The following is a 144,179-nucleotide window of genomic DNA, read 5'->3' as shown; positions in this document are numbered from 1 at the left end:
TTCTTTGTCTGAAAACTTCCTCTTCCTCTTTCTGGGCGTGTCTTTGTTTTGGGGTGCATCCTTCTCCATCCTGGAATGCAGTGGTATTGCTGGTTTGTGGTATCAGTGTTTCTCTCCTTAGCTCCTGTGCTCTGCCTCCTCCTCTGAGCTCCTCGGGCCACTGAATGAAGCATGGGCTGGGAGACTTCCTGGTTGTGATGTCATCAACCTGCTTCCAACGCGACTTTTTTTGCGAATTTGCTAATACCGAAATCGCAAATACCGATTCGGTATTTGCTAATTCAGTATTTGGTATTCTTTATTTTGGACTCTCGCTACTGTGGTTTCGGTATATTTTACAGATTTTTAGCGATTCGGTATTAAATACCTAATCTGCTGATGCATTGCGGAATGTAAGTCCTTATTTGCTATTCCTTATTTTTCGCAAATAAGAACTTGTTTTACCGAATTTTGATGCATATGCCCAATAGTTTTAACATCCTACGGTATGGAAAGTATTTACATAGCCCTGGATGGAGGCCAACAACATTCCTGATTAAGGGCCTTATTTAGATCTTGGCGAACGGTCACTCTGTCACATCGCTGATGGACATCCTGTCAGCTGAAATATAAATCCCACTATATCCTACGGGATGAGATCTAAATTAGTCCCTAAGTGTTTTGAATTTCCATTTCCAACAAAATGCTTCTGGGGCATTGAACTGAAAATACTGAGAAGAAACACAGTGCCTTGTCCCTAATGTTCCATATAGAAAATGACACGATGGAAGTGAAAGATGTGAAAGATATTCTATTCAGATCAACTACTAAAACATGCAAAAAGCAGTGTGCACACATACAGTGAATGTGCTGAATGTTGTTGAAGAAACTAATGTAAGGTATGTCTTGAATATACTAAACATTTGAGGGCTAATGAAAGTCCATACGCAACAGCCAAAAATTCAGGAATGTTCAAACATATTATTATAATTAGATTACTTGTAAAGAGCAAACTTTTACCTATAAAGCAATTCTGGCACAGGCTATCAGAGACTAATCTGGGTATATGCAGGGACCTATTGATTCTAGAGCTAGGCCTTCAAGCCTTTTCTAAAGAAATGTAAGTTGCTGATGGAAACAAGTAAAGTGAAAACTCTATTCCAGAGATGGGCCACCTACACAGAAAAGGCCCTTCCACCAATTCGGACTTTCTAAAAATTTGAAAGCTTCAACAAATAAGCATTTGCTGAATGTAGCGATCTAGGTAGGGTGAAGCTTTGTAGTTTATGTGAAAGCAGGTAAGGCCAGAAGGCTCTGACAGTTATTTAAACTGGATGTGCTTGCCTATTGGGATCCAATGGAGAAAGTCCAAAGATCCGGATTTAGACGACTGATGTGGCAATGCAAGTGCATGTTTTGCTGCGGCAGCATGTATACGGTGCAAGGGCTGACGAAATGACCTGGTGCACCCAAAACAAGGCGTTACCTTAGTCGAGTCTTTTCAGAACAATGCTTTGCTTCACAAGAAGCATGTTGTCAGCAATGGTAACATTTTACAAACCACCCTTAATCGTCCAAAGCAAGTAGAGGAAGGTTTATTAACAGGAGTAGAGAAAGATAAACCATTATCCATATGAACTCCAAAATGTCAAAGAGACAGCACCATAATCAGAACTGATTAATCCTCAGCCACATGTCCAGTGCCAGAGGCTTCAAAGGAGACTCTGAGAAAAAGCTCATTACCTCATCTTATCCCTGTTGAACTTAATGGAGTTAGCTAAAAGCCACTGTGATATTTCTCCCATATAATCATGAAAAGAGGCCATTGGGGAGGGTCAAGTACAATCCAGTGTAAGGATTCATTTTGTGTTGTCTGCATAATACACATATATTTTTGCCAATGGACATAATTAATTTCGTCATTGGTCTTAGATACAAGTTAAATCATGTTGGACTTGGAGAGGAGTCCTGAGCACTCCCTGCTTAACTGCTCTAAAAGAAGAGCAAAAGGGGGACAGGTAAATTACTTGCCCCATTCCTTTCAAGAATGAAGCCAACCATTGCAAGGCATTTTCGTTAACACCTACCTCTGCTAGCACAGTGATGAGTATATCATGGTTGACAGTGTCAAATGTGGCAGACAAGTCAAGTAACACTAAAACTACCTGGTGACCCTCGTTTACCACCAGGAGCAGGTCATCCATTGCAGTAGCCAAACCCTTTTTTTTGCAAGGAGTAGACGGAACCAAAACTGAGCCTTGTCTATTAAGGTAAGTTCTGCCAAGAAGCTGAATAGTTTTTTATTCACAAAATTCTCCAGAATTTTACTGTGGAAGGCCAAGAGGAAATAGGTATAAAACTGCTAAACATTGTTTGCTCTGCAGAAGGCTTCTTTAAAAGAGATAGCACCAGTCACAGCCAGCAATGATCGGGGTGGAGGGGCAGGCGGGGTTTTAAAGAAAAGGAAAATTATTTTAAATATATATATATTTTTTAAACTTACTGTCCCACCACATCTCTTCTCCCTCTCCCTTCCTCGATGCTCAGCTCTACTGAAAGGATCAGGAAGCACAACCAGGCTTCCTAAGCCAATTAAAACTCTGCAAAGCAGCGTTGTGATTGATCTCAATGCTGCGATTCGGAGCTTAGCCAGGCAATGGAAGCCTGGGCATGTTCTCCACCCAGGCTGTAATGCAAAATGGGTGGAGAACATGGTAAGTGTGCATGAATATTTGGCCAACCCCAGGCGGCCGGCCAAACATTCATGCACACTTGCAAAGTGTGCTAGCTACTCCCCCTGCTCCTGTGTCAGAGCAGCCCTGCCTCGCCCTACACAGCTGCTGCAGCATGACTAAAAAAATGATATTAACCTTGAGTTATTATCATTTTATTTGTCCTTTATTTAGCTGCTGCAAAGCAGTGGGGCAAAGCACTTCCGCCTTAGTAGAGGAACCGCCACTGGATAGCACCGATGACTTTTTCCACTCTGGCGGCACAATGTCCGCTAGAGACGAATTCCATATAGCTGCAAACGCTATTGTTCTGTATTGCAAATGGCTGCTTGGGCTCATTTTAGGCTGGAATTCAGTTTGAATCCACCCACATTACTTTCTAGTACAGAGGACGTGAATAATATTTATATATGCCTGGAAGGTAGTTAGATAGCAGGTGCAATACTCTGTGGGGTAGTGAGGTCAAAGGTAAACCGGATGTAATAGAGCTAGCACTGCTAAGAAGCTCACTTCCTGATGGGTGACCTAGGTCACCTAACAACACCGAGGAAGATCATACATTGAGTGAAGCCGAACGAGTCTCCCGCCCTAAGAAAGGAGTTGTTAAAAAGTTTAATTTGGGAGTGAAAGTTGCAGGAATATCTAGCTTATTCATAAAAAGGCTATCAAATCGTTGCAGAACAATTGAGCAGGAGTAACCTCATGTAAAACGCACAGCTGTGATATGTGTCACTAGACGGCGTTCTTCTCATTTTCAGGAAATCTACTTTGAGGATATAAAGCCACTCCCAAAGGGGTTTCGGTCAGACTCTGCCCTTGGTCCCAGATTTCACAGTTTATTAAGGACTGGAATTCAGACATGATTGGAAATCTTTAATAAGTGTGACTAAGTGGAGTTTTTTTTTATTCAGGCAGGCTTTTGGTTTGCTTTCCTGCTCACATCACAGCCTTTGTCTTTGAGCTTATTTGTGGTTATCAAAGGACTTCCCCAGTGAATCCAAACCCCCCTTGTTAGTGTCAGTGTGGCCTTTGCGCTGTGTTTGGAATCTGAAGACTTTGATAAATGAAGTAATTAAGTTTCATTCAGGGATGACTTGCATTCTGCGTAAAGAATCATTGAATATATATTTTGGCACAAAGAATGTAAATGTTGTTTTTTGGTTTAACTAGTTGCCTTAGCATCAGCCATTGTGGCAGCAGACGCACAGAAAAAGAAACATGCCGCTTGCCTATATAGTTTATATTAAAGGGCCAATATGTAAAATAATCTGCAGTAAATTTAATAAAGCCTGGAATTAAATATGTCGTGCAGTTTAGCAGTTTTAGCTACCCTACAAAAATGCATAGTTCTTGCAGGTCACAGACCGTTGATAGATTGTTGCACACCAGTTAACTACAATAAAAGAAGCATTTTAGAACCTCAATCCAAGCGCAGCGTAAGTCACAAATTGGGCACAAACTGAAGTGTGGGTCCAAATCGACATTCCGAATTGTGTAGTATTTGCTGCACTACCTATATTTTTCCTTTCACATTTCACTAAGATAAATCTGGCAAATTGTTAACAGGAACATCTGTTCATAGCAAGAAAAATATGAAGCATTCTGTGTGCAAATCTCCAATACACAGGTTATCTCTCATTCCGAGCAGGAGGGAAGAAATGCCACATCCTGTAAGTGAGGCAGGGGACTAACACAGGCCCCTGCAGCCTCTGCCTCAACCCTCCAGGGTACCCTCAACCCATCCACGGGGCCCCCATTTCAGCCAAAGGCCAACGAATAGTCCTCATCACATTCTGCAGGTGGGCCCTAAAATGTTGTGTTATGCCACTTAAACATGGTGTAGTGTAGTTCCTATATTCCCAATAGGCTCTGCGCATTGGAATAGTGTATCCTGTAGTTTAGACGTAGGACTGAAGTCGACTAGGTCTCTACTGAATATACTAGACCTAATTATGGGTGTGCCAGCTAGCTCAGAGGTCACTAGAAACGTTCTTGAATGAACAAGAAGGGATACGTTTCTGACAACCACTTTATACATGACAACTTTGTTTCCCAAGAATAAGAAATCAATCTCTAGAGTCGCGGAAACAATAGATAGTTATTTCTCTCAGTCAATTGTGCATGCTTCGTTTCACCAGAGGTGCAGAGAAATAGAGAGACGGGTGTTTTCAATAAAAGGGTTTTTATTGAACAGTCTTCTTTCTCAAGCATAAGAAATGAACTGCAGCAATCGTAATGCTTGCGGTAAAGTACAGGGCGTACAGTACGAAGAGTATTATAAAATAATATTGTAAAAGCGTGATATGGTTTCTAAGCCTAAAATGCATAAAATACATACAGTGATAAATAATGACTAAGAGTGCTCAACTGGTGCTTCTAAAATACGCCTACCCGGTGTACCTAACCTAGGTCTAGTACAAGGGAAGAAGTAAGTGAGGTGTAGCTTAAGTTCTGAATTCTTTTGCCAAGAATCTATTCCAAGAATTCTCTTAGGGTCTAATCGGCTCCGTACCTTGGTTTAGAATGAAGGAGGTCTTGTATCTCTCTCTCAGGACTCAATTTCCCAGCAACCCGCAAGGCGAGCCTGGAAACACTGGAGCTGGATTTCTCGGCTGGAGAAAGTACAGCGTCTCTCAGTGCGCCAGCTGGAGGGTCGGCTTCCTTCGGCACTTGCAGCAGCATGGCGACGGGCAAGTAGATAGTCGAACTGCTCTAAACCACTGTGTGTTTGTTAGGACAAGTGTGGGCATATTTATACCTTGAAGGTGCAGAATTTGACGTAAGATTGGGCATAATAACGTCATTAGAGACTTGATTCTCTGAAAACTCCATGAGTTCTTGGATAAACTAATTTTCATGCAGAGGGAAGTCCCTGACTCCTGAAGGCGGGCTTTTCCAAGAAATTGTTGTAGATTTTCGGAACTAGTAGAAGTAGCCAAGCTGTATTAGGACTACTTGAGCTATGTTTTAATATAGTTATGATTCCTATGCCTATATTAGGATATGATACTTTATACCTATATAAGGGCATGAATCGGGAAACTTACACTAGGGTCCTAAAACGCTATTCAACACCCACTCCACGTATTATGTCTAATATTACTAAATCTATAAGCAAAAAATAACATAACTAACGCATGTGTTCATAGTCCCACCAAAATACATGAAATGCATTTAAACATGGTTTATACACATATCTGAGTTTTCGTCTTGTACGCATTTTACAAGCAATAGCTGTTATTAAAAAACTCTATCTAAACGAAACATAAAAATGACAGTTATGAAATGGCTCTAAAATTACAGAAGAAAAAGGTCGAGACCATTCCATAGCATGATATATAAACTGTTACCGTTTCATGAGATAATGCCAAATATTTATCTATAGGAAGTGTCAAATGAATTTCTTGTTCTCTAAGAATAGTTCTACTTCGAGAAGATTACTTTGTGCCATGGAGAAAGTTCTATTCCGGGATGGAGAAAACAATTTTACAAATGTAGATTGTAGAAACTTAGAGTTCCCAAGTTAGAGAGTTTGTTTTTAAAAACCGAAGGCCGAATTTCAGAGTTCATGGAACGCTGTGTGCACTTTCAAAAGTTATTCTCGGTGTTGGAAGAAAACATCAAATCATCTAAGCTGGCAAAAAAACTGTCCACTACAGTTGGTGAAAGTGGAACTACTTCGTCAAGTAGATGAATGTGCATAGATGTGAAACATTGCCATCAGCGTCATCCGCATTAGCAATGTTCGATGTTGATGGTGCCTGTGTGCTTGTTGTTCCACGTACCTCACCAATAGCTGGATTCGCTGGGAAGATCTCAATGAATGCCGTCATCAGGATTGGCAGCCGTTGGGGGCAACACGCTGTGTGAGTCGTTACAGGACCCAGCTAGGTGTCAACATCCGTTGGCAGTGCTGATGGAAGTGTAAAACAGATTTCCAACACGGATTCTTCTCCGCAAAGCAGGCATCGCAGAACAGGTAAGATGAAACCAAGTAGTATTCAGATCTCTTTAACGAGCCAAGCCAGGAATCTGTGTAATTCTTTCACGATACCGCATGGCTAGGAGGGCTTGTTCCATGGTAGTCTAGGTATCATTGGGGATTGGACTTGCCATATCGGAGCAGAAGGAACAAAAAAAGAATTCCTGCTACGAGTCACAAAATGAGAGGCAGGCCGCCAAACACAGAGTGCATGAAATTTGGAAAAATGCAGAGGACTGCTTCAAATGGTGTTAACAGTCCCGAAAAGATCGTCTTAAATACATGTGCGATGCCACTGGGATCAGACATGTTTAAGCTTCGACCTAACATTTCTGCAAAACGTATTGGGCAATTTGTTTATAATAATGCATGCATCTCTGCCGAAGTCCTTGCAACTTGCAGATCATACGTTTCTCTAGACGAGGTCAGTGGCACAGTTTTTTGCAAAAGAATGGCTTTCATTCTGCTTAAAGTATTAATTCGTATAGAAGAGATATTCAGTGAAGGCCATAACGCCGTCTCCCTGTCTGTATTGCTTTTTGGATAAAATACTTACATACAACAAGTGAACCTGGCCGACACACTAACCAGATAGGCTTTCCCTGGCAACATGAAACAAAAGCTGTGATCATTGAGCATAACGTAGCTGCCTGAAAATCGGGTCTATCATGGCCTTTGGAGTACCGTACATGTGGCAAAAAATGGTATGTGAAGAACCTTCGCAGGCTCCATGCAAATTAATACCTTCACATAAAGGTGTACCCCTTAGTGAGTTTTTACAATTGTTTGTACTAAGAAATACCTCCTTTCCCCCACTCCAACATCTGTGTGTGTATGGTAAAGTCCAGGTTGACTTAATGTATCCTTTACCCAACCTTTCATACAGCCCTGCTGGTATGTGCTGTAGACAATACTGAAATTGGAAAATCGTCACTGGTATCGAGATGGTGCCATGTATTATCCATTCAACGACAGGCTTCTCAGAAACAGTTAATGGTGATCTTTCCACTTTTTCAATGCTCAGCACCATATAGTCTGCTCCTCTTTGTGCCAAAGAGATTTGTTTATCTGTAGGGTTAAATACAGTAAACAATGACGTGGTATTGATTAGACGCCATGGCACGTAGCCTGAACGCAGATTTTGTAACGTCCAGCCTAGCAGCTTTATAGAGCGTAATTGAGACTGGCCATGTTGTAACATTAGCTAGTCCTGCTTTATTATGTCAATGGCAGATGATAGAATGCTGTCCAAATAATAAATTCTGGAGGACAGAGTTGTTAACCCAATGTCCACTACAGAGAGTGCTTTCTCTAAATTATATGATCAATTTCTCATATTTTTTCTGCAGTTTCCATGTGTTATTTTCCAAGCTTCGTTGTAGGCAGCGTATATACCGGAGTATATGAAACGTTTTTGACGTTGTTTACGAGGCCCAAGTAAAAAGTCTTGTAAGTCATCGACTTCTTTAAGTAAAGATAAGTGTAGTTTAATTTCTTGAAGTGTGGATTTCTGTAGTCAATCAAGGCATTGTTTTCCTACACTGTATTTTGTGACTATCCCTGGATGTTGTCTCTGGGAGTATCTTGGATCTGGCCTATTCATTTTGAACCCTTCTGTTTTGTTCAGGAATCTATCTTGACAGTTACTCATGTCTATGGGCCAGATTAACCATTGTTTCCAATCAGGATCTGTTCTGTTGTGTTTTAAAATCTGTTTTACGTCTACCTACTCATCCGAAGTGTTATTACTGCAGGGTATGGGTTTAGGCATGGACAGTTTGTTTAAATCTTTTATCTTAGCTAAGCCAAGACAGGATGTTTGTTGAACTGTGCTACATCATTGTAGACAGGAGTTTCTTGATGAACTGATATTTGGGTATCAAGAGGGACGAGTTACATGGCTGTGTTGCAAAGTCCTTCTTTTCTCACTGCAGGTTTATCAAAGGTGATAAGTCTTTCAGTTTGAACCTCTTGAATAGTAGCTAGATTTGGTTGTCTGCTACCTCTCGGGAGTGCACTGGGCCTACTACTTATTATCGGCCACATGATGTGGTCTTACCAGGTCAATTGATACTGTTCTGTTCTCCCTTTTTCCAGCAAGTGGCGGTAGTAACACTGATCTTGTTCCAAGAATTGCTAAGACAGGTACTGCTTTTCTATAAAAAGGTCCAAATTCCTTCTTTACCGCAATATTTTTCCTGACTAGATCCCCAATCTTTGGAATCCAGACAGGTTTTGCAAGGACAGGTGGTTTTTCTTCAGTGGTCGTTGGGCTTTGTGTTGTGTTACTCAGACTTCTTCTTGTTTCATTTAAGTCCTGTAAAACAGCCAAACGGTCTTTGATGTCAAAGGGTTTCTGTTCCACCACTGAAGTTTGACAATCAAGGTCCTGGATAAGCATTCTAGTACCAAATAGTAGTTCATATGGAGTGATTCCCCCCCAGAGAATTTCTTGACAGGTTGTTAAGACTACGTTGGACACTATTTAGATGTTTGACCCACCCGTCACCCGAACCTAATACCCTAGCTGTTATAGATTGCTTTATGTCATGGTTTTATCTTTCCACTACTGTATTTCCCTCAGGATGGAAGGGACTCGAAAACCGCAATGCAACGCCCAACCTAACCATGGCCTCCTTGTAAGCTTTTGAGCTAAACGCAGGACCGTGGTCAGAATGTAGCGTGCCGATTGCGTATGTGCTGATAAAGACTCGCAAATCGTTTATGACAGTTCTGGCATCAGTAGAGCGCTGGGGCCACATCCAAATGAATCTTGTGCAGGAATCCACTGCGACCATGATATATTTATAGTTACCATCCCTCTGTAAGGAACCACAGTGGTCCAGGTAAACACATGCTAATGGTTTATCTGAAATCAGAAGGGGCGTCTGCGCAGGTCGTTTCACTGTAGAAACTTTCATTTTTTGGCAGATCTCATATTCTAGAACATAGTTTCTAGTTTTTTTCTCATGCGCGGCCACCAGTATCTCTGTTTTAACAACGATACTGTGGCTGAAATCCCTTCGTGAGCATAGGGGAGCCCTTCATGTGCTTATAAAATTAGTTCTAACCTATGTTTAATGTTTGGGATTGCCCTATCCCCCACTCCAGAGATTCGAGCAAAAGGAACATTGTTTGCATCAGTTATGTATGAGTATTTTACTGGAAAGCCTTTTGAAAGTGTCTCACCACTCTCTTTTATTGAAGCAGTGACAGCTTGCATTATTTTGCTGTCTATTTTCGTTTTTGAATGAGTGATTGCAGCTATGGAAGCCGTTTTCACGCCTGCGTTTGTGGCCTCATCAGCCAATGAATTCCCTTCAACGAGAACGCCATCACGCTGATGACTCAGTGTATGAATCACGTGAGTCTTTTGTAGTTCTTTTTGTAAAAGAACTTTTTGTTCCCAAAGCATTTTATGCTTAATTGTGCCACCTTTTGCATCTTTGTAGCCATTCTGAACCCAGTTCTGCAAGTATTTGTTGTAAGATTGGACGCAGTAATACGATAAGTGTGGGGAATTCGTGATCAGTATTTTCAAGCGCCATCTTGAAAGCCTGTAGTTCAGTTCGCTGAGCTGTACAGTCTCCAAGTGATTGAATTTTAGTGACCATAGGTCTGAATTTACCTTCGCGCCAGCGACCTTTAAAAATCGCGCACGCCGCACTATAGGCTTATTTACCCCCAATTGCGGGATGTGCTGATCCGTCTGTATAGATTATACAGCCGTAATGATCTAGTGGCAGAATTTCAGTCGACAAAGGACATTCTAATTCGTATTGTAGGAATTCTTGTGTTTTTACATACGGATCAAAAATGTTTTCAACATCTGTTGCAGCAAGAGAATTAACCCATTGTATCCCTCTCAAGTGTAGCGCTTTTGCATTTTGAATGCTTGCTTATGTTACTGCCTGAAAGGCAGGTACAGGTGTAACAATTTTAATGCGTTTACCTTGTGCAAGGGCTCTTTCTTTCGCCACAGCAGTCTGAACCGCTGTCAGTATTTTTTCTGTTGAAGTGAATTTCATTTCAGCTTGTGTGTGCAAGTGTGATTTGAATGCTACAGGTACCGTCTCACCTTCATTAAAGGTTAGGTATGTGAATCTGCATCTTCCTGGGATCATTTGGATTACGAGATTGCGCACGTTGTCGGTTGTGTCTGTAATTGTGTTTTTGCTAACATGTGTGAATTTGAGTCCAATTAGTTGGTTTGATATCAGGTTTGATTAGTTCGTAGAGAGGTTTAACCCTTTCTGCATAGTTTAGAACATAAGTTCTTCCAAAATTCAGGAAACCTAGAATTGACTGTAAGTTTTTCAGTGTTTTTGGAGGTTTGAGCTCAGCAGATTTTTCTAAGAAGTTTGCTGCCAAGCTATTGCCTTCACTTGATAACTCATATCTCAAAAACGGATCACTGAAATATTATCGACGGTCACATTATCGACTTGCTAAAATATCGTTGAAAAATTATCGACGACAAAAATATCGACTTTCTATACTTATTACACAAACTACAAAAATATTGAGTCAAAAATATCGACTCTTTAGAATATCGAGAACATTAATATCGCCTTAATAAATATTGACTACAAATATATCGTTTTGCATGCAACTACCCCTAACACTACAAAAATATCGACAACTAAAATATAGACTACTAAAATATCGTTTTCAAAAAAATATCGAGTTCATTTTTGTACCCTTTCACGTCTAAAATACCATATTAATCATCAATAAAAGTCATTGCTCTATACAAAATACATTTTACATATAATACCTGTTACTTTTATAACATTCCTATTTATGTACATTTGCTATACATTCTATTAAATGCTTTCTATCATTTAAAAAATATTCTTTACATTTAACAAACATTTTCATTACTTATTTTCACTTACACATCTATTTTATTTAACAACTAACCTGCTTTAATGCGGAAATCACCACATACCACCATTCTCACATCAACAAACATACCAATTAACAAAAAAAAATTCAAACTAGCCTATACAATGCTTCATTACATCCTACAACCAATCAAATCAAAGCACACAAAATACACATACTATAAAAGAATACATGCATTCTACCATTTGTTGCTGATAACTCTATAGAAAGAAGATGCCAACACTCTGAAGATTTTGTTCCTGAACAAACATCTTTAAAGATCCAGCTCACTAGCTAATTATTCAAGTAAGTTACAGTGCATTATTTAGAAATCTAAATTAGTAGTGTACTATTTTACTTATATCTCCTAACTCTTGCACTTATTTTATTTTTATCTCCTCCTACATTTCTGATAGAAACTACTCCAAATAAATTCCTAATGCATGCTCATATTTCTTCACCTGGAAAATCAGATAGTAAGTATATATTAATGCTCTGTTATACACCAACTGCTGTTTTTAAACACTATTTCACAAGATTCATTCTTTATTTTAAACATTTTATTCACAGATATTCTGAGATTTTCCTATTTCTACACTACAAATGTATAAAACTACACTAATTAAACATGTAAGTATATATGTTTTTGTTATTAAACACCCAATAATAAAAATGCTATTTTCTAAACAACAAATCTTGCATATTACATCTTCCCTGCAGATCCTATGAAAACATCCAACATCAACTATAACAAAAGACAAGACTACCCTTGTAAAAAATGTAAGGTTACTTGTAATTTGTCTAAAACTTCCGAAAAAAACGCCAACTATGTTCTTAACACCATGTTATATATTTTATATTTCCTCTACAGATATTCTGAATACATCATACATCTATTCTACCTACAGCAAAGAAAACTACTTATTTAAAAGTTAGTATACTTTTAAATATTTCCCATTTCCCAACGGGTCAAAATATTATTTATAATAATTTACATTTATTTATTCTATCTTCTCTACAGATCTGAACTTTACTACCTTGATGTACTCCACCAAATACTACAACTCAACTATTTAAACAAGTAAGTATATGTAATGTTTACATCAAATGTACTACTAAGCAAAATAGAAAACTGCTTTTTCCTAGGAAAAACGTTTGTTATGTGTAAACATTAACTTAGCATTTCTATATTTTCATACCAACAGTAAATAAAGAAATACATACAAGAAAATCCTTCAAAATACAGTTCTGCATTTGTGATTACTACTTTTAGTAACTGTAAGTATAAATACCTCATTAAATATGTTTGCACCACAAAGTGAAATATATGTTTTTTGATTTTGTTTCTTTCTACTCTTTCCTAGAACAAGTAAAACAAAATGACAGAAAGTGCAGAGTTTGTTATGTCACAAAAAAATAAATTATTGTTATGTTATATGGGTTATGTGTATAATCAGGAAAGACAAAGTGGTAGAAAAGTTTTTTGGAAGTGCACCAAATATTACTCAAACAAATGTTATGGGAGGGCTACTACTGAGGAAACTAATGTGTTATTTACCAGGGAACACAATCATCCCCCAAATGTCACAGAAATTGACATAAGAGATGCTTTAGAAAGTATAAAAACTGCTAGCTCACAAAGTGATAAACCAACAACACAAATCCTTAAAGAAGAACTGTTAAAAGTCCCAGCCCATGCTTCAGGTCAACTACCCTCTATTGACTCCCTGAAACGCACAATTGCACACACTAAAAGACTCACTAGCACAACCCAACCCAACCCTACTACTTTTGAGGAAATTATTATTTCACCAGAAATGTGCATCACACACAATAAAGACAAATTTATCCTTTTTGACAATGAAAGCAGTACAAACAGAATCATTATGTTTGCAACTGCAAGTAATTTGAGAAAAATCCAACAGTGTCCCCAATGGATGATGGATGGAACATTTAAACCATGCCCAAAACCTTTTTTTCAACTATATTCCATCCACGGTTTATACCATAACTATAACATCCCTTTCATTTACTGTTTGCTACCCAACAAACAGCAAAACACTTATACAGAAATATTAAATGTTCTCAAAACTGAAATCAATAATTATTTTCCACAAAAAATAATTACTGATTTCGAATTAGCTATGATTAATAGCATTTTGAGAACATTTCCCCACACAGCAATCCAGGGTTGCTATTATCATTTCAATCAGAGCATCTGGAGGCATCTCCAGAAATCAACTTTAAGTATTCTATACTCCACAGATAGCACCTTTGCCTATCAAGTTAAAAAATTGATAGCACTGGCCTACGTTCCTGTTACCGATGTAGCGGAACACTACAATTTATTAATTGACAGCACATATTACAAGAGGAATGAAGATAAACTAACCCCATTACTGGACTATTTCGAAGATACTTGGGTGGGAAGGTTGCACAGATCTGGACATCGACGCCAACCCAAATTCCAAATCCCTTGGTGGAATGTCTATCATAGTACTTTAAACCAAGAGGCTAAAACAAACAACAGTGTAGAAGGGTGGCATAATGCTTTCCAAGCTACCACAAGCAGAGGCAAACCCACATTCCATAACCTACTAGAAGCTTTGAAAAAAGAACAAAGCTATCAAGAACTACGAATGGAACAATCTGTGACCCAAATTGGTCCAAAACTCACTAAACAAACTAAACAAATGTTCCGACTACTGCAAAGTCAAGTCACACTATATCCTACAACTAGAGGATTAGAATACCTGTCAATAATAGCGAAAAGCCTACTATAAAAATGTCTACAAAATATACTAATGTCTTCTTACTATAATGGTAAATTTAAAAATCATAAACATTTGTAAACAATTATAAATAATACATATTTGTTTAACAAACTTATCAAAATTTGGGACATTATTTCTGAACAAATATGCAATATTTATAATTACATCACACATACACATTACATAAAGATCGACATTTCCCAACCAATAAAAAAAGTACTTTAAATACTTACAATTTTTGTAGATGAAAAAGACCTAATCAAGCAAAATACAATCCATACAATTCATTCCAATATAGGACAATTCCAATATGGGAAACCCTTAAAAACCCGAAAATTAAGTTAAAAAGAAATAAACGCTCCAGGAAATCCCGAAAACAGTAGTGTGGACACTTTAGTATTTAAAGTGATATACACACATCTTTTAAAAAACGGTCACGCATATCAATGTATCAATCCAATTCGAAACCCTCCAAAAACCCGAAAAAAGTTTAAAAAATGTAAAATCTGCTCCTGGCAAACACGAAAAATAGGAGATACATGTCAAAATATAACCATAATAAGTCATACATTAGTTTCTCCTGAAAAAAACACGCTTCCTTCCATGTAGTTTTCATGCGAGGAACCGGAACCTGTAAAAAAACAGACATAACGAAACCCACCCACAAATAGCCCATAACATTTGTAAATACACTCACAATTAACATTAACCATGTAAGAAGACATTTCCTAACACTTAAAATAACACTAGAACTTAACCATACACGACGCATCTATAACGACGACATTTCACCTAAACGCTACTTAAACAATTCATACATACACACTAAAACACTACACCGTTCGAATATACCCTCACACATTACCACTCAGTTATAATTTGTATGTAAAATTAAGCTTACCTCTCTCCACGCGAAGCAACTCCCAACCGCGAGCTTCTCCAGTCCTGAATGAAGCGCAATAACCTTACGCGGTAAAAAAGTAGTCCCCTTAAACCATTTTTGAAAAGGTATCATAGAAAATACAATGTTATAGTGAAAAAATATAATACATACACATTGTTATTTTAACAAATTAATACACTAGACTCACTATAATTTAACATGTTTAAAAAATATAAATATATTTAATATTAATTAATATATAGTAATTATTATATATTAATAATATAAAAAAATTATGTAAGACTTGAAATAATATATGTAAATAATTTCTTATTGTGTACATTAATAGGAATAACTTTGTGTTTGTTTTTAACTAAACATTATAATTGTTTATGGTAATAATTAAAAATAATAAATAATATAACTTATTTATTGTTATTAATATCAAAATTAAAACCATTTATTATATAAACAATGCCCTGAAATAATGTATTTTTTTTCTCTGAATGTATGTTTTTTCTGAAAAGAAGAAATAAATGATTATGTTTAGTAATGAATAATAATAATAATAAATATATTTGTTATTATTTTTATTAATGATTACAAAATGTTTTATAATAATTTCTAAGTATTATAAAAGTATATAATTGCATAAATAATCTTTTGGCAATACCAGATATTATTATTAAACATATTGTTCCCCTATACTGTTATAAAGTTTACAACATAATATATTTATATGTTTCATTTAAAAACAACATTGTCTGAAATATGTACCAAAAAATGTCTTAATTTGTATTTCCATTTCTTGATCAAATATAATAATTGTCATGTTACTTTATAAAAATGTAAATTATAAAATATATATTTTTAATATTATTAATATGTAATATTAACATTATTAAATATAAATGGAAGAAGCTGAAAAAAAACTTGTTTTTTATTTAATTCAATATAAATAATTGTTACTCAAAGTTAATGATGAAAATATTTTTTATTTACAGAAAAAATGTTGTTAAATAATTTTGTGTGATAATTTACAACATGTATATAAATGATAATGTGTTATTCTGCGAATACTACATTTCAAAATAATGTTATGTTATTTTTGTTTGTGATTGTATTGTAGTACACATTAAAAAATAAAAAATGTTTAATAAAGTTTTGTGAAAACATCCATTTTGCATTATTTTGTAATATAATAACACAGTAATGTAAAAATATATGCAAATGTGCTGGACACTGACCAATTCATATTTACTATTGCTACTCCAGTCAAGCTAATATCATGGAAGGTGCTGGACACTGACCAATAATTATTTACTATTCCTACTCCAGTCTAGCTAATATCAGGGAAGGTGCTGGACACTAACCAATTAATAATTACTATTCCAACTCCAGTCTAGTTAATATCAGGGAAGGTGCTAATACATATACATTTAAAATAAAATATAAACTTAATAATTTAATGTAATATTTTTATTTTTAATTTCATTTATTTGATTTAATTTATTTATTTATGTTTTTTACCCTGTACGCCTGTACCCCAAAAACCATAAACTGACCCTGAACCCTAAAAATATCCCTGTACCCCAAAAACCCCAAACTGACCCTGAACACTAAAAATACCCCTTTACCCAAAATCCCAAAACTGACCTTGAACCCTACAAATACCCCTTTACCCAAAAACTGAAAACTGACCCTGAACCCTAAAAAGACCCCTTTACCCAAAAACTGAAAACTGACCCTGAATCATTAAAAAGCCCATTTACCCACAAACTGAAAACTGACCCTGAACCCAAAAAATACCCCTTTTCCCAAGAACTGAAAACTGACCCTGAACCCTACAAATACCTCTTTACCCAAAAACTGAAAACTGACCCTGAACCCTTAAAAAACCCCTTTACCCACAAACTGAAAACTGACCCTGAACCCAAAAAATACCCCTTTACCCAAGAACTGAAAACTAACCCTGAACCCTACAAATACCCCTTTACCCAAAAACTGAAAAATGACCCTGAACCCTAAAAAAAACCCTTTACCCACAAACTGAAAACTGACCCTGAACCCCAAAAAATTCCCTTTTACCCAAAAATAGAAAACTGACCCTGAACCCTAAAAATACTCCTTTACACAAAATTAATTATTATAATTTAATTACCAATTAATTAATAATTAACAATAACAATAAAGTAAATATATTAGCACATTAGCTGTAATTAATTGAATTTATTAATTAATATTATTTTTTCCCAATAATTAATTAAGAATAACACAAAATTATAGATAATAAAAAATTACTCTAATTAATGTAATTAACTAATTAAAATTAATTAATTACCAATTAATTAGTAATAAAAAATATGTACAAAATTATATTAATTAATTAACTAATTAATATTAATTAATGACCAATTAATTAATAATAAAAATTTAACAAACATATATTAATTAATTAATTGTTATTAAATTACTTCCCCCCTATTCCCCTATAAACCCACAACCCGCTCCTAAACATTAACTACAATTTATATTACTATTAATAATAATTATTTTTTTTTAACCTTTTTTCTACATATTAACGATATTTTTTACTTTGACTATTTATCGATATTTTGTCTGGTCGATTTTTTGGAGTCGATATTTTTGTAATCGATATTTTTTTAACATTATTTAAGTCGATATTTTGACCAACGATATTTTTAATATCAATATTTTATTATTGTCGATATTTTTAACTCGATATTTTGTCCATTCGATATTGTGGAGTCGATATTATGTCTACTTACCCTCAAAAACAGGACGTTGAGGTGGGAAATTCATGATTTCTTAAAATTGAATTTGTACCCTTCAGATGCGAACCCAAGTATTATGGTGTTTTCAAGTGCACGTCCAAAACATCATCTGTAAGATAGATGTCATCGACATAGGATAATGCCTCATTGTCGTACATTTGTAGTAACTCCGTTACTCTGGCTGAAAGTAACCCTGGACTATTCTTGAATCCCTGGGGGGGACGTCAAAATTGTCGCTGTGTCCCCATTATTGAGAAAGTGGTAAAATACCTGCTTTCTGGGGCAATGTTTTGACAGGAGAAACCATTTGGGATATCTAATGTAGTTTTATATTTTTTGCGCACAATGTTATTCATCAGTGCTGCACTATGTGCATTTTGTACTGCAAATGTTTTGCAACAAGAAATTCGATGTCTGTAATCCAAAACTAGACAATATGAATAAACTAGTTTGGAGACAGGAAACAAAGGATTGTTCATTGATGAGGTGCATGTTTCAATCACCCCTTGGTATTCAAGTTGATTTAAAATCTCCCTGACCAGTTTTTTAGCTTCCTGTTTCACAGGATATTGCCTTTGCATTGTTGGTTGAGTTTTCAACTGGATTTTATGATGACGGGAATCCTCATCATATCCTACATGATTTTTGTATAATGTTGGAGCCTGAGTTACTGCCAATTTTTTGGCATATGTGTATTTTTTATGAATTGGAATATGATTTGAGAAGGCTGGCATAATTATATCTTCGCCATGTGGGCACTCCCTGACAAATTCAGGTGGCCAGTCTTGTTCAGCTAGTAGGATGTCATAACCCTTAGAGAGCTTCCGGAATGTTACTTCAAATAACTTATGTGGTACACTAACCCTGGCATCGACAGTTTCAACTTGGATACATTCATTCAGGTCCACTGTCTCCAGATGATCCTTCAGGACCTTGCAAGCTATTGTTACCTCTGCTGCACTGTCTAGCATTATTTGTGCCCATTCTTGAGCTTTGTCCTCAAGATCCTCATGTCTGATCTTTAGACTTGCTACCTTCTTTTTTGGAAATTGGGTTTTCTTCTTTTTTGGAACGTGCTGTTCGTCTTTGGACTTCACGTGTTCTTCTTTCCGTTCTGATTGTCCTCTTCTTTCGGATTTCTGCGAGGAAGTCTCAAAGGTACGAGAGGAACGAGTATCAGTATCTTGATATCTATCAGGTTTTCTCAAATTATCCCTATTTCTAAGGTTGCATCTTTTTTCAGAGGGGTTCCTGTTGAGGAGACATTCCTCTGGACTGTGAACGCTTCTCTCTAGTAAGTGTCTGTTTGCTGTTTTCCCACTTTTGCTTTCGAGAAGTGAGATTATTTTTAATTAAAAAAAATTCTGGATTTTCAGTTAGTTGAGGTTTTACTGGTTTCCCACCCAAACTATCTCTACATAGTTCTTCACAGGACTTTTCAATAATTCTGGCAAGCTCATACGGTTGCTCAGTTATATCTGTTTCTTTTAGTTTTTGGCGGATTGCCACTGATGCTGCTTCACCTTTTATGTTTGCTAATAATATAGCTGAGACCTGTTTGAAATCTTTAAGTAATTTCATACCTAGCTTTAAGGCCGGTTCTGGACCGTATTCATTTTGAATCTGTCTCAGAACATCTGGAATCACCGCCATAGACGGTACACCATGTGTTTTTGTGTAGATTGAAACAAAGACTGTACCCCAAGTGTCACAGTCCTCCACATGTGGTGCAATCCCCATTGGTTAACAGATTGTCAGAATTCTGTGTTTCTCATGAGGTGTACTATCAGGGAATACTGCCTCTATTTAAGCATTTTTTCGTGCTAACCTGAACGGAATTTGTTCTCATTTTGCTGGTAATTTACCAATGACTGACTTTATAGTCTGTGGTGTCATTTTGTTTGTGTTCCCTTGATGAGGGATGTGCTGCGGAATTCTTACAGCTGGTTGGACTATTAAAGTCCTCATGACATATTGAACCAACTGCCTGTATATTTTAAACAGTTGTTTTAGTTGAACTAACAGTTCAGGACCTGTCCTTGCTTCAATATCAGGATGTGGTGTATAGCTGGCTAATACCGGCCATGTTGCTCCTGGTCTACCTAGTGAACCAAGTCTGGTAATGTGATTTTGATGTTGTAGGGCGCCATTAAACCAGAGCTGATGCTCTTGGTACGTTAGTGGAATTTCAACGTCCTCAAAAGGAATGTATTCCGCTGGTGGTGTCTCTAATTTATCGTAGTGGAACTCGTGTGTTGCTGCATTCGCTCGAGGAAACAGAATCCATGAATAGAATAACTGTTCACCGATATTCAAGTGCCTCTAGAACAAATATTACTTTACCACCTCTTGGTGATACTCCATTTTCTATAAGTTTTATAGTTATGGTTATCCTTATATTAACCGCAATTATTATTGCATCTGGGTCATTTTGTTGGAGATTTGTGTCATCTAAGACTGCTTGAGCTCTTGCTGCAGCTCTCTCCCTCTCGTTGTCACTCTCCGTCATTTTGTTGACCAAAAGTTTGCAGAACAAGGGCCTTATTTATGAAGGCCTTGCGCTGCTGGTGTGTCACATTTAACATGGGAAAAAGTGACGCACCGGTGGCGCAAGGCCTTCATAAATAAGGCCCCAAGGAAACAAAGAGAAGGTGCACAATATTTTTGGAACACTGTATCCTTCAACGTTGAATAAACCAAAAACTAATACATGGGATTTTTCGTCCTACTCAGTTTTGGAGGATATTATCCTTTCACCCACTCCAGACGTCTATTGGAGTATTTTACTGGAGAAAAGGGATCTGTGTGAAAAGCACAACTGAGTTACTCTAGTATCTAGCGTTAAATTATCGCCTTACCAAATGTTGGGCGCCATGTAGTGTAGTTCCTATATTCCCAATAGGCTCTGCGCATTGGAATAGTGTATCCTGTAGTTTAGAAGCAGGACTGAAGTTGACTAGGTCTCTACTGAATATACTAGACTTAATTATGTGTGTGCCAGCTAGCTCAGAGGTCACTATAAACTTTCTCGAATAAACAAGAAGGGATTAGTTTCTGACAACCACTTTAAACATGACAACTTTGTTTCCCTAGAATAAGAAATGAATCTCTAGAGACACAGAAACAATAGATAGTTATTTCACTCAGTCTATCGCGCATGCTTCGTTTCACCAGAGGTGCAGGGAAATAGAGAGACGGGCGTTTTCAATAAAAGGGTTTTATTAAACAGTCTTCTTTCTCAAGCATAAGAAATTAACTGCTGCAATCGTAATACTTGCGGTAAAGTACAGGGCGTACAGTACGAAGAGTATTATAAAATAATATTGTAAAAGCATGATATGGTTTCTAAGCCATAGAATACCTAAAGTGCATAAAATACATACAGTGATAAATAATGACTAAGAGTGCTCAACTGGTGCTTCTAAAATACGCCTACCCCGATGTACCTAACCTAGGTCTTGTACAAGGGAAGAAGTAAGTGAGGTGTAGCTTAAGTTCAGTATTCTTTTGCCAGGAATCTATTCCAAGAATTCTCTTAGGGTCTAATCAGCTCTATACCTTGTTTTAGAATGAAGGAGGTCTTGTATCTCTCTCTCAGGACTCGATTTCCCAGCAACCCGCAAGGGTAGCCTGGAAACACTGGAGCTGGATTTATCGGCTGGAGAAAGTACAGCGACTCTCAGTGCATCAGCTGGAGGGACGGCTTCCTTCGGCACTTGCAGCAGCAGGGCGTCAGGCAAGTAGATAGTCGAACTGCTCTAAACCACAGTGTGTTTGTTTGAACAAGTTTGGGCATATTTATACCTTGAAGGTGCCGAGTTTGATGTAAGATTGGGCATAATATTGTCATTAGAGACTTGATTCTCTGAAAACTCCATGAGTTCTTGAATAAATTAATATTCATGCAGGGGGAAGTCCCTGACTGCTGAAGGCGGGTCTTTCCAGGAAATCATTGTAGATTTTCAGAACTAGTGGAAGTAGCCAAGCCATATTAGGACTACCTGAGCTATGTCTTAATATGGTTATGATTCCTATGCCTATATTAGGATATGATACTTTATACCTATATAAGGGCATGAATCAGAAAAATTACACTAGGGTCCTGAAACGCTATACAACAATGGCACTCTGTGATATTAGAATTTCGGGAGTATCTTACCACAGCACCAAATCCCAGACATATGTAAATATTATGCTTGGCCTTTGCAAAAAGCATAGTAATAGAAAGTAATCTGGGTTGCTTCAAACTGAATACCCACCTAAAATGATCCCAGACATCCATTTGAAATGGAGAATGATGAAGATCAAGAAAACTAAAGATATTGTTATCAGTTTGAGGAGAAGGCATCCTTTGTGATTTATCAGACAGTGCCAGTTCTTGGATTTGTGGGGCCCCATGAAAACTAGGAACCTGTGAAGACCCTGGAAGATGTAATATCACAGGAAAAGACATCAATGGAACACTAATTGTCCGGCACTGTTGAAGCAGCTTTGCAAGAAACTACTTACCTAGCGTGGATATCACAAAAAATAAATACTAATCAAATAAGTAGGTATGTTTAAACCTGTAATAAGTGGAAATACATTACATTAATCAAACTGGATGAAAAAGCTAGGCCTACATCTCTCCAAATACTCCACTGTTCACTAATTATTTCCAGATTAGTGCATGATTAAAATTCAAAGTCAATTTGTTGCAGAGATATACAGCAGGACTTCAAGTGACTCCCCAATCCTTCCTTTCCCCCGGTAAAGTTTAATATAAGTCATTTGGTATTCAGCAGCCATGGGGGATCAACAAAACAGAGACATGGATTGTGAATAAGCCAGTGACCAAGGGAATGCATGCTATTGAAGCTCTAGGGCTGAATGACCTTTTTTGTAGTGGTTCAGCATCCATCTGCCAATATCCCCATGTATCTGACATTCCACTGTATGGAGATTGACCATCCTCCATGCTTGAGCACTGTATGGGGCTCTGTGAGGGTTCCCTGGTGACAGCAGTGCACCACCTGGCCAACGTGGCCTGACATCCCCTTGGGAAGCTCTGGAGTGTGAGAGGCCGTGAATGAGCCTGAAGGCAAGGCTCCAGCGTGTACTGGCCAAGTGGGGAGTTGGCAACACCATCTCCACCACACTATAGTTGCTGTGGGGGCTTCCTGCTTGGGACTGGCGGTGTCTTGGACCCTGTGATGAGGGGACTTTAGCAGTGATCCTGAGCAGTGGTGGGCCTCGGCGCATCGTGAAATGTGGGCTAAGCCTGGGAAGTGCTGTACTGGAGTGACGAAAATCTGAGGCTGTGTTTCTCAGGGAATCAGCCCTTCCTCTTCCTGAATTAAAAGGGTGACCATGCCTTGGACCTGTGGCTGACATCATCACTGGTGCACCCTGAGGGACCTACTGGCGGCACCCACCTACCTCCACAGAGCCTTCTAACACAGGCCAACAACCACATCTAGGTGCCTCCTGTTGGATGGTCATGGCTGTCTGCTGCAGAAATCTTCTGTGGGTGAGTCCATCTCTCTCACAGACTACCTTCAGGCCTGGACAGCATGTTTCCCTCCTGAACAGCTCACTGAGACATGCTGTATCCTGTAACAACTGCCACCTCCAATCCCTCTATGTGGATCAATGCCAGGAGAATCACAATGTGAGTTCCTTCTCATGTGGGCAGCTGCTGTGCCGACTAACTACTGTCTCTCACTGCTGAGGCACCCGGCAATAGGACATTGCAGATGTGATGTGCTGGTAGAGATTGAGCCACTATACAAAGTGCCCCATATTTATTCCATCTCAATTTCTTACCCCCACAGTGGCACTTCCTCCCGGCCTGCCTAGTGATGCAGCCTATCTGCTAGCCTACAGAGACCAGATTCAACCTGGGTATATATATCTTCCATTGATCTACTTACCTGGTGCTCGAGATGGGGCGCAGAGACACCAAGCAATGGAAGCTATCCTTTGAACCGGTCATGGGACCAATACATCAACACTCCCCAGCCAATACAGAAGAACCCCCTATACTAGCTCTATCACACTATCTTCAAACGGGGAGTCCACAATAATGACTGAGCTATGCACCAAGTTTCAGGTGATTGACACCCGTTATGACATCCCTAAAGGCCACCTAGCTAGCATGGGTGAATGCTTGGACCACCGCACAACTTGCCTGGATAGGGTGGAGCGTAAAATCTCTGAAATAGAATTATTATTATTATTATTATTGTTATTATTATTATTAATATTATTAATAATGAGTTTTATATCGCGCCTGGTTACCCTTGGGCATCCCCGCGCTCATCCAGAGAGATACGCCAAAGCAAGAGACAAAAGAGTTAGGCAGGGAACAAATGAGTTTTTAAAAGTTTGCTAAAACGTAAGGTGCTCGTTTCCGAGCGCAGGTGCAGCGGAAGGGAATTCCACAATGTTGCCACATTTATGGAGAATCTTCCGCCACCGGTTCTGGCCTTCCTTACCCTCGCAACTTGCAGCAGATGTTGGTGGTCTGAGCGAAGGGCACTGGAGGCCTTGTAAGATTGAACCATATCCCGTAGAATAGGTGGGCCTTTCCCCTGCAAAATTTTGTGGGCCATACAGAGTGCTTTGAATTTCACCCTCTCTCTAACAGGGAGCCAATGCAGCGCCTTCAGCGCAGGGCGAGCTGAATGACGCCTGGGAAGGTCCGTCAGGAGCCTGGCGGCCGCATTTTGCGCTTGCTGCAATTTGTTTAAGGTAGATTCTGGAGCCCTCAGAAACAACGCATTGCTGAAATCCAGCCGTGAGATGATGAGCCCCTGGATAAGTAACCTCCTAGAGGCCACTGGGAGGAGAGGCAAGATCTTCCGGGCTGACCGGAGCTGACCGAAACACACGCCTGCGGTCTTTTTAGCGTGTGTCTTAAAAGAAAGGTCCTGCTCCAGCCACACCCCCTAGCTCTTGATCTCCTGTTTGGGGGTGGGTGCCGCTCCCAAGCAGCTAGGCCAGCTACTAGGCAACAAGGAGGGAGGGGAGTTCCCCAGCATCATCAGTTCCGGTTTTGAGCCGTTAAGTTTAAGTGCTGAGCTGCACATCCAAGTAAAGATCTTAGCCAAACACGTGTGCAGCTGGTCGGGTTGGTTTGCCGACTGGGGTAGCCCTACCACCAGCTGGGTATCATCAGCGTAACTGATGATCTTGATACCCAGTGGCAGCACCACACTCTCCAGTGGGGCCATATAAATGTTAAATAATGTAGGGCTCAACGATGAGCCCTGTAGCACACCACACTGGAGAGGGACCGATGTTGACTTCTAGCGGCCTTCCCACACCTCAAACGTCCGGCCTTCCAAAAAGGACGCGAACCACTTCAGGGCCATCCTGGCGACCCCCACCCCCGACAGCCGTTGGAGTAGCACCTGATGGTCTACGGTGTCAAATGCCGCACTGAGGTCCAGGAGGATCACTGCCACCGATCCCCCTGAATCCAAAATGCTCCTGGCATTCTCCACGACTGCCAGCAGGGCAGTGTCCGTCCCCTGGCAGGGGCGAAAACCCGTTTGGGAGTCACCCAGAAGGGAGTTGGACTCCAAAAAACCCGATAGGCGACTATTCACCAACTTCTCCGCCACCTTGCTAAGGCCGGGGAGCAGGGAAATAGGCCTAAAGTTAGCAAGGTCGGCGGGATCCAGGTTAGGCTTCTTCAAGAGGGCCTTAACAACCACTCCCTTCCAACTGGGGGGCACCACTCCTTGGGTGAAAGATAGATTTATGAGGTCCGTCACTGGGCCGCCGATGGTAGAGGCTACCTGCTTCAGATATTTCATTGGTGCAGGGTCTACCGGAGATCCACTCTTCATGGTCGCCAGGACCCCGAGAACTTCTTCCACAGTGACAGGACCGACTCCACTGACCGCACCCTGGGCTGAAACCCTGGGTTACCACCCGAGGGAGTCTCCTGGGCTAGCCGGGGAAGAGATGCCAAGATGTTATCAATTTTGGTTTTGAAGAAGGAGGCAAGTTCTGAACATTTCTCACGTGGATTGTCGTGAATGACCTGAGGTTCGGGAGTTTTCAAGAGTTCTTTGATGACCCTAGAGATGATGCTTCCAACATCGTGAAACCCCTAGACAAGGTAGAACATCTGCTTAAAACTGCAAAGGAAAAAATAAAGATCTCAAGGCAAGATCTAGGAGCAATAATCTCTGGATTACAGGAGTGGCTGAATCTACCAACATCAGACTCCTGGACTTCTTTGTTGAGAAACTACTTACCAAGTTCTTCTACCGAGAGGACTTCACTTTTGTGGTGCAAAGAGCTCTCAGGTCACCAGGCCACTGCCTTCCTGTAGGGCCCCCGTCACACACGATTATAGCGCACATTCTCAGCTACAGAAACAGGGACACAGTGCTCTGTTTAGCCCGGGGGCATGGCCCCCTCCAATACCATGGCTAAACACTGTCCCTATTTCCTGACCTCACGCTGGCCACCCAGGAAGTCTGACACAAATGTTCTGATGTAAAAAATTCAGTTCGGAAACAAAGCCTCAAGTACAACTACCCAGAAAACGTGTGAGTGAAGACGAATAGTTGACAACAACAGATATTCAACACTCCTGTGGATGTGGTCTAACTGGGAGGGCGAAGTGAGCTAAAGTTTCAGCGCTCCATCCTTCATCTCCTTATGATGAGGGTTACTGCCCCAAAACCGGTCCTGGGATGCATGTTTCCGGTCCCTGGAAGACCTGGCTTGGCAGTTCAGGCCTGTTTCCTTGAGGAACAGAATCAAGACTGATTTGCATATGGCTGGTTTCGAACTGGAATAGTGAAGTGAGCTAAAAAATGATTATGAATTCAACTCAGATCTATGACTAGGGTGAGTGTCTGAAAAGTTTCAGCGCTCCATCTATCAACTCCTTGTGTTTGCTTTTTCACCCTAAGTTGGCAGGGTATGCCCAGACATGGGTCCCTTACTCACTTTGCCACTGGATTCAAGCTAGCCTGGCTGATGAGGGTTGTTACACGGAAACCGGTCCCAGTATGCTTGTTTCTGGTCCAGGGAAGACCTGGCTTGGCAATTCGGGCTGGATTGTTCCCATGAGGAACAGGGTCATGACTGATTTGCAAATGTCTGGGTCTAAAGAATGATTATGGATTCAGCCGAGATCTGTGATTGGGGGTGAATGTCTGAAATGTTTCATTGCTCCATCCATCATCTCCTTGTGTTTCCAATTTTTTAATCACACCACATGACACCAGATCGCTCACCCACTGCTTTTGCCTCCGCAAGCCAGACTGATTTGCTAGATTGAAATGGACAATACCCCTTTGTAGAAGTCAGTGTGTGCCTTTTATCTTAGAATCTTTACTATATGCATACCATTTCACGACAAATGTATATGCCTAAACAACATCAGAAGGATTCCACGCATGCAATGTGTGCTGTGGACTTTTGCAAAAGGAATTAAATCATTTTCCCTGCTTCATGGTTGTATTAGTTTCTAATGTAAAAATCTCTGAATATTTGTTTTGATCTGCTCAGGTAATGCCCCAGTAATTCCTCCTTGACACAAAGTGATGCAGACGAGCACAAAGTGCTTTTTGTGCTAAGATCATATGTAACATTGTGTTACATCCTACAGAGCATGCTCCGTCCACTCACCATCTTTCTGCTACCAGAAAAGACACCACTGCTTTGGTTCACACAGAAATGGGAAGCAGTTGGCCCGAGCCGCGAAAACAGGAAGAGCACCATTTCTTATGGAAGACAAGGCTGTGGCAGGACAATGTATCCTGTGTAGAGCACTGTTCTATTGCATAAATTAGCTCGCACTTCAAATAGTCCCTTCCTACTAAAGGATTCACTAGCTGAAAGAAACTCAAAAGCACGGAGCCTACAAAAGAAAACACTATCTTACCTGTTAAAAAATGCAAGAACCATCATGCATTTTGGAAATTACGATGTGCCACGCCTACTAAAGGCGGTTCCATCCATCAAATAATGATGAAGCAAACAGGCAAGTCTTTCTGTGGATTTGTGTCAGCCCATGAGTAAGAGGCGTGATTGCTTCGAAATGCATTGGAAATGGTAAAAATAATGGACAATAACGAATGGAGAGCTGCAGCGAGGTTTACAAACACCAGATGGTGAAGAACAGTGATGCATGCCCACTTGAGCGCAAGGGGGTTTGGTTGAAAAAAATAAAAAATTAAATATATATATTCGCATCGACCTCTATAAATTTTGCAGGAAGGTAAAACTTAAAAAACACTTTGCTGAGAAAAATCAATTTAATAAAAATAAAGGAACATGTGCCCTGGATACTTTTACAAAAACAGCAGTTACTCAAAAGGATCTAACTGCTATGATAACTTTAACAACTATTAAAGACACTATCTCTGAAAGCCAAAAAGACAACACAATCACCTCTGAAATGGAACTGAATTTCTGTGAAAATATCGGCCTACCAACCAACATAGGTGGAAATAGTGGATTAAAAAGAGCCTCCAAGTTTTGTCCACAACTCCCTCCGGGGAACAAGGTTGACCTCTTTCATGAACTCATGGTGGAGGAAATAATGAAGATCTCGGATAAATCCATGAAACATGGACAAGGTGGAAAACAGAAACAAAATCTTTCCTTGGAAGAGCAGAAAGCGATGATGGACCTAAGAAAAGATACTTCAATAATCATCAAATCCTCTGATAAAGGGGGCAACCTCGTTATTCAAGACGTTGTAGATTACATTGAAGAAGCAAATCGGCAACTCCTTATCCAGGATCACTATGAGAAACTAAGCACGAATCCATTAGAAAAATGGACAAATGAATATCACTCGAAGCTGCTAACCTGGAAAGATAGGGGTCTCCTGGACTTCGATGAATACAACTATTTGAAGACAAACAATCCAATCATGGCCACCATATATTTTCTACCAAAGATCCACAAGTCACTAGATAAGCCACCAGGGAGACCTATTGTGAGTTCAATAGGGTCTCTGTTAGAATCCACTTCAAGATTCATTGATATTTTTCTGATGCACTATGTGACCAATTTACCATCGTTTCTTAGAGATACAATGGATTTTTTGCAGAGAATATCCACCTGTGAATGGAAACCTACCTATCAAATGGCAACAATTGATGTTACATCTCTTTATACCTCAATACGCCATGAGGATGGCATTGAGGTTGTAAAAGAGATCCTCAAGTCACGGTCTGTGAATTATCTGGAACATTCAACAATGCTACTGGACATGCTCCAATACTGTTTAACACACAATGTATTCCTATTCCTGGGAGATATATACCTCCAGAAGCAAGGTACAGCAATGGGGACATCTTTTGCGCCCACATATGCAAACATCGTGATGGGGGCCTGGGAAACTGAGGTGATCATGAAAGATCGAGAAAATTCGGAGGGACCAAAAATCCAACTATGGTGTTGTTTCATTGACGACTTGTTCGTCATTTGGGACGGAGATGACGAATCACTGATAAAATTCACTGAAACATTGAATAATAACCGATTCGCTCTTAAATTTACATCAACCATAAGTTCACAAACTCTGATATTCCTGGACGTGGAAGTATTCACCATGAACAACAAACTCTGCTCCAAAATTCACAGGAAGCCAACAGCATGCAATAGCATCTTGCATGCTAACAGTGGACACCCTGCCAAATTAAAATGGAGCATCCCCTACGGACAGATGTTAAGGGCAAAAAGAAACTGCTCTGAAGGAAATGATCTGGGAAAAGAAATAGAAACCATGAGCCTTAGATTCCTTGAAAGAGGATACCCCAAAGAAGTAATTACAACTGCTAAAAACCGGATGCAATTAAGAAAGAGAGAGGAACTATTAACACCCAATGATAAAAAACTGAGAAGAGATCATGATCTTGCTAAGGATCCGAGCAGTGTAACAACTAGAATCATTATGGAGTATGACAATCAAAGCACACAAATGAAGAAAGCCTACAAAAAACATTGGCCAATTCTTCGAATGGACAAAACCTTGAATGAAAGCCTGACAGCCAATCCGAGCATCACATATAGAAAGACCTCCTCCCTAAGAGATATATTGACACAAAGTCATTTGGAACCTCGTAAGGAGAGAAAACAAAAATGGCTGACAACACCTGGCTTCTGGAAATGTCACAAATGCAAAGCTTGTGAACATGGGGAAAACATCAAGCATTATGTACTTCAGAATGGCAGAAAAGAAACCATTTATGATCACATCACATGTGAATCTAAATGTGTAGTTTATCGACTCAAATGTCCATGCGACAAGTACTACATTGGGAGCACTATAAACAAATTAAAGCTAAGGATACTACAACACCTAAGGGCGATTAAAAACAAGGACCCGTGCTACCCAATGGCCTCTCACTTTACTCAGCATCATCAGAGTGATATCTCCCTCTTACGATACTCAGGAATCAAACTGTGCAAACTCCCAGAACGAGGTGGAGACCAACTACAACTCTTAAGACGTTTAGAATCCCGAATGATACTGAGTATGGGAACTGAGGCACCGTTTGGCCATAACTTGGATGCCGAACTTCATGTACATTTGTAACTTGATCTGAAATAACAATAATGCTGCAATTTGAATCTGTAAATTCCCAAGGGAATTGTGTCCTTACCTGAATGAAGCTGGCATGTGTACATGTTATGAAATGTGTAGAATTATAACCGGTTACTTTGAAGATCCTAATTATACCTGAGGAGGTACTTGTGGGATATAGCAAATCTGGGAATGTATGACATCATGACAAGGAGATGAGAAACTTTAGGAGTTTGGTACTTCACCACAGAAAGTTCTTCTTTTAAGAAGTTGTATGGGAGGTATTGACGTATAATGTATAAAATTACAGGAACCATATCATACCTATAGATCATAAAGGATATACTATTGAGTAATAATTCATGTTCCATTAGTACTTTTGGTTTAAATTCCAAGTATAGATATCTTCCCACTCCTGTCTTAAAACCAGATATCATCATCCTTGTCCTACAATCCCTAACTAATTGCTTACTTCAAGCAATTCCTCACCATCCCCCAAACTATCTGAAATTATCGATTGATATGGACTAATACCAAATAGAAGTAGATGGATCACACTGTAAATAACTATCAATACTTTATTTAAATCACCGGTTTAATTCTTTTTCTGGTACTTTACATTGATTCTTTAACACAATTATGTACGAAAAAAGTCATTGCAAATACTTTATTTCTGAATGTATATATCTAAACTAAGAGTAGAGTACTTTACTTTGATTGTACAGATTTTGTGTATATACCTTTAACATGTACTAGCCTTGTATAGAGATTGCTGGGTGGGGTGGTCAAGATGACCATGGAAATGGTAAAGGGTACTTACACTACATACACTATTTAAACAAGGTCTAGACCTAGGGACTCTATGGTCCAGTGGAAGGCAGGAGCCGAAACGCGTAGACCGTCCTTTTTTGATGCACGTTATGTTTGCACTGGTGTGTAAATAATAAAAACGCTGAAACGAGCTGTTGCTGTGCCGTGATCTTTTGTCTACATGGAGTGGAGAAAAGAAGCTGTGGCTATATATATATATATATATATATATATATATATATATATATATATATATATATATATATATATATATATATATTACCTACTGGCGGTCGCCAGTAGGTAGCTATAGTTAGGACCTAGTTTCCATAGGAAATCCTTAACATTCTATTTGGAATAACTTTGGCCCTGGTTGAAGAATCTTAGCGAATTTCTCAAAGAAGATGGCTCGGTCCGCTGCGCTCCTTCCCTAAAAGTTTGGGGGGGGATTGGTCAAGTGGGGGCTGAGATAAAAGGGGGGTCCCAAAACGTGTTTTCTCCATGTTATTTTCCATAGGACCTTTAGACTCGGCTACAGGTCGAACGGCTGAATGGATTTATAAGAAATTTGGCAAAACTGTACAGTCCGGCTCGCAGATTACGCTTTTTTTGGAATGGTGTAAATCCGTCCAGTAGTTGCTGAGGAAATTAAAGTTAAAGTCAATTATATATCTATACGCGCGGACGGGTGCGCGCACTCAAGCGGCTGCGCGCGCAAGCGGAATTTTGCTGCGTGACGTCTGTTAACGTTCGATTCGAAGGAAATCAGGAAGTGTTGACCGCCATTTTGTCATTGCGAGTAAATATATTGTTGATTTCAAAGCGTTGGAACATGGAAAGGGGAGAAGGTAGAGATTGTTTTGCTGCGTAGGTTTTCTCAGGGTGTGCAGTAAGGCCCTTAAAGGCGAAAATATATATATATATTTTTTTTTTTAAAGTTGCATGGTGCGCGCACTCGGTCGCGCACACCTATTTACAAGAGTGTGAAAATGGAGATAAATCAGAAGTTTCAGTGCTTTGATATAAGGTGGCTCTGAAAAGAGCCCTTGTGTTAATTGAGTTTTTTCTGCATTTATAAGTAAGTACCGATGCAGAGCCTGATGTTGCAGAGGAAGATTCTGTTTCCCTCATCCATGAAATGAACACCATCTCTCCTATAGATGTCTTGCATGTGGTAACGCAAGTCGTTGTGGTGAATAGAACCCATGCTATAATCTCTGAGGAATGCAGAAACAGATTTATTTACATGTCTCCTTGCTTTCTCAATTTGTGCACAATGTTGATTGGACCAATTCCATTTCTGTCTTTAGCATATATTGGAATATACCAAGGCAGTTCGAGGAAAAAGTGTCATCAATTGTTGAAAGGTGTCTTTTAGAAGCATTTCCAGACCTACCTCAGTCAATGTGCCTAGATCGTTCCCACCGCAGTGCACAATTATAAGGTGTGGTTCTGGGAGATGCATAAAAGTTTTCACCAATGGGATTAATTGGTGACATCTCAATCCTCTTTGGCCAATCCACGTTATTTGCACATTTGGTAAATGAAGGTTGGAAATTCGTCTGCTTGCTGCATATTTTCCAGTCCAGTGAATATAGCTGTGTCCTAAAAGCCAAACCTTCATTTTCAAGGCAGATGCACTCGTACTCCGATGGGTTCTGGAAGTGGAATGGTAGTTAGAAGCTGAAAGTCAGGATAAAAAAATGGATGAGGCTTGGTGTGGTTGAAAAACAAAAAATGATTGGTTGATTCTAATACGTGAAGATTGAAGACTACGTTGCATGTTAATGTTATGTAAAACTAAAAGTACTATTGGGTGTGAAAAAAATGACATGTAACAGAGCTGTGGATAGGCAGGTGTTTCTGGAGGGAAAACAGTGTTGTTACTTTGCTGTAGAACGTTGAGATATGAACTTTTGACCTGTGCCTTCAGCCAGGTGCAGAATGAGGTGTTTCCATGGAAACAGCCAGATATGGCAGTGGGTGATGGGTGACTTTTATGTGACATTGAAAATATTGTGAGGGAGAACCAACTGAAATGTAAATGCTTACGTTACGCGCTCCGCGCCGCGCCCCGGATTGCTTCCGGGAAGCTGCGCTTCGCGCCTCGCGCACCGGAGCACTTCCGGGTGCGCTAACGCGGCACGTCATATGACGGATTACGCAACAACGCGATACGTCGTTGGGGCTCCACCGGAACTGATCGAATTGGTAGTCTACAGTGTTTCTGGATGTTTCAGACTGAAGCTAGCGTCAGCATGAGAGCACCTCGTGGCTACGTCGTGGCCATTCCGCGAGCAATCATGGCAGTCGCTCCCCACCGGAAGTCTGCAGGAGTCGGGGGCCTCGGTGACTCTTGTAGAATCTTCAAGGCTGAGGGGACGCTTTTGGGAATGGGGCTCATGCCCTAGCAGTCAAGTGTCCGAGTTCCAGGGTTGCCCAGAGCCATCCTTGCAGGCCAGGCCCAAGTCTGTGGAGCCGACCGCCATTTCCTGAGCTCCGTGGCAGCCGCCTGTCGCTGTATCAGAAGAGTGGGTGCAATTTAGCCGGATGGCGGGTGAGATGCTGTAATAGCAAGAGCAGGCGTAATTCAGCTGGCCGAGCGAGGCACTGTGCCGCAGGAGCAGGCGCAACTCAGCTGGCCGAGTGAAGCGCTGGGGTGTAGCTAAGAAACCTCCACCTGGTGAGGTGGGAGAGGCTCGTTCGCGCCGCCTCTCCCTTCCAGTGCACCCCACGCCGTCTCCTGGGGCAGGTATATGTGATGGTCGGACCATGGCACCGCAGGACATGTCTTCAGGTCAAACGGATTGTGGGACAAGGTCCAGAATGGAAGAGGCATCAAAAGGCAACAAGTTCCGCCTGACCCCGGGAGCCGCCCGCCTATGTCGTGGGCCATCTCAGGCCATACCAGGGGAACAAGACTTGGGGAGGGGGCAGGAGCCAAGCACCCCCTCCGAGTCCGCGTTTCTTGGACCCTGAAGTATGACACTCAACATCCAGAACTTATGACATTTGTGCAAGGCAGGGACATCAAAGCCTCTCAGGGACCAAGCATATCCAGAGTCCTTCCTACAGAAGGTGGTGGGGGTGGCGGCATTAGCAAGGCATCCCCCCACACAACTTGTCGGACCCTGAAGTATGGCACTCAACATCCAGAACTTATGACATTTGTGCAAGGCAGGGAGATCGAAGCCTCTCAGGGACCAAGCATATCCAGAGTCCTTCCTACAGTAGGTGGTGGGGGTGGCGGCATTAGCAAGGCATCCCCCCACACAACTTGTCGGACATCACCTCTGGATGTACTGGGTGTTCAATTTCCGAATTGAAACTACTAAGAAGCAATTAGAAGTGTTGTTTTCATGTTGCAGCAGGCTGCCATGTAAATAGTTATTTAATAAAATGTTTTACCCTGTTACTTTGCTGGTGTGTTGTATATATTTATAATATTAGCATAGTGTTTGTCGTTATTTTGGGCGGGGTGGGCGGCGGAGCCGGGCTGTCTTGCAGCCATCATGGCGTTGAGCTCGGTTCCTCTCACTAGTTTCATGTTTTTTCTAACGATTTATATGTTATAGTTTGCTAGCACGATACAGCCGATAGTCCGCATTTTATATATATGTCCTTTTTATTAGGGGGGTCCTCCGGTGGAGTCGGACGATCTACCTCTAATAAACGGTCCGGGTTGAACCAACTACCAACAAACGGGGCAGAGATAGGCATGACGGGTTACAAAGGGGACAAAAGTGTGCACTACCTATCCTTCACTATCTGCAAAAACTAAACAGAGTATTGCGACTCTGTGCTTATTTGTGAACAGAGAATGACCCAAAGAGAACCAATTTCGAACAATCATAGGCTATTGGCAGTGGGCAGAGAGGCCATGACACAGAAAATGGCTGTTACTTACGTGCATGATGGGGCCTAATAGGGACTAGATGGCGTGGCCACTGTTTCGCGACTTTCACTTTACTTTTAACAGTGGCTGTGGTGAACATAAATGAACGCCGCTTATGTATACCTAATTTTAGTCATTTTCCAGAAAAAAGCTTTTGATATTTGCTATTAAATTCCAAAGAAAATCACTGAAAAAACCATAGGTTATAGACCATATATAGTTAAATATCTGAAGTCCATCTCTGTACTCGATGGAGATACAGGTCGTCAATCAGAAGATGTGCTGGCCACCTCTAATGGTAATGGCGTGGCCAGGGCTCTTGTCGTTGCCTCTGCAAATTGCACAGGGTGCACTTGTTTGACATGCCGCACCATGGTATGTATGGAAAAGGAATATTTTTTTGCTGGATTTCTTCTTGAGAGAACCAAGTCACATATCGTGCAGGTTACTTTTGGTGCATTCACTTTCTTTTGATCTTCAGGATAAGTGAAAAATTGCCAGATGAAAGATTTATTTTTTCTTATTAAAGGTAGTCGATCATTTTGGTCAGATTCGGAAGATGAATGAGATACGGTAGCCATTTTACCAAAGTCTTCCGAAAGATGTAGGACGTTGTTCTCTCTTGAGAGTAGAAATGTCCCGCCGCTGGAACAAGCGGATCCTGAGTGCTCGCAACCGCGGGCTCCATTTGGACTAAAGGGGGGCCTCGCTGCTGGGGAGACATTGGCAACACAGCGGCAATCCAATTTCCCCTGCCCACTTGGGAGTGATTTTATTTATTTCAGCAACATGCAGAACCCACTGGGGTGTTACAAGATCGTGAGTCCTGGGGCAACTATTATGTGGACTACCTGTACCAAGCTACCTAGCGCCTACATAGGCGGGACTTTAAAGTGAATAAATATGGCGATCTGGAAAATACTGCTGTTCCTGCATTCTCTTATTTGCCATTGAGAAAGAGCGACTTCTACGCTCGAAACGCGTCTGGCAGTTTAAATTTCAGGAGAATGACGAGATGCTGCTTGTGAAGCTACCGGCAGTGGTGTGCGAATACCCCCTTATGGTGTGATGTCTCCTCCGAGGCACTCTCGTTTTCTTTATATTAAGCGGCTAGCCTGGCCGCGGAGATGTCCCGCCGCTGGAACAAGCGGATCCTGAGTGCTTGCAACCGCGGGCTCCATTTGGACTAAAGGGGGGCCTCGCTGCTGGGGAGACATTGGCAACACAGCGGCAATCCAATTTCCCCTGCCCACTTGGGAGTGATTTTATTTATTTCAGCAACATGCAGAACCCACTGGGGTGTTACGAGATCGTGAGTCCTAGGGCAACTATTATGTGGACTACCTGTACCAAGCTGCCTAGCGCCTACATAGGCGGGACTTTAAAGTGAATAAATATGGCGATCTGGAAAATACTGCTGTTCCTGCATTCTCTTATTTGCCATTGAGAAAGAGCGACTTCTACGCTCGAAACGCGTCTGGCAGTTTACATTTCAGGAGATTGACGAGATGCTGCTTGTGAAGCTACCGGCAGTGGTGTGCGAATACCCCCTTATGGTGTGATGTCTCCTCCGAGGCACTCTCGTTTTCTTTATATATATATATATATATATATATATATATATATATATATATATATATATATATATATATATATATATATATATATATATATATATATATTTTAATTCTCCAGTCTTTCCCAACATGTCAGTTGGCTGCCCTGTACCATATTTTCTCTTTGCTTGTACATGTACCACAATGATTTTTTTTCACGATATGAAATATAAACTTCAGTATTGTTTTTATAGTTACATTTTGCAATTTTCATAGCTAAATGAATTTACAAGAAAACAACAGAAAGGTGCAATCCTGTCCTAAATGAGTAATGGTTTTGTGGGTGCGCCCATCACTGTAGTAAGCTTTAGTGGATTGGGAACTGTTCATTGGCTGGGGACTAGCTCCTGGAAACCATCACTGTTCTATGGCATTTAGAGTGAGCAAGAACTTTAATACAGCATACTAATGTATATTAAAACTTTATATCCCACAAAAATTGCAGCATCACCAATGAGCTACGAAAAAAGCGTAATATTAAAATTATTTTTGGTGACCTGTCTGGAGTCCAACCTCCACTGCAAGTTGACCAGATTCAGCATAAAACTGGAATATCATGTGTTAAGGCTGCACCATTGCAAAGGAAACTCTGATTGGAGTAGTGGGAGAAAGAGCAGGCTAGGGTATCTTATGACATGCCCAGGAAATCGACTGTCTATGCTCCATTTAATGGAGAGTGCAGCTGTATAGAGAACGAGTCTGCATTTGTATATTCTATTCAGGTACAAATTGCATAATGGGACTGTGACAGAGAAAGACTAATTTGCTCCAAGTCCAGCACAGCTGCTAATGCATGATCCTTATGTGAACTGAAGCCTTTCCTGGTATAAATAGTATGTAGACATGTTACTGCATTTACTCTGCCTCTATTGACAAAACAGAATGATAACTATTCTCTTCAAAGTGCTGTGTATTGGGCATTGCTTCTATCAAACATGGTCCACTCGGACCCTACATTCCGTCCCCTTTCCTTTAGCTACATCACTGCAACAAATGTACGCTGTTTTACACAATAAAGTTGTGTCTATCCACTGCGAGCTTGAGTTAGACTCCTCTCCTCAAGTCAACTTCATCTTTCCCAACACTCATCTCTCTGATCAGGTCAATACAGTTCCACTTGACCTCTCATCTGTTGAGTCCTGTCAAGTTAAGGCCTGGCTCCCACTTGACTTAATCTCTCTGAACAACTGCCTGGGAAACATCCAGTTGCCCTCCCCTCTTGACCGTCTCCCTCCATCTAAGCTCAAACATTTGGATGAATCTGCCCTTGAGGTGATCCTTAATCTCCTTAACTCCTCTTTTTAAATCTTGGGCAACTGCCCTGTAACTGGAAGCAAACTCTTGTGCTCCCTTTGCTGAATAAGAATGGCTTGGATCCCCTCTGCTGGTCTAATTACAGGCCCATATCTCTTCTTTCCACCTTTTCCAAGGTATTGGAAAAACATATTAATTCTCAACTTTGTGACAGGCATAAGCTGTTTCCTCCATCACAGTCGAGCTTTCGTCCTGGTCATAGTACTGAATCGGCTCTGCTTGGGGTCGAGGAGGACCTTAGGCAGCAGCTTAACTGTGGTGGTATGGCAGCGCTCATCTTATTGGACTTGAGCGCTGCCTTCGACACGGTCTCTCATTCCATTCTGGTGGATCGCCTTAAAACCTCAGGAATTGTAGGTGTGGCCTTGCAGTGGCTGATCTATTTTCTACAACATCACTCCTTTCAAGTTTTCTCTCACACCTCTAAATCTAAATCTGTAGCTTTTATATCTGAAGTACTGCAGGGCTCGATCCTGAGTCCTCTGCTTTTTAATTTTTATGTTTGCCCCTTGGCAGACATTGCGGGAAAATCTGGGTTGACCATCTTTTCGTACGCAAACGATATGCAAATTATATTTTCTCTGTCACCTGCTCAACATCAGGATCTTTCATTACTTCAGCTTGGTCTGCGGAACATTTCCTTGTGGATGTCGAGAATTGATTTAAGGCAGAACAGTTTTAAAACTGAGGTCCTCATCCTGGGGAACAATCCCGAGCTCTGGGGAGCCAGCCACTGTCCTCCCTCTTTAGGAATTTACCGGCTTGATAGAGTAAGGACTCGTGAAAAAGAAACTTGCTTGAAAACAATCTTCTCATGTAACAACTAACCCCATATTCAACTTGTATTGTGAAAATAATATGCACTACAAAAGATTTATGTGAAAAGACGAAGCTTGCATATGTGTTTTACTAATAAATAACTCCAGTGTAATTCTAAAATGGCCGCTAACCGAAAATCTTTTGTGTGCATGCGTCTACTGCATCTACGTAGTATGACTTACTTTTTGCTTGGAAGGAACTTTCTGCACTTGCGCAGTAGTTAACAAAATGGCCGCTTGAAACTCACAAGCTTGCCATCTGCTTGCTGAAAAACTAAACCCAGCTATTTTACTCATGATAATGCGGGGAGAGTAATTATAAGTAAATGGGATTAGAGCAGAGATAGGTGGTATACAGGGAAGCCATTTATTTTTGATTTTAACATTTGTCTTTTTTAATCGTGCTTATTATGGGCCTAGAAACGTGAACCACAGCCTATTCCCTCTCGTTCTACCGCACATGCAAAATGAAATTAAATTGGAAGACGCAATGACAACTTGAACGTCGTCCAAGGTGGCAAAAGGATACTTTCCTGAGAACCGGAACAACAGTCCACTGAAACGGATGGGAACCTGCAGACTTTTTATAACTTGTGACAATTACATTGTGAATGCGGATTGGAAATAAAGTTTGAATAAATAATTTAGGGGATGGGTTTATTAACAAAGGGCTAACTGAAAAGAGTAATATGCAATCATGGTGTGATGACCACCTTCCCTTGCCTGTAGAATCAGAGTTAGTATTTTCATAAGTTTGAAACATTAATGGGCGGTACTAGCATAAAGGAAGGTATAATTGAGATAGTTTAGTTAGTTAGTTAGAAGTTCCAGACGGAGATGCTGAAGCATGAAACCGGGATGCTGTCAGGGTTGGAGTGATGCTGAAGAAGAATCGAACTGCTGAACCAATTATCTTAAGCAAATACATTTTAGAAGATCGCTGAAGAATGTCGAGGAGGAAGAGAATGTCAGAGAGGGGTGCTACGCAAGCGTCGGTGATAGAGAAGTTGTTTGTCCTGTCCTGATTCCTGTCCTAATTCCTGTCCTGAAGCCTTTGTTCGCCAGATCTTTCCTGGGGGACCCTTACCAATTCCTAGGCCTGGGAGTCGGTTTTCACACCAATCTAGGTAATTATAATTATATCTGTGTATGCGCTTATGTGCTTTTCTCTCTATCCTCTCCTTTGCATGCAGTGTCATTGCAAAGTATACATGAATGCAATTTGATCGATTATTTTAATTTTCCTTCCTATGAGAAATGGAGTTTGTTCTGTACTGTGTACGTGGTTCTAATTAATTATTTGAGATAAAACTTTAAATTCATCCTGACTCTGTGATCATTTCCAATGTGTACGTATATTGAAACCTTATGTAATTTCAGTTCAAATAGCTTTATTCGAGAAACCTCATAAAAGCATAAGAAAACATCCATGGTACAAGCAAAATTCCAAAATTACATGGTGCTGGATTAAAAATTGCATAATCACCATAATTTGATTAAGATAGACATGATTCAAGCAAATGGAAGAATTTAGAAATTCAATAAGATTAATTACAAGATATAAATATATGTAATTTCACCATTAACTAGTTCAACAAATGTTCCATTGACCAGAGGAAAGACCTTTGTGATCAGTAAAAAGATTGCTTAGGGACTAGAGATAACTAATCTAGAGAATTGCAAAACATGACCCCAGCGGTTATTGTCAGTGTGTTGTGATTGAATTTATGGGCCCGGGTGAGTATGTGGTATTAGATTACCTGTTGCTAGTAACCGGCTGGATCAGGCTCTAGTCCCTAAGGTTAAGAACTTGGGTTTTACCATCAACAGTAAGTTTTCTCTCGTAGCCCAAGTGTTGAAAGTCATCACTGCTTGCTTTGTGGTCCTCAAGTGGCTAAAGAAAATCATTTGGCTAACCCCACAGGCTGCCCAGAGAACTGTCTAGCAGGCCTTGGTGATCTCCTGACTTGATTATGGTAATATGCTGGACTTGGGTGTGGACAAACCCTCCATCCGACTTATCCAGCTCATACAAAATGTGTCAGCCCGCTTACTTTTTTTGGTTGCCTCTGCACGCTTCTGTTTCCCCTCTGCTTCATCAACTCCACTGGGCCAAGGTTAGCCAATGCTTTGAGTTCAAGGACCTTTGCAACATGGTTCGAGTTCAGCATGGCTTGGCCCCTTTGTACAGACGAAACCTTGTCAAGCCTTATCAACCCTCTCACAAACTGATATCGGCCAGCCTCTCTCTCTTCTCAGTTCCCAGAGTGCGGCAGACCCGTATCGGTGGCCGCTCGTTCTCCTTCCTGGGACCTAAATTGTGGAATTCCCTTCCATTGGAATTCAGGACCTGTCGGTCTCTCCTTACCTTCCGAAAAAAGCTAAAGACCTTCCTTTTTAGTCAGGCCAAATTCTAACCGACCTCAAAGCTCGCTAGTCCTGTTTTTCAGCACCGGGAAACCCTGATGGGTAGCTGTGCGCTTTATAAATCTTTTAACTAAATAAAGTATATTAATAATGTATATATTATATAATAAGTGTCTTCCTCTTGCTCTGAGTCCTCTCCACACCAAAAAGAAACACAAACATGAAAGAAGGAGAAATAGAAAGATGGAAAACCCATCATCAGGGGAGAAAGCATGAACCTGTGCAAGTGAGAAAAATGAGAATGGAGTGTCTGAAAGTGGGTTTAAGAGGCCTGCGGTGGATTCAGGACGACGCAATCTTGAAATTCCGTTCAGCTACATTTAATAGCGCTGGTTGCTGACTTCTGAGCAAGGCTTTGGGTACCAGCACTTATTATTTTTCAAATTAAGCACTGCCTTTAGAGACAGAGAGACTTTCACATATCAGCAGAATGAAAGGCAATTCGCGCACCTTTCATCAAATGTTGCTTACAACCTAAAACGTTATATATTACAGTTTACTGAGCAAAGTTCTCTTCTGATTTTTTATTAGTGGTGTGCAATATTTGTATTTTGCCAGCTCAGGCTTGCATGGTTCCTGATTATTGGTCTTCAAGAAGTCCGCTGCATTCCTTAACCCTATACCCAAGTATAGTTTTCCCATCAGTAAATAATGCTTTGGATTTAAGAATAAAGATGTTTTTGTTGTAATTTAAAAGACCTTTGTGACTTTTATGTATTCTTTTCATTTTTTTGCATGAAATAAAAATAAAGGTGGGCTTCAAGAAAGAACCTTTTCAATTTTGGATACTGTTAGGGTGTCATTACAACCCCATTGAGTTACCCCTACTGGGGACATTGGTATTTTGTGGAAACGAAATCTTCAAGTATTTTCTTAAATTAGGGAATACTAGGTAATCAGCAATACAACAGCCAATTCCAGACATTTCAGCTGTATGTAGCTGCTGAAGAGTCCCGATGAAACATCCCATATCTGTAGATTTACTGCGGATCTTGTACCCTTAAAATGACAATACCTCGCATTACTTGTCCCATCAGTGTTAGCCAAATAATAAGGCTTTTGTTTGTTATCTGAGAAATCTGGGGTTGAAGACTGGCTATTTGTTGTCCACTAATATGTATCTATGTAGGTATCTATGGATAGGTATGTATTTCCATAGTGTGAACCTAGCTGGGAAGCAAGAGAGTGCTGAACATGGCTCAGAGTACTAGATGCAATAGATTCCTTTAAGTAGGTAACATGAAGAACTATTACATGGGATTAGCAGGGAGACATGCTCTCTTGATCCATGTTTTGGGTATGGCATGATGCCTGTTTCTGGCCTTTATTGTGTGTATTCAAGGCTATTTGAGGTGGGTTTGTTTTGAGACAAGGAAGTGATAATAAGGTAATGCTTTGATTACTTACTGCTAATCCCTTTACTCTGAGATTACTTTCTCAAACCAGTCCTTAAAATGCTCTCGCTGGCTCTGCTGTATACCCAACTTCAATCACAATTTACACAGCTGCTTTGGTAGTGTCACCTCAGAAGGTTTCTTCCTAAAGGTGATTGTTTATAGACTCACTTGCAGGGGGGTAAGGGGGTCTTTTTGGTAGACAGCGGGGTGCCTTTTACCAGGATGTGTGCACACCTCATATAATATGTCTTGGTGCAAGGTAGCAGAATCAGAAAAATGGGATTACCAGTATGTAGTCGAAACATTACCTTTATGTGATAAATGCTAAGGGACAGATTTACAAGAAGGTGCCGCAGCATGGCACTGCAAGCCCTTTGACTGTACCACGCTGCAGCACTTTCAGAGCACAGGAATGCAACATATTTACAATGACATGTCGCATTCCTGTGCTCTCCCCTGCGCACAAACAGCTGCCATGTGCGGGCGTAGGCACCCTTGCACCATGGTGGAAGGATGCCTGCGTCACGGGTAGATTGTTTTTGTGTAGGAAGGGGCACCTTCCTGAACAAAAACAATCACTACAGGCATTAACCTCTTTCATTGCGTGCTGGAGGATGTAGCACGCATTGAAAGAGGAAGTAAACGAGGATAAATGAAAACATTTCTCCTCGTTGCGCCTCGCTATGCTACCCCTAGGGTGGCATAGCATACTGACTCATTTCCAGGTTTACAAATCCTCAAAAATCTGGAAATGTCTCTTGTTCCATGGGTGTTATGTGAGAACAACCACAGCAACACCCATGGAACGCCCCTTTCATGCAAGTGCTGCATGTAAAGGGGCCATATTTACAAGGACAGGGAAAGCCACGCAGGGTGGCTTTTCCTGTCCTTGTAAATATGGGGCACAGAAATGCACTACCAGTGCGTCAGAAAAAGTGATGTACTGGCAGCGCAAGGGGCTTGTTATTCTGCCCCTAAATGTTTAGAAATGCTTTTGTCTATGTGACTGTATAACTTTTTTGGTTCACAAGGTCAGTGCAGTCTTCATTAAATTGGAGCTACAATGCTATATTGTAGCCTGAAATCATAGGATGTAATTTACAGCAATGTTTGTATAAACTCAGAAGAAAGAGTACAACTATTAATTAAATGTGAATTGTTCCAGGCATCAATTATAAACAAGTCATTTATTAAACACATCCTGCTATTAGTGCTAATAGGAAATGCACTTCTTTGTGTAGGTAAAACCAAAGCACTATGAATTTCAAATGTATATGTATTGATTTATTATTGTAGAGAACTGGTTTACTATTGATAAGAAGTATACGATATCTGTGCAATTAAGACAGAGGGACATTCGCCCCAAATTTTTGTACTACTTATTCAAAGTAATTTTATGTGAACCAGCGCATAAAAGAATTTGTGTTCAAGCACAAAAGAAAAACATACGGCGTAGCATATGGGCACAAAGTATTACTTTACTGCTTTCTTTCTGGGTGTGACAAACAACGTATGTTTTGAAAATCTTGTTACTGAGACCAACAGAATTATTCTCATTTAGGTTTTAATTACTGTCTCGCTACAACATAATTTAGGGTTTTGGAAGGAAATTGTTTTGTTCAATAAATTGTCTGTCCAAGTTTCTCTCTCTGCTGTCACAAGAGCCTCAGCCACAACAAATATAGTGACCTAGAAGAATGATGCACTGCGTGGTTCGAGGTTGACAGTCTACATTTGTATCTGTCAAAGCAATAAAAGCCTCAGTGAATAGAATGATTTGGACGTGTGACTGCTGACAGTATTCTGCTTTTACTTGTCATAACAAAGGAGTCCACACTGAACAGTGACTTGTGTATCATTTACTGTCATGTTTGCTTTGGAAGGAGTTAGAGCTTTAAGGAATTATTGAGCGTAGAATGGAGAACTACATTATCTGTAGGTTAATTTACTATTTAGCTATTATGGAGAACAGCCCAGGATGTATTGTTAAAGTTTCTGCATCTTTATTTGCTTTTTAATAACATGTTCATAAGTAGGAATGCTAAGCAGAATGCAGCATAGATTGTCAAGATGCAAATTTTTACAGAACAATGAAGAACACACTAGGCTATTCAACTATATGTTTCCCACTGCAAATAGTAAACGTGAAAACATCCATTAAGGATCGTATTAATAAACTTTTATGTGCACTTAAGTTCAACTTAGGTGCACTAGATGTCCCTCGCGAGCAGAAATGCTGTGATACTGATTGGCAAAATTGTCATCTGATAACTTTTGCTCAAAAGTGCAACTTAGTACCCAAAGTCCAATTTTTTTTAATATCTACAGTTCCGGCTGGCCATCTCCCCTAGCCTGGAGGGGTTGGAGACGCTAGAAGAATTTAGGGGCATATTATCAAGTATAAGCGATAATTATCTTGGTTAGCGGTAATAAGTTTATCGCCGTGCTTCGCCTATTTTTATCACTTAGGAGCCTTGCTATTATCAAGGTTTATCTCCTAAGCGATAAAAATTGGCCAAAATGCATGAATATCGCTGAAAAGTCAGCGATATTCATACATTCATACATTACAGAGCTAATGCTCTTAGCCATGTTATCCACCTACCATTGGATAACATGGCTAAGAACTGCTCAGGGCAGGCGTTAGCTTTAGGAGATATTCGCGCTTAGCGCAAATATTTCCAAAAGTAGGTAGTAGGAGATAGCGATGTTAGCGACTGTTTTCAGTCGCTAACATCTTGGCACGCCCACTTTGCATGTCACTAGCAATAATTATCGCTGACATGCAAAGTGGGCCCCTAAATGCCCGCTATCACCTACAAGCTGTCGCTAACTGGTGTATTATACTAGGGCTAGGCTATAGAGAGCGGAATTGGTGGCTTCCCGGTGCGTCTTAGATGTGAGCGTGAAGAGAGTACCCTGCTACATACTATCTGTCAGTGTTCCGCATTGGTGCAATTCTGGAGGGGGGTTATGGCTTGCCTTTCTGAAGTTTTGGGGTGGGACCTCCCTTGTTCACCAAACAGGGTTCTACTGCACATTATGGACGGAATTGGGGCAATATTTATAAATGCCATCTCATGCTTATGGCCCTTACCTTAGCCAAAAGAGACATTGCCAGGGCCTGGAAGGTGACGGTGGCGCCCTGCTTCCCTGCATGGAAGAACGGGCTGGACTTCTGCATGGCCTTGGAGACTCCTACAGTGCGATTTGGGGTGGGGGTAATGTTTTCATTTGTATTGCTCTTCTTTTTCCTGTATGCATATGAAAATAGTGAACATCAAAATGTTGATTGTTGGTGCTGCAGAGGTATCTGGTGTACAGAGCTCTGCATTAAATGTGTTATTTGACAAATACAATTTGTTTAAAAAAAAAGTGCAACTTAATACTGGGGGAAACCTTTGGCAGTTATTTCACAGTACTAATTATAGAGGTATGGATAGCAAAAGGACGTGGGGTGTGCCATGTATAGCATATTGAACACATACATAATTCTACTTTTTTGGGCATTTTATACACTTTTTGCATGAATGTTCTTATGAAAGAAACACGTAAAAATTACGAATGCAAAATGCAGATGGAAATGTATTTCCAGGGTGAGAAAGGTGGGGAATACCCCATGTTTCGTGGGGCTTAGAGGAAAATATTACCCCTATGGAAAAATGAAACCGATTGTTGTGTTAATGCAGACATTCAAAACAATAAATCATGCTTTATGAGCCCTGCGGACAATCTTCTGTATTCCTAATAGAGAAGTAAACATAGCAATCTACATTGTCAGCAGGAAATAGTGAGGAGATGGGCGTCCTAGAATTTCTCTGCCTCAGATCACATGGCAAGGCAATACGTCCAGTAGGTGGCAGGGACAGTTAATCAATCGTCCCAACACACATGGAAAAACCCTGCTAGTCAGGGCCATTGATTTCTTATTGTGTTCTTTTTAGGAACTACTCCTTTGGAAGTTTGGGGCATATTACCAAGCAATAGCGATAATTATCGCTATTGCTTGGTTAGCGGGAAAAAAATATCGCCGAGCACCGAGGATTTTTACCGCTGAGATACCTTGATATTATCAAGGTTTATCTCAAAAGCGGTAAAAATCCTGCGAAATGCATGAATATCGCTGAAAAATCGGCGATATTCATGCATTATCGTGACAATGCTCTTAGCCATGTTATCCACCTCCCATTGGATAACATGGCTAAGAACTGCTTTTAGCAGGCGTTAGCTTCTGGAGATATTCGTGCGTAGCGCGAATATTTCCAAAAGTTGTTAATAGGAGATAGCAATGTTAGCGACTGTTTTCAGTCGCTAACATCTTGGCACGCCCACTTTGCATGTCATTAGCTATAATTATCGCTGACATGCAAAGTGGGCCCCTAAATGCCCGCTATCGCCTACAAGCTGTCGCTAAATGGTGTTAGCGACAGCTTGGTAATAGGGCGATAAAATTATCGCCGCATTAGTGGGAAAAAGTCCCGCTAATGCGGCGATAATGCCCTTGGTAATATGCCCCTTTGTTTTTATAACAAATGACTTTGCTGAGCAGGTGAAACCACCACACTAGTAGTTACACTGAAGGTTTTTAATATCCCTGAAAGACAAGCAAAGATATCTAAATGAGGCAGGCAGTTCTCCTCCTAGCAAAAGGAGGCCATAACCTTGGGTGCATTGCCCACCACATGGCAGTGTGGTAGGCCATATGCCCAATCCTAAATAACTCCCTAAGGCCCTCTTTACAACTTTGGCAGGATAGGAAAGGTATATACTACAGGTGGAAAATGCCATTTCCCAGTAGTAATGTATTTACCACTTGTGGCAAATAACTCCTACTCCAATCGTTTAACTTGCAAATGAGGTATAACATGTGAAATCAATATATTGCACACCAAATTCCAAATGTTTGGCTTTTTTACTAATCTTCTCCCCCTATACATTTCGTTAGGTTTGACCTGCTGGAATTTATCAGTAGAAAACTGTGAGGGTGTGATACCTATCCATGTGCAAACACATGTTTGAACAGGAATCAGCATTGCCCTGCACTTGTAATCGGGGCCCAAGTATTGTGGAAGTTTCCCACAATTGAACTGTACGTGCGCATTGATATTAGTTGTTCTGCAATTGAATGTACACATGTGTATTGACATGAGTCAGTGAAATTGAAACAAAATTATTGGGATATATTTTAGTGTGATCTTCTGGCTCAGGCTAACTAAACCTCAGATAGGCCTTGTATCCATCTTTGTTAAAAATGGCTGCGGAATCATCATGTTCATTCCGTGTTGATATTTTCTTGAGCTACACAATATGCAGCAAGATGAGCAGTATTTATTTTGAATGAAATATTGTTCTCTTAGAACTCACTGGAGGAACGGTTTTGCTACTTGCAAGGCTCTTCCTCCTAGAGTCCTGTATTGAGTTTATTCATGTTTATTGTTGTTCATATAACTAGTTTGCTCTGACACCTCTGGATGAGATTAGGTCAGAAGGGGCTAATCAATATTCATGTAGTGGGTTAGTGCTAAGATGGTAGGGTAATGTGACATTTTAAGAATATTAAATATGATTTGCTATAATAATGCTTGCACCATGCTGATTTTACAGTTTCATGATTTCCTATGGGGTAGATGGCTTTAGAAACCCTTAAGGGTGAGGGAGAATCTTTTGTGTCTCTACTACAGATGCCGCCTGATTTCTATTGATTCGCTGCATATTTGTGACTTAGGCCCAGATTTACAAAAGTTACACACAATGCAGCACAGCATCTAAAAATGCTGTGCTGCATTGCATGAGAAGGAGAGAGCCTACAGAAATATGGCACTCTTTTCCCCTCTCCCTATTTTTCAGGCTCATATCATAAAAATTAGTCATAGGGGAGAAGAGTGCCATATCTCAGTAGGCTCTCTCCTTTTCACGCAATGCAACACAGCATTATTAGGTGTTTTGGCAGAATGTTGCAGCAGAGCAACATGCACACACCTTTGCACCATAGTGCAAGGGTGTGTGCGTGATTCTAGAAAACGTTTAGTACTGGAAGGGTTCCCTTTCAGTACAAAATACTATGACTAGACAAGTTTTAAAACGTTTCTTACTTTGTATGTGCGCTGCACAATGCAGCACACATGCAAAGTCAGAAAAGAAAGGAGAAATTAAAACATTTATCTTTTCAATGCTTTCTTTCCAGCAGCATTATTTTTTGATGCAAACCCCTGTCTAGTAATGTAAGTAGATACGATTTTGCATCAAAAACCATGATTGGTTCCTTGGAAACATTCATGTACCACCAGTGTGAAGCCCCCTTGACGCTAAGTAGTGCAAAGTAGCACTTGGCACTGGTTTGCTTTACATTTCCTTACAAATCAATCAATCAGAACATTTGTAAAGTGCACTACTCACCCGTGGGAGTCTCAAGTTGCTGGGGTGGATGCTGTTACTGCTTGAATAGCCAGGTCTTGAGTAGTCTTTTGAAGGTTAGCAGGTCCTGGGTCTGCCGCAGGAGGATAGGGAAGGTGTTCCAGGTCTTGGCGGCGAGTTGGGAGAATGATTTGCCACTGGAGGTTGCTCTTCGGATACGGGGGACGGTGATGAGGGAGAGGTTGGCGGAGCGGAGCTGACAGTTAGGGGTGTAGAAGGTGAGATGTCTGTTGAGGTATGCTGGTCCGGTGTTGTGAAGTGCCTTGTGTTCGTGGGTGAGAAGCTTGAAGGTGATCCTCTTGTTGACGGGGAACTAGTACAGGTGGGGTGTGATGTGGCTGCGGCAAGGGGTGTCGAGGACCAGGCGAGCAGAGCCGTTCTGAATGAGTTGTAGTCATTTCAGGAGTTTGTTCGAGGCTCCTGCATAGAGGGCGTTTCCGTAGTCCAGCCTGCTGCTGACGAGTTCCTGTGTGACCGTTCTTCTTGTTCCGGTGGGATCCACCTGTAGATCTTGCGGAGCATGCGGAGGGTGTTGAAACAGGAGGATGAGATGTCGTTGACCTGCTTAGTCTTGGAGAGAGTAGAGTTGAGGATGAACGCCAGGTTGTGTGCGTGGTTGGTGGGTGCTGGCGCTGCTCCCAGTGCAATCGGCCACCAGGTGTCATCCCAGGCCGAGGGGGTGGAGCCGAGGATGAGGACTTCTGTCTTGTCTGAGTTTAACTTCAGGCAGCTGTTCTTCATCCACTCAGCGACGGCTTTCATTCCTTCGTGGAGGTAGGTTTTGGCAGTGAGGGGGTCCTTGGTGAGGGATAGGATCAACTGGTTGTCGTCGGGGTAGGAGATGATGTTGAGGTCATGTAGTTGGGCAACGTGGGCGAGCGGTGCCATGTTGATGTTGAACAATGTTGGGCTGAAGGATGAGCCCTGGGGTACACTACAGGTGATCTCGGTGGCTTCGGAGCGGAAAGGGGGAGGCGGGCGCTCTGGGTTCTGCCAGAGAGGAAGGATGTGGTTCAGTCCAGAGCCTTGTCCCATCTCAAATGGGCCTCCTTCAAAGACCGCCTAGACGACAATGCACATAACAGCCAAGAGCTATTCAACATCGTGAAGGAACTCTCCAACCCCAGCTCCAACACCAACGACACCCCACCTTTGCAAGACCTGTGCGACTCCCTTGCCACCGTCTTCCATCTCAAGATTGCAGACATCCACGACAGCTTCAACGTCACAACCACCCGGACAGCCACCTAGACCCCGGTCCCCACTGCCACCATCCACACCGATCCCCTGCTCTCCTGGGCCAACATAAGCAATGACATCCTTCCTCTCCAGCAGAACCCAGAGCGTCCGCCTCCCCCTTTACGCTCTGAAGCCACCGAGATCACCTGCAGCAAATATCAATTTTCGCTGGTTTGTAAATCCCTAAAAAAGGTTTTGCATCAAGTTTGCGTCAGAAAAGTAACACAACCCCAATACAAAACCTTTGTAAATTTTTGCCTTAATCTTTTTACAAGATCTTTCATGATTATTACATTAATTCTGTAACTGAGAGCTTTTATAGGAAATTAATCGTATGCATCTTGATTCAATGAGATTACTACAGCATTTGCATTTCCTTATTTTTCATACTGCACTTTAAAATCGCAATGCACCTTCATGGTATTCTCAAATTACTGATCTTGAACTTTCTTTTTGAGCCAGTCTTGTTTTATTGACAGTATTTAGAAATACTGTTTCAATCTTCTCTCTATATATCGACACATTACCTCATAGACTTTGAGGTTAACCCCGTCTTTGAAGCCATCAAAATATGGGTGTGCCACTATTATGCAGATTATCTAAGCTAAGCAATAGCGCACCCATGGGCATATTTACAAGCCCCTATCGCCACAGGAATTTTACTTTTAGTGATGTTCCTGTGGCGATATGGGCTTTGCCTTATTTACAAGGCCATGTTAAGCCACTTAGGGCCAGATGTAGGTGGCAAAATACCGAGCGGTAATGCAGAAATTTGCAGAGTGCAATGTAGGTGAGTTTAAACCTTCTTGCAAAATAAGGAATTTCAAAATAGCAATTCCTTATATTGCTCTTGCATTTAAGGAATCAGAAATACAGATTCCCTAAATGAAATGTACGTAGCACTAAAAAAAGTGCACTTTAGCCTGAAGGAATCGCTAATTACCACCAACTTCAAGTTGGTGATAAGTAGCGATTTCCTTTAAAAAATAACTTTTGTGCTTTTTTAAATGTGCCATGTGGCACACATCCATGCCCTTAGGGCATGATTTTGCGCCACATGTGCACACATGCAAATTTCAAGGGTGCAACATGGTGTCCTTTGGACACCCTGGCACCCTTGAAATAGCTCCCGCTATTTACGATTCTGTAATACCGAATCGCTAATAGTGGATATCTTCCCATTCATTCCTATGGGCTAGGAATGAATTGCTAGGTATTCCTTAATAACGAATCTCAATTACCGATTCGTTATCAAGGAATATTAAGGAATCGCTTATATTTTAGCGATTCCTACTTATTTTCAATTTAGCGAGTCCTTAATAGCGATTCGGTAAAAATCGCTATCAAGGACTTGCTAAATTGAAGTTACCTACAGCTGGCCCATAATGTGGCTTAATGTTTCATTTCTCCTTGTTTTTAGTGTTTCTATGTGTGCTGCATTGTGTAGCACACATAGAAACAGCAAAAGGCCATTGTTTGTTTATGTGCAGGCAGGTGACCCTTACTGCACACAAACAATGTATTAAATAAAATTATGTTTTACCACTTTTATGTGTGCTGTATTAAGCAGCACACATAGACGTTTCAAAATGCAATTTCAGAATGTTTATGTGCAGGAAGGGACAGCTTCCTGCACATAAAAAATCATCCCCTACAATACAAGCACCCTATGCTGCAAGGGTGTCTGCATTGGCGCTAGGCAGCTAAAAATAGCACCAGTGCAGAGGTAAATGCTTGGCTGCACTGAATCCTTGCAAATATTGTTCAGCTCTGCGATTTGGAAGTGGCAGATCATGGCGTTAAGCCAAGGTGGCTAACTCTGCCCTCCGTCACTTCCTAGTAAATAACCCCCCCAGAGTGTTATAAGCACATATTCACTATTCTCATCTACATGCATTGAATACATGAATTTCATATGGAAACGTTGATGTGGAGTGAAGAACAGCATACTTTCCTATATGTACTTAAATTCACCATATTACACAATATTGCAGGTAAATATTGAAAAATCGATTTTATAACAGAACACCTTACAGGGCCAACATACAGAATGTGCACATTCGAACACTAAACATGGAGTAATATTTATAAGCCCCTATCACCACCAGAATGTCACTTTCAGTGATGCTGTGATGGTGATAGGGGCCTCGCCTTATTTAAAAAGCAGTGTTAAGCCACTTAACGTGGCTTAAGGCTTTCTTGTAAATAAGGCCCCCTTTCACGCTATGATTAGCGTGAAAGGGGAGGGCAACGGGTGTTGCTTTGGGCGTTTCACTGCAACACTCATTGATTCTGATGCTGCCCCCTATTTACAAGGGAGGCAAAAATAGGAGGCAACACCAGAATTAAGACCACGGAAAACCTGGTCTTACTCTGATGCAACGAGGAGAAATGTTTAATTTCTCCTCATTTTTGCTGATTTCATGTGTGCTGCATTGTGCAGTACAAATGAAAACAGCAAAAGGCCAATGATCGTTAATGTACTGGAAGTTTCCCCTTCCTTCACATAAACAATCTTTTTTTTTAAATGCTGTTTTGCTACTTCAATGTGTGCTGCATCAAGTAGCACACATAGAAGTTACAAAACAGCATTTAATGATTGTTTATGTGAAGGATGGGGGACTTCCTGCACATAAACAATCTTCCCCTACACGCTTGCACAATAGTGCAAGGGTGCCTGCATTGGCACTAGGCTGCCAAGTTTAGCACCAGCTCAGGGGGAAATGCAGGGCTGCACCATATTCTTGTAAATATGGTGCAGCCCTGCATTATTTCTGAAGTGGCGGAGTGAAGTCTAAAGCCAGTAAGGCTAATGCCTCACTATGCCACTTCCCTTGTAAATATGCCCCACAAAGTCTAAAGAAAAGCTTACTTATAGAAAGTAAAGTGCTAAGCAACTGCCTATGGTTTTTCAGGCAAGGCATTACAAGAGGGAGAGTATTCCATGATCTTACTACTGACTCTGAGTGTGTGCTATCTTACCCGTGTGGGGAGGCAACTGTGACTGGAGACTAACTGCAAGCCAGCATGAGTGGCGGAGAGACCGCCGGAGTAACTGACGTATTGCATTACTTCTGCATACCTGAGTATCTGATGATTGTATAACGCATTGCTTTATTCCTGCACAACAAACTGCCTGTTTTGTCATACTGCCCATTGCATTAGTTTGCCTCACGAACTGCCTGATAGGTGTGTTACGCATTGCACTAGGTTTGCATAACAAACTGCCTGATGGTTGTGTTACACTTTATCTTTGTACTGTGTCACGATCTGCCGGATTGTTGTATTACATATTGCATTAGTATTGCATACCGAACTGCCGGATATATGTGTTCTGCATTGCATTAGTTTCACATAGCGAACTGCCTGCTAACTGTATTACACGTTGCATTGGTTTTTCATAACAGAGTACCTGAAAGGGGACCGTACGCATTGCAATACGGGGGCCTAGCAGTTTACCACGTTGTTGCTTTACGCATTGTATTACAGTGACAGTACACATCGCCAGATAGCTGTATTACGTTATGCATTATTCTTATGTTGTGAAGTACCTGATCCTTGCATAACGAACTGCATATTACGACATTAGTATTGCTTGGGACTGTTTAGTTTAGCTCAATAATTATAGGCCAGGGGGAGTATTACCCCAACGCATAAATTGGTTTAGTATTGTGTGGTCGCATTGTATATCTTTTTATAAACATATACTTGTTTTTCTATGAAACTCATGTGGAGTCTATTTGTGGTGTCATCATTGTATTGCTGTGAGAGTAATTGAAAATACTTTACACATTGGCCTTGAAGATAAGCCTGGCTGCTCGTGCCAAGCTACCAAGGGGGTGGAGCGGGGCTATCTCTAGAGGTGACCTGTCTTTTACATAACATTGGGGCTCGCGGGTCCCAGTTTGGCCTACAGTACCTACCTCAGCCAACCAGGGATCCTGGGAATTCTAACAACTACTTTGTGTCTCAAGGTCAAATCCTTACAAATAGAACAGTGTTTAGGTGACTGACAATGCAAGGAGCTCAGTACCAAACAAAATGTGTTTACAACATAGCATACCACAGTTCAACCTGGCAGCTGTGACCTCTGCTACCTGGAAGGAATCCAACACTTTGCACCAATTCATTGACTTTTGCAATGAGCCATTTGGGATCAATGAATGGTAACATTTTCCTCAAAAGTTTCATTTGAAGTGCACTGGAACTGATGGATTTGGAGGGTTTGTTTTTCAGAAATAGACAAGAGTCTAGATAAATGCTAAGACTACATATTGACTTGGCTGGAGTTTGCAGAATCCTAGGCGATGGGCCAAAGAACCGTCTCTTAAAGCAGAGTCCTAGGGGATGGACCAAATAACCATCTCCTAAGTAAGAATGCATGACACATCCACCCTACAGGAAATAATACATATTTGTCACACATGGATGGGTTTCTGGGCCCCTCTGGCTCCTGTCACTTGACTTATTTTGAGAGGCTGATGATCACCTGGTTGATATCTAGACACATGACAAATGCTGCCCCTGAGAAATGGAGAAGACTGCCTCAGGGTCTTATATGTAGTTTTAAAAGGAAGTGGAAAATATTGATCATAGTGGTATTTTATAGCTAGGTTTTAGGTACTCAGAAGCAAACGGAGGTATACACACCATCTATGATCTGTCATCAATAAATGAACAAAATCGATGTCAAAACGTTACCTGCAAATTCTGTACTACTGATAAAGTTGGTGTGATTTGTGGCATCAAACCCCATTGACAGTTGTGCTAATATCAGGTCCCTGACACCATCTTTATTAAACAGTTTGCATAGATCATCCAACACCAACAGCACACCTGATTCCATCCGGTGGAGTAGTCTGAAGACTGACTTAAAGGATACAACAGGACATTTCTGTTGGAAAAAGATTGCAATTTCCTTTGCATTATTTTTTCAAATAATTTGGCTGAATAGATAAGTTTTTTCTGTAAAGGCTTCAAAAAGGTGGATTTGCCGGCCTTTGTGCTTTTCAAGTAAAGAGTTGTAATGGCTGCTACTATGCATGACTGAGAAGAAGGATAAGCATTTTCATAAAGTGTGCTGGGCACAGGTCATTTTGGAAGCCTGGTGGATGGCTACTCAAGTTCACAGTGGATCCCTGAGTTACTAGGAGCACTCTTGAGTATTAGTGGCTCAGATTTGCTGTGTTAATCAGAATATTGAATATGTGGCATGTGTAGGTGCTTGCTTAGTAGTTTCTAAATTAATGAGATATAAGCTATGGTATTCTATAAAAGAGCTTAAGCACTTATTATTAAAATATCTGGCTGCTTTAATTACAAATTGGATCAATTATATATATGTTTTTAGCAAGTCTGACCCTAAGACTACAGCCACTCTCTAAACAAGACGCCAGGATTGTTTACCTCTGAGGCGGAAGCCGGAGGTCTGTTCACTCGTTATTTTAAAATTGTAATTACTGTGTTTAGATACTTTTAAAAGCACCTTCAGCCTTAACAGAGCTCTCCTCTGTCTTGAATACCTCCCCAGGCTTCCCACTGTCAGCGGATCGAGCGCTGCACCGAGGGCAAGTTCCCAGGGCCGCCATCGCTTCCAACGCGAGGCCACGCCCACACGCCAGGCCACGCCCACTTTCTGACCTATAAGAAGCGCTGACTGAAAGCGTCTTCATTAGGATTGTTTACCTCTGAGGCGGAAGACGGAGGTCTGTTCACTCGTTATTTTAAAATTGTAATTACTGTGTTTAGATACTTTTAAAAGCACCTTCAGCCTTAACAGAGCTCTCCTCTGTCTTGAATACCTCCCCAGGCTTCCCACTGTCAGCGGATCGAGCGCGGCACTGAGGGCAAGTTCCCAGGGCCGCCATCGCTTCCAACGCGAGGCCACGCCCACACGCCAGGCCATGCCCGCTTTCTCTCTCCCTAAATGTGCTTTCCACGCAAGCGCAGCGGACGAGCGCAGCGGGCGCGCCGATGGCGCGCCGGAGGCGCGCCAGAGGCAAGCCCGTCTGGGCCCGTCCGGGCCAGGCCGGGCACAGGGCCATCCACTATGCCCGTTTTTCACAGCCCCCGGATTAGACACTCACGTGACTACCTCCTTCAATTCAGCACGGAAACTCCCTCCCCTGGAGCCTCACCTTCTACTAAGCCACATGAGGAGTCTGCAGAGATATCCACCCACCAGACCTCCAATGGTATCAGCCTAGCTCTGCTGAATTGCAGATCAGCCCCTAAACACGCCATAGAGATCAAAATGCTGATCGAAGACTCAAAACTAGATATTCTATTCCTCACGGAAACCTGGTTAACATCGCACTCCGAAGCGGACATTGTTAACATGCTCCCCCAGGACTACCTTATACAATATCAAAACAGGAAGGAGGGAATAGGAGGAGGACTAGCAATTGTCCACAAAAACTCCTCTGTATGTAGGTTACAAGAAGGAGAAATAGAGGACTGCGAAAACACCCATTTCTCTCTTCAGATAACCCCTAACAAATCACTTACGGGCACTCTGATATATCGCCCACCCGGCAGCCCAGGAAATTTTGTTAACTCATTGCTTGAGTACACTACTTCCTCTAGACTAGACTACTGCAATTCTCTTCTTACTGGCCTCCCCAAATCTCACCTGTCCCCACTTAAGTCTGTCTTCCATTCAGCAGCTCGTTTCATTTATGGGGCCAAAAGATGCGATCACATCACACCGATGTTATCCACCCTCCGCTGGCTTCCCTTCGAGGCCAGAGCTATCTACAAGACCGCTTGTATCACCCACAAAGCCTTGCACTCCTCCTCTCCCCGCTACCTGGCGAATAAACTGAAACTCTCTGGAGGCTCTAGACCTTCACGCAATGCAGAGAATCTACTGCTTGAACCTCCCACTTTCAAGAAGGAAAGAACAATGGCCCAATCCTTTTCAGGCAATGCAGTGAGAATCTGGAACTCGTTTCCGCCTCAGCTCCGGACCACCGCCTCCTCCCAGGCCTTCAAAAGGGACCTCAAAGTTCTCCTCCTCCAGAGACACCTCCAAAAGTAATTCACGTCCTCTTGCTATTTGGAGGGAGACTTCCCACTACTGATATTTTCTACTTTCCATGATCATGGAAGTGCCTTCCCAGTGTTTGTCCTGTGGTTGGAGTGTCTGCCTTTTCGCAGTATTCTCCATGTTCTTGTGTTTGGTGCCCTTTTGTAACATGCACACACCACTTTGCCCTTGTAACACACGGTTACTACCTCTCACATGTTTTTACCTTTGATACTTGCACAAGTGCCACCTTGCCTACGTAACGCTTGTTCGTGTGCCTAGCATCTATTGCAGTATTATACCTCAATTTATACTCTGTTTTCTCTTATAACTACACACTTGTCACTTTCCTCTTGTGCACTTGTGACTACCTCATGTATTTTTGGTTGCTCACAATTTTTACTACCTCAAGTATTTTGTTTGCTCACAATTATCACTATTACCTTTACTACCTCATGTATTTTTGGTTGCTCACAATTTTTACTACTACCTCAAGTATTTTGTTTGCTCACAATTGTCACTTTTACCTTTACTACCTCATGTAATTTTGGTGGCTCACAATTTTTACTACCTCATGTATTTTGTTTGCTCACATTTGTCACTATTACCTTATGTAAGTAACGTATGCTTTTGTAATCTGCTCTTTTGTAATGTTTCTCATTATGTTTCATTTCTGTTCCTAATGTGAAGCGCTCTGACGCCTTCGGGTAAAGTCCGCGCTATATAAAAATGCATAAATAAAATAAAATAAATAAATAAACTACTTCCGCCTGCATCTCGTTCCCTAACTTCATCGTGCTAGGTGATTTAAACTTTCATTTCGAGGACAACACAGACAAAACGGCTGTGGACCTCACCTCACAACTAAAAGCTCTCGATATTCATTTAATCAACTCAGAGGCTACGCACATCAAAGGTCATCTTTTGGACCCTCTCTTCACCAATCTCCCCATAACTGAGATTCGTCCTGCGATTCCTCTCCCCTGGACTGACCATTTTCTCCTCCCATTTATCTGGCAAATTCAAGTAAAAATGGCCCACACACCAACTCCCAGGGAATACGATAGAATATGGTCCAAAATATCATGTGAGCAATGGACTCAGGAGCTAATTCGCTCCGCTCCCCTGCCACTCCCTGACCCAGTTAACGCAGATAAAAACTTTACTAACTGGCTCACGTCCACTCTGGACATTATCGCCCCGAAACAAGATCAAAAAAAGAAAAAGAAATCCTTTAAGTCGCCTTGGTTCTCACAAGAACTTAGGAACCTACGAAAAATCTGTAAAATCCACGAGAGAAAGTGGAGAAAAAACTGGGGCCCCCTTATCAAGGAAGAGTATAAAACTGCAATGAGGATCTATAAAGCTGCACGGAAAGCAGCCCAAGCCTCATTCTTTGACAAAAAAATCAAAGCTGCATCTAGCTCATCCCGCGAGACTTACAAAATATTCAAAGAACTTCGCAAAATACCCACCCCTCCCTCCTTTCAACAACCCTCAGTTGCCAGATGCAACCAAATTGCGGGCTTCTTCCAAAGCAAGATCACCAACATTCTGCAGTCACTCCCGCCCAAATCAGACAGCAATCCCCCTGCTGCCCCCTCCCCCTTACCCCAGGACCCACCCTCGACAGCTTTAACCAACTGTCCAACGATGATTTTCTGAAAGCCTTATCAGACCTTAAAAGCGGCTCCCCCAACGACCCTGCTCCTATTCGAATCTTAAAACAAGTCGGACCTACCATATCCCACCTGGCCACTAACCTTATTAATACCTCGCTGGGCCAAGGAATGGTTCCCCCCAGCTGGAAGCATGCCATGGTCAAGGCATTACAGAAAAAACCAGGACATGACCCATCAGACCTATCCAACCTTCGACCGATCTCTCTCCTACCTGGCCTGAGCAAAATCGCAGAGAAGGCAGTTAACCAGCAATTGTCAGCCTTCCTCGAATCCAGCAATCTTCTCCGACCCTCACAAACAGGCTTCCGACCAGGCCAGGGGACCGAAACAGCCCTCCTGAAAGTGGTAGAGGAGGCTAGATGCATCTTGGATTCAGGGGGATCGGTCTTACTGATCCTCCTGGATCTAAGCGCTGCATTTGATACGGTGGACCACAAGATCCTAATACAGCGACTATCTGAATTAGGAGTGAGAAGCACGGCACTATGTTGGCTCTCCTCCTTCTTAGAAAACCGTACCTTCCAAGTTTGTGAAGGGAACGTCCGATCAGATATCCTTTCCCTCCAGTGTGGGGTCCCCCAGGGCTCTTCATTGAGCCCTACACTGTTTAATACATACATGGCCCCCCTGGAGGATGTGGTCTCCCCATTTGGGATAAAAGCCGTCACCTACGCTGATGACACCCAAATGATTGTATCATTTTCACTCGAGGAAGAAAAAATCAAAAACCTTCATGACTGCCTAGAAGGTATACATGCCTGGATGTCTAACTCAAGGCTCAAGCTCAATGGCTCAAAAACCGAGCTTATGCTCTTGGGACACCAACCACCATCCCTCCCCACTGCTATGTGGCCTTCATGCCTAGGACCCTTTCCCCAGCCTAAAACTGAAATCAAGAGTCTAGGCTTCTGGCTGGAACAGAATCTTTCCATGACAACACAAGCCAAAAAAACAGCCGGCACCTGTGTTGGTCTACTCCGATCTACCAGGAAGATTCTTCCACTACTCCCCGCTACCTCCCAGAAAATGCTTATGCAAGGTCTAATATTATCAAGACTGGACTATTGCAATGCCCTTTTTTTGGGTGCCCCTGAAGCCACGCTCAATGTCCTGCAGCGAACACAAAATGCCGCTGCAAGGATACTCACTGGCACCTCCCGTAGAGTTTCAGCCAAACCTGCCCTTAAGACACTGCACTGGCAGCCGATACGCGAAAGGGTCAAATTCAAGTCCCTTTGTACCACCCATAGAGCTATGCAAAACCAAGGACCCCCAATGCTGAAATCTATGCTCTACCCATACACCCCGAACAGACCCTTACGGTCAGCGCAAGGCAACCTGGCCAAGGTCCACCAAACTAAAAGAGCACGTACTGGTGGACGCCGTTTCTCGGTGGTTGCCGCAACCCTCTGGAACTCTCTCCCAATCCAACTCCGGTCTGAACCTAATCATATGAAATTCCGAAAACTTCTCAAAACCCACCTTTTCCCACAATAACTTTTTCTCTTCCCCCTCAGCTTCTACCCTCAGTTATTGGTCTACAATCACAGCGCTGGGACGCTTCCGGGCAGCCATGCGCTATACAAATCCCAAATTCATTCATTCATTCATTCATTCATTCATTCATTCATTCATTCATTCATTCATTCATTCATTCATTCATGTTTAGCATGACTTGTAATGCAGTATTAGTTTGCTACCAGCCACAGCATGCACCCACCATTCCCACAACAACAGAGACATGAGCCAGCAAGAGAAAGTCCTTTGACTGCATGGATTAGATACCTTCTGTATACACAAAGTTAGCCCTTTCCAGATCTGGGTCCCCAAGCCCTGATGAAAATTTCAAAGGCCGTATAAGGGTTAGCTCAAACCCTGATCCCCTTAAAGAACGCCTCATGGAGCGACTAAATATAAAAAATGTACACGGATTTGTGGAATCCGCTCGTTCTTTTAGGGAATCACAAAAGCCCTACAGGTAAGAAGGTGGCCATGGTCTGTGACACAGAGACTTGTACTGTGGACCCAGATTGTCATTTTAGGTGGTGGGGATGTGTAGATCCTGAAAAGAAACTGTAAATCTAAGGCAAGCTTCTTTCCCGGGTACTAAGGGCTTCTCCTGCTCATAGATAATTTAGCATAGATTTGCTGATATAGATTGGTAACCAAGAACATAGGAAAAGGACAGCGTCAGTTGGAAAAGCCTGCCCTCGCTCCATCATCAGAAGACTGGAGGAGTGCGGGGTCACAGGGAGCGCAAGAGATTGGTTGGCTTCTTATCTGGGTAGCCGGCAACAGCTGGTCTCGCTTCCTCCTTTCCGCTCTGAGCCACGGAAAGTGGGACAGGGGGTTCCACAGGGCTTGGCCATCAGCCCGATACTTTTCAATCTGTATCTTCGCCCCCTAGTCCAGCTTATTAAATCCTTTGGTGTCTCGGCTTTTAATTACGCCGATGACACCCAGCTGGTCTTTTCTCTGGAAGGTAACAACGCGGTCTCACTGGAAACTTTCCATCGCTGTATGGCAGCTACAGCGGATTGGCTTCGAGCCAATTCCCTCCAATTTAACAGCTCTAAGACGGAGGTGCTCCACTGCTCCAGTGATCGAATTCCGCGGGCTCTTCCAGAGAACTTCTGGCCCACTGCTTTCCCGGAACCAGTAGCGGCGGCGGAATCAGCCCGCAACTTGGGGGTTATTTTTGGCCCGAACCTACAGCTCGACCTGCACGTAAACAAAACTATCTCTACGTGCATGATGCTGTTACGCATGTTGCGCAAAGTTCTGCCTCTTCTCCCCGCCCAGGCCAGGCCAGAGGTAGTTCGCAGTACTATTTTAAGTCGTTTAGACTACTGCAATGCGCTGCTTCTGGAGGCCCCAAAAAACCTGGTGGGGAAGTTACAACGGGTGCAGAACATGGCGGCCAAGCTGGCTCTCTCGCGGGCTAGATCCAGCTCTTCCACTCTGGCTTTAAGAGACCTGCACTGGCTCCCGGTGCATTTGCGAGTGATGTATAAGGCCGCGTGTTTGGTGTTCAAGGCCGTACACCAACAGGGCCCAATACCACTTCGCGACATGTTTGCTTGGTATGCTGCTTCGCGGCCCCTCCGCTCATCCTCAGCCAGCTTGTTGGTGGTCCCGAGGTTCCAGAGAGTCAGGATGGGTGGCCGCTCATTTAGTGTTGCGGCGGCCAGACTATGGAACTCCCTTCCTCTCTCTCTGAGAAGCCACAAGGATTACCTACCATTTAGGAAAGCGCTGAAAACGTATTTATTCCCGAAAATTGTTTGAGCAGTGAGTTGTGTGTCTGCCGAAATTCAAAGCGCCAGGATGCCCTCTGGGTGATAGGTTGCGCTTAATAAGTACACAAAATAAAATGTTACTCAGGCATTACTCTTGCCCTTGATCCACTGTTCCAAACTAAAATCCACGCATGCTAACAAATCTATGTAAAATAAAAACAGTCCCAATGCCATGCTCTATAGGCAGACCCATCTGCACTGTGGGGGTTGGTCACCTGCGACCCGTGGAGTGCATACTCTGGTACAACTGTGTTTTCAAGCTGTTGACATGAAGTACTCATCTTCTTCAGCCAAGTATTGGACCCAGCCTGCTTGTTTTGGAAGGCCCATGAGCCATTGGTTTTACCACCAACACTACTGCCCAGGATAATATTTTGCCTTTGTTGCCTTCTTATCATACCACTGCTTGGCAGCTGTTGATAGGCCTGCAGATTTTTGTTAGTCATTTTCTAGTACTGGGACATTTTGGATACTGGCCACCACACATAGTCCACTGTTTCCTGTGTAGGTTGCTTGAGAGGTTTCTCCCTTTCTCTTACCAGACTCAAGGTGTAGCTTATAGGTTTTGAAAACAGAAACGCAATGGGGCTAAAGCTCACTCCCTTCTGTGGTACAATGACATGAAGTTTGTCTCCCTGTCTGATATTACTGCTCTTGGAACCTTACATGGGTAAAGATACCCAGCAAGGTCCTGCCCACCACAGGCACAGTCCCTATCCTCAGAGGTACTTCTTCAATGTTATTATAATTCAGCAGCCAGGCTGGCGGTTATGAAGGGCCAGGCTGCAGGAAAACCCAGGTCTCACAGCCCTGGAATGTGCAAACCAAGGGCCTTATTCGCTGAGGTAAACATGTTGATAGTAAGCTTACGATGGCAAAGACCTGCCGTCAGGGCAGAGAACTCCGCACATAAAACAATTGTCAAGACCTATTGTTTTATGTGCAGAGTTCTCTACCCTGACTACTGAGTCTTTGCAGTTTTAGACTTACTATCAACGCAGAGTATTTGAATAGCAAAGAAAGTTGTAAACTTACTCAAAAGTGTACATTTACCTTTGTGAATCCAGCTCTAAGTACTCCTTTCCACCTGCCCCCGGCTGTTCTTTGGCATCCTCAGGTATGATGTTTGGTTGACAAGCCTCTTTACATGTCCTGAGTACTTTTTGGTAATCCTCCTTCTTGGAGCTTTAGCTAAAACTCAGCCCTCTGAACCTGCACATAGCCTTCAGCTCACACATACTTAAAACTTGGCAAAGTAGATCAATCTACCTCTATGTTCCCAACAAGCGAAGGTGCAAAAATTGGAAGCAAAAAGGAGTTTGCAATATTTTTAATAAAATAAGCCAATCAAGACCTTAAGCCAAATAAAAATCCAGGCAATATATTTTTGAAATGTTTGACACCAACTATCTAAACTCCAATTAGAGAAACCACAGCTATGATATTTTTTCAGGTTTTAAGGTGAAAATACACCCTAAGAAACAGCCTAGTGGCTATGGGTTCAGGTGGTTGGGTCCTAAGTGCAAGTTGAGGCCAACCGTAATGCACTGGAGGCTAGATATGTACTGTGGTTTGACCCAGTCATGTTTTTATCTTCAGAAAGAGACTTTTTTCTGGAGCTCAAAAACATTCATTGTGATTCATGCAGTGTTCAGGATCTGACCACAACCTTTTAATTCTGGCCACTCCATTTTTGCTAAATTGGCAACAAAAGCTCACAGCAGCAGGGTAGAAAAATAGTAACTAATGAAGGTTTCTGCAAAATACAGATTTGAGGACAACCTTGTCTTTGGTTAAAGTCTTACTTTCAGACTTACACCCTTATTTAGAGCTTTCAAATAGAACAATTGATGTACAGAATGCAGAACAATGTCATACATTCACCCAAGTACAAAGATCCAGGCCTAAATCCATCAAATTTTTGCTCACCATGCCATTCCAGTTTGGACCCAGCCATTTGCAAATCAGTCTTGACCATGTGCCCATTGGGAACAGTCAAGCCCGAGCTGCCAGGCCAGGTCCTCCCTGCACTGGAAACAAGCATCCTAGGACCGGTTTGGGGCTTTAAGCCATCATCAGCCAGAATAGCTTGACTCCCAGTGGCATGGAGAGCATGGGACTCACGTCTGAGCATGATGTCCCACTCGGGGTGACACATGCAAAAAGAACAATTGATAGACAGAATGCAGAACAATGTCATACATTCACCCCAGTACAAAGATCTGGGCCTTAATCCGTTGTTTTTTAGCTCACCATGCTATTCCAGTTTGGACCCAGCCATATGCAATTCAGTCTTGACCCTGTGCCCATTGGGAACAGTTCAGCCCGAACTGCCAGGCCATGTCTGAACTGGCGTGGCGGAGTGAGCTAAAGAATAATGATGAATTACACTCAGATCAGTTGACTGGGGGTGAGTGCTTGCACTGTTCAAAACTCCGCCCATCATCCCCTTTGGTTTTGGTTTGTTCGCCCTAAGTTGGCAGGGTATGCCCGGACATCGGTCCCTTGCTCACTTTGCCACTGGATTCTATCTAGCCTGGCTGATGACGGCTGATTAGCCAGAAACCAGTCCCAGGATGCTTTTTTCCGGTCCAGGGAAGACAGGGCTTGGAAGTTCGGGCTGGACTGTTCCCATGAGGCACAGGGTCAGACTGATTAGCATATGGCCATGTCTGACCTAGAGTGAGCTAAAGAATGCTGATGGATTAAACCCAGATCAGTTGACTGGGGTGAGTGCTTGCATTGTTCAACACTCTGTCCACTCTGTCCATCATCCCCTTTGGTTTTGCTTTGTTCGCCCTAAGTTGGCAGGGTATGCCCACACTTGGGTCCCTTGCTCACTTTGCCACTGGATTCAAGCTAGCCTGACTGATGGCGGCTGATTAGCCAGAAACCGGTTCCAGGATGCTTGTTTCCAGTCCAGGGAAGACATTTCTTGGCAGTTTGGGCTGGACTGCTCCCATGAGGCACAGGTTCGGACTGATTTGCATATGGCCAAGTCTGAACTGGGTTGGCGTAGTGAGCTAAAGAATGATGTTGGATTAAACCCAGATTAGTTGACTGGGGTGAGTGCTTGCATTGTTCAACACTCCGCCCATCATCTCCTTTGGTTTTGCTTTGTTCACCCTAAGTTGGCAGGGTATGCCCAAACATGGGTCCCTTGCTCACTTTGCCACTATATTCAAGCTAGCCTGGCTGATGATAGCTGATTAGACAGAAACTTGTCCCAGGCCTAATTAGGGGTAATATTTAAAAGTAAGTTTTCTTCCTGTCTATAGGGGTTTATTTTGACAGTTCAGACATTTCAGCCTCTGCCGTAATCCTTGTGTTACTGGTCAGCTTGGTGGACAGCATAATAAATGCTGCTGTCTGCAGTTTAATTTCCATACCTTCGTTGTATTTCCTGCACCATCTACTATGCCCTTATTGGAAAGTGAAGTATGCTGATTGGGGAAATGGACATTTAACCATTTTTTATGGGACATACGACATACACTGGGATCTAGAAAGGAGTGCTCCATTGTTCAGAGTCTGAATTCCAGCAGTTTTCGTCCCAGAAAAATAGGGATCACCACACAAAAAGAAGTACTTTCTCAAATAAACCTTATGATGTTTTTTCTGCACCTCAGTTGTGACCTCCATTGAAGACTGATGCGAATCTTATCCCACAAGAGTCACAGGCTGCTGTTTAAATTGGCCAATTTCATTAAACAAGTACAAGCCATTCTGTCAAGACAAATAAGTCAATACCTAACATAACAGTTCCAGTTCATCTTGCCCTTGAGCCGTTATTCACATACGCACCTATTTTTGTGTCTGTCTTTTACAGTACTTACACTTGAAATACGAGCATTTTCTTCAATAAGACTAAGCCATTGTAAAGTTACATCGATCCTCTGTAGTAACTTGCTGTGGACCTAGAACACATCCTTCTGTACTAAAATTCGAGACTGACAACACGGTCGTAGTTCAAGAAATCCTTTTGTGTATAAACATTTTGATTGCTGATTATATATGGTTGAATATCAGATCCTACCCTCTGATGCAGTTCAAGAAATCCTTGTGTGTATAAACTTTTTGATTGCCGATTAGTTATGGTTGAATATCAGATCCTACCATCTGCTCGTCTACCCTGCGGCCATATGCCAGACCCACGCCTGCCCTAACCCCCATGTCCCACATTCTCCTGTATCACGTCTGTTCATTATTGTATATGTTGTGAAGAGCTCTGATACCCTTTGGTCCAGCTAGCGCTATACAAAACTGCTAAAAAAAAAAAATCATGGTGGATAGGGCTGCCATAATAATCTTAATTCATAGTTTCGTTTTACAATGACCAGTAAAATACCTTGATGTTACTAAACTCAAGTGAGAGGTCAGTTTGAAAACAAAATTAGCTGTGAAAATTCAGATAGCAAAGCATTGTTACAAGCAAGTAGTCATTGTCCCCCTGTCTTTATTAGTAAATACTCTGTTCTCAATTGTTGTTAAGAAGTTAGATGCTCAGGCACTGGATGAAGATGTGCCAATTGCAGAAAGTAGAGTCAATTATAGGGATTATTCCCAAAGGAAGTGGTAGAAGACAATGACACAGAGCTGGTTGTTGGAAAATGCTAACCTTGTAGTACAGAGTCAACAACAGAGATGCATGTTTCCATAGAATAAGTGGTGTAGCAACGGGGGTGGAGGAAGGTGGCGACCGGCCTTGGGCGGCACAGCTTTTGGGGTGGAGGCCTCCCCTGCGCTCTTACCTGCAGGTTTTGTAAGCTGGCAAATACAAGAATCGTCAGCAGCCCTCCGCTCTTACATGCGGCTGCTCTGGGGTGAAAACGCAGGCAGGGACCGCAACCGCTGACCAAAGGTCTAGCTATGCCACTTCACAGATTGGAATATTATTATACTCTACTACCAGGCTCTCCAGCTTACCTACCTAATCGGCTGCTGCACATTCAAACAGTGGCAGCTAATTTGGCCCTGAACTTGCCTAGATGCTCATCCTCTTCAGAGGTTCTTGCAGAGCTTTACTGGCTTCCTGTCCATGAGAGAATGACTTTCAAACTTTATGTATTACCTTTATGGTGGCACACAAGAAGGGCTAGTGTTTCTGAAAAGTAAATTCAAATGCTTCTTTCCTTCAAGAACCTTGCGCTCCTCCAAGGCCAATCTTCTCTGCGTTCCTAAATTCAAGCAAGCTTACAGCTGCCGGGCCTTTTCAGTCAGGGCTGCACAACTATGGTAGAACTTGCTGCCCTCTATGAGATCTTGCCAGGAGCTGATGTATTTCAGGAAAGCTCTAAAGACCTGGCTTTTCCTCTTTAGTGCCTTTTTGAAGGAATCGCCAGAACCAAGTTCTATTACTTAGTGTGTTAATGCAAGGATTCTATTGTGGTCTCAATTGCACTTATAGAAGATAGACAAAACAATATGTTGGTTGGGAGTATGCACAGGGAAAGTGGAATTGAATAGGATGGAAAATAAAGGCACTGAATATCATTACATTGGCTTGACAGCTGGAAACTGCTTTCAACTGGAGGAGAGATGATATAAAAAGATAGGAAAGACCCTTATTGTCTTATAAATCTTGTTACAGCTCTTAGTTTCTAGTATTTCATATGATATCCCTTTAAAATATGCAAAATATGAGGTCAAAATCCTTAAGGATAGCATTGAAATAGTACTTAGATATGTAGTCTAAATCCTTGAAAAAAATGGTTTCCTAGGATACATCCCTATATCCAGTTTTGTTGTCCATTGAGTTAACACAAACCTAGGGGCATATTATCAAGAAAGGCGTTAAAAATTATTGCCGGTTTAGCGACAGAAAACTGCCTCTAAAGCGGCGATAATGTGCTTGATAATATGCCCTGGAGAATTCCAATAGAAGCCCATGTTCACACCAGAACATGGACTTCTATTGGAATTCTCAAGGGCATGTTATCAAGCCCATTGTCACAGTTTTAGCGGAAGTTTTCTGTCGCTAAACCGGCTATAATTTTTAACGCCGTTCTTGATAATATGCCCCCACATTCTTCTAGGCTTCTCTCAACTCTGGCAACAAGGTCTTAGCTGCAACAATTAAAGGGCATATTATCAAGGGCCTGCGATAAATATCACAAAGCACGCTTAGGGTTTGCATATTTATCGCCGGCTATATCAGGAATTTATCACCCGAGTCGCGCATTATCAGCAATGTGCATTGCCAAGGCGATAAACATTCCATAGATAGTGGGGATATCGCTGTTTTCCATGGTAGAAAACAGCAATTTCCTAGATTAGAGGTCATGTGGTCTTAGCCACACAATCCACCCTCCATGTTAGGTATGCCTTAGTCAGAAATTTAACAGACGTCAAATTCCTGTGTTAAGACATAGTTAACGTAATTTTAAATATTGATAAACCTCGATGTCAATGTGACGAAGCTGAGTTAGCGATATTTTCCCAAGGGAGTCTTGTCAGGCACGCCTCCTTTGCATCTCATCAGCGATGCGAAGGGAGGCGTGCTGACAAGGGGCGCTATTGCAAGGAAACACGCACTAGCGTGTCCTTGTTGATAATGCAATAATATTATCGCCGCTTTTTGCACAAAAACGGGCTCTAAAGTGGCAATAATATTATTGCCACCTCTTGTTGATATGCCCCTAAATTCTTCAACTGCCTTGCAAGGACACCCTGGATTATGAGCAATTTATACTCCGATTTCAAAATGGCCGCTGCTTGCAAACCTCTTACAAGCACTTTGACTTCATGAGACATGTCATTTCCTTGACTGTACTCGGACGTCGTGTGTGGTGCGTTCTGTTCAGATGTGAAGACTCTTTTCAGGTGGCTCAAACACTTCACACAACCTGCCAGTCTCTCCTGTTTCTGAATATCTGCACTGACAGGGCATTCAGAATATCATGCTTCTGCTCAAATCGAGCACCAAGAGGTAAGTGCAGGATACTGTCACAAAAGAATCAGCACTGCATATGGAAAGAGAATTAATCTTAATAAATATTATATCCTATAGAAAACGACTCCTTTGTACCTGAAAACATTAGCAAATATGAAGTACGGATTCAGTTCATAATGAAATCGGAGATCTTACTCTCTTCTTTGCCTTGCAAAAGGGGTATGTAAGAAATGTTCTGACAACTCATAAAAACACATACAACCATTGTAATGGTAGTTCCGTTTGTAATCATATGATAACTGGTAAAAAAATGAACAGCCGGTCTAAAATGAATTACTTGCAACATTGGACACATATTTTAGATACACCATTTTTTTAGGATGCCAGGGCAGATCTCCATATTCTGAGACTGTAACTGTCCTGGTAAACCTTGAAATGGTATCCACTTTGTAAGTATGAAAGGGGGTAGAGGTGTAGGCTTTACGATTGCAGGTTGTTGTGTTTTTTCGTCATACAGCAAAAAATATAAATAATAAAAAAAGACAAATATGTAAAAAGTTTTCAAACACATGTCAAAAATAGTAATGTGAAAATCATACCCGAAATAATTGACTTGCAGATAAAAACAAATAAACCCCATACCTATTGCATTATGGCTACAGAGATGACAACTGTCACAATAAAGCTTACAATACACCAAAGCATCATATAATAACCAGCTAATCACATATTTACCATGTTAAACAATATCTAAATTATCAGAAAAGGTAAATGTATTTTCTTGATACAACTGAGAACGATCATATGCATATCTATAAAATAGCCTATGGGATTGCTCAATGTCTTAATTTCATTCAGAGGTTTCCACGTTAGTGTCGAAAGGTCATGTACATGGTCTGGGACATTCTTGTGATGGAGCAATACAATCTGCTCATATGTGCTAGATCCAGATCTTTATGTGTGTGACATCTGGGTCGACATGTTTCATGCCTTTGTGGTCCAGGAGGGATCTGTGGTGTTTCCTCCGGACCATTAACTGGGGGAGACGCAATCCCTACCCTTTCCATGACCTATGTTCAGGAATACATTGTCTCGTAGGGTATTCACTGTAACCCCCACATGAATATCTCTTGGTCATGTTAATACCTAGTGGTCAGATGATCTGAATATGTCTAGGATTCCGACCCTTAAGTGAAATGCACAGGGCACCTTGGGTCAAGGCAGGGGCCTGCAACCTTATCTGCTGTTCTTGTTACTGGCGGGTGGTTGTGGTATTGTTCCTGTGTACCTCTCCTCCCACCTGCCTACCTGGAGACTCCCCACACACCCACACTCACCTTCACAGCTTACTATTAAAAGATCTCTGCCAAAGAGACCTCACACAGGTCCCGTGGGATAATGCTGAGCCGACGCCTCGAGGAGCAGAGCCTGTTAATGAAGCACGACACCCTCAGGGTTGTGTGAGGGCACCAATTCCTATTAAGGATATGCCAATCAGGCTTCCCTAACAGTCTCAAAACCTGCCAATATAGACTACAGGAACAACTACCCTATAGGATGAATTAACTCATTCTTGGGAGCTAGAGTCCCGGGCCTCTTTTTAGGCTCCCCATTCATCTCTAGATACTGATATCCGTAAATTAGACCTGGAACATGATAACAGGTAAAGGAGCATTAATGTTTCAGCATGTATAATTCTATTAAATCTATTTTATTTAGCAAATATCCTACTCAATCTAAGTTCTACTAGTTTGGAACTTAAATCCTGCTAGAATTCTCTAAGGCTTAAATAAGATCTGTACATTTATCATTGTCCAACGAACAAGGAAATAGCATTCGACTTATGAAGCGTAGTAATTGCCAGCCTTTTCGTGCACTAGAAATGTCTGTAATTCCTGTATGAGGAATCATGCTTTGAAAACTTTTGCTGCTTCCCTGCTTTTGAGAAGGGCAGCTTTAATTGCGAAATATGCTTTGGGTTTCTGCAACACGTGATATGCTCCAAAAGGCTGCACACTTTCCACATAAGTGATAAGCATTTCAGGATGTACATTACATTGCCTAATCTTTCTTTTATTTCTACATTGGCCTGATTTTTCTATTATGCCCAAGTCATATTTAGTCATTATGTTCAGTTAGCTTTAAAAAGTTTTGATGTGGCATATCTAAAATTTCTTTCAATAGTTATCAAAATAATTGCCTTACATTCAAATTTTCTGTTTATTTGCCACTATATACGCCCAGCCTCAGTAATATTTTAGCATATTTGATTAACAGCATGTTAGTGGTCCCACAATTTCCAGAAGAGGAGTACCGGACGTTTTGTGCCAGATGAGAGGTCAGGTCACCTATATTGCCCCAGTGATAGGTAAAGTCGCACTGATTCCTGATTTTTGTCACGCCGTTCCAAGGCTTTTTTGACAAAGTCTTGCAGCAAAATGTATCTCGACAGACCTGGCAAAAAAAACATTACCTATGAACCCATCCTTATTTGCTAAATTTCACTGACCAATTAAATGTTCTAGTCCACTGCCCCTGAAGCTTGTCCTTTCCCTGCTAGCTTCCACTCAAGCTTTAGCTTTTCACCTGCTGATGTCAGCAGGGGCTTCAATTTATCAGGTCTAAGCAGTAGTTTCCCATTTCCCACACTCTTGCTGCCCATTGCCTCCTCTGGACTTCAGCCATTTCCACTCTCTCACGGGAAATATAAGCTTGTCTCAAAGGGGCAGCCCAGTTAGAAGAATTCTACCAGGGTTTGCTTTACAGATAAGAGTGTGAGCGTCAGTTAAAGCAGAAAAGGTCCAAACTGGACATGACATTTGTGGACTCAGATGATCAAGAGGCTATCTACCTCTGGGGAGGTTGGAATGAGTCATTCGTCTATCGGGTTTAAGAGACATACATTCCTTCTCCTGCTGACTGTGTAGCTAATCACAGTTACATTGTAGAATTGTATTACGGGAGCAAGAATGTCACATCCTGTGATGACATTGGGTAGGAACGTGGAGTGGAGTCACTTCCACTGACATCATCGGGATTATGGACCACGGAGACTGCCTGTCAACTTCTAAGGTTGAAAGGTGTGGTGAAAAATCCACATTTGCCCTGGAGCAGGACATTTTACACAATCTGCTCCTGATGGCATGCTATTCATTAAAATTGCGTGCACGCAACATCTCTAGGTATCTTTATAAAATATTATATAATGGGCACATATAAAATGTAGAAATCAAGAAAAATTGAAGGAGGCCCCCTTAACTGTCAACTTTGGGACAGGGGAGATAGCTTTAGAAATCCAAAAAACGTCCCACAGGTTTACCACAAGATGGGTAGGAAATGGAATAGTAATGTTTAGTACGTTTTGCAATGTTTAGCAATACCAATCACACACTTCTACAAATTACCAAGGGGTGAAATACAAATCATAAACCAAGTATTATATTCAGAAGACCACCAACAGTTGTAGATTTTATGCCAATGGCATAAAATCTACAACTGTTGGTGGTCTTCTGAATATAATACTTGGTTTATGATTTGTATTTCACCCCTTGGTAATTTGTAGAAGTGTGTGATTGGTATTGCTAAACATTGCAAAACGTACTAAACATTACTATTCCATTTCCTACACATATAAAATGTAACAGAATAAGGCAAACTTGTGATCAAAATACTATTTTTGCAAACCCTTTTGTCCCGGACTTCATTTCATCCGTCTCCCTGTTGTGATTCTGAGCACAGGGCACGGGCTGCAGACTGACGGGTGGTGATGGAGAGCCCTTTCATATCAAGCACTGTGACTGCTGTCGACTTGGGAAAAACAATTTACAATTTATATCTTTCGGCTTGCTAATATTTTATACTTTCTTTGCCTCCACTGATACAACCCGCCATTTGTCAACGAGCGCCACTCGGGAAGACCGGCTGCGCGTGTGAATATTTGATGAACTCGGGAGGGAACGGGGCGAGGGAAGCGGCGGGAAACGCACATAGGTTTATGGATTCTCTTGAACTTACGGCTCTTTTAAATCCAGCTGCAACGCTCATTGGGGGATGCCGAAGCGAGCCACCTGAAATGTTTGATTGGGTTACCGCATAATAATAATTTCGCCGTAACTGTGCTGCTTTGAAAATGGCACTGGTCACTGCTTCGTGGCCTAATTCACTTCATCTCTCTTATTTACTGAAGCACTTCAAAGTCTGTGTGACTGGAATTGTAAGTCAACGAATTCTAATCAGAGGACAGGCCATCGCTGCATGCTCCAGTAACTGCGGGCAAGGTTTACGTGATGTTGTGGGGGAGTCATGGGAACACACGCGAGACGCCGAGGCTCCCGCTAAAATGAGACTGCGCGAGGATGCCTGCTTGAATGTTATTATCTGTTGTTCAGTGCCTACCTAAATACACGCTTTAAGTGTCATTAGGTTTAAGTGACATTACACGGCGAGTGTTGATTAAAAGACCTGTCAGTCAGTCCATAAAATAAATCCCTGTCTAAGCTTTTGCAATGGAAATGCTCAGAGTTCATGTTTGTGGACGAGCACGCGTGCAGAAAATGAACCAACTCATGCATTGGAAACAACACGTGAGGAATTTTGTCTGATGGACTAATGTGTAGCAGAGAACAGTAGTTCTAATGATCTCATTCAAAACCTTTTGAAGTAATTAGAGGTCAATCAATATTTTCGAACATCCAACATCTACAAAGCAGTTGAGGGATTAGTGGATGTTTCCAACAAAAGCAATCACAAGCAACATAAATACGCAGCTATGGTCAAAACAGACAATATTTTATACATCTTAAATAAGAATAAGCTGGGTGCTCCAAATGAATGGATGACAACAGTGCTCATGAATCACGGCAAAGTGATAGTGTGAAGGAAGAGTAAGAGGCTGGCTGGTGTATAAAATAGTTTTCATGAAGAGTCTAAATAACTTTGATGTCCATTGCCCAACAGTTGAGTCCACCTGTGAACCCTGCCAAAGTTAAATTATGTTGATGTTTCGACCATGAATCTATACTACTATAATAAAGGAGAAACTTTCAGGCTTTGAGGCGGGTAAACTCCCGAACCACTGCGCCAATCTACACACCCAATACACCGTAGAAATCGTCAGGGTGTGTAGATGGTTACAGGCTATATAAACTTTAAAAATAAACCTTATTTAAAAAATGTATAGTAAAAACAAAGTAGTCCTCCCCAAAGTAGCACTGGCCGCGACGTGCGTGCTCACGTCGAGGAGCGGCGTCAAAGCAGCGTCAGAGGAGCTCCGGACATGGCGCGGGGGAGGAGCGGTCACGTGAACAGCAGCGGACAGGCCAGCGGCGGTGTGAGACCAGCGGAGAGGCGGACATGGCGCGGGGGAGGAGCGGCGGCGGACAAGCAGTGAGGAGCAGAGCGGCGAGGAGCTGTCAACTCAGGAGCGGCGGCTGAGGAAGCAGGCGGGTGTCGGGCCAGGCGGGGAACGGGGAATTACAAAACACAATGTCGGGGCAGGCGGGGGTCGGGGAAGGCGGGGAACGGAGACGGGGACGGGGATTGACTCAGGCCACGCGAGGGTCGGGCAAGGCGGCAGGCGGGGGACGGGGCGGGCAAGGGCACGGGCTGCTGGGCAATGTCGGGGCAGGAGGGGGTAGGGGGAAGCCTGAAAGCTCCCGGACAAGGTCGGGACGGGCTGCTAGGTAAATGATAAAAGGAATCTTCATAAGGACATGTTGGATGCACCTCTATCCAAATGGATCAATTTATCATGGGTCAGAACTAAATGGAGCACTGGCCAAATAAGCTTACCACAACATCAGCGAAAGCCAAGCAGAGTAGGCATAGAAAAGCACACATTACGGTTTTTAAAAAGTGCAGTGATCATGCGTATGCATATTGCACATATCAAGCTGTCACACACACCTACCAATGGTAAATGCATTGATAAAATACGTAATAAATACCCATAGGAATCAATTTAAAGCAAATGTGACAAAACAAAGGTGAAAGAATTTTAAATAACGTGATAATAAGTTCATGGTATGCAAAACATGTTCAAATATGGGGTCACTTGACACTTCACTTAGGCCTAGTAGGTTATAAAATAACTGCAACGTTAGAAAGATAAAATAAAGAGTAACTCCCAACGGGAGAGCTATTTATTTATTTTGAAGGTTTTATATAGCGCAAACAAGATCCTTGCGAATATCAGACCCCTTTACACATAGCTGGGATAAGAAAAAAAACAAGCGAGCGGATAACAAATGTTTTGTGCAGAGAGGAGCTGAAGGTTATCAATGGAGAGCAAAGTAAGATAAGGTAAAAGGTACATAGTAGAACAGTCCAGACATGTAGTAGAAGGCTAGATGAAGAGTCTCAGGAGTTCCATAGCATATGTTCAGGTGAATTTAGTCATGAGGATCGATTTTACTTGTTTTTTGAAAGATGCAGTGGAGGAGATAATTTTAGTTTCTGGAGGGAGGGCATTCCAGATCCTGGGTGCCATTCCTGAGAAGAAGCGTTTATTTATTTATTTATTTATGCAATTTGTTAAGCGCAACAAATACCCTGAGGTGTCCCGGCGCTGTTCAGATCAAGTGCGTGGTGAATCAGGTCTTACTGGTTAAAGAGCCAAGTTTTTAATGGTCTCCGGAAGGTCATGAGGGAAGGGCAAGATTTTATATGGAGGGGGAGAGTGTTCCCCAGCCTGGAGGCAGCGACCGTGAAGCGTCTATCCCCCCAGATCACTTTTTTAGTGCGGGGAATTGGTAGCAGATTGGCAGAGGAAGAGCGCAACACTCTTTTGGGCGTCTCAACAGAGAAGGCTTGCTTTAAAAACTCTGGGCCTGTGCCGTTCCTGACCTTATAGGTGATACATAGGGCCTTAAATTTTGTGCGGCTTCTGACCGGGAGCCAGTGCAGTTGTCGAATGATCGGAGAGATAGACAAGCATTTTGGGGTGTGAGTTAGGATTCTGGCTGCAGCGTTTTGGATAAGTTGTAGCTTATTCAGAACTTGTGCTTGGGCGTTTAATAGTAAAATATAAGTTTTTTCCTTCTGGAATCTTTGTGGTTTCAGAAGAAGATTTTGTGTGCTTCTTGTTGCTCTTGAACCGCCTGAAATTGGCAATTTCTGAGTGAGGTAGCTGGGCGAATTGTGGTGTATGGCCTTGTGTGTCATGCAGGCGATTTTCAGATGGATTCTAGCTTCGTAAGGCAGCCAGTTGAGGGATTTTAAGTCAGGAGAAATGTGCGAGCGCTTTTTTTGATCCGGTGATGAGTCTCGCTGCGGCGTTCAAAGAGGCTCTTAGTAGTGCGGTTGTTGATATGGGGAGACCACAGAGGGCGACACTTTCATAGACTATCCGAGGAATGACTAGCGCTTGTACCGCGGTTTGGAAGTCCTTGGCTGGGAGGAAGGGGTTAAGCTTCCTCAAAGTATTGATTTGGAAGTTAGCTCCTTTAGTTGCCTTGCTGATATGATGTTGCATATTGAGATTGGCGTCAAGGGTTACGCCTAAAGATTTCGCTGAGTCCACGATGGTAGGTTGGATGTTGAGTGTGGTTAGGTGTTTAAGCCAAGCCTGGGTGATAGGGATTTTAGCGGGAGGTGCTACAAGAAGGAATTCCGTTTTTAGAGCGTTAAGTTTGAGATGGTTCTCCGCCAGCCATGTCTGAGTGCTCCTAAGCGTTGTGTTGAGTAGTTTGATGTCTTCAGGGGATTGTATTTTGAGGTAGAGTTGGGTGTTGTCTGCGTACATGTGAAATTGTACATTAGATGCTTGCAACAGTGTGGTGAGTGGCTCCATGACTAGATTGAACAAAGTTGGGGATAAAGAGGATCCTTGTGGGACACCTAGTGTGACAGGAATGGGTGAGGACATCTTGTTGTTGATCTTGAATTTCTGGGTCCAGTTATGCAGAAAGGAGGTAAACCAATTGAGTACAGTCCCTGATAGACCCATTCTGACATTCAGCATCTCGAGTAAGTTGTTGTGTTTGACGTTGTCAAAGGCTGATGAGAGGTCGAGTAGGATGAGTAGGCAGGTATCGTTCTATTCTAAAATTTGAATTGCGTCATCAATTATGTGAGTCATGGCTGTTTCCGTGCTGTGTCCTGCTCGGATGCCTGATTGGTGTGAGTTGAGGAGGTCAAACTGATCAATGTGTTTTGTCAATTGTCGGTGTACAAATTTTTCCAGCAATTTGGCCAGGGTAGGAATATTTGAAATAGGACGGTAGTTATTTAGGTCCGTAGGGTCTGCTGTGGGTTTCTTAAGTATGGGCGAAACTTGTCCCACTTTGAGGGAGTCGGGGATGAGTCCTTGTTGCAGTGAGCTGTTAATAATTTTGGTCCATAGCCGGAGAAGCAGTGGGATGAAGTCCTTTACAGCGTTTGCAGGAAGGGGGTCCATGAGATGATCAGAGGGTTCAGGGTACTGAGCATTTTGCTTATAGTTTCTTTGGTGGAGATGTCAACGGACGACCATGTAGCATTGTTTTTTGATTCAATGGGTGTTATGTTGCGGGGGTTGGAGTAAAGGCTTAGATCATTGAGGAGATCATTCCTGATGTTATCTGTCTTTAGGTTAAAGAAAGCAGAGAATTCTTCACATGACGGTAGAGTGTTAGTTGTGCTATGTGTGATTGTTGAGGTTGTTCCTTGGATTGAGTTTTGATTAACTCAAACAGTTTTTTGGGCCTTTTTTTGCTTGGCCAAGCTGGTGGCTAAAGAAATCTGCCTTTGTGCGCTTGATTTTCCTAAAGTGTGCGTTTCTCTTTTTCTTGAGTGTTTTAAGGTGCATAGCCGAGGGGGCTGATCTCCAGTTGCGTTCTGCCAGTCTCATGGCTCGCCTATCTTCGTTGAGCTTATCATCGTACCATGGTTTTGAGTTCTAACTTGAGCTATAACTTACCATAGCGTATACTAAATTGGATTCATCCGCCTGGGGCCAGTAAAACCTGCATGGTCAAGGAAATGTAAATAAACAACTGGGAATGGGTGCATAAATGGGATTCCACTTGGGGACGAAAACAAAAAAGATGAGCTGACTTTTGCTTTCTATTTGGAGTACTTATGTATTGCAGTGCCAAATTAATATTGGCAGGAAGTGAATATTAATGAGGCTGGAGGCATTTTGCGACCCCCCTGTGAATGTCTGTAAATGCAGGGATGAGGTAAGCTTGGGGCAGCGCACCTACATCTCTACATTTGGATTGCTTGAACGTGAAAACATTTTAGAAGAAGAAAATGACATCATGTTCAAGTTCAATTTTATTATTGTTTAGAATTAAGTCTTTAAAACATAAATACATAACATTTAAATTTACAATAACATTACAATTAGCAATGTTCTAATACAGATTCAGTCCATCTGTCCTATCCCTAAGCTCTAAGCCTGGGCCACAATATTAAAGTACACATCATTAAAACACTTCTTCCCCAGGCTTCCTACCTTTCTAGCTTAACCTTATTTTTAAAAATCTTGCCAAGGCAAAAGCGACGTCTCAAAATTCCATATTCAACAAAAGTGCAAGTGCATTATCGCAATGTTTTAGGCCATACTGTATAAAATGCATTTTAAAAATAGAACAACGAGACCTTGAAAAATGATGACAATCAATTAGACAATGCACATTAAAAATTAGAAATTTTGGTCCACAGGTACAATTATTCTCCATATCCCAAAAAGTTGTATATTTCTCCTCCCTCAGATACTGAACATTCAACGTCACTCAAAATGTTAAGAGAAGTGAATGTAAATTGCCATCAGGGAAAGCAGCTATGTTGGGAAACAATCTTCTATTTCCCGATGAATTCAACATAGAACTTGCAGAGGATTTCTCTCAACATACATCATGTCAGCCAATCTAGACATCCTTATGCTGGCTATATGTACCTTGGCCTTCGAGAGTAGTGAAACCTCAGTCACCTTAAATTTTGCCATTTTTAAGGCCCCAGCAATAATACCTAATCTTTTCCTGACCTGCACTGCCCACCTTATCTCACTCTTCCTATTTCGATAACACAGTGAACTGCTGTCTTCTGAGCCTCTGAGGACCAGAATTTATCTCAGAATCTTAGAGTAGTTTTGTGAGCCAAGAAATTCCAGGCCTGCAAATCCCCTTCAAGTCTTAGTGCCAGGGCCATCGCAGGTTTTGGGAGACCAACCAAAAGTATTCCTGAAGCAGACAAGGCCCCCTACAATTGCTGATGCCCGGGTCTCAACCAACTGTTTATGTAAGGCCCAGCCAAGCTTTTTGTATACTTCATACCTAAGTATTTATATGAAGACTACACACTATCTTTTTTCCCAGAGAACTGTTAGGATTTGTGTCCAGTCCCCTTTCTATGACCATGCACTATCTATCACATGACTTACCTGATTGGGGGATTTAAGCTGTGTACGCCCCTTCCTCTTTACTTGGTATCTTTTCTAGGTTTGGTTCCAGGTCCTGAGTGTTTTATAGTTTGGTTCTGGAGATTTTGTACTTCTGGGCTCATAAGTACTCTTGATTATTTCTCCCCCTGCTACTTGCCCCGTGCCTTTTTGCCTCATTTTCCCTCCGTTCCTCCCTTACTTTTCCCGTGGACCCTTTTGGATACCTGCACTTCGTCATGTGGATTGTTCGGGACATTTTTCACTACTGGGCCAGAGCCTAGTACTTGTTGGGGGTTTTGGGGCTCCAGTACCCTCATTTGGGCTTCGCGTTTGGAGGACTGCAACTTAGCGGGGCTTGAGAGACGCTTCGTAACTTACCGGATTAACGCACGGCTGTGCGTTTGACCAGCGTGTCCAGCTTCCGCATCTTTTGCAATCAATCGTCATTGTTGTGCCGATTTGGGCGCTTTCGGCGTCTGTGGATTCAGAACGGAGGAGAGAAGGTGCTTTAGTGCTCTGCTCCACTATGTTCGTGTTTTTTTCCTATTTCCCTGTTTTTGAGATTCATGAATCCTCTTACCTGAAATAAGGGTTTTTTTCTGTCATTACTTGACTTTTTCCCCCTAGTGATTCCTAAGTGAAGGGTTGGGCTTTTGGTTGGTTTCGACTTCCTAGATTTAAACAGAGAGCAAGGCTTTGATGTAAGAAAGAACCACGCCCCCCACAGGACATCCTTTGCATACAGCTCTGGTAAGGAAGTCAATGGTGTTGTAAATGGGTATGGCATGGTCATGGTAAAAGGTGGGAGGGGTTTGATGTATGTTAGTACAGAGTAGTAATGTTGTGCCTTGTTTCGTAGGTGCAGACACATGGAGGGTCCAACACAAGTAGAAGTGGTTCCCTTGTCTCTCTTCCTTGTTTTCCTTTTCACCCTTTCCCACTCTCTCCCGGTGTTCATCTGCTTTCTCATTGTGTGCTATCCGGTGAGCGGCATATGGCCAGGAGTAGCGGTATTGGGCCATACGTCGTTCCTGCAGTGTCGTGGGCATTCTGAGGTGGAATCTAACAAGCACACTTAAAAGGTTTGGTTTTTCCCGAAAGGGATTATTTTTGTTTTACTCATTCTCACTTTAACCTATTTACCACACAGTAGCTATTGAATTTATACAGTTTCCTCTGTAGGCCACTTTGGGTCGGGTCAATAATTGCCAGGTCATCTGCAAAAGTTGCCTACCCCAATTTTCTGCGAGAATGATTGTGTAGCAGCCCTCATCCCAGAAGGTCCGCAAGAAACAAGGAAAACAGCGGGGGCCAAAATGTAACTGTGTCTTTGCTCGTTGCCTAGAGGAATCCTTTCTGAGAGGGACCCATTCATGTCACGCTCCACCTGGGCCCAATTTTGGTAATGAAGTTCCTGCAAGATTGCCAATAAACATCGGGGGATACTCTGTTGTCGTAGTTTAGACCAAAGCAAACTGTAATCAACCAAATCATAGGCCAAACTTAAATCAACAAAACAACAGAATAAGCTCCCTGTAGATTCCATTGCCTTTTGACCCAGGGCTACAAATTTAAACAATGATCTATTGCTGAGTAAACACATTTAAAACCTCCTTGAGACATTGGTTTTATTTCATCACAATCAATACCATTTTTTAAAGAGCTAAGGATGACCTTTGAATACAATTTTGCACCCACATCAAGTAAGCTCATCAAACGATAGTTACCAGATACATCTATCTCCCCTTTTTTATGGATCGGTTTGATTACTGCACCTTTCCAACTAAGCAAGAATATACCCAACTTAGTTATGGCTAAAAGAAACTTTGAAAAAAGTTGTCCACCACAGTGGGTTGGTCTTAATCACAATTGTAAGGATAGTATCTGGCCCGGCTGCTTTAGTCAGATCTAAAGAGGTTATTAGCTTGACCATAGAACGGACAGAGAAGGACTCCAATGCCTCTTCCTCCAATTCTGATCAGTTATTCCTCAGAATGTCCTCCCTGGGCTGTAAATTTCACTTAAGAAGGTTACCCAAACTGTTTATGGAACCATGCATTTTACCGGAAATGTCACATTTCCACATCCCTTCTTGACTAACTTCCAAAATGTCCTCATGTCCTTACCCTGGAGGGTGCTAATCATAAGGTCCCAATTTGGTTGATAATAGGCCTGCTTCCTGGCCCTACCCAGTGACTCATACACTACTTTATCATGATTAAAGCTCTCAAGAATAATCATAGGGTCCCCTGACTGCCTGGCCCTTCAATAAGCATTCCATAACTCCTTCCTAACCTGCAGGCACTCCTTATCAAACCACGGCTGTCCTGTGGACCAGCGAGACTTTTCCTTTCTTGCTTCCTTATTACATAGCAAATAGAGACCCCCATTTCTAACACTTACTATTGAGGTCAAAAACTTAACCACCTCAGTAATGGTTGAAGTATACCATTGTGTTGGACTTGGCCCTTCTGGCCCGTTCACCCCTAAACTTTTTTTTGCTTTGATATGTGACCTGGTGTTAGTTATTTCTGGCTTCTGCGCACTTTAACACTGTGTCCCAGTGTAAAGTGCATGCGCACTCTGAGTTCATGTGGTGAGATTGGCCTGCCCTCCCATAGGAATGTATGGGGAATGTATGTGTCCAGGGTAGTTCCTGATGAGTGGGGAGGGCAGGGTCGAGTGTGGTCTGTGCAAACTCATGAGAGTAAATGCTGCACGATGATGAGTGTGGCGTTAATGTGTCTGGTGTGGAAGTGCCACTTCTAGAAGTTGGTATGTCTGTGCATTAAAGGTGAAATGACTGTCTGGCTTGTGATTGGCTGGGGCTGGCTGGTGTGCCTGACTCCAGGAGTCAGGATGGGTCTGCCCCGGTGGTGAGTGGAGAGATCTGCATATTGATGGGAGGGAGGAGTGACCCTGGGACCTGAATAGGGCTGGGCTTTCCCTACACAATGCTGGCTCCGCTCCCTGTGGTGCGACTGATGTCCCTAGCCTGGCCAGTGAATGGGGAGAGGGGCTGAGCACAATAGAGTTCTCCAAAACCAGCTGCGTCTGGTTTTTTCCTTAACCCTGCAGCCTTGACAAAGGATTTATGTGTATAAAAGGGGCTGTGACCCAATGCAAAATGTTCTTGCTGATCCTATCTTGAGGGGGGGCCTGCTGCTGCACGCCAGGAGGAACCACCACTGGGTGCTGCCTCCCTGCCTGAAGGGCCCTGTGAGTTGGCCGCTGGGCCCAGCCTTTGCCCCCCCCAACCTTCCTAAGGACTCTGACTGGACTGGTGACTTGGCTTCCCCTAGCGCCTTATTCTGATTTCTTTGAAGCGCTTTGTTCCTCCTGTCGAAGAGCACTGTTGGTTTCACCTGCAGCCCGGAGCAGCAAGCCCCTGCCTCGAGGGATTCCCCGGCGTGGGGATCCCACCATTTCCTCATCGTCGGTGCGGGTGCCCACCCCGCTTTTTTCCGTACTTCTTAAACCGTTGGCAGGTGCCCACCCTGCATGGGGTGCATAGCGGGTGCCTACCCCGCTTCATATTGCGATTTCTGAGGGTACCTACCCCGCTTGATATTGCGATTTCTGAGGGTGCCTACCCCCCGTTGACCCGAGAAACTTCACCGCTGCCGGCCTGGGGGCTTCCGGGCACAGTGTTATGCCCGCCTCCAAGTCACGCTGGAATTGGTCCCCGGCTGTCAGGGTTCCCGCTGCGTCATCCCGGGACGTGCAGGGATTGGTCAGACCTTGTGGGCTTCCCCACGGGCACCCGGGAAGCAGCGCGGACCCCGGCGAAGAAGCAGGAAGCGTTCTACCTCCCCAACAAGGCTCTCCCGAGGGAGAGAGCCCCGCCCACCGCCGACTGGCGAAGCCCAGCCGTCCTCCCGCCACAGAGAGAGGAAACGTCCCCGCGATAGCAGCCCGATGAGTGTCGTCGGGCTGGGGGGAGCTGCTGCAGTTTCAGAGTGCCGGAGAGGGGCACCGAGTCCTGCCGTGTGTCAAGCGGCCCGTCTAGTCAGCGGGCCGCTCCAACGAGAGGCACCTTTGCTCCATGAGTCCCCCGAGCAGGACTCCAACGTAGTGGGGCTTTCCTTTGTATCTCGAGTCCCCAGAGAGGGACTCCTACGCTAAAGGGGCCATTGTTTTCCTGAGTCCTCCAAACGGGACTCCAACGTGATTTGGGGCATTTCTGGAGGTAGAGCATCCCCGGCTGGCAGTGGGCCGCTCCCCTAGTGGTGGCAGCATTTCTGTTTAGAGCCCATGAGGCCCCCCCGATTTGGAGGCCTTACTGTTCAGTTGAGAGCCCCAGAGGAGAGCCAGGGAGCACGCAGGTGCCCAGGCTCAATTCCCCAGCTGACCACCACTTAGTGGGCAGCTGCTACGTTTAGGCCCTGAGAACTGTTGCGCATTCTTCTTTGGCTGCCTGCGCAGCCAGCCCAGACATTCTGGACATTGGGCCTGTGAGCCCCTGAGAGGCCAGGTTGGCCTGGGGTCAGTTTGGTGATATTTTGGCGCAAATGTGATTACTTGCCTAATGTGATTTATGCAATGCGTTATGCCAATACCTCTACATATGATTTTCCTGCCTAGGAGGTTGCTTTGCCTAGTATAGTTATACTAGTGAGGTTGTGTCCATGAGTGATATATGCCTAAGGTGGTTAGGGTTGTGTAGAGTTTACCTACCGTTTTCCAGTAGTTACTGGTTGTGTTCTACAAGTGCTATTTTATGCTTCAGTTATCCTATGTTCTAAGTGCTAATTTCTACCAAGTGCTATTACTGACAGTGGTCTACGTGGCCCTGTCCCATGTATATAATCCCCTGTAAATATTGCCCAGTGCCAGTTGGCACAGTGTACCTTTGTGATGATTACCAAATGTGTTTATGGTAATACAAAGGCTATTTTTATATATAACCTTGCGTGGAGTTCCTTTTGTGGGGGGCCTGGGATGTTGTGGTTGGTGGGTGTGTGCCCAAATACTTAACTTACATTGCCTCCGGGATCAGCCTTACTGCTCCTGTCACGTTGCCAAGGTGGTGAGCAGGGGTTATCTTTAGAGTGTAACTTCCTTGCCCTAACTAGAGTGGTGGTTTCTGCCTGACTTTGGCGCAAGCCTTAGCCAACCAGAAATCCCATTTCTAACACATTCCAAGACTGTCAACCTTGTATCTAGCCCAAGTTCCAGCTCTCTAAGGATTTGACAGCCGTGGTTTACACAGGTAAATGCTGTGGAGCAGTGAAGAGGGAAGGGCAGGGCGGGGTGGTGGGGTAGTAAAATCCGACATATCACGGCAATGGGAAAACTAAATAGATAAAGAAATAAAACCACTTACCTTGCGCTTGCTGCATCGCTGAAGTCTGCGATGCAGCGAGTGCAAGGTAAATGGTTTTATTTATTTATTTAGTTAGTTTTCACACTGTCGTCATATATTGGATTTCACTACCCCCCACCCTGTTTCACCGACACACAGCATTTACCTGTGCAAGCCGCGGTTGGGATTTGATACTGCATCAGTTGGGTCATGTACCTTTTTTGTATTCCTTTTGGGAGATGTTTTGGAGGGTCAACTTACATCAGTGTCACCTGCCCCTTAATGATATTTACAACAAGGGGTGGTGAGGGACAGAGTCTCTGAATTAAGCAGAAAGCTCTCACCCAGTCAAGAGATCAGGGCTAGATCCAACACCGTTTTTTAGCTCACTGCACCATCCCAGTTTCAGAACCTGGCTGTATGCAAATTAGTCTGTTCCTGTCCCAGTGCATGATGTGAACAGGGCAAACCAAACTACAAAAGCCAATTCTTACACTGGGAAGGAAACAAGCTCCCGGGGACCGGTTTCTGGCATTACAGCCGTCTTCGGCCCGGTTTGCTTGAATCCTGATGGTGCAATGAGCAAGGGTCTCACATCTGAGAATACCCTTCCACGCTTAGGGTGGACAAAAATATTTACAACAAGGGGTGGTGAGGGACAGAGTCTCTGAATTAAGCAGAAAGCTCTCACCCTGTCAAGAGATCAGGGCTAGATCCAACACCGTTTTTTAGCTTACTGCACCATCCCAGTTTCAGAACCTGGCTGTATGCAAATTAGTCTGTTCCTGTCCCAGTGCATGATGGGAACAGGGCAAACCAAACTACAAAAGCCAATTCTTACACTGGGAAGGAAACAAGCTCCCGGGGACCGGTTTCTGGCACTCAGACATGAGTCCCTTTCTCACTGCTCCCTCAGGATTCAAGCAAGCCGGGCCGAAGACGGCTGAAATGCCAGAAACCGGTCCCCGGTAGCTTGTCTCCTTTCTGGTGAAGAATTGGCTTGGTAGTTTGGTCTGCCCTGTTCCCATGATGCACTGGGCCAGGGACAGACTAATTTGCATATAGCCAGGTTCTGAGCTGGGATGGGGCAGTGAGATAAATAACGGTGATGGATCAAGCCCTGATCTTTGGACTGGGTAAGAGTGGTCTGCTTAATTCAGACACTCTGTTCATCACCACCCCCTTTTCTGAATCTTTTTTGGCCACTATAGGTGTGGCAGGGTATACTCAGACATGAGTCCCTTTCTCACTGCTCCATCAGGATTCAAGCAAGCCGGGCCGAAGACGGCTGAAATGCCAGAAACCGGTCCCCGGTAGCTTGTCTCCTTTCTGGTGAAGAATTGGCTTGGTAGTTTGGTCTGCCCTGTTCCCATGATGCACTGGGCCAGGGACAGACTAATTTGCATATAGCCAGGTTCTGAGCTGGGATGGGGCAGTGAGATAAATACCGGTGATGGATCAAGCCCTGATCTTTGGACTGGGTAAGAGTGGTCTGCTTAATTCAGACACTCTGTTCATCACCACCCCCTTTTCTGAATCGTTTTTGGCCACTATAGGTGTGGCAGGGTATACTCAGACATGAGTCCCTTTCTCACTGCTCCATCAGGATTCAAGCAAGCCGGGCCGAAGACGGCTGAAATGCCAGAAACCGGTCCCCGGTAGCTTGTCTCCTTTCTGGTGAAGAATTGGCTTGGTAGTTTGGTCTGCCCTGTTCCCATGATGCACTGGGCCAGGGACAGACTAATTTGCATATAGCCAGGTTCTGAGCTGGGATGGGGCAGTGAGATAAATAACGGTGATGGATCAAGCCCTGATCTTTGGACTGGGTAAGAGTGGTCTGCTTAATTCAGACACTCTGTTCATCACCACCCCCTTTTCTGAATCCTTAATGATAACTCTGCAAGAATAACATTTTCAAAACCCTGTAGCTGATTCTTAACACCTCAAAACCTTTACAGGGTTAAAAAAAATGCCTGTATAAGCATATAGTCTATTGGGCAGTGCTGGTTCCCATGCAGGTACGTTTGGGCTGCCGGTGAATCCCCCTTAAAATGCCCACTTAAGCGGAGAAAACCTAACTCAGAGAGAAATTGTGTACATTTCTTCTCTAATTTAGATTGAGCATTCTCTGGGAAGATTACCTTTGGGATACTGTAGGATTCTAGCATTTCTGAGGCTCTCATGTCTACCTCTCCTGGGGCCAACCCAAGGTTGAAGACCCCTAAAAGGAGGACTGGCGGGACCCCAAGCAATTCTGTCAGACCCACCGGGTGCCTCTGGAGCACCTCTCCTTCCAGGACTATTCATGGTTTATATAGACATTAGCAATTGTAAGGTTATTTTGCAGCAGGAAGCAATCATGCTGATCCAAGGAGCAAGCCAAAAGCCACTCACTACTTGAAAAAGGATGATTCTTGCACCTTTAACACATTTAGTTGAAATGAATGTCATAAGGCCACCTCTAATCTGTCCAGGACCTATTCTAGTTCCTCAGTGAACATTTTTTCACTTGTCCACGTCCTTTCAAGGGGCCCTCAATGCTTTAAAAAGTCACATTAAAGGAAAGACCTTGTAGGGCACATGCAGCAGTTCCCTTTGCCACTGTCTGATACTCCCAAGACTGCCCAAATGATTTCCAAATGGAGAACTATGTTAAGGGACAGCTTTCCCTTTGGATATCCATTTCCCTCCTAGGGTTGGTATCAATCACTAGTCATTGGTTTGTGACTGAAGGTGTGGGTATAAATCATTTATCCATACTACTGCCTGCTCTCAAATGGGAATGCAGTGTTCTTTTCGCACTCCACCCTATTTGTGATTTATAATTGGTTGCAATGGCCGTTTTGCAAAATGCCTTTTGTACTTTGCATAAAGGTCTTTTGCAATCCCAAAACCAGTGTGTTTTTTTGTCATAGGCTCTGCGACTACAAAGAACATTTGTATATGGGAAGTTGTCTGTACTGCATCCCTTCTAAGTTGTTATGAGGAAAAAATGATTATCAAAATCCATCCATTTTCAAAGTGGTAAGTAAAAGTGTTCATCAATTCTTAGTATCAGCTAACACTCATGTGGAACGTTTCCAGTTTGCAGGGAAAAACGGTGCCAAGGAATCTATATAGCAAATATAGAAAACTCTGAGCTATGGGTAGGCTCATAATCAGGATCTACGCATGACTATACATACTCTTTTTTAATTAAATCTCACATACCTACACCTATAACAAAGATCCTTCATTCTAAGGTGTGTTTCAACAAACCCTTTTGTGTGGGTTAAGAATTATGCTGCATGAGTTGGTCTCCTCTATCATCATTGAATGGTAGTCTGACGATCGCTGCTGTGTGTGCAGCAGCACCCTTTATGCAAGAATCTGAAAAAACACCTGGGTTCAATGCCTAAACTTCAAGTACCTAAGAAGGAAATGAAAGGAACCTTGTTAAAGGATGACTTCTCAGATACATACTTTGCTTTCAACACTGCCAGTACTCTCTCTGTAGAGTAATCATGTGAATTGTTCCAAAGACCTCTAAAGCACAATGCCATTAACCCACACATAAAGGGTGCCCTGCTACCATTCAGACGAGCTCAGTCAAGAGGGATGGCATAAGTCCCAAGAATCGACCATCTGACCAACTGTCACAACCTGCTTGCCTGAGGTTGTCTTGAAGTGCCACAAAAAAAGTAACACAATTTCCATTGTGCATCCTGGGTTAGGAATATAACAACAACAAATTCCCTGTCTCCTCCATGAGGGAAATATTGCATCTTCAACAAGGAAACAAATATTGTGCTTCTTTCCAATGCAGATGTCCTATTAGTTTTGCTTACTAGCAATGTTTAATGCTGTGAATAGCAACATTGCAGGTAAGCACATTTCTACCTTTCATTCTTCAGGCGCAGATTGCACTATAAGTAATAAGATTAGGCAGGACTAGCAATCCAACATAAACTACTAATTTGAGTTATTCTACACCACAACTGCAGTTCTGAAACTTTTATATAGCCCTATGTTCCCCATCTCTTAAGATTTGTGTTGATTGTGCGAGTTATTGAGCATGCTTAGGTTCAGTGAAAAGTCCTGCAACACTGATTTGTGGTTTCACTCCCTTATTTAAATCCTGGGATTCTCCTGCCCAGAGATGAAACACTAAGACACAAGGAACTAAAGACTTCACACTATGCATTCATCAGCCTTTTGTGGACAAAACAACAGGACACACACACCGCCTGCCAACTAGATGGGAGTCACACCTGAAAGAAACAAAGAATATGACATGGCAAAAGGCTATGACTGCAGTACTAACTGAACCTCTGTCTCCAAACAACAAACGCCACCTAGTATCCTGAAAGAAATTACACCTCAAAGGAACCAAGAATAGGACATGGTAAAAGCCTATTCCAGCACGACTAGGACAGCTGCCTCCAGCCCTTTCATACTCTAGAGGTTGGCTCAACACAATAGCACCAGGAACGCCAACAATAAATATCACTCACCTGGAAGGTTACGTCAGACCTACATTTTATACATCTTCTCTGCAGTGGAGATCCCAAAAGTGGGCTTTTCTTTGTACCATTGTGTTTCTGCAACTGTATTTGGGTGAGAAGCCTGCACTACTGTTGTCTAGTTCTTTTTTTCTCTGTCAATTAAGCAAGTTGGTAATGCTGCAAATTGTGCAGTACATGTTTCACTTCTTGCTGTCTGCGATGTGTGTGAGGAAAGGCGGCTCTCTTAGCAATTAGGGTGAGGTTGAGATCTTTCACTATAATGGAATACAGGTATAATTAGTACATTGCATGATATTTACGTTCAGAAATAATGGGGCATATTACCAACAACTAGCGATAATTTTTGTCTCTAACTTGTTTAGAGACAAAAATTATCGCCGCACATCGGCGATTTTTATCGCTGGTAAACCTTGCTATTAACAAGGTTTATCGCAAATGCGATAAAAAACGGCCGAAATGCATGAATATCGCTGAAAAGTCAGCGATATTCATGCATTAGCGAGCTAATGCTCTTAGCCATGTTATCCACCTCCCATTGGATAACATGGCTAAGAACTGCTCAGGGCAGGTGTTAGCTTTTGGAGATATTCCCGCTTAGCGCGAATATCTCCAAAAGTTGGTAATAGGAGATAGCGATGTTAGCGACTGTTTTCAGTCTCTAACATCTTGGCACGCCCACTTTGCATCTCATTAGTGATAAATATCACTGACATGCAAAGTGGGGCCCAAGATGGTCGCTATCTCCTACTAGCTGTCGCTAACTGGTGTTAGCGACAGCTTGGTAATAGGGAGATAATTTTATCTCCGCTTTCTTGGCTTTTAAAGCCAAAAAAGCGGAGATAAACCCCCTTGATAATATGCCCCAATGTTCTGTTTGAAATGTATATTTCTGTGGGAAATAGTTCTTGGTAAAAACTAATTTTGATGCTACACCCAGTAATACTGTTTAGATTGGAGACAGTCAGTAGTGCGCCATTCCCAGGAGGAGCATTGACTCGTCCGGCTGCAGCGATGCAGTGCGAGCGCAGAGAGCCGAGCCGCAGCACCTCACACAGCCAAGGACATTTCCCAGCCTTGGCTGGGACCTGACTGCAGAGAGGGATCCACCTGCGAGGAATCCGGCCGACCTGCGGGATCTACAAACCCAGGGGCACAGGCGGGGAACGAGCCTGGGGGCTGCTTCAAACCTGGCCAGAGGAGCGAAGCTCTCTGCATGAGTCCCGCAAACCCGCTCCATCCCGCTGCTGCCTGAGCAAGGTCAGTCCAGGCTCTCACCTCATTAGCATGTAAGTCGTGCAGGAGCCAAAGTTTTTTCAACAATGTCCAATTTTTGGTCAACCTGCCACACTTAGTATTAGGTTCTGCCCTCAGTGCCGCCACGGAGACCGGGGGCTCCATTCCCCAAGTGCCCTAGTGCCAGGAGGCACCAACGAAGTCTTAGAGCGCCCGGGGGCATATACATTCACTTGGAGCCCGAAGGAGACTGGGCTGGGCCACCCCTCTAAGACCTGATAACAGATTCTCCGGGGCTTGTGACTCTACCGGGCAGCTTATATATAGGTTAGTGACCCCAACAAATTGTGGTGTGCTCCCCACCCTCAGCATTTGCAGGAAGCTATTCTTTCTCTCTGTGGCCACCACCCCTGTAACCCAGCATTGACCTAATAAATATCCTGCTCCCTGGGTAACCATCCCCAACACAAACTACCAAGAAATTCCACTGTGTCCATAACCTCTTTAAAAGATTGAGGGGCATATCTACAAGGATGGTGATAAATAAACGCAAAGCGCACTTAGCGCTTTGTTATTTATCACCATCTATCTCTGGAATTTCTCGACCTGGTAGCGTGCTATTAACAACACGTTACTCCAGGATGATAAAAATTCCAAAGATAGCGGGGAAATCGCTGTTTTACTGGGAACATCGCTGGTTTTCCTGCAATGTTCCCTGCAAAATGGTGATAACCTTGCTGACACGAAAAGAATTTTTAATTTAATCCCCGGCTGGTATTGTTAAAAGAAGTGTAGGGCGTGGTTAGATAGATACGTGTTAGGGTATCAAAACCACTGTGGTTTTGATACCCTAACACGTATCTATCTAACCACGCCCTGCACTTCTTTTAACAATACCAGCCGGGGATTAAATTAAAAACATTTTTCCTCCCACGTGCCAGGTATTTTTTAACTATTCACTCTTTTTTTCACCTCACCTCACTCACACTTTGGTAAAACACACACCCCCACACATAGTTCACTTCTAAGTGCTCCTGCGTATCCGCGAGTCGCAGCACGCCGCATCCCGTAGAGGGGTGTGAAGGCCCCGATGATGAAGCATGACACCAAGGGGCCTGTTGGTGTGTGAGGGGCATTTAAACAACACTGTGTGTTCCCCATCACTTTAGGGATCACTACCACTTTGAGTGGATTCTACTTTGTTTATTCATATAACGAGGTGCTGATGTAGCCTTGAATCACAAACCACCCGTGAGACCTCTTGGTTAGCGCTGTTTTGTCCTCTTCCAAGGAAATTATTATCACAGATTTATTAACAAGACGCTTAAAACAGTTGTGTGTACAACTCGAGTCCCAAAGATCTCTTAGCACAAGGGAATTTATGGCAGCTTGGAGGTAGACCATTGCAAGGGAGTCTTTATTTGTTTCCAGTTCTTTCCAAAGATGGGCATTCAGAGAGTCTGTTTCCGCATTCTTTACTTTGTGCCAGCATTTTACATATGCACCTTTGCGTGCGATTTGCTGCTTCTGTAGGCCAAACTCGAGCCTTAGCTGTGCTGGGGAAGTGTATGGAGGAAGCGCAAATAATATTCGCAGTGTTTTGCTGACCACGTTGTCTAAGATGGTCTCATCCTTCCCTCTCATACATTCACTGCCATATGTAATTGACGGCAGCAATTTCGCATGAAATATGTCTAGCAAGGGTGTTAAATTTGGGTCCGCTATTTTATTTTTGATGTTTTTTAATGCAATGGCCAATGAGATCCCTCTGTTCCTTATTGATGTTTGTTATTGCTTGAAGGAGCCATTTGAGTCACAAATTATGCCCAGATACTTATATTCTTGGACTATTTCCATTTTTTGTCTAGGAGAGACCATTGGAAAGCGTGCCTTTTTGATTTTTGATTTAGTACCATCACCTTTGATTTTTCTGTGTTTACGCTTAGCCCATTCTTTTCGGCAAATTTGCTCGTGGTGTTAATGAGGTGTTGCAGGCCGACTGGTGTTTGACTGATTAGTAACAGGTCATCTGCATATAGTAGGTTGGACAGCGTAAAACCCCCTAACTTTGGGGCATGGTGGTTATAGTTATCCAGATCTTTGGAGAGGTCGGACATAAAAAGGTTGAATAGGGTCAGTGCGAGAACGCACCCCTGTTTCAACCCTTTTGTGGTTGGTATTTCTTTTGACAGACAATTACCGGCCCCCAATTTTACTTGGATCCAGGTATCTGTATGTAGTAACATCAAAAGGTTCAGCAGTTTGGGGTCAACTCCCCACCTTGAAAGTTTTGCCCACAGTTTTCCTCTGTCAACGCTGTCAAATGCAGCGGAAAAATCGATGTAACACACACATAGTGGTTTTTTGTATTTTATTGTAGCATCTGTCATCAGGGAAAGGGCTAAAATATTTGTTGTGGTCCCCATATTTTTTTGAAAACCGGTTTGATTAATGGGGATTCATTTTTTGCGTGACACCCATGCAGTTAATTCCTCCAAGAGAAGCCCCGAAAAGTATTTAGCGTCTATATCTATAAGGGCTATAAGCCTATAGTTCTTTGCCTCGTTCTTATTGCCCTTTTTGTAAATTGGGGCTATTATTGAACCCCTCCAGGAGGATGGGAGTTGTTCAGCCCTCCAGATTTCTACAAAAAGAGGGAGCAATTGATCGGCCCAATAAGTTGGATCTTGCTTATAGAGGATGGGTGGAATTCCATTTGGGCCTGGAGCTCCCTCCTTCCGGTCTTTCGCGATTCTACCCTTCAGCTGGACTGTTGAACCTGGGAAGTTAAACTCCTCAACTAAGGGTATTGAAACTGTCTGGGTTGCGTGACAAAATTTAGGGCTTTGTTGGTTTTTGCATGGGCCTTCATCATTAAAGTGATTAAACAGAAAATTTGCCCAGGTGTCCTCAGTGATATGAGAGTTCACACTATGGGCATTCGGGTTCTCTATTTTATTGATGGTGTTCCAGAATCTTGCGCTGTTGTTGTTTGTTGAATCAGAGAGCAATTTTGCCCAGATTTGTTCAGTGGACTCCTGCTTGATTCGCCACAGGATTTGTTCTTTTGACACTTTAATGCTCTCAGTTTGGTAATTAGGTCGTTATCACTCCCAGCTTTCCGCAGCTCGCGGAGTGTTCTATTTATGGCCGTTTTTATTGCCCCTAAATCGTAAGAAAAAAAAGTCTGAGAATGTTTTTTTGAGTCGCTAATGGGCCGGAACGGTGTTTTTTGGCATGTCTGTGCATCGATTTCTTGAGGCAATTTAGACTTGGAATTCGAGAGGGCAAAGGATTTCACGAAGGACTCCCAGGGAGTAATGTTACCAGCATTCAGTTCTGCAGCACTTTCCCAACACAGCTTCGCGTCTTTCGCTAGTCGCTCCGGATCACTGATGTTACACTTAATTCTTTTACCATTTTGTAGTTGCCGGTAGCTTTGGGCCATTGGTGGGAAATGTCAGAGCTGTTCCTTGAGCCCTCAGTGTCAGTTCTTGCGGGAGATGGTCGCTGCAGTCGAATGTGCCAATTCTAAAGGCTTGTACTAATGTGAACATTGAAAAAGACAGGAAGGTATATAGTCAATCGCTGAGTTGGCCATGGTATTATGGAAAGCACCAGATCCCCAGCAACAAGATCCAATCTATAAGGACATTACAAGGGTGGCTCCCTGCGAAGATGAGACTGCCCTGCTATGCATTAATCTCCCCCCAGCCACAACTCCCTATTTTATCGTATTAGCAGGAGTCCCAGAGTTGAACAGGGGTGTAGGGAATGCCATTTTGAACTAAAAAATAAATGCATTTTCTGGATTGCTTAGCAGAGGCAATTTTCCTACAAAGATGTATATGAAATTATACAGGCCCGTATGGTAGGCTGGGTGGGATGAAAACCAAAAGATGTCCCCGGGACTGTGTAGTGATACATTTCAGAAATGTACGGGTCATGGAAACTCTCATAGACTGCAGCTACCAGAGGGAGAAGGGGGCATAGGTTTCTTCCCCTTTGGATACTTCTTCCCCCCAGGGATTATGCCTCATAACAAGAGAAGAGCAGGCCACGACTGGGAGGTGTTGAACCAGAATAAGTAATTTGCTAGTATGGATGAGGACATCCCAAGACCACTATTTTACAATCTTCATGTCTCAAATAGATACAGTCCACTAGAATCAGTAGACTGACTAAAGCACACTGGGCCCTACATGTGAGCCCCAGCCTTCAATTGGAGATCCCAGGGGGACCAATGCATCAGAAGGAACTTGTACAGCGGAGAGGCCGTAGGAAGCAGAAAAGAGCACAGGCGATGGTCTACTTGGGAGGAGAGAGAGGTGTAAATAGTGCAAAACAGGAGAAGGCCCCCACCAGTCCTCCATTGCATCAGCCATCCCATCAGGATTCACAGGTAATTAAAACCATCCAACCATTGATAGTAAAACCCCTTCCCGTCCCAGTTGGCGATTGCGAATTAGGCATTGGTGCAAGTTCGACGGGGTGGACGGGGACCATTGACACACATCAGGCCCATACAAAGGCAAGCGTCACACAAGCAAATGATTCAGCTAATGAAGTGGGCTCTTCAGGCCTACAGTTACTATCCTGGAACATAGCAGGAATCACCTCCAAATTCGATACCTAGATTGGGGGTTATTCATAGAACAACATGAGATCTGCATGTTCCAGGAAACCTGGGCTAGGTCAGACACACTCTGATTGGGATATGAATCATTCAGCATCTTAGCTACCCAGGTGGGCAGAGGAAGACCACCTGGGGGACTGTGCATTTGGGTTGGCATGCACCTGGGCTGTGAAGTAAAACAGATAGAGACCTCATCACAAGACATTCTTTGTACATTTCTGACTTTTGCCACAAACACTAGAATTGCCTTGATCAATGTCTATTCACAGCCGGTCTGTTATGGCGAAGTTTTCCCACCCTTGAACAATTGACCATCTTTCATCTAACAATTCTTGATAATTACTGGGTAATCATAGGTGGGGATTTTAACTGCTAGTCCAAACCTTTGAATGACCTGGCCACAAGTATCTCCAGCGAGGAGGACTCACTTTGGGCCATTCCAGAGCCCAACAATATTCCTATTTGGGCTTGGACCTCCTGGTACTATAGATGCATACACTCACATTGAGCTCTCAACTATGGGCATGCAATGGCCGCACAGCATCCGACAAACCCAGCAAGTGCTCCTTTAACAGACCAGGGAAGGCCTCGATCATAGATTACATCCTAGTAGACACCCAATTGTGGCACAGGGTCCTAGATTTTAAGATCACCCCTCGCCACGAGAGTGACAACAATGCTCTTGCTTTAGAGGTAAATTTACCATATGCCGGTAATACAACTAAAACACCATCACCATCCGGCCTTGTATTAACACTGGCCAGCGGAAGGGGGAGAGTCGGCTGGAAGGAATTCTCCCAATCGCAGGAAAAGCTGGCCTCGTTATACCAACAAACCATCCAATTCCTTGTTGCTGCACACAAATTCTCAGTGACCAATGGTACCCCAACTTCCCAAATTAGAATGTTTTACAACCATCAAGACATGCTCTCCACCTTGGCATCCTTCTTTTATATTAGCAAAAGGTCTAGGTTGACTAGAAAACCATGACATCCATGGTATAATGCATACTGCAGTGCAGCCAAATCAGCCGTTTTAGTTGAAATGAAAGCAAATGACAGGCCATCAATCAGGGAAACAAGCAAGGGCAATTTATAAAATCGCCATAGCAAAGGCAAAAAGCAGCTGGGAGCATGAAAATTCAATCAATCAATCAATCAATCAATCAGTCATTTGTTAAGCACTCTACATACACGTGAGGGTCTCAAGGCACTAGGGGAGAGGTGAGGGCCGCTACTGATCGAACAGCCAGGTCTTTAGTGTCCTCCTGAATGTCTGCAGGTCTTGGGTCTGTCATAGGCTCAGTGGGAGGGTGTTCCATGTTTTGGCAGCGAGGTGGGAGAAGGATCTCCCGCCGGTGGTTGTTCTTCGGATACGCAGGACGGTGGCGAGTAAGAGGTTGGCAGGGCATAGCTGGCGGTTGGGGGTGTAGAAGGAGAGCCGTCTGTTGAGGTAGGCTGGGCTGGTCTTGTGGAGTGCATTGTGTGTGGATGAGGAGCTTGAAGGATATCCTCTTGTTGACAGGGAGCCAGTGCAGGTTTTTCAGGTGGGGGGTGATGTGGCCATTTCGTGGTACATCGAGGATCAGTCATGCCAAGGCGTTTCGGATGCGTTATAGTTGATTGATGAGCTTGGGCAGGGCTCCCGCATAGAGGGTTTTTCTGTAGTCGAGTCTGCTGCTGACGAGGGCCTGGGTGACTGTCTTTCTTGTCTCTGTTTCCCTCAGAAATGCTTTAAGAAACCATGACATGAGGGCATTCTGGATCCTGATTAATACAGGATCCCTTGGAGGTAAACCAGCCAGATCACGAAACATTGGGGAGGAAGACTAGAGAGCCATCCTTCAGGGTATGGTGATTCCTACCATCTGGTCTGGGGCTAAAATGTTCCAATATTTAAAAAGGGTTCTCCACTCATTCCCACCAATTACCGCCCCATCAGCCACCTAGATGTAAGCCAGAAAATATTCGCACATGCACTCTTGGGGCGACTGAAGTCTGGATGGAAGAGCACAATGTACTAACCCTTCTTCAAGCCGGGTTTATGTCTAAGATCTCCACAATTGATCACATTTTCAGATTACAGCTCCTATTTTGGAAAACTGTGACCATAGAGGGTGGAAAACCTCTATCTTATAATTGTGGACTTAAATCCACATTTGATCTTGTCCGGAGGGATAAACTTTGGGCAATATTAATGGAGATGGGAGTCCCTGAGTACCTTTGCCATCAGATGAAATGTCACCATCAAGGACATTTTGCACAAATTAGGTATGGCAAAAATGGAGAACTCTCAGCTCCTTTCCTAGTAGAGAGAGGTGTACGCCAAGGCTATGTCTCGGCTCCAACCCTTTTCGCCCTTTTTGTTCATGGCCTAATCAGGTCATTGGCAACTGGAAAGGATATTGATGCGCCCAGGCTAGTAAACTGCAAAATACCTGCCTTGATGTTCGCAGACGATACCCTCCTGCTCTCAAAATCACCTATGGGCATACGAAGGGCACTTGATATTTTTTGTGTCTTCTGTAGAAAAGGGGTTTGGAGATGAACCTCCAAAAAAACAAAGTATATGGTCTTTATTGCGAATAACAGCATTCGCCCAAACCCCTGTCTAGAAGGAATGGCTCTAGAGAGGGTATCTATTTTGGAGTACTTGGGGTTCACACTTACTGAGAAAATGGATTGGGGGCACAAATAAAGAAAGCAAGTCTGAAGCTAGCTCAGTCAGCGGGGGGTATCTCAAAGGCATATAAGAGTTGCACCCATAAAGCAGTAGGCCCTGCAGCAGAACTCTAAAGTTGCAGGCTAGGGGTGCAGCGCTGTACGGAGCAGAAATATGGGGTCATTGTCCAAACGTCTCCCTACTGCACATAGAGAACACCTTTGCTAGGCAACTCATGGGTCTCCCCTCTAGCTGCCCACTGAAACCCCTCAGAATGGACCTCAGGATTAGTCCAATTGCAGATGAAGTAGCTCTCAACCCTCTTCCAATTTGGCGATGCCTTAGGAGAACTCCCGAACTGGCTCTGTACAGGGACAAGCTGAGAGAAGTTATGGGCCATCAAGGTGCGGGAACACTTCCATGGTTGGCATATATTAGGAACACCTGCCAGGCTCTGGGGAGGGGCAATTTGTGGAATACTGCAGAAGAAACCTGTCCTTGACCCCTAGAAATGTACTCTTAGAGACCAATAGAGAATATAAACTGGCCCAACTATGGAGGGGGTCTACGTCTCGTCATCTAACCCAATACAGGCTAGAATCAATGTTAGACAATATTCATCCAATCCTTGCGGAGAAGCTATTCCTCCAATTCAGACATGGGGTGCTCTAGATATGTTCATTTACCAACAAGTGGGTGGGCGCTCACAGTCTGGTTTGCCCAGCGAGCGAGAATGCAGAGGAAACTGAAATTGTGTGCGATTCTTCTATCATGGTTATATGAGGTCACGGTCTCATTGGCTGCTACAGTTGTACAGGAACTTGGGGTCCAGACACTGTTATGAGGTGTTTAGGTTACTTAACTACTATACTGATATTCCCATTGTATTCTCAATCTTGCGCTTGTTGCATTCTATGTGGTGTACTCTTATAGCTATCTTAAATAAGAACCCATAGGCCAACCCCAGATCACAAATACGCATCATGACAATCAGTCCTGAAATAAATTGTCGTTCCCTATGTTTAGTGCTATTTTAAACAATTCCTGTTTTATGAATTGTTGTACTACTTAAATTGTCTTTTTTTTAATTCCTTTTCTTTTCATACCAATTGTTGTTAGCAGTCTAGGCCTTTTTACCTTTTAAACGCGCTCGCCCCTGTCCCACCTGAGTCATGTCTAGCAGGCATGGCCTTAATTGCAAGCTAAAATCCTATTCAAGACGAAGCTCTGCATGTGCATCTTCTTGCTCTCAGGAATTGTGAGATAATTCGGCAGGCTCCTGGATTTAATGGATCTTTCTTAATTTTTTTATGCCCACATTTTTATCCTAACATTATCACTGTCTTTTGTAATGGAATTGATTTTTTATACAGCACAATTTGATACCTTGTAACCCAAAGACATACTTTTTTTCTTCCTTTTTAAGCGACCATATCTGAATGAAATGGATCTTTTTCTTAAAATCAACCCATTGTTCATGCACATGCAATTTATTGATTTTTACTTTGCGGCTAATGTAAAGGCCATATGCTGTGTGTACATTGTACAATCCTTTCTAGGCTAGCAACAAGAGGAGTTGACCTTGTCAACCCAAAATCTCAGATAGGAAATTTATATTTCTCTCCAAAGTACTATCTGGTCCTACATAGCCTAAAGGATATCGCCAGCAATTTGTATGTAATGTATTGTATTTATTTTACTTGTGCTTTTTGGCCATAGTGTCGGAAATAAAGATCTTTGAGTAATACTACAGGCACTGAAATTATTATCTAAAACCCTCTGCTGGATTTGACCTTTACTGGTCCTCAGTCATTCTCAGATTAACTTCAGTCCTACTCTCAGGGCTAGGTGTCTGTGAAACCCCCTCTACCTAAAATGCACCTTTGCATAGACACCCTTGACTGCCCTCTGCCCACCAGACGCAACCCATTACTGGATCAAAGAAAATAATTTGACCTTTAGCCAGCCTTATAAGGCTGTTACCCAACTCTAAGAAACCCTTAAATTGACTTGGCATTTCCTAATGCAGTTTCAGAGACCCTGAGCAGGCCCTCAACTGGGATCTTGGGTATTGTAGTCTTGCAGTTGAGCAGCAATGGTAGTGTACCTTCTGATCAGTACAGCGTCTGACCTACAGGTTACAGGTTCACCTGTGTCAAGGGACTCCTATTGCTTATATATATTGTTCTTTTTAATGCTGCATTTTTTAAGTTAATCCAGAGAAACAGTTTAGGAGTGTATGTGCCTGCTGCATACATTTACAAGTTCTGTGTGGTATAATGTTTTTTAGAACTATTACTGATACGATTCAAATAAGCTTTTATTTAATTATTTATAAACTTTTATGCAGTGCAAACATAGACTGCTCAACTAAATGAGATAAAAACCTTATTGGTGCTTAAAGAGTTACCAATAACATGGTGAAGACATATAAAAGAAGAACTGACAACAAAATATTCAGGTTTAGCTTGGGCTTTTGACTTAGTAGCAATTTTAAGACAAATGACACATACTTTAGTAGTATTACTTAGAAAGACTGTGCTGAATAAAGTGCATCTTCAGAAACAACAAAAAGTAATTTTAGATCACTTTCATAACAACCGCTTTTGTGTGTGCCATCTCTAGCACCCTGAGATAGAGCAGACAAAAGTGAAAACACGATATAGCACACACCCAGTGTGCCATGCCCACAAACACTGCATGCAATATATGAAAGTCACCCTACAGCAGGTCTTACAGCCCTGTGGAAGGGAGCATTATGTTACATGCGAGGAAATATCAGCATGAGCAAATGTGCCCCTGAGCTGTCAAGTTCAATTGCTAGATAGTACATGTGAACAAGGAAGCCATCTTAAGTATATGTAGTGGGTAGTGGTCATTACGAGTTCCCTAGCTTCATGATGGCTTCACTGAAATCTATGGTCTTTGGTATCACACACCTTGTCTTAATAAATCTGTACTGATGCCAGTATTGGATTTATTTAGCCCATGAAAATCTATCAGCCTCTTAGTTTGCTGGATGGCTGGTATCGTCCAGCCTGCTACTAGAGACAGGTTTTCTGACCCCCTGCAGTAAGAGCCCACACTTTCTGAGGTCAGAAACAATGCCCGCTTGGTAGAAAGTTGCTCATTCCTCCTCCAGCAAGATGTCCAGCAGTGGCCAGTGCAGACTTTGCACAGGCCACATTTGTGGTGTCCCCTTATCGGCGGGATCCCACTGACAAATGAAATTACTGAATTTAAACATAATGACCAGACGTACATACTACAGGAGCATAGTAAATGTAACACCACCGGGGTCATTTATGCGATCAGCTGCCCTGGTGGTTTTATATGCATAGGACAGACATTACAGAGAGTCAAATGCCGCATTTTGCAGCACTGCAGCCGCATACGGTGTGAGGTACAAGGTGTACCCTTAGTGGAGCACTTCACCACATTTAAACACATAGCGGAAAGTCTCAAGTGGTGGGTAATTGATAAAGTGAAGCCGAACCCTAGAGGAGGCGACTTCGCAAACATACTGAGTAAACGTGAGTGCAGATGGATACATGCATTAGACACAATTTCAAGGGGATTGAATGAATTTGAGAAAATTGGCAGACAGATCTCTGTACTAACTAACGGTTGAACTTGGCTGTATACGTAATATGCCTGGATAACTAGGGAGCTAGTGGCATACTAGGTCAACCACATATTAGGTCTGGAGCACTAGGGCCCTAGTGTACCATATCCATGGTGCCAGCAGGATCAGCCCCATATCCTAGATGTGACATACGTACTCGTGTCCAAGCAGGTACCCATATATTGTGAATGTGCCTATTCCATTATGTTTTAAATATGTCTCCCCTTTTTAAATGCTGTAATTCCCTTTTTAACTAATATTGTAATGTTCTTGGCACAATTGTAAGTTTGTATTTTAAATTGTATGCTTTGTATTTTGTAATTTCCCCTAAGGTGCATCAGGGTGATTGGAAGTCAGTATTCATGCACATAGGGCAACACTAAACGCTCTTGGAGGTGTGTAAATCTTTTAATACATGACACATGCCTTCTTCCTTCAGTATTCAAACACATATGGCAACACTAAATGCCCTTGGACGTGTTTAAATCCTTTAACACATGACGTGGCCCGACCGGAGGTAGTCTGTCATCCTTATCTGTCATTACGTACCGGTAGCGTCAGCTTTACGCTAACATGGGTTTTCTTAAAAACGTCCTCGTGGGTGCCGTCTTCCGGTATCCAGCCAGCTGAGGCGGAACTTGCATGCGGATCCCGAACGCTTCAAGGTAATTGAACATCAAGGCTGTGTTTTGTTTTTATTCCCAAGCCAGGCCGGAGGGCAGGCCAACTTCCCTAGCGGGACGCATGTTATACTGATGCTATGCCCGAAGTTAGGCCTACCGCATTCTTGCATTGTTTTTCAGCCTGGGAATTGCTTTCCATATCAATGACTGTCATTTAACTGCGAGGACTGTCTTTCAATTTTGGACTTTGACTGGCACAAACCACTTTAAGGTAATTGAACTATGAAGATGCATAAGTGTCCCCAGTCCATGTTTAATATAATTGAATTATGACATTTGGGAAAACTTATTGTCCCAATTCTTCCTTTTTAGTGTACAATTATTGCCTGTTAACGTGATCAACAGGGGGATCCCATACGGTCATAGAACCATGTGTACTACCACACCCCCACTGTGACTCGGATTCCGCACCCTGCAATATTTGGCGGGTAAGCCATTTTGAATGAAATTCATTATCTTTGGCCTTTTGACCCCCATGTGCAACGCCCTGACATCCCCTTTCCCCATTTGTCCTCTAGGTATGTGACTAGGCCCCATACCTACACAGGTTGCCCCACTCAGTCCTGAGGAAGACCCGCAAGGCCAAGGTTCAAATCACCCATACGGCCATAAGATGAGTCGAAACGGCGACACCCCCCTAATTGGCCTGGGCCCTGAAGCCACCCCCAACATGCCACACAAGGATATATTTCTATGTAAACTGAAACTGTAAAAAATGTAATTTTATATGAATGTGGCCAGGCGCTACAGGATGGTCAATTACAACCGGTCCAAATGTTTAAATGAATGAAGGTTTTTGTTCTCTTTATTTCACTACTTTGACTACCATTCTTCACTACTTCACACCTGAGCACCTTTCCTTTTACGCACGTTCCCTCTGCAGCAACCTCCCCTATAAGAATAATATACGTATAATCCAAAACTGTTTCACCAATTGACATAAGAATAAAATGCATGGTGAACTGAACTACAGGTGAATAACGTATTATTTATTTATATCATTTGTAGAGCACATTGTAACCCTGCGGGCATCCTGGCACTGAGCTATGAGCTGTTACATTGTTCTTAAGCGAGCTCAGGAAATAATTTGCTAAACAGACCATACAGGGAATCGAATAGTTTCTTGTACAAACAAGGTTGGAAGCTCCTGGGCTTGCACCCAAGTCCTCTTCTCCAGCCTGGTCTACATGGGCCCTCCTTGCCTACAGTGTAGCGTTGAGGGTTACCAACCCATCCAGCACATCTGGACCAGGGCACTCCACGGTAGGTAAACTCGAACTGCAGGTGGTACTCTGGACCTTAGCACCTTAGTTACTAGAGGAGACCGCTTGAGAATCATTTGCAAATACATGTATGCAGTGTATGCCTTTTTCTCCTTACTTACCTGCAAAAATTGCTGTTCTGAAAATTACCTACCAAATTACGAAGTTCTTGCTGTTAAAATAAATATATAAATACTTGTTATTTTTCTATTTTGTATTGAGTTTCTTCTTGAGTGTGTGCCTCATTTATTGACTTAGTGTTTGTTCAACAAATGCATTAACCCTACCCTCTGATAAGCCTAAACTGCTCATCCACACTACCACATAAGAGAGCATTTGGGATTATTAAATTAAACCTTGTAAGACAATATGGGTCATCTGGACTTTCTCCATAGTATACCTTGTTTTAGTATACTACATAAATGGCCAGCTACCTACATTGGTGGAACAGTGGTGGGACTTTTACATTTGGTGATACCACTTGGTTAATAGGTGATTCAACAAAGGAACCCAATATTTAAACTGTTAGTGGCTTGTGTTAAGCCCCCCAGTCCTGTTGTATTTGAAATTTAAAAAGTGTACTGGTCAGCTTTGCCTTAAAAGTAACCCTGGGCGGAGTTCGCGGGGTTGCACTATGCAAAGCTACGCGAAGTGAAAAAAAACACTCCATCGCACTACGCAGAGCTCCGCAAGCCACGTAGTATGGTAGAAAAATGCAGTTCGTAGTGATTACACAGTGCCGGATCCTTGTCCACACTGTGCAATCATTGCGAACAGCACCATGCACAGCACAAGCTTACCTTTTCTGCCGCTCGAGTAGATTTTTACTTAAGCGGCAGCTTTCTCAAATTGAAGGGGCAGTTTTTCAACATGAGCGGTCGCGAGCATGCGCGACAACTCGTAATGAGAATCCTGACCACGCTTTGTGAAATCTCACCGGGAGGTTTATTTTCCATTCTTGTGCTCGCCAACTTGATGTTAGCAATGACAAATGAGGAAAAATCTCGCCGAGGGTGGATTTTCCTCGCTCGTGCTCACCAACTTGATGTTGGTGAACTCGAGCGAGGAAAAAAACTCTGGTCCGCTACACGAAGCAGAGTTTTCTGGAACTCTACGAGCTCCGCATAACAAGTGCAGGAAACTCTGCAAACTCTGTGAGCAGAGCGGAGTTTACCTCCCAGGCTTACTTAAAAGTCTTTTTAGGATTTTTTTTTATTTTTACTAAAAATGTCCATACTTCACTAGAAATGACTTCCACAAGGGATATAGATCAGGAACTCAACCTGACCCCTTATCTGTAGTTTAAACCCCAGCAGTTAAGGCTCCTCTGTAAAACTATAACATTAAAACTGGCTCACATCCTACCATGGTGAAGCTCCAGGTGATCTCAGCAGAGTATGATTAATCCAATGCAACAGAAGACACTGACCATCCAGAAGGGCAGGATACGGGGAGTGATCATGAGGATAATCCTCCGGAATTAACTTTAGAGGGTGATGGTGTGCCTATACACCTCTACCAAAAAACTGTACCTGGAGTGACTTCCTCTACCGAGGGTAAATCAGGCCACTCAGGGTCCAGAGAAGGGCTAGATGGTGAAGACATTGCGCTTGAGAGACTAGCCAGAAGAACTGCTCTTCTGGCTAGTCTCTCAAGCGCAAGGTCAATATCCTGGCAACAGAAACAGAAAGGGCTGAGATCTGCCTAGAACCCATCAATGGTGGCAGGGAAGTAAATAGGGAGAAAGGGGGAATTTTTGAACTCAAAATCCCAAAGGTATTGTCTCTAAATATGTTGAGGGTGATGACATTACCAAATGGTGTTCTGCCTTTGAGAGAACATGTAAAATGGAGAGGTTATACCAGAGATACAGAGGCCCTCAACTCTGAGAGTTGTTCTTAGGAAAGTACAGGGTAGACTCTGGAGGAGGGAGATGCTGAGTCTTATGACCTCAGGAAGGATACCTTGATTGAGGGCTTTGGACTCACCACTGAGGAGTATAGATTTAAGTTCAGAGAGACTCACAACACCTCAAGTCAGTCCCTGGTTAATTCTGTGGACTTTTCAGCCAAAACACTAGGTGGTTGGTTATAATGGAGTATGGTACAAGACTGTGCTGGGCTATATAAGTTAATTATGAAAGACCCTCTGTTAAATAACTGTACTACTGAAACATTGCACCACTGATTAGTGGACCTAGGTTTGACTTTGCCCCCAGGGGAAGGGGAAGAAGGTTGACCATTGGGTCAAGACTAGGGTGTCTAAAAAGTCTCATGGAATGGGTGACCAAAAGAAAGGGATTGCTAATCCCCTCAGGAGAAAGATGAGGGACAGTCAAAGGAAAAAGGTAAAGAGCCTTATAAAGGCCCCAGAAAACCTGTTCTAGATGATGAGCACAGAGACACTTCCCAATCCAAGGGTGGGTACCAGAGTAAGAACTGGGATCCCCAAAAGGTTTGGTGTTTTAATGGTAAAGTCAATGGACACCCAATTTGAGAATCTACCTGTACCTGGCTTCTACTAGGGCACCCCTAGTTACTACTGGGGTGGTGAGTCTCCATATGGGATCCTTAGTGTGACCTGACCAGCTCAGAGAGCACACTGAAGCTACCTTAATTTCGGAATTTGTGGTGGAAGTAGCTGCCCTGGCTGTCTGGTCCAGTAACCCAAAGAAATACAAACAACAGCCACATATCAATGGGGTTAGAGAAGAAGCACTGTGGGATACAGTTGCAAGTGTCACTATGGTGACTGGAAAACTGACTTCCCCAGAGCAGTGTTTGGCTAGACAAACATATCCTGTCACCAATGCTGATAACCATACTAAGATTCATTCCATGGCCCATGGCTATGGTGTCCTTAGAGTGTGGAGGTGTTACTGGCCAAAAGAAGATGGTTGTGTCCTCTGCAATTCCTGTTGAATGTCTGCTAGGGAATAATCTGGAGACCTCAGCATGGGCTGAGGTAGAGCTAAGGTCCCATGCAGCCATGCTAGGAAAACCTGAATGGACGTGGATAACAATCAATGTAAAGAGCAAAGTCCATGGTGAGAAAGAGGAATTGTAGCATGGAATAATGGCCTAATCTTCCAAGAGAAAAGGTAAGATGTCTGGGAAACCAACTTCTGAACAGCAACAAGCTCAAGTCCCCTTTACTTAGAGACAAGGCCTGTCAGCACCAGAGGGAACTGAGCCCCAGGAACTTGGGGCTTATACTGCAGAGCTCCTAGGCCTAGAGAGACCATGGAGGTAAGAACTGTGCCAGGTACAGAAAATGTGTCCCACTCTTGAGAGCCTAAGACTGCATGTTGCTGCACAGGCAAAGGGAGATGTTAGTAGCTCCCACAGGACCCACTGGGAGGGGGGCTACTACATAATGAGGCCAGAGATCCCAAACCTGTTGCCACTAGGAGAGTGGTATTGCCTCTGCAATACAGAGAGTTCTTACTCTCATTGGCCAAGGACATCCCCCAGCTCGGGATGTTGGAAATGTCTAGAGTTGGAGTAGGCTAGTTGCCCACTTCTACTCGCCAAACATGTCCCAGAAATTGAAGGAGTTTTGTCATTCCTATGTTACAGGTCAAGCAAGTGGCAAGACAGGTAACGACCCAAATGCCCCTTTAATTCCACTTCATTATATCATAGGTCATGCACCTGAATTTTTGAGTTATCACTAGGAGTGAACATGATCACTCACATGATTACTTAAATGAATAAAAAAAAATCTTCAATAAACCACTCTTGTAACTGTGTACAAATGGAGTAGACATTTCTATATCTCTTTTTATGAATTTAGGCCCTCATGTATGGGGAAAAGATGTAGGGCTGCGCAACAAAATAACTGTCTGTGCTGCCCTACGTCAAGATGAAAAGGCATTTCTGTCCTTTCTGCGGTCTTTGCTGCCATTACAGCAGCCTAGCGCCAATGCAGGCTTGTGTGCACCATGGTGGAAGGGTGACTGTGTTGTCGGTAGGACTGTGTTAGTGAAGTAGTGTGGCTCACTGGTTAGAGGCGGCAGACCCGAGAGCAGAGGACGGCCCGGGATCAGGGTTCGATTCCCGGCGCGGCAGGTTTCTGGACCAGGGTCAGCGGACTCGATAATTCTCTCGCCTCGGTGCCCACTCTGATCAGCGATCACACTCGGCAACTCTGGGCATTAGCTTGCCTCATCTTCACTAACGGCCCCACCAGACCGCTGGGGATGCCTGGTCTCACCCTGGAGATACCCATTAAGGGACCATCTCTCAGGGAAGCCAGGAAGGGTTTCGCAGCGGTCAAAGCGCCTTGGGACCCTACGGGTAAGTAGTGCGCTATATAAATGCCTATACATTTACATTTACATTTACATTTACATTTACATTTACATTTACATTTACAGGATTGTTTTCTGTGCAGGAAGGGTCACTTTCCTACACAGAAGCAATCCTAAGGGCCATTCTCCTATTTCTATGTGTGCTGCAGAATATAAAGAGGTATTTCACCTCATTACTCCTCACCACAGGAGGTGTAAGGTTTTGGCGCCTCCCCAGGTTTACATGCTCTTGTAAATATAGGGAAGTGTAAAAATCTGTGGATGTTGTGTGAGAAAACCCACTGCAACACCAATGGAATACCTTCAGAAGACAAAGAAAAGGCAACACTGATTTGCGCTACCTTGCTTACTCCATATCTATCAGGCTATTCAAAGCCATGCATAGTGGCTTTGTGTGGCCTCATAGATATGATTTTGTAATTTGTGCCAGAGGAGCGTCACAAAACGTGATGCTCCGGCAGCGCAAGGGGCTCCCAAATATGCCCCTTAGATTTTATAATACTTGTGCCCTGAGGCAACTATAACTTGAGTCCCCGCCATGGACAGTTTTGTCATCATATATGTCATTGCAAATGTCGCAGTGGTATTGTCAACAATGTTTTTATTTTTTTGATGGATGCACTTTTTGCCCACAGGGTACCCGAAGGTACTGAAGAGTATGAATTCAATTCAGTTCATCTATCTTTCCAGTCCCTCGAACTGATCTTAGGTAACTCATTCTCCAAAAAGGCATAATCATTGGACAAAAACGTTTACATCCTATCCAGCCATTCGATACAGGGAATCCAAAAATGCTTCCTTCTCTTCCATACTACCTTATCTAAGTTAAATGTATACTTAATTTCTTTAATCCAATCTAGCTTTGAAGGTGCACTATCTTTGCATATTTCTCTGCGTGCCAAAATAATTAGATATAAAGACAATTTATTTATGTCTTGAGGAAGTTCCTCATAATTGCAAAAAATTCCAAAAAAAACAAGACCTGTATATCAAAATTAAACAAATTTTTCATACCTTCTTCTACCGTGGACCAAAAATTGCTTAGAACCAGACAAGTTAAAAACATATGAAGGTCGTCAGCTTTTTCCTGCTTACACTTTGGGCAACAAGGAGTCGGACCTTTAGAAAATTTAGCCAGCCTAGCAGGAGACCAATATAATCTGTGAAGAGAAAAAAGATGGTTGCGCTTTAAATTGGCAGGAGAGACTGTGGTATATAGTAGGTCAAAGGATACTTGCCATAATTCCTGCAACTCGGCATTCGGAACTAGGTCTCCCCATAGTTGAGCAGGCAAATAGAAGTCTCCGTCTTCCGCTTCCAGAATAGACCAATACAGAATTGATGTTTTTATCTGCCTGGTCTTCCTCAGCAGAAGTTCCTCCAACGCTGTCTTGGCGCCAATTTCGACTGTATTGGCCTGACTCCAGCTCCTGATTTGTAAATATTTGAACTTGGATAAGTTATTGTTCGTCAGAATACAGATCTCATCCCAACTTAACAACACACCTTCTGGCATCAGCTGACTCCAAAATTTTCCATTAGCCTCCAGGAGAGGGGTAATCAATGAATCTTTAATACACTCTGGAGAGCCAGGTGATTGCCAAATTGGAGCCTTAGCAGAGTAATATGGGATGCTCAGCGATCTCCTTATCCTTGCCCAGACGTAACCCATATCTCTCAGCATCTTTAAACGAACCTTCTTCAAAAAACGTGGATCCCCGAAATTCAGCAGGAAACCCTGAGCCCCACATTGAATTCCTGATATCCTCGTCTGAAACATAATACCACTTTCAGTCCTATCTGGAGTATCAAATAGCATTATCCCGGCCTTCATTAGCAAAGTCCAGTCATACAATTTCAGATCTGGAGCACACAGCCCTCCTTTTCTTTTCTTTCTTCGCAGCTTCTTCCATGAGATCCTTATGCCCTTTGAGGCCCATACAAAGGAGTTCCATTTGGCTTGAATTTTCCTTAGCTTGGCTCGTTTAAAGGCTAACAGAATATTCTGGAATAGGAATATTAATTTGGGGAGCAGCATCATCTTAATAATATTGACTCTCCCGATTAACGTCAGAGGAAGAAGTGGCCAATTTCTCAAAGATTCAGCGGACTCTCAATTTTCGCCAAATTTCTGTCAGTCAATTGTTCTACATCCTGCATGATTTGTACCCCCAGGTGTCTTATCTCATGTTTTAAAATTGAAATTGGAATTGACGTTGTTATGTTCCATGTCATACTTTCAGACTTAGATTAATCTGATACCTGGATATTTGCCCAAACTGAACAGCTGCACTATACATAAGGGGGATCGCTTTAATTGGATCTGAAGTATATAGCATCATGTCATCAGCATAGAGAGAGACTTTTTTCTCCCAGTTCTTATATTTGAATGATGGAATATGCTGATCTTGTCTAATTTTTTCGGCCAATGGTTCTATGTATAAATCAAAAAGCAGGGGTGAAAGAGGACACCCCTCTCTTGTACCTCTATTGATTTGTATGGGTGCTGAAAGACTACCATTTATCAAAACTCTTGCTATTGGGTCATGGTAAAATGCAGATATGGAGCTACAGAAATTCTTGTCCAAATTGCATCTTTCCAGAACTTTAGCCAAGTATATCCAATTTACACGATCAAAGGCCTTCGTGGCATCTAGTGTTATAATCGCCATCTGAAGTTTGTGCAGGGAAGCAAGTTTGATTGCCCCCACTAATGCTTGCATCAGGTCTTGTATGGACCGCCCCCTGACAAATCCCTTTTGATCCGGATGTAATAATCTGCCAGCTACCCCATTTAATCTCTCTGCTAATATTTTAGCCAAAAATGTATAATCCAAATTGAGCAGAGAGATAGGTCTGTAGGAATCACACTGGGAGAGCGATTTAAGGGGTTTAAGAACGACCGTAGCCTCTTCCCAAGAAGAGGGGATTTTACCTCCATCCTCAAAAATGGATGCAAAAAGCATCTGGAGAACGGGGGAAATTACTGGAGCTAATGCTTTATAAAGCTCAGCGGGTAACCCGTCCGGGCCCGGGGCCTTGCTTCTTTTTGCTGACTCTATTACCCCAACTATTTCTTTCAATCTGATTTCTCTGTTTAAATTCTCGGATGCCTGATAATCAATTTGCCGAGCTGCGTATTGTGCAAGCCATGCTTGGATTAAATCATCCTGTGGAGCTAAGCCTTCCTTATATACTTGATCAAAATGTATGAAAAAGGCTTCCTCAATATCAGCAATGTTTTCTGAGACCGCACCCGTATTGCCCAGCTGTACTCCTTTAATTGTGTTCCTTTTTTGCTCCTTTTTAGCCTTCCAAGCTAATAGCTTACCACTGGCTTCCCCATATTTAAAATGGTCGAGAGAGCTAGCCTGCCATCTCTTTCTAAGTCTGTCATCCAGAATTTCTTCGAGTTGCGATTTACGTACTGACAATTCTTCTCGAATATTAGCTTCTGCTGCTAAATTTGGATCTGATAGGTCTTGTTCTAGTGTGGCGATTTTTAACTCAATCTCAGATATCTTTGCCCTGTATGTTTTATGCCTGGAAGACTGAATGGCCAATACTATCCCTCTCAAAAAAGCTTTATACGAGTCCCAAACAACTGGAAGTGTGGCTGTCCCCAAATTATTCTCAAAAAAAAAACTTTTGACTCTTACGTCAATTTCTCTAGTACCTCCTCCTCCAGCAGGATACTTCTATCCATAGTCCATCTTTTATTGCTCTGCGAGCCCGATAGTTTCAAGACTAAAGAAACTGCAAAGTGATCTGAGATATGTGCTCCTACATGTTTTACTTCATGTGCAACCTCATAAAGCTGATCCGAAATTAGAAAAAAATATAATCTAGACTTATGGCGCAGCTTCTTATTATGAAATGTGAATTCTCTTTTTGTGCCCCATTTCTTCCTCCATATATCCTTCCAGCCAAACTGATATATTGCCTTTATTAAAAGGGATCTAGTTTTAGGATTATGCGTACTCTTAAGTTTATATGATTTATCTATTTGTGGATCCAGAACTAGATTGAAATCCCCTGCTAAAATTAAAGGATCATCAAAGTCTAAGAGTTCAACCAACAGTTCTCTGAGGGGGAGCGGATCGTCTAAATTCGGCCCATAATATCCTGCTAATGTAAATTTATAAGAGTGGTATTTTATCTTTGCTATTACCCATTTTCCTTTTTTATCGACTCTTGATTCTAGCACTGTAATAGCAGTGTTTGACTTAATCAAAATTGCAACACCCTTAATAGTACTTTGCTGTGATGTGCTTATAACATGCTGAATCCAGTTTTTACTACTACAGATTTCCCTTAACTTATGCTCCGTAGAATGCATCTCTCGCACAATAAAAATATGCTCAGGTGCATCTTTCAAATATTGAAATACCCTCTCTCTTATGTGTTTTACTCTTAAGCCATTTAAATTCCATGTCAGAACCTTCATATAAACCTACGGGGCTATCCTATCCTGTGCCATATTTTCCTTAGTAGGAGTAAACAAATAGGTATCCTATTTGGTGACTTGGACATTTTCTTTTTCTTTTTTTTCCCCACATGCTCCCCACCCAGTGCACTTGCCTTCCCCTACTCTGTACAACCCTACCCCCCTGTGCTCCCCTTCCTTCTTCTTGGCCTCACTCAAGGCCTTGAGGCTCCATCCTCAGATATCCGGATGAACTAAGTATTTCAATGGAAACTAGTAAAGAATAAAGAAAACAAAAAAGGAAACACAAAGAAAAGCGAGAGTTCGGCTATATCAAAGAACCAATCTTGGGAGAACAAAGAGCCAAATTCTTAGTTCGTTAGTCCCTTAGTCCCTCTCCCCCGGGTCCCCTCTGCTATCCACTGTAACTAGTTGAAGATAATCTTCTGCCTCCTCAACCCTTTTGAAAACTCTCATTTTGTTTTTATACATTATTTTTAGAGATGCTGGAAATTTCAATTGGGCAGTGTCACAGAGTTGCCTAAAGGGGTCTAATAATTTGCCACGCTCCCACTGTCTGGATGTTTTGATCGAGGATACATCTGACCTGATCTGGAAAGTAATTCCTTCAGCTGATAAGGAACTGCTTTTAAGCGCCCTGTTAAGTATCCCATCCTTTAAGGTATAGGTCAGGAAGTGCACTAGAATCTTCCTGGGTCTAGTTTTAATGGGATTTTGCCTAAAGGGATCCCTATGAACTTGTTGGATGTCCCTCATCAGATCCTGTTCTGAGACTTCGACTGCAGTCGCTTGCTTGATAATCTTCACGACAAACTCCTTAATATTACTTCCTTCTGCCCCTTCCCGATCTTTCAGAAAGCGCAGGTTATTTCTCCTTTGCGCATTTTCTAGTGACTCCATTCTCTCCTGGTACCCCTGTTCTCGCTGTCGTAGATCGTCTATTTTCTTCGTGTGTTTGAGTTTGAGTTTAAAAATATTTCTAGAGGGCGCGTACACCAGGCGGTTTCTTGGCACTATGTGATACTACTACTCAAGGGACAGAGAAACTGAGGGACAAGTGGAGGTTAAGAAGGGAAAGCTTGGGAAAAGAGGAAGGTTTTAAGGTCTTTGCGAAAAAGGGGGTACTGGGAACAGGATCTCAAATGAAAAGGGAGAGAGTTCCAAAAGGCAGGGGCCGTGGTAGAAAATTTGGAGCCTCCCCATTTTTTTTGTTTGAAGCGAGGGACAGTGAGAAGTTGATGAGTAGCAGAGCGCAATTCTCTAGACGGGATGTAGTCGTGATTAGCCGTGCTGATGAAAGACGGGGCAAAGCCGGACCGGGCTTTGAAAATGATGCAGCCAAGCTTGAATAGGGCAGGACAGGAAGCCAGTGTAAAGATTTGAGAAGGGGCGTGACATGTTGTGATTTGGGAAGATTGAATACCAGACGAGCCGCCTGGTTTTGGACCAATTGGAGGCGCCTCACGAGGTACGCTGGCATGCCATAGTAGAGGGCATTGCCGTAGTCCAAGCGGGACGTCACCATGGCCAAAAGTATTAATTTGAGGGTGGATGGAGAAAAAAAACGGGAGATTTTGCGGATTGTCCGGAGGGAGAGGAAGGCAGAGGAGACGACAGCACTAACTTGAGAGTGGAGGGAAAGTTGATTATTGAGTTTGAACCCGAGGGTCTTAACAGAGGGAACGGGAGTGGGTGGGGGACCTAAAGAAAGGGGCCAGAAGGAAGAAGACCAAGGACTGGAACAACCACCCGTCAACACCAATTCCGTTTTGTCAGGATTGAGTTTCAGGTGGTTGAAGTTCATCCAGTCCTGGATAAAAGTCATGATAGACTGAAAATTAGAAATTGACATGGGGGAAGAAGAGAGAGAGAAGATAAGCTGGAGATCATCTGCATAGTTGTAGACAGAGACCTCCAGCTGCTGTAAAGCAAAAATAAGGGGGGCAATGTAAAGGTTGAATAGCAGTGGGGACAAAGAGGATCCTTGGGGGACCCCGCACTGGACTGGGTGGAAGTCAGCTGAGTACTCACCCAAGCGAACTGCTTGAGTCCCTCCGATTCCCGCCGCCTCGACACGTGAAAGTAAGATGGCGTGGTGCACCGTGTCGAACGCGGCGGAGAGATCAAGGAGGACCAGGGCCTGGGGCTGACTAGTATCCATGCCCTCCCGGAGGTTGTCCAGGACAGATATTATCACTGACTTAGTAGAGTGTGCAGGGCGGAATCCAGCCTGCCTGGGAGCCAAGATGCTGTTCCTTTCCACAAATGAACTCAGAGTTCTAACAACATGGCGTTCTAGTACCTTTGCCAGGAAAGGCAGGAGGGAAATCAGATGGTAGTTGGCTGGGTCAGAAGAATCTGCACCAGGTTTTTTTAAAATAGGGACAATCACCGCCGATTTGAGTGATGGAGTGACAATACCCTGGGATAGCGAACTGTTAAGAAATGTGAGGGCGGGTGAAGGGCAGGAGGAATAGATCTATTTCATGATGTAGGTGGGGCAAGGATCCAGGGGGGAGCCGGACTTGACCAGCGGGAGAATGGAGAAAAAAGAGTCAGTCGTGAGGAGAGGAATCGAGTCAAGACGTACTGCGGCTGGAGGACAGCAAGGGTTGGTGAAGGAGGGGGATGGAGCGGGAATCTTGGCTTTGATCGTGCTAATTTTATCGAGAAAGAAGGAATTGAGAGAATCGCAGAGTGGTTGCGAAGGAGACGGTTTAAGTGAGGCTCTATCAGAATAGGCAAGATCTTGAACGATGGAAAATATTCTCTGGGCCGATTCTCCGCAAGCTGAATTTTAGATGAGAAATAAGACTTCTTAGTTTCCAAAATAGATTTTTTGTATTGGGCTAGAAGAGTGATATATCGGTTTCTTAAGGTAGGACAATAATCCCGCCGCCAAAGGCGTTCCGCTTGGCGGAGATTGAGTTTTTGAGTCTTCAAATCATCGGAAAACCAGCGGTTAGCATCTTTGGAGCGCTTAGATGAAATGCGCTTTAGAGGGGCGACTGAGTTGCAGCCCGCCCGCAGCCAGCCGTTGATAGATTCCGCTTGTTCAAAGGATGGCAGCCCTGAAAGATCGGGGCTGGACATGGATAGTGTGGCAGACAGGGCCGCTACGTCTACGCGGTTCCATGATCGCGCCCAGACGTTATTGGCGGGGGGGGCTTAGAGAGTGAGAGGAGGGATAAAGAAAAGGTGACCAGAAAGTGGTCGGACCAAGCACAGGGAGAGATGGATAATGAGATGACCGGGCAATCTCGGTACCAAATTTGGTCGAGGATGTGTCCTAAACTGTGAGTAGGGGCATGAACAGCAGAAGTGAGGTTGAGAGAACGGAGTGAATTAGAGAACTCCTTGGAAGTTGCACACTCAGCGGGGTCAGATGGCCAAAAATTGAAATCCCCAAGGACAACAATGGAGGAGTGGTTGACTGCCAAGGTGGCCATCAGATCTTGAAAGCTTGGAAGAAACGATTGCGGGAAGGACGGGGGTCGGTAAATAAGGACACACGTGAGCGGGGGGGTCAGGGAAAGTGAGCGGGCTACTAAACAGTCTGATGAACCCAAGGAGGAAAAGGCTAAGGATTGAAAAGTGAGTTCTTTGCGGGCAATCAGGGCAACACCTCCACCTGGCTTTCTAGAAGAGCGATCAGCTCGGAGAGCATAATAAGATGGGGGGAGAGTTGCCAGTAGTGAGGGAAGAGAGCTGTCCGAGAACCAAGTCTCAGTAAGAAATAACAGGTTGTAATGCAAGTGTTTTTAGATCAAAAACTGTGGACTCTAATTCTGTGGTTCTAGCCGCTAAGGAATCAAACTTTTCCTCCAGCTTCTCACAGAATAGTTTTATTTCTTGCTGGTTCTTCTGCAAAGCCACAAACCCAATTTTTTACCTCGCAGCTTAAAGACTGAAGCATTAACAAAACAGATTGATCGCTAAGCGCAGTCTCAGCAGCCTTGTCCTTAGCCTCAGAAGAGATAGTGATAATGGCCCTAGCTGATATAGCTGAAGTATCCATCCCAGAGTTGTGAATAGATGTTAACTCGTCATTATCGGATCTTTCTGAGATACTGTCTAGCACCCTAGACTCATTATCGGCCATCTCTAGACTCTGCATCCTAGAAATCCTTAAAGACTCTACTTGCTCAGAATCTTTATCTTGTTCTACCTCATCCAAAAGATGATACCTAGTGGGACTATAGAGACCCTCTGGAAGCTCTAATGCAGAACCGCCGACTGAAGGCTTAAGTTCCAATACTGCGGCAATTGCTTTAAAGTAAGACTTTAATGAGGGTGGTGGTTTATCCTTAAAGACGGCTTTCTGAACTTTAGAGTTATTTTTTTTGCCAGTCTTCTTGAAAAATTTAGCCTTGGATTTAGCTAATGCCAGCGGTGAAATGTCCGTCTGTCCACCTCCACTCCCTTGTTTTCCTCCTTTGATTCTGAGCGTGTATCCGGAAGCCTGGCTCCCTTGTGACTCACTGCCAGACATACAAAATGCAGCTTCTCCAGCCGCTCTTTTTGCCTTGCCTGTGCTCCCATTATTTGTCAAGTTATTTTAAAGACCTTCCCTAGTGCATTCTGGGTTAAGTAGTCTTTGCTGCTTAGAGCCAAAATCTCTCCCAACATACGAAATCCTAGATGCTGCTCTTCTCCCTCTTCTGACCTCAGACGCCGCTTTTGCCCACCGCGCAACCCCTCCTTTAATGATACAAATATTATGCACTCTCACCTTGGTATTGAGGGATTGCGAATGTGGGCTGCAGTTTATGGCGGCTTCTGCCGCATCGTAGCTTTGCACTTTATCCAGGTCCGGGTCCAGCTTGACAGCTTGGGGAAACCAACATGGGTTAAAGATATCCAGACCCCCGCCTGGCGAACCCTCCACCGGACTCCATCAAGGTACCGCAGATAAGCTGAGCGGCGTACTTGGCAAAAAACCGCCGGCAGCTCTGCAGGCTTGCCCCGCCTCCGAGTCCGCATCCGAGTGAGCGCGAACCCTTCCACTGCTGCAGCCGCATCCACCTCACCGAGCGTACCCCCAGCGTGTGGCATTTCAGCTCGAAATTTCACGAAGAAGAATATTAACTTAGCTTATAAACAAAGTCGGAACTTTCCTTCCACCTCCTATAGCTCCATATATCAGCTCAAACGCACGACGAGATCAACCGGACTCCGAACCTCCCGGAGCCTCCCGACTAGCCAAAGCTGCTAGCCGCCATGTTCTCCACGCGATGTTTTAGAACATGTTATGAGTAATTCAACATGTGAGGTAATTAGCAGTGCATCACGAGGACATGAGTTATAGGGTGCAAGTTATTTTTACTTGACATAACTATAATTGGTGAATTTTTGTTTATTTAAAACATATGTTTCAAATGACAGTTTAACTTACCTATACTCTCCCTTTACCCTTTGTTTTTTTCTGTGAATTTCTAGTTTTTTTTTAAATGTAAAACTTCAATACCAAGCTGTTCACACCCTTTTTCCATGCACAACGTGTGGTTGGGTGCAACCATCAACAAGGGGGGCCTTCACTCAAGTTGAATACTGTAGAGCTTGCAACCAATATATTTTTTTATTAGAGGCAATGGGGGGGGGTTCAAGCCCTCATGCTCCCCTGCCAGCACCCTACCTGGGTGCTAGCATAAGCCTGCAAATCCTTTTTTAGAAAACAATTTAAGAAGCACTCGAACTCCAACACAGGTTGACATTTCCCAGCCTCTTTACGTGGGACACCAACAAAGGATTGAGGAAGCACCTGCCTGCCGAGGCTCATTTGTGGGCCTTGATTTTACCAGCAGGATAAGTTATGCACTTCAGGTACAAACCAACACTGCAACTCCCATAACACTTTGCGCATCTCATTGACCTCACTTCGCCCAGACCTCCTCTTTCACTCAGGGCACACTGGTCTTGGCAAACAGGCAGGCACTGGTTCCCTAGGCTACAGGGACAGTTAGACTTGGATTCACATGGGTTATGTCTCCTTACCCAACTGGGAGATTGGCCACAAGCAGAAATCTTGAAGAGCTTCTTATTCTCACACAGCCCAACTGGCTGCGTGTAATTTGGAAATTTCTGGGCTTCGAACTCCCCTTCTTATAGTGCATCTCCAGACACCAAATGTGGTTTAGAATCAGAGTTTTTCAAGTGTATGTTTGAGGTCTGTTTCCTTTTGAAGTGCCATCTCCTCTGTCCTGCCTTTCCTCCGGAAGGCAGTCAATCAAGGTAGGAGCGACTTGAAATCTGATAGCCCTACAACACAGATCATGGGAGAGACGAGAGGCTTCACGCATGGATGTCAGCCACTGTGATATGTGTATCAAAAGGTACCCAAGGGTGACAGCCCTACTCTTTATGATTAATTATCAGCCCGTCTCCTTCCTGAGATGTGTCTAGGCCCCTTCCTATTGACCTCTTTGAATCAAAGAGTATCCTTTGAAGTATACTGAAGAGCCTGGCTTTCCCTTCCTCTTGTGTATCCCACCCAGCTCATAGGAATGCAGCAATCCACAAATCTTTCTCAGGGGATTCCTCTACCCCCTCATGTTCCTCCAGTTATACCTGGGTTTCCCAAAATGGATCCCAGAATTCTCCATGTATTCCACCATTTCCAGGCACACATACCCCCAGCCTATGCATATAACAAACATGCACTACACAGCACTACATCACTCATCTATTGTACCATTTAAAGGTACATATACTCCCAGCACATATATATAACACAAATACTGCACAGCACTGCATTATCCCTATATTGTACCATTCAAAGGCACACATACACCCATTACATGCATAATACTTTGCTGCACAGCAATACACGCCAATCTTATGTAGGTCAAGGATGAGTTAAGTACATGGCAGCAGAACTATAAATGAGTGAACCTGTAAGCCTCACTCCAGTGACACAGGTAAGAAGGCCTGATCACTCACACTGATCACTGCACAATATGCTGCTACCACGGTGCTTGTGCTGCTTAACTCCTGGCAAAGGCAGAAGCCTTTTAACCAAAATGAAGGCAGCCCTTTGGGCACCCCTTCCTATCCAAAAAAGGACGCATTCTGTGATATAAGCCAATGTCATGGCACACACATATCATATGTGTTTGCCTATGACAACAAAAATCGCCATCAGGGATCCACACATTATTACACTTGAGGCACTTAAGGCAGGGGTGCACCTCCATCACCATGCAAGGGACTTTGACATCCCAACATATATCATTCCAATTGGCTCATCTCTGTTATTTAATTCTTTGGAAATTCTGAACTGGGTGCATATACAACAAAGGATGCTAAAGGGCATTGGTGGCATTTGCATGCTTTATTTGAAGAAAAACACATGATTGTACATGCTCAACCAGTATTGCAAGCTATGTCCAATATGTATGGCAGAGAATGTACCGTTTTCTACAATCTGTTTGTAAACTGCATGTGGGTGGTCCTTTATAATATAATGGTTAAATCCAGACTGGAGAGTACTAGGGATGACTTAAGGGGGCATTCACAGCTAAAGGTATCTTCACAGTAGATACCGTGCAGGCATCTGCAGGTTAGAATCATGGCTATAGCACTTCAGGGTTGGGAGCACATGAAAGTGCAATGCCAGGATTCTTCAAGGTTCTTATAGATGGGGGACTTCTCAAGCCAATGATGTCACAATGCATAGACTGATTGTCCAAAAGACTACAGAGGACAATACAGATGAGGAATATGTTGACCGTTTTCTAAAACATGATAAAAATGTATGGGAGGCCAGGTTAAAATTGAGATACTACTAACTTCTGCACAGATGACACTGGTCTTCACTAAGGATTGCAAGCATTGTCTCCTATCAGATTTTTGAAAATGTCAACAGGCAGACTGTTATATTGTCTACATAGGATGATAATGCCATTTGATGGGATCATAGTGTGACAATATTTGGAGGATAAAATTGGACATTGACCAGACCTTGAACCTATCCCCTAACCTGCCTACTCATCAGGACTTGGAACCTGTGGAACTTACCCCAGTCTGTGGAGACCTAGCGATTTGGCTGATGTCCAGGGGAGCTACCATATAGCTAAAGAGGAGATGGGTTGTGGACTCCCCCTCCCTGCCGTCACCTACCCAGCCGGACCTTGGGCGAATTTTCCCCTCTTCTCTATGTCCTATCTTCCTCCTACCCCTTTACCCTATCCCCTTACCCTTCCATGCTCCATTCACATTGTCCCCTATGTTCTTTAAATGTTTTTCCTGATACTTATGTAACTTTTAACTGATGTAAATTGCAACATTATTGTCCCTCATGTAAAGCGCTCTGATTCCATCTGGTCTAGCCAGCGCTATATAATAACTCATTAATTCATTGTTTCCAATTTAACACTCTATCTCTCTTTGTCTTCCTCCCTAGCTCCTAGCTCCTATCCACTCACCCCTGAATCTCTCACCTTGCCTGCTAGTCTGCCTAGCCCCCTGTACTTTGTGCCCTTTCACTAAGCACTCCTTCTCTCCTTGTTGGGGAAAGATCCAATTTTTATACTATGGACAGACGATGGAGGAACTTCAAGTATAACTAGGGGCAGGGATACACAAAGGGATTGGATAGGTGCTAATAGAAATAATGTACAGTAATTCAAGAGTTGCGTCAATAATCACTTACATTTGATTGTCAATTATCAAATGTAAGTGGTTATCGATACGTTCCTCCATCGTCTGTCCTTGCCAACTTCCGGCATAGACCATTCACCACAGAATAACGCCACAGGTGGGTCTTATCCGGTTTACGTGAGATTTGGCTCACGATATAATAGCCATCCTGTACATAGGACCAGTGATATGGGCAAGGTAACAGGATAAAGGTCTTTACAACCTTTTATGCCATTTCTACCAGCTCAATAGAGTAACGTTCTAGGCAATTGTGTCCATCTTTCTTTGCAGTATACATAGCGTGTCATTCTACTTAGGACATGATGCAAATTAAGGGAGTCCTTCTCTTTTGAAACTTGTGACATGTCTTTATCTATTCAGTACCCCTTTTCATATCATTCTCTAAAATCCCTTTTTTCTTGAAACTTTTGTTACATGGGACCCCTCCTGCAACAGCGCGCCTTTGACTCTCCTGGCTATCATTTGCTGAACAATCCACCGACACTCTGACTGGGTCGGAATTATCACTAGCCGTGGGGTAAGCCAGGCATTCATGATATATAGCCTTGCCAATTGCTCCAGTAGCCTACCAGGCCACAGATTTTAATTTTGAGCTACAGTCAATTCTCTGCCTTTTCTTCCCCATTGCAGGGATTAACTGTACTATCCATTAGGATTGAGGTATGTATCAAGCATGCTCTTTTGTGGTGTGTACGAGCAGACATCTTTTATTTCTCTTTCCTATAAGGTCTTTATAGGGCTCCTTAAGGCGACACTATAAAGGATTGCTTTTCTCACAGGTACTTTGGGTCTCCTTTTTCCCTTTGCCTTCTCACACATCTAGGTGGCAACTCTAACATCACATGATAAGAGTGAACATTTCTATAAAACTTGTGTGATCAATTATTTGTTATAATCTTGAACTGTTCATATAAGATTAAGTGTATTGACATGTTAAACAGTTGCAGTCAGTCAATTTACTCAATGGTCAAGGAATTTTTGGTGAAAATGTAAAGGATAAAAGATACCACCATCCTTCAATACTGGCGCTGTGTGACCTGTCACCAACAATTCTGTTCTTTTCTCTTTCTGACACTCACAAAACTTCATCTTCTGTGCGATCGCAGCCAATTCTCTTAAGCTTTCCCATGGAATAGAAACATGTGATTTGTTTATTTTGTATATAGCATTATTTTAACTAATTGCACTTGATTATGGCTCTTACTCAATATCCATCTGGATTTGAGTTGTAACTGACATTCTGGCTAGAATAGTCAGCTGGATTCTTTTTTTTGTTTTTTCCCCAGCCCTGACGATTTGGAGTGTAATGCACTCCAATGAAACACGTGTCGGCTGGCGCAATAAAAACAACAAGTGCAACGTACACCGACTGTCCTTCTTCATTGTTTCTAAGAACACTAACAACATATTATCTGTTATTGATTGTATTGTGTGTTACATCATACGCAGATGACACCCAACTCAACCTCTCCCTCTCCAACGAACCCAACATCACCAGACACAACATTCAAGATGGAATGGAAGCCGTCGCCTGATGGATGAAGAACAGTTACCTACAACTCAACATGGACAAAACTGAAGTGCTCATCATGGGCCCACACCCCGATGCCTTGAACAACACCTGGTGGCCCTCCGCCCTTGGTACCTTCCTGGCCCCACGGACCATACACACAACTTTGAAATCATCCTGGACTCCGAACTCAAAATGGACCGTGAGGTCAAAGCCATCACCTCCTCCTGCTACCACACCCTCCTCCTACTCCGAATGACCTTCAACTGGATCCCTATAGGAACATAGAAAAACCATCACTCATGCCTGCATCAGTAGCAGACTAGACTACCGCAATGCACTCTATGCCAGGTTCAACAAGAACCTCACACACAAACTCCAGAATGTCCAGAGCGCCACTGCCAGACTAGTCTTCAACCTACCATGCTACTGCCACATCAGCCAACACCTACGGACCCTACACTAGTGATGGAGCAAGGATTTGCACAAGAAGCGACTTGCTTGTAATCATGAACCTCAAATAACACTAACTATGTAATCAACATGTTTGTCTTACTAATGTACCCCTTTCTTTTCATCGATATTGGATATCCAAGTGAAGCTTGCTTATGTGTTTACTAATCCTAATACGCTTGCATTTAAAATGGCTACTGGTACGCGGGAATTTCTACTGCGCATGCGTCTGTCATACCCATGTGACATGACGTACTCGCAGCTTTGGAGGGAATCTGTCGCTTCTGCGCACTGGAGCTAATATGGCTGCTCTGTGTTCTCACATGCGATAGGCTTGCACTGCTGCTTTTGCTAAGCTGTTTGTTCTTCCCTAATCGTAATGCTATAGTTTATTATGAAGTAATGGGTATAGTGTAGAAACCCATGGTATACAGTGTATTCATTTATTCTGTGTTCTAAAACTGTTTCTCTTCTACTTTTCATGTATCGTATTCATTGGGCCTGGGAGGTGCTATTACTCCATTTTGAAAAGTTCTTCTGCGCATGACCAGTCTGGCCAGGAACTGAACTCAGTGTTATTGAAATCGAGCCAAAGGACAGTCACAGCCAAGATGTGCCTGACCTGGCTAGAAGAAGCTAAATTGTACACATTGTAATTGTCAATAGAACATCCATTGTTGGAAGAAATAAACCGTCATGAGAACCTGAAGTTTGATGCGCTGGAACAAATTTTGAATAAGAGACGACAAAAGTCTAAAATGTAGGTGGTGTGATGACCTGTCCTCCCCCTCTTGTCCAATCAAAATTGGGGATCCTTACACTTGCAACTTTGGGGGGTGGTACACAGACCTGGAAAACAGTATAACTAGGGTAGGCTTAGTTAGTTAATTTGTCCGACTTGTCCGAATAGCTGACCTGTCACTGACCCAACGCACTCAATAGGTGATTAAGAGCAGAGGGCTGCCGAGTACTCTGCCAGAAGATTCGAGAACCCAAACGGGGTTTTGGGAAGTTGAAGGGCTGGCGAAACACTTTGTTGGTGAATGCAGTAACTCAATCGGGATTTTGGCTGATTCCTTGCCGAGAGGGAGTAGCGCAGGCGTTGCAGCTGAACTGCGGGTGCTGGTCTTAACCTTTGATTGTCCGGTCCTGATCCAAATTCCGGGGTTTCCTGTCCTGATTTCTGAACTGCACCTGCTGGCCTACTGGCACGGCAACCTTTGGGGTTCTTCTGTCTTTTCAACTGACCCGTGGCCAGGGTTGGTCTTCACACCATTCTAGGTAAATATAAATCTGTGTGAGTAATTGTCAAAATAGGTTGCGTCCTTTTTTTTTTTACCCTCCCTAAATGTGTTAAACTTTGATTGCTTATGTTCCTTTTCTTACCCTCCCTTTGATAAATGATAAATTTGTGTTTTGCTGTTTAATAGCGTGTTCCATTTTCTTACCCTCCTTTTAGTTGAAATACTAAACGTTTTCATGATTGCATAGATGTTCCATTTTTCTTTACCCTCCCTTTGGAGTAATTAAACGTGGTTATTTGAATTTATAGTATGTTCCAATTTTTACCTTCCCTATAGTTATATGCTAAAATTGGGTTTCGATAGTGCGCATGGTGTTGTTTCCCAAACCACTAATAATTGCAAAACTGTTGGTTTAGTATGTTTCTTTTCTTTACCCGCCTTTAGTCAAATTGCGAAAGCCTGTATCTGAAAATAGTATGTTCCTTGTTTTACCTTCCCTTTATTACAAACTTTGCTAAATGGTTGGCATAATCTATCTTTTACCCGCTATACACTGTTTCTAATCTTGGTTATTTATAGTGTAATTACTTTTAATCTGTGGCTCATGACTTTTGATGATGATTAGATAAAGAGTTTAAAACTTCCCCGAGTCTGTGGTTATTATATGAGTGCAAAAGTTATTGTATTATTGATTGCCTTCTTTTACAACTAACTCCCTGATCCATGTGGTCATAAGTACCAATGACAAGGATTGGTAAGTCAATGGTATAGGAATCAGTGGAATAAAATAGACTTGTAGTAGAGTGTGGGTTACTTGATTGAATAAAATGCGTATTTGAATTATGGGCCCAGGTGAGTATTTGTAAAATTTATAGTTGGGTGACCTACTAGCTCCGGATAGAGAAGAGAATCACCTTCAAGGTTCTCACCCACGCACAAAAGGCCATCCACAACACTGGACCCGCTAACCTAAACCACCACTTCACGTTCCACGTTCCCCAGCGTTCACTCCGCTCGGCTCAGCTCTCCCTCGCAACTGTACCTCGGATCAAGAAAACCAGAGCAGGAGGACACACCATCTCCCTCCTTGCAGCCAAGCCATGGAACTCCCTTCCGCTCCACCTCCGACAGACCACATCACTCCCTAAGTTCCTAACGGACCTCAAGACCTGGCTCTTCAATGGGACTCAGTAACCCTCCAGACTGCTGTAGACCCCCTCCCCCTTCCACCTACCCCCCAGCGCCTTGAGCCCCTTCTGGATGAGTAGTTTGTGCTCTATAAGCCGATTGATTGATTGATATTGATGCAGAATGCAGCACACATAGAAAAAGGATAAAACGAGAATGAACTTCTCTCTTTGTTGTCCCTCCATTACGCCAACCCTGGGGTAGCGCTAGATTCTGCCTCATTTCCAGGTTTACAATTTCTCGTAAATCTGGGAATGCTTCACATTCCCACAGCAAAATCCCAAGAACGCTCCTTTCACAGAGCGTTCTTCGTGAAAGGAGCACATATTTACATGGCCCTGAAAAGCCACGTAAAGTGACTTTACGTGGCCTTGTAAATATGCCGCAGCTCCAGAACGTCAAATAAGTGACGTTCCTGTGGCGCAAAAGTGTCTCATAAATAAGCCCTAAAATAAATGAAGGCCCAGGTGGTTCATTTTTCGTTGTCTGAAATTTTCGGCAGCCACTCATTTATTTTCCTTGCTGAGAAAGAGTTGTCGATAAACGAGCGTTTCTGTTTGTTTTAGTGTACTGCACCATAATGTAATTTGAATCTGCATGCAGAGTTCAATATCGAACCAGCTCAATGGCTCTTAAGGACTCCCCATCAATCGACTCTCAGCTAAGCCAAAAGGATGGGTTTTCACGTGGAGGTGAGTGTCCCTGAAAGACACCTCAGCCCTGCGAGTTTCACTCTGGGCGCGCTGTAAGCACACATGATTTATTGTGCAGTGCAAGAAGGGGATTGGACGAGCGTGTGAGCTATAAAAAAAAGCGACTGCAGCTTTTATATTTACTGAGATGCACCTAAGGGCAAAGAATCAAAAAATATGCTTTCAGTGTGAATTTCAGGCTAACAACTTATTTCACCAGAGGCTCTGTATTGTCTGCGCATTATTGAAAGCACTCAGTCAACAAAGATCGTCAGAGGGGCTGGGACTGGAAAAAATCCTTTTGACAGAGTGCGGCAAAGGTTTTGCCGAATTCCATGCTCCATCACCTCTAGTTAGAGGGCGCAATAACACTTACGGGAAAATGACTGAATGATAAATGGCAAAATTATTTTGTATTAGCAAAGCCTGGAAAAAAATGAATGCCGCGAGCCATGGCTGCAGTTCAATGTTCGCCGTGCATTTGTATCTCTTTTGTCTTTTTAATATTGCAGCATAAATTGAACATTTAGTTTTAAACGAGACGTTATGGGTGAACCTGGTCAGTACTAGGAGAGAAATATGTTAGAGAATGCACGGTACGACGCTGAAAAGTAACCTAGATACTGGTCCAAAGTCCTGGCTATGTATGCTGCAGGCAGCCACAACGGATGAACAGGACACCACCTTAACGTTACATCCTTAAGGGAGGGAGATGACTTCCCTTTAATGTAACTGTCCGGCTTTAAAATGCTCAATGTCAGGGCCTTGGATTTGATGGCAGGCCCTACTGAATTATGAGGGGTGGCACCCTCACACTGTGCATATGGGCCGGGATGCCCGCCACCCCTCCCAACACCATACCCCATGGGAGGAGACAGACACCGATTTAAACTTTTGGAAGGCGGGGGGGCCTCACGACCCCCTGGCCGTATTTATTAAAATATGAAACAAAATTTAAAACTTTAAATTAAAAACGTTTCAGGAATCATGTACAAATTCAACTTCAATTACATTTTGATGAAGACAGGTTTTTCAGGCTAACCTTAACAAATCTCTAATACAAAGCTTTCCTAGCCGAGTCTAGCATCCTGATAAATGCATTACATTTTTGAATTTGTACAACCTAGCATTAAGGGCCAACGGCAAGGTCTTAACCGGTGTCAGATCCCTATCACCAACTTCCCGCCCTCACGATGTGAGTAGCGCATGCGCAGAGGACTTTACCGTCTCAGCCAACTGTAACTTCCCTTGTCGTGGGGGCCCCCTTTCACTCGACGCCATCTTAAGGTCGTCCGAGTTCCCGTGCGAGGTATCCATAAGAAGGACAGCGTGGACTCCCCCCCTTCTCCACACTCTCTTCCGCCGGAGCGGATATCCGGCCCCCGGGAAATTCGTGGGAGGGGCATATAGCCGTCTCCCCCTGGGAGGGGCCTATGGCCATCTCCCCCTGGGCGACCCATCCGTAGTGGGTGCCGCCCCCCCATGGGAGGGGCCAATGGCCGCCTCCCCCCGGGCGCTCCCATCCATAATGGGTGGCGCCCCCCCCCAGGGACCTTGAAATCACTGCTCACCGATCATGACCTTACCGCCCGACCAAAAAATAAATACGACAGTTGTTTTACCTACTAAGGAAAGAAAACTATGCCTAAATCTGCAACAGTTTGATATTTCACTGACTTCAACATTGCTACAAAGGGAAAAAGTCCTAAAGCAAAACACAATCTTTATTGAATCCAATCCTTTACGTTTCTACAAAGGAAAAAAGGCCTACAAGCAAGTATTCAATTATATGCATACGTCGTCATACATTCATGATGCAAAAAATGACTGTCATACTTTTATTACATCAAAATAATCACCGAGAATATTTCTTTATTTCACAAAATCTGCAACAAGGGGCTGGTGGGTTGGTCAAAAAGTGCAGCTTGTTCCCTTGAGGGCTCACGAGCGACGAGTGGTGCAGCCTTCAGAGCACAGGAACAAGAGGAAGCTTCGTTGGATTCCCGCATTATTTATCCAGCTGCGGGAGGGCGGGGACCCGCCTCAAGCACGCCCATCCGTGCACGGACTTCCGGGCGGGTGTCTAGGACAACCTCTTTTGGGCGGGAGGGGCGTGCTCCAGCTACGCCGCTTCGGGCATACCAGCCGGGTCACGCCCCCCGCCCATAATGGTTTCCTGGGGGATCGGGGCACCCATCTATATGTTCGGGGGGACCGAGTGGTCTCTCCTTTCCATATGGGCCGGGATGCCCACCACCCCTCCCAACACCATACCCCATGGGAGGAGACAGACACCGATTTAAACTTTTGGAAGGCGGGGGGGCCTCACGACCCCCCCGGCCGTATTTATTAAAATATGAAACAAAATTTAAAATCATGTACAAATTCAACTTCAATTACATTTTGATGAAGACAGGTTTTTCAGGCTAACCTTAACAAATCTCTAATACAAAGGTTTCCTAGCCGAGTCTAGCATCCTGATAAATGCATTACATTTTTGAATTTGTACAACCTAGCATTAAGGGCCAACGGCAAGGTCTTAACCGGTGTCAGATCCCTATCACCAACTTCCTGCCCTCACGGTGTGAATAGCGCATGCGCAGAGGACTTTACCCTCCTAGCCAACTGTAACTTCCCTTGTCGTGGGGGCCCCCTTTCACTCGACGCCATCTTAAGGTCGTCCGAGTTCCCGTGCGAGGTATCCGTATGAAGGACAGCGTGGACTCCCCCCCTTCCCCACACTCTCTTCCGCCGGAGCACATATCCGGCCCCCGGAAAATTCGTGGGAGGGGCATATAGCGGTCTCCCCCTGGGAGGGGCCTATGGCCGTCTCCCCCTGGGTGACCCATCCGTAGTGGGTGCCGCCCCCCATGGGAGGGGCCAATGGCCGCCTCCCCCCGGGCGCTCCCATCCATAGTGGGTGGCGCCCCCCTAGGGACCTTGAAATCACTGCTCACCGATCATGACCTTACCGCCACAGGCCAGATAGTTGACCAACTATCTGGCCCCCCCACACCTCCTATAGGTCATGCCTCCTCAAACCCACTAGCCAAGCTACGAAGTCTCCTATGAGTAATTCATTCCCAGCCCTGGACAGATGGACCCCATGATTCAAATAACAGTGATCCCCCCTAATACACCCATGGGAAATGCATTGGAGATGAGCGGAGCGAAACAGTTTCTCAATCTTGTTGATCCTACTCAGAAAATACAAGGCCGAAATTATCAAAGCTAAACAAGAACATTTCACGACTCTGACCTCTTCATTGTCCTCCCCTAAAGAGCTCTTTAGGGTCGTAGATTCTCTTGTAACTCTCCAATCCCCTGATCCTGTAGTGGCGTCCCAAGAGCTCTGTAATGACATCGCCTCCTTTTTTCAGACTAAAATATCTGATATTTACTCAGCCCTGGAGCTTCAAAAATCTCTTCTGAGTGGGCCTCCTTTCCTAGAGACTACAGACCCTGCCCCCATTGTATCTTCTTCCCTGAAAACCCTAGATTATTTTCCCCCTCTCTCCGTAGACACGCTTGACAATCTACTCAACAAGACCAAATCTGGCTCTCCCCTAGATGTATGTCCCCTAAGGATCCTTAAACAATGCAGAGAAGTTCTTCTGCCCCCCTGGTGGACATCATGCATAGATCCATGAGAGATGGGGTTTTTCCCATTCAGTGGAAAAGAGCGGTTGTAAAGCCGCTCCTAAAGAATTCCAATCGAAGCCCATGTTAGATGTCTTCACATCTAACATGTGCTTCGATTGGAATTCCATAGAGCATATTATCAAGCCCATTATCGCCGCTTTATCGGCCGTTTTCGGCCGATAAAGCGGCGATAATTTTAGCGCACAGGCTTGATAATATGCCCCACGGTCTTCCAACTGGTGGCCAGACTCACTGGGAGCCTGTCCCTCCCCTACCTCTTCCGCCAAAAACTTGGGGGTCATGATAGACCCTCCCCTCGACATGACCAAGCAGGTCAGTCGAACCATCTCCACCTGCTGGGGCATTATCCATATCCTGAGAAGGATTAGAAACTACCTTTCCCCCCAAGCCAGGAAACAGACAGCCGTTACCCTTATAGGCTCAAGAATAGACTACTGCAATGCGCTGTATGCGGCCTGAAAAAGAGCCATCTGCAGTGCTTGCAGGTAGTCCAAAATGCGGCGGCCAGGTTAGTCCTTGACCTTCCTAAGCGCTCCTCTGCCACAGCAGCGAGAAAGCTGCTTCATTGGCTCCCTGTTGAGGCACGGATTCACTTTAAGATCGTATGCCTGACATACAAGGCTCTGGCCAGAAATAGCCCCGATACTCTCCCACTAGGATACTTGCACAGAGACGAGTTGGACATCGTTGCTGAGGGCTTCTTCTTCCTACACCTCGCGGAACCCACTTCGCGGGTCCCGCAGCGCCACTTTGGACAGTTGGGAGCTTCGGGCTAAAAAAAAGACTACCACCGACCAGGCAAGGCTGCGAGCGTCAGGGGCCGGACTTCGTGTCCCAGAAGTCTCGGCTACCCTCGCCTCCCGCCATCGGGCCGCTCTCCTTGCTTGCCAAGCCCCCCTGCCATCGTAAAAAGGACGCTGCACCTGGACGCAGTGGGATACTTGCACAGAGACGAGTTGGACATCGTTGCTGAGGGCTTCTTCTTCCTACACCTTGCGGAACCCGCTTCGCGGGTCCTGCAGCGCCACTTTGGCCAGTTGGGAGCTTCGGGCTAAAAAAAAGACTACCACCGACCAGGCAAGGCTGCGAGCGTCAGGGGCCGGACTTCGTGTCCCAGAAGTCTCGGCTACCCTCGCCTCCCGCCATCGGGCCGCTCTCCTTGCTTGCCACGCCCCCCCTCCCATCGTAAAAAGGACGCTGCACCTGGACGCAGTGGGATACTTGCACAGAGACGAGTTGGACATTGTTGCTGAGGGCTTCTTCTTCCTACACCTCGCGGAACCCGCTTTGTGGGTCCCGCAGCGCCACTTTGGCCAGTTGGGAGCTTCGGGCTAAAAAAAAGACTACCACCGACCAGGCAAGGCTGCGAGCGTCAGGGGCCAGACTTCGTGTCCCAGAAGTCTCGGCTACCCTCGCCTCCCGCCATCGGGCCGCTCTCCTTGCTTGCCACGCCCCCCTCCCTTCTCATTGTCTCACACATATAAGGATAGCCACTCTCCCGCGGCGCGGGAGCGTCCCGGGAGAAGCCCGGGACAAGGGCGGGACCGTCTGTGGCCGTCCGGGGCCGGCAGAGGTCGGGCCGGGCCACCCCCCTAACATTTTCTTCCAATATTCACTGTAGTTAATGGTATTCATTAGTTGATGTGTTCTTTGTTTGTTTTTTAACTATAGTTCCAGGCCAATGTAATGGTAGTGCCTATACTGTTGATAGAACATATTTGGATTGATTGAAGTTTGTCGTTTGCACATTGTGTTTAGCGCCAATTCTGTTTTTGTACAGTTAAAAAATGACCTTACGGTCAGGTAAAGAAAGGCAAGTCCAGGTTTCCACCTCCAATGGCACTTTTACAGGCGCGATCGATCAATTTTTTAAACGCACCACCACTATATTGGAGAAGGAGATAGCTCTTGCCGAAAAACGCCTTTCGCTTGACTTAATCACAGGCAAGCGATATTCACTTGGTAAAATTAATGAGGCTGTCTCTCCTGTCCCACTTTCCTTGTTGATCAAAGATAGCTCTGATGCTAATGTAGACTCAGTGACAGTATCTGCTTCCGAGAGTCAAACATTGGATTTAGAGAGGATTAGTAAAGAAAGTGCACATGACACGGCCCAAGATAACTTGTTGAATGGTGGGACTATTTACCTCGACCAGTCTGGTGAGAAATCAGGACTCTCAGACTCCCCAAATCTTACTATAAGTACTGAGCGAGCGAATTCCTCTACCCATTCGCAACATCCACCCACTCACAATCCTGGGAAACGTAAAAGGGTAAACTCGCATGATTTAGGGGAACATACTGAGGGCCCGGGAACTACCTCTATATCCCCTACACAGTTACCCAATTTTAAGGAGGTTTTTCAGCCTGAGGAACATAACACCACAGTTAACATTGTAGAAGGAATACCCTTGGCTAAAATAGAGTTGCTAATTAAATCATTACTCTTACCGCTATTTGAAAGGACCAGTTTATTAAATACAAAAATGGACTCTTTAGATATGCTGGTAAAAGATAATATAGTGACATCTAATAGAATTCACGCCACCTTAGCCTCTAAAGGTTTAGCCTCATCAGCCCCGACCCTTCCGAATACTACCACCATGAATAATAAAGCTGGGGGTAACAGTATGAAAGCGGCACCTTCTATCACAAAAGTGCCGCAGCAAAAACCCGTACCTGTTACAAAGAAAATACCAATTACTGAGAGCATACCCCAGCAAAAGGTCATAACGCATCCCCCGGCTAAGAAACACCCAATCCCTACCAGTCATCATGACCAAAGTATTCGGCCCAGGATCAAACCTGTCCCAAGAAAACAATGTGTGAACCTCCCCCCAGAGTCACTGCCTTACACTATCATCTTAACTGGCGCGGCTCCCCTTGGAGATGGTAAGAGAGAAACGCATAAGGATCTTTACAACAAGGTAACATTCTGGCTGAATAAAAATCGCCCACTCCCTCCAAACTCGAATCCCGAAATCCTTAATGTTAGGAGGGTGGACTGGGTAGGCTACAGCAAAAAAGATCTTGAGGGGGATTGTGTGGTAATCAGTTTTAGAGAGCCATGGGTTGCTGAATTCATTAGTAGGGAACCAAGATATGGAAGAGTTGGGGATGTGCAGACTCTATAGTTGCATTATTTTTATCCCGCATTATACACAAATAGAGCCCAAACACCGTCCCATCATCCCAGAAGGGATAGACCCAGAGGAAGATTTCATTTTGAAACACCTATCTACCCATTGTTTCAGCCCCACCTTTGGAACCGGTTTGCCCCCCTATCCGGTCTGGAAGGTGTGGACTGACTTGATAATGAACCTCTGGTATCTGGGTTGACCGGAGCTGCAGTGAATTGCTCCCCCAATAATTCTATATCTATTACGGAAGAGACTGTTCTAGGGATTAGCGAAATCATCCAGGGGGGGAAAGGAAGCGGCAAACCCTCAAATCACACCCCTAGACCCTTGATCCCTGGGGAGATTGTGGACCCAGTTGTTAATCCGCCAAAGAAACCTACACATACCCTCACGGTCTTGTCATGGAACATAGCGGGGCTAAAGGGGAAAATGTCAGAGGCTGATTGGGGGTCTTATGTGGATTCACACGATGTAATTATATTACAGGAAAGTTGGTCAACTGACGCCATTTACCGGGTTGGTTACCTCAATTATTACAAACCAGCCTGTAAAGGTTCTAAAGGTCGCCCCTCTGGAGGCCTTGTTATTTGGATTAGACAATCCTTAGGATTTAAAATCATAGACCTTCCTATTCCTAGTAATGACATATTAGCCTTGAAACTAATCAGTAAAAATAACCATGACATCTTCCTGATTAATATTTATGCAAGGGGGCGACCTGGTGGGAAGCCAATGAGAGCGGTAGATGATTTAGATTCCCTACTGAATAACATTGGCAGAGGAAAATGTGTAATGGTGGCAGGGGATTTTAACTGCTCATTTGAACCGTTTCCCAATCTGGATAATGGGGGATATGGGGAAGTTGATCAAATTTGGAATATTCCCCATCTATCTATCCCACCTGTCAAAAAAGTAACAGAGGCTGCTATGCAGTGGTTAGGTCTTTGTCTCGAATGGGATCTACGAGCAGCGAATGGAAGGACAAAATCAGATTTGATGGGAAAAGTTACATTTGACAATTCTCTTCATTCTAGCCGTATTGATTATTTCCTAATAAGGTTAGAGTTCTGGAATTTACTGGAGGATATGGAAATAGTCACAAGACCAGAAAGTGATCACAATCCTCTGGTAATAAACCTATTAATGAATGGGGATTCGCATATGGATACTGTAACCAATTTTGTTACTGCCGAGGCTGTTCTTACGAACGACTGTAGAAGGGTTCGCTGGGCTAGGTTCTTAGATAATCCCACCATCATTGATAAGGTTACAGATGAGGTTCTAGCAGCTACAAATCTGATGGTGCCCATATTAAACGAAGGCACATCATTGGATCACATTGGGAGGATCCATGAGTCTCTTTTTAACAAAATTAAAACTTTTTTTATTGAACCTGCAAAAAGAAGAAAAAATGGCCCAGCTCAAACCGGAGCGAAATGGTATAATAAGACATGCCGCCTTGCCCATAACTCCTTGATAGCTGCTATTAAATCCAAGTCAGCTATTGATATAAAACTAGAAAGGGTTAATTACAAGAAGGTGCTTAAAGAGGCAAAAACTAACTGGGATGAACAGCGCTGGTTAGATTTATATCTTGCAAGTACTTCCACTAACCAACAAAAATTCTGGGAGGTTGTTAAATGGGGAGGGACTGGGGACCAGCAAGTTCCTGTCAACCATGTCCCTGCAGAGCAATGGGTCAAGCATTACGCGGCACAGTTTAGTAACACGGAACGGATCTCCCTTATTACTAGGGAAGATACCAGTGTACTGACTGTGGTGCCCCCACTAGACCAGATTGTTTTTACTGAAATGGAAGCCATTATAGCTTTAAAACAAGTGCAGAATGGTAAAGCCCCTGGAATGGACTGTGTCCCTGCGGACCTTTTTAAGTTTGCCCAAGCACACTGGGTCCCTTATATAACCACCTTAGCGAATGCCATAGCCAGAGGGGCGAGGATACCAAACTCGTGGAAAGGGGCGGAGATTCTACCTGTGTACAAAAAAGGGGATAGAACTGATGCGGGAAACTATCGACCCATCAGCCTCATCGACGCCCTTCAAAAGGTAATCGCCAGAATGCTGCTAGGAAAAATCCAGCTTTGGATGACAGAAGCTGACATCCTGTCTCCTTTGCAGGCTGGTTTCAGGGCTAATATTAGCACAGTTGACCAAATACTTAGATTTGTTATGATCTACTGGAAAACTGTGTTTCTGAGAGGAGGCACTATATTCGCAGCATTTGTGGATCTCAAATCTGCGTTTGATTTGGTGCCCAGAGGAAAGATGTGGGCAGCTCTGAGAAGGATGGGTGTTCCAACTGCACTCCTAGAACTTACCATCAGGATGCATGAGGGAAATTTCGCCAGAGTCAGATGGGGTCGTCAGGGTCAGGTCACAGACTCCTTCCCCGTGACCCGTGGAGTGAGACAGGGCTGTGTCCTGGCCCCTACCCTATTCATACTTTTTATCAACCAGGTGGTTAAGTTCCTCTCAGCTACCCCCACTGATGCACCAACACTGGGCGGGACCAAATTTCCCCTTTTAATCTTCGCTGATGACACCCTAATTCTGGCTAAAACTCAGAAGGGTCTTCAGGTGGCTATTAATAAATTTGTGGACTTTTGTAATGAAAATGACCTTGAAATTAATATTTCTAAAACCAAGTTCATGGTCCTGACAAAAAATAAACCACTGAGGGGCCATGTAACGATGAATGGGTCTAGTCTAGAACAGGTTGAAGTCATGACATACCTAGGCGTTACAATGGACTATAGGTTACGCTGGAAAGAACAAATAGCGGCGCTCAGTTTGAAATTTGCTCGTTTGTCTGGTTGTTTAGTGAAGGAGCAATGGTGTTCTTTGACCAAAAGAGTTTTACCTGCGCTTAAAATTTATAGCGCCAAAATTAGCTCAGCCATACTATACGGGGCTGACATATGGGGGTGTGTGGATTTGACTGTCCTTGCTAGGATCCAGAATAAATTCTTTCGAAATTTAGTCAGTCTTCCTCCCTCAACGCCAGCACTACCACTCATGATGGATATGGGCTTTTATTCTATTAAACATCAAGCCCATTATAGGATGGTGGCGTTATGGAGACGCATATGGTCTACCCCGGAACTTGCCATGTTTGCCCAGGAGATACAGGATGTAAGAGTGCAACAGGGGGCAGGTGAAATACCATGGTTTAAGCTAATTAGGAATACTCTCACTGGAATGGGCCTTCCTTTGCTTTGGTCCGAGCCGGGCTCTCACATCTTTCCCTCAAAGAAAGATTTTAAACTTCTCTTTTGGTCCATGGTAAAAGAAGAACACATTGCGCTTTCGGAGAAACCTAACCTGACAGGTCTGTTTTTGATTCATAAAGTAGTTCCACACACAGAGACCTATTGGGATGTAATCCTTAAAAACTTAGACAGGAAACTTTACCATCAGTTTCATATAGGTACACTGCCACTAAGGGATTTTACTAGTGGTTGGCAGAAGTCGGAGTCCACTTCTTGTCCCTGTTGTACTGAAAACAAAGAATCAATAGGTCATTTTCTATTTGTATGTACTGCTTACCACGAGCCACGCCATAAGTGGCTGAAGCTAATATGTAATAGATTAAACACCCGGGTGAGCAGAGAAGCATTGATCATCCTGAGATTTAACACATCCGAATGGTTATCCATAGGACTGGCTAAATTCCTTGGGTAGGCCTTGTTAATTAGAACTAGGTATGTTCGTAGCACTTCGAGCTGAAAAATGAAAACAGTCTCTTAGCCTAATATATTTGGGCAGTATTGATGAATTGTCTTTTTCATATACAAATGTTTGAAAAAAAATTTATAGACGTCTTCCTATGTATATTTAATTGAGCTTTTTTAAACAAATTTTTCCTTGTCTGTTTAAAATTTTCATGATTTTGTTATATGGTTTGTATTACTATGTATGTCTTTTATGAAGAAAATTCGAAATAAAGACGTTAAAAACTGAAACTGAAACTGTATGGAGGCGGTAGGCAAGTGGATGATTACCAACTCGCTTAAACTAAATGGAGAGAAGACTGAGGTGATGGTGTTCGGAGGAAAAGAGGAAATTTGGTCTTCCAACTGGTGGCCAGACTCACTAGGAGCTTGTCCCTCCCCTACCTCTTCTGCCAAAAACTTGGGGGTCATGATAGACCCTGCCCTCGACATGACCAAGCAGGTCAGTCGAACCATCTCCACCTGCTGGGGCATTATCCATATCCTGAGAAGGATTAGAAACTACCTTTCCCCTCAAGCCAGGAAACAGATAGCCGTTGCCCTTATAGGCTCAAGAATAGACTACTGCAATGCCCTGTATGCGGGCCTGAAAAAGAGCCTCCTGCAGCGCTTGCAGGTAGTCCAAAATGCGGCGGCCAGGTTTGTCCTTGACCTTCCTAAGCGCTCCTCTGCCACAGCGGCGAGAAAGCTGCTTCATTGGCTCCCTGTTGAGGCACGGATTCACTTTAAGATCGTATGCCTGACATACAAGTCTCTGGCCAGAAATAGCCCCTCTGGTCTTGGATCTATTCTGTCCCGATACTCTCCCACTAGGAATCTGCGGTCCTCTGGCAGACTCCTGCTATCTACCCCCCGTTTCAGGAGAGCGAAATGGGGTGGCAGGGCCTTTTCCACACTGGTCCCTAAGTGGTGGAATGCTCTCCCTCTGGAAATAAGATCATTACCCACCCTTCAGGCTTTCAAAGGGGCCTTGAAAACTCACCTTTTAGTGCAAGCGTACCTGTAGTGATGTAGTGATTCCCTCTTTATTGTTCTGTTCTGTTAGGCGCCTTGATACCTTCGGGTTATTGTCTGCGCATTATACATTTTAATCATTCATTCATGCATTCATTGTTGTTGACACTCTTTACCGAGTGGTTCAACGCTGACATAGACAAACCCCCCCGCCATATTCTCCTGGGAATCATGTGGGACCAGGCAATCATACACCCAAGGAGCCTCTTAGCCAACCAGCTAACTGCAGACAATATGTGCTCAACTAACACCCGTCTTCCCAGTCTCACCAAGTCATTGCCCCCCACGTGCACTATGACTATAGATGGCGGTGACCTGTGCGGCCCTAAGAGTTCCTCCACAAATTTTTGCAATTGGTCAATACAGAGGCCTCCCTTCCCATGGAAGGTCACTCTGAACCCATATTCCTCAGATGCGTGGATCGCGTCACCTGCTTTGAATATGTCCCCGGCACGCCTCACGTATGAGTGGCCCACGACCCAGACCACTTGATCTCCAATCAGTGATCCCTTCCCGCTGGTCAGCTGATGCTGGGCCGATCCCAATTTCCGCCCCGCGTGACAGGCTTGCGAAACTGTAATCCAAACAAAAGACAATAAGCGTGAGTGCAGTTTACAAGCTTTTTACAACATGTGCAGTCTCACATACCTCTTGAAACAGTTCGAGGACCAACGGCCTATTTGTTTCACCTCGTCCGCCTGCAGACCCCGAGCCGTAGCTTCCGTAGCGGCCCCTATTCTAAATGAGTGGGTCCCAAAATCACCCGGGTTCAAGCCCGCCGCTGCAATCGTAATTGCCAGCACCCTCTGAAATTGAAATCTCGTCAATGGGGTGTCGTCCATGTGTCTAAGCAGGGTCCCCCCATGTTGTCAACCTCTGTTTCAGGTAGGCCTCCACATGCCCAACTGGACAACCGGGATTCCCTCGTGCGCGCTGCAACACCACACTATTCCCCAGGGCCTCCTGGTCTGTTTTTGACCTGGTTATCGAGATCAGCAGAGAATCGCCCCTTACTTGGACGTGCTCCCTGCGTAGACCTCCTTCCACATCTTTCTTGTGTCCTGCCACTTGTTCACTCACCCGCAGGGCCCCATAGAACGCCAATGAGAAAGCTGCTCGGAACAGTGTTAGCTCACTGGGTGAGGAGCATGTCTCATCCAGTTTCACCAGTAAGGTGGCCAATTTATCCAACCCAATCGGGTGCCGGTTATCCTGTCTGCGACCCTCCAGGTGCCGCCAACCGCGGAGGGCCTTCTTGACTATGAAGGAATTCGTCGGGTCCCTTACCCCGTGGAGCTGCGCCATAAATGATATGGCGGCCCTATACCTGTTGGCGGTACCCGCCTACTGGCCTTCTCTATGAAGTGAAAATTGGAGCAAGGACTCCTCCTTCCACCATCTATGCTCCCCTACTGGCCCCAGAAAGGCGCGGTATGAACGGAACACCCCTTCATAAGCTTTCCTCGTCCTTGGTGCTAGACTGGCCGCCACGAGGTCTTGTAGTCCAGAGCACGGATCTGCCATAGTGCTTCGGGGAAAGGTGCCGCCACTAGCTCCGCTGTGGGTAGATAACCCCTGAAAGCCTGCAATTTTGAACGAGAGAGTGCATCAGCTGCATTATTCAGTACACCCGGCACATGTTTTGCCCTGAACTGTACGTTTAATCTCATGCATCGCAATACAATTTCCTTCAACAGTCGTAGGATCCATTTGCAGCGTGCTGCCTGGTGATTAATGCACTCCACCACTGTCATGTTATCTGACCAGAATACCACTGAGCGGTCCCTAAAGTATTCTGGCCATGCCATCAGAGCCACCCAGATGGGGAATAGCTGAAAGAAACCAATGTTACCTGTTTGGCCGCTTGAGTGCCACCACGCCGGCCATGTTTGTGCCAACCACTGGTTACCGCAAAATGCGCCAAACCCCACGCTCCCCGCCGAGCCGGTCCATAAGCCGAGCTCCTCCGACGAGGCTGGGGGTTTGTTCCATACCACTCGACCGTTGAAGTCCTCCAGAAATGCCAGCCAAATGAGCATGTCCTGGCGAACCTCTGCCTACAGTCTAGTGCGGTGGTGTCCCTCCTTAAGGCCCACCATAGCCTGTGCTATGGAACGCGAGAAAGGGCGAGCCATCGGCATCACCCTCAATGCAAAGTTAAGCTGACCCACTGTCTGTTGTAACTGGTGTAGTGTCACCTTCTTTGTTCGGAGACATTGTACCAGGGAGGCCCTAAACTTGGCCACCTTCTCATCCGGCAGGCCGGAACATCCTTCCTCTGAGTCTAGTTCTATACCCAGAAACTCTAGGGAGGTAGACGGCCCCACCATCTTACCTGGTGCCAACGGGACCCCAAAACCCCGCATGAGCACGCAGAAGTCCTGCAATGCCTGCGCACAGTCCTGAGTGCCCGCTGGGCCCAGAAAGAGGAAATCATCCAAATAGTGCATCACCTGTCTATGGCCCGTGGCCTCTGTGAACACCCATTCCAAAAAGGAGCTAAACATTTCAAAATAGGCACATGAAATCGAACAACCCATGGGCATGCATTTATCCATGTAGAATTTCCCCCGGAACGTGAATCCCAGCAGCCGCTGGTCTTGAGGGTGTACTGGGAGTAACCTGAATGCAGATTCAATGTCTGATTTAGCCAACAATGCACCGGGGCCCAGGCGATTCAACATTACGACTGCGTCATCAAATGATGCATACTTCACTGAGCATACCTCGGGGTCAATAGCTTCATTTACTGAGGCCCCCCTCGGGCCGACAGATTGTGGATGAGTCTATACTCCCCCGGGTCTTTCTTCAGAACCACTCCTAAGGGTGAACACACAAAATCTGCTACTGGTGGGCCGCCAAATGGTCCTGCCAGTCGCCTCAAGCTAACTTCTTTTGCTATCTTTTTGGCGGCCACCGCTGGGTTGTGTTGAATAGACAGCTGGTTTTTACAGGAAGGGCTCCCCCGAAAATTGCCCGCCGGGATCCTGAAGCCATATGAAAAGCCATCCCTCAGAGTCCCGGCGGACGCATGATCAGGGTATCGGTTCAGCCAAGGGGTCAAAGCCAAGATATCTACGGGCGAAGATGTTTGCTTCCGAGGCACCGCATCAATCCTGCTTGGATCCCCCCTTTCCTCCCGCGCCATTGGTTTTAGATCGGCAACTGGTTTCCGGGTGTGAGGAATTCCCACAGGCCGAGCACGCGTGCCGGAACCTACACGTTCCCTGAGGCCTGTTACAAGATCCTTTGTTAAATCCCCAACAAACCCTTCGCTTGCCTCCATTCCCGCTAGACCTGGGCTGGGATTCCCCCCCGGTGCTCGCCTGAAAGGGCTGTGACGGCCTCTGATGGAATCCCCCAGAGCCACTCGTGCTTGGCACCGAAGCACCCGCCGGCCCTGGCAAGAGCTGAGCGTGCCATGACACTGTATCCAAACAATCCCATGTCAAGGCCTGGTTAAACTCCTTTGCTTTTCTAAAGGCAACATCATAACCCTTCCATTCATTTCCCCCATACATCGCATGGAAATTCATGATCCTGTTCTTATAACATGCCAGGTCAGTCAACACTTCTGGTTTACGTTCTCCGATAATTGCCGCGAAGATAGAAAAGGCCCTGACCCAGTTCACCATGGTCTCCTCGACCCTGAATTCCGCCATCTTGGCCCGCCATACACTTTCGGTGCCAGAGATCTTTCTGGGTCTTTGCATATTCCAACTAACGATGGTCAGTCAAAAGTGAAAACATGTTAATGTACTTGTCTCCCCACACCATCTCTTTCGTAACCATGGGAATATGTTGAGATAAACTTTCCCGCCTTGAGGGCACTGGGCCCTCCCCCACCAATGGCAACACTCTCTTACCGGCTTCAGCCGAACTCCCGGCAGTGTCCGTTGTCTTCTCCCGATCATCGGTCGTGACCACCTTCCCCATCTGTGGGGGAATAGAAGGTACATTCGCTGTCCCGGCATCCCTTGCCTGCCACAACTGCTTGATAATTAATCTGGCTTCTTCGGCCGGGTCTCCCGCGGCCGCTGATCCCCCTGCTCCCTTCTTTAGCCAGGGTAATACAGCTGCTAACTGAAGTGCTAATTCCGGGGGCATCTGGTCATCCCCCAGTGGCGTGATAACCACAGGAATTGGCAATCCCCCATCCGGTCCTGGTACCGGGCTGGCCGCCGGCGTGACGGGAATCAGTGGAGTTACTACTGGGACTGGGGCCTCGCTAGGACCTGCCCTCCCCTTCCTTTTCTTACCCTTATCCCCTGGGGTGACGTTCGGCAATGCCGGTCCTATGACCTTTTTTGGCCGGCCCGAGGGGGCATTCTGGGCCTCCACCTGTTTCCTGATGGCCGCTAGGCCACAATCCAACCGGTCTACTTTACCCAACTTCCGGTCCATCACCGCCACTTGGTTCACCAACGTGCGCAGCATCCTTTCCATCTCGGAGCTCTTTCCGGATTTCTTGCCGGGCATGTCTTCGATCAATCCGTCCGACTTGACTTGCAAAGGTGACTCGATCTCCCAACACGCCTTGGTAACTGAAAGAGAAAGACAAGGATTACAAGTTCTCAAAAAGTGCAGCTTGTTCCCTTGAGGGCTCACGAGCGACGAGTGGTGCAGCCTTCAGAGCACAGGAACAAGAGGAAGCTTTGTTGGATTCCCGCATTATTTATCCAGCTGCGGGAGGGCGGGGACTCACCTCAAGCACACCCATCCGTGCACGGACTTCCGGGCGGGTGTCTAGGACAACCTCTTTTGGGCGGGAGGGGCGTGCTCCGGCTACGCCGCTTCGGGCATACCAGCCGGGTCACGCGCCCCGCCCATAATGGTTTCCCGGGGGATCAGGGCACCCATCCATACGTTCGGGGGGACCGAGTGGTCTCCCCTTTCCATTCATTGACTTTTTAAAGACATTTACTAGAGTTCCGTGCAGTAGGTAGTGGCATAAAGTTATTTCCCTAGGGGCAGGAGGAAGTTTGTAAATACATATTATTCCAATCACAAGTTAATACTGGCGCGACTATGAAAATAGACCCATGTAGTAGACCTTTTGGTGTAGTGTATTGCTACACCAGATTGTGCCAGTACTTAATTTGATGCTCTATCTATACAATATCTTCTTAAGCAATTTTTGTTAACATTTAATAAATACCACCTTAAATCCCCAGTACCAGAGAAGTGGGCGAGGGGTTCAGGGCTCCTTTGTGCCTAAGATCTTATTCTATCGGATAACATGGCTGTGGGGTTCAGGTGGCACTAGAGAGGGCACTGGAGGTCCTGTGCAGCTGAAAATCTAATACCAATTTATCATGATGAAAGTGAAATTCATTATTTTGGTACATACTCCTTTAGAGGCTCTTGTCGCATCAACGGGTCCAATTTTGTGGTGGTCAATGTGCCTAAATACATTGAGCATTGAATAGAGTAGACATTGTCATGGCACTCATTTCATGAAAACAACATTAGGTCTATGTTAACAAATGACAATATTTTAACAGCAGTTTTGGTGGTCAGTCTCTGTGTGCACTAATTGGGGATTACAATGCCAAAATTACGTTGGTATTTAAATATGGTTACAATGTCTGTTTTCCCTCTCTGAAGAAGGAATTAGACTTCAGTAGAAGCGAAGGACTGGTGTCGCAAGTTAAGAATGAGAGTAAACACTCCAATAGAAGTTATTTATTTAGAACTGAAATTAGTATGAAGCTAGGCAAGAGTACTTCATTTTTATTTAAATCCAACATACCACAATAGATAATATTACAGCATGGGGAGAAATTGAACTGGGTAAATCCAAAGTCTGACCATATGGTAATTATTTTAGATTCTGCAATATACGGAAATTATTTTAGATTCTGCAATGAGGGGCCAGAACGAAGTTGACCAGAGCACAGTTGATATACTGGGCAATTCCAAAGCTGTAACATAAATATAAATGCGCTTTATTACCTACTGGCGGTCGCCAGTAGGTATACATAGTTAGGATTTTTTTCCTATGGGATTTCTGAAAATTCTATGTCGAATAACTTTGGCGTTTGTGGACGGAATTGGCTGAAATCTTCAGGACAATGGCACATTCTGTTTCTGAGCAGCCCCTGAAAATTTGGGGGGGTTTCGTCAAGGGGGGGGCCGAGAAAAAAGGGGGTCCCAAAACGCGTTTTTCCCATTCATTTTTCCATAGGGCGGTTGGAATCACTTTTAGCTCGAACGGCTGAATGGATTTACACGAAACTTGGCAAAATTATAGATATGGTTTGCCCGACGTGCCTTTGCTATGTCTTAATATATTTCCTCCAGTGGATTTTGAGAAATTAACGTTTTAAAAAACAGATATATCTGTGACAGCGCTCTGGTTAGCGCCCCGGTTCGCGTACCTGGCGCGTAACGGAACTTCGCGAAGCGAAGCTGATTGGCTCTC

The sequence above is a fragment of the Lissotriton vulgaris genome, chromosome 6 (assembly GCF_964263255.1).
Source record: "Lissotriton vulgaris chromosome 6, aLisVul1.2, whole genome shotgun sequence".
In the NCBI taxonomy this organism is placed as follows: Eukaryota; Metazoa; Chordata; class Amphibia; order Caudata; family Salamandridae; genus Lissotriton; species Lissotriton vulgaris.
Note: the sequence above shows the minus strand (reverse complement) of the source record.